Genomic DNA, 136677 nt, shown 5'->3' with positions numbered 1-136677 from the left:
TAGAGGCAGCTGTGTTATTAGGACGGTGGATGGCGCTTGTTGAGTCTTGGTGGGCTGGAGAGTGACTCAACTGGTCATTAGCTAGGAATAAAAGAACCCTGCAGCACTAACTACTGGTGTGTTTGGTGTGATGATTATCTACTGCATGGGTGCATTTAGATTTCAATGGCTCTCATGCGAGCTTACTGCCTGCCTTGTGCTGTATTGTAAAATGTTGCTCATGGCAAAATATTGTATATTATGTTTGAGTGGAGCAGATTCATAACACAGCAATATTAAAGAATTAACTGACTAGGCACAAAAAAACATGACCTCATATTGTAATGAAAAAGTTACATCAAAACAAGATGACTTGGTGAGATGTTTTCATCCAGTAGAAGATGTGATTATTTCCTGCCAAACACACTTTAAAATTGAAATATAAGTGTTTGCGACAGTCTCAGAGAACAGTGAGGGTTGTGTTTATCCACACAGAAAGAAATCTCATACTTCTGCCTCGGAGCTGACTATCAGATCATTCTGCCCCAGTAATTTCACACACCGAAAATGTGAAATTAGACACAATGCATCAGGTAGAGGTAGGGAGAGCAGGGTCTGCACTTTTCCAAAAAGGGTTCTTCCTAGAACCCTAAAGGTTTCTTCAGCTTACAAACACCCTAGTGCTTAATTCTCTGTACAGTGTGCTCTTCATTGCTGCTTAGTTGTGTCCAATGTCATCACCACACTCCCAATGGGATGCTTCAATGAATCCCATATCCATTTGACTCCCGAGTGGCAGAGCGGTCTAAGGCAATGCATCGCATTGCTAGAGGTGTCACTACAGACCCTGGTTCGATCCCAGGCTGTATCACAACCGGATTGGGAGTTCCATAGGGCGGTGCACAATCGGCCCAACGTCGTCCGGGTTAGGGGAGGGTTTGGCCGGGGCAGGCCATCATTGTACATTAGAATTTGTTCTTAACTGACTTGCTTAGTTAAATGAAGGTTAAACAAATGAATAAATGTACGTAAACTCTGAGGAGCGTCTGAATTGGCTCAGACTTATAATTGTTTGAATCAGATGTTTTCATGAAGTGGAATGGAGTCTGCTGTGAGAAAGAATTGGACTGAAAAGGTTTTGATGTTTTTTCTTGACAAGATATTATATTTGAATTTCTCAATGGACATTAAGTAGACTTATCTCATGAGTAATTTAAATCAAATCAAATTTTATTTGTCACATACACATGGTTAGCAGATGTTAATGCGATTGTAGCGAAATGCTTGTGCTTCTAGTTCCGACAATGCAGTAATAACCACCGAGTAATCTAGCTAACAATTCCAAAACTACTACTATGATATAGAGTACAGTATATACGTATACATATGAGATAAATAATGTAGACTCTATGCAAAGGGTTTATTGTCCTCTCAGGAATTTTCTTATTTAAATGAGGCATTGTTTAAAGTGGCTATTGATATATTTTACATCAATTCCCATTAATTCCCATTATTAAAGTGGCTGGAGTTGATTCAGTGTGTTGGAAGCAGCCACTCAATGTTAGTGGTGGCTGTTTAACAGTCTGATGGCCTTGAGATAGAAGCTGTTTTTCAGTCTCTTGGTCCCAGCTTTGATGCACCTGTACTGACCTCGCCTTCTGGACGATAGCGGGGTGAACAGGCAGTGGCTCGGGTGGTTGTTGTCCTTGATGATCTTTATGGCCTTCCTGTGACATCGGGTGTTTCGTTCCATTTTAAACAAAACAGCACATTTAGAATAACCTGCGTTTCCTCTTTCATGAAGAGGGTATGATGAACATTGTTTTTCCCTGTGACTCTAGAAAGGTATGAACTCTCAGCTGTCAATCACTTATTTGTAATCATCATTGTTATCTATTCTTTGCTGTTATGTTAGAGGATTTCTTTTTTCTTGTTGAATCCTTGGAATATAGAACCCCTCACCCCTCCCTCCTCTCCCTTTGGGATCTGTTGCCATGGTGATGTCTATAAGCATTTTATCCTGAGGAATGTGAAATTTAGCCTCTCATTTCCTGTTGTAGCTGCTGGTACCAGTCATTGGTATGAGGCTCCATGCATCTTAAATCACTTACAAGACAAAGCATGAGCAAAGAGATGCCTACTAGTCCAGAGGCCTGGAATCCTAGGAAATTAGAAAACCATACAACCATTCTCCAATGGACAGGATACAGCATTGGGGATTTCGTTCCATTTATAACATCTGAAGGTGTAACTTTTTCAAACCAAAACTAAACACCATGGACCTATAAACAATACCAAGTTTACAGTAACCTGATCACCCACGCTCAATATCCACAGGGTGTCACAGCATCTAAAGGCTTTGGATGAGACTCATTTAAATAAGAGAATTCCTGAGAGGACAATATAAACCCTTTGCATATAGTCATTTAGAGTTCACCCTGCACATATACAACTTTCCACCGATATCATACATCTATATAGATGGCATAAAAGTTCTCCTCAGAGGACAGGTTTTAGACAGATATCAGACATGACTGCTATAGTATTATTCTATCGCACGTTCCAGTAATCAACCCTCTGGATACTGTAGAGAGAGAGAAATACATTTTGGCCCCTCAGAGAGGGAAAGGTCATACTAACCCTTAGGCATTGTCTTGGGCCATATGCCATGCGGCCGGTGGTGACAGAGAGCACATAAATTAGGGCTAAGCCTAAAAGGGTGCTGACTGGGGTCGCTGACTGGAGTACTTTAATTGTTAATAATTATAACAATTATTTCGCTTGAGCTTTTTTTCAATTAATGTACATTTTCACTAACTGGTTTAAAGCAATCTTTTTAAGTGGTTGTGGTAGTCGCACAATGTTTCTGTGCATATAGATGCGATAAAGTGATCAATGGAATTCGACCAAAACAATGGAAATGCCACAGAAATGCCACTCATGCAGAACAAATAGGAATAGCTGATTGGCAGTGGAGAGGCCAGGTGCGTCAGTGCACATGAAAGAACAGTGAAGACATGAGACACGCAGCTCAAAAGTCTCCCTAATGATCTTGTTTAGGGACACAATTCTACTCTAGGCTGCAGTGAAACTGTAATTTGAATAACTGCACAAAATGTTCCATTCCATTCACTTCATTTGTATCAGCTTTACGTGTCCCCAACCGATTGTGTTTTTTTGTTAGTTTATTTCCATTGTTTGTAACTTAATTTTTAAACTTATTTTGTACATAATGCTTACTGACCAAAAATAACTTCTGCGATTACTCACCACGGACTGGCAGAATCCTTTTTTCCCTTTAACGAGTCTGGCGAGCCTGACGCAAATTATATACTGCTTTCTCGGGAACAGGCCTAGATCCCGTGGTTTGCGTGTAGAGGAAAAAGGGGCCAGAGGGTAAGCTGTCTAATGAGAATTCGATCGAATAAACCCCCACTTCCTTCCATTCTGCTAGCAAACGTGCAATCTTTTGGAGAATAAAATCAAGGACATATGTGGAAGATTAAACTACCAACGAGACATTCAAAACTGTAATATCTTATGCTTCACAGAGACGTGGCTGAAGGACGACACTCAACATACAGCTGTCTGGTTATTCGCTGTACCGGCAGGATAGAATAGCAGGTAAGACAGTCTGGTAAGACAAGGGGCGGCGGACTACGCATTTTTGTAAATAACAGCTGGTGCACGATATCTAAGGCAGTCTCAAGCTATTGCTCGCCCGAGGTAGAGTATCTCATGATAAGCTGTATACTACACTATCTACCTAGAGGGTTTTCATCTGTATTTTTCGTTGCTTTTTACATACCACCACAGACTGAGGCTGGCACTAAGACAGAATTGAATGAGCTGTATTCCGACCATAAGCGACTAGTAGCGACTAGTAGCCGGGGACTTTAATGCAGGGAAACTTAAATCAGATTGACCAAATTTCTATCAGCATGTTAAATGTGCAACCAGAAGGAAAAAAACCCGGACCACCTATTTACTCCACACACAGAGACGCATACAAAGCTCTCCCTCTCCCTCCATTTGGCAAATCTGCCATAATTCTATCCTCCTGATTCTCTGCTTACAATCAAAAATTTAAGCAGGAAGCACCAGTGACAAGATCAATAAAAAAGTGGTCAGATGAAACAGATGCTAAGCTATAAAATTGTTTTGCTAACACAGACTGGAATATGACCCGGGATTCTTCTGATGGCATTGAGGAGTACACCACACCAGTCATTGACTTCATCAATAAGTGCATCGATGACGTCGTCCCCACAGTGACCGCACGTACATAGCCCAACCAGAAGCCAGGGATTACATTATAATTATAATTCCAGCATCCAAACTGTGCAGCAGCCATTTAATGAATGGAAAAAAACATCTGTTACATCACACCAAAAAGTTTATAATTTGGAGATTGTCAAGACAAGCTTGGATACTGGGTAGTTGTGCAAGGGAGGGAGGGATGTATTTTCTGTTTGTCGATATTGACATAGTCTATTTGATCATGCTGTTGAAAACGCAAACCGTGATATTGAAGCGCCCAAAGTCTGTATGCTTTGCTTATTGGTTATGTGGGGCATTGGTGGAAAATGAATTGCATAGGCTGATCATTGTCTGCAGCTGGCTCTGATCATGGTGTAAATGAAACAGGCAGGGAGAGTGAACTCATCTGTGGTGGTCGACAAACCCTTCTGGCCCATAGTCCTGCATTGTATCAACTGTGCCACAAAAGCATGCTGAAGTGGCAAAGGCCACATTTATAAACACAGGATCACTACAGTTATTGTTATTTGTGGTCGTGAACATTATTTTGAGGGGGGAGGCTGTGCAAAAAAAATGTACACTACAAGCTGATGGTCATGTAAAACATATTTTATACGTTGGGGATGAGTTGGACCAGCAAACAACATAGCTTAGTATTTAAATTATATATTTTATACAGTGATTTTTGCTAATCTTTGCTCATAATTATTGAAATGGGATTTTAGTAACCACATTAAATCATCGCGTAATTTTACGAAAATCTACTTTGTTCGAACAGATTGTTTTAACTGCTGCCAATGATGTCGTCCTTGCGCTCTTTACGTAATGGCTGCTGACAATACATCGGCACATACAATGTTTTGTAGGACTTTTGTGTCTTTACCTATGTCTGCTCTTTACAGTCAATGTTCAAGGACGACAGTCATCAAACCACTGAATTATTGATTCATGTATTTATTTATTGATTCACCATTTCATTTTTGGGTCGGCAGGTAGCCTATAGGTTAGAGCGTTGGACTAGTAACCGAAAGGTTGCTAGATCGAATCCTCGAGCTGACAAGGTAAAAATCTGTTGTTCTGCCCCTGAACAATGCAGTTAACCCATTGTTCCTAGGCCGCCATTGTAAATACGAATTTGTTCTTAACTGACTTGTATGTACAGTAGATAAAGGGTTTTGTGAATATAGGACATTCCGTTTTGTATACAGACGTGTGTTTTGGTGGCAATTGTTATTATAAAAATGTAAAAACCTTTATTTATCACCTTCAGGTTTCTTCAGCATCCTGTGTTCAATACACCAGAGATGATGGTTAGAATGACAAATAAATTGTAAAATGCTGTAATGAGGACTTGGTATTGTGATATGGCTGATAATGATCATATTGAGTTGACATTTAGAGGGAGTAGGGAATAGCTCCTTACCAGACAGATCCTGATTCTTGGTCCTCGAACCAATACGGGTAGAAGGTTTATGATCATTCTAATCAATGCAAATCTCCTGATATACGCTATAATCAAATACATTTTGTCTCAGTACAAACAACACAACACAAGCTTTCAATAAAAGTATACTTACTTCCTGCAGTGGAGCTGCACAGTCATATCATTAAAGTTGAGAACTCAAATTATTCCTTTTAAAACAGACAATACTGCCATTATCATTCTTCTTACACCATGATGTGTAGATAATGTAATTATGTTCTGGGTTACCAATCCTGGAAAATGTTTAATGTAACATCCTTCTATTCCTGAATTAAGACATTATTGTGTGTCAATTGTCAACAATCGACCACACTATAATAATCTTCCCTCCGATGGCATGTAGGACACGTTGGTAGAGGTACTATGAAGTAATACTGTGAACGTCTCGCGGACTGAGACGCCTCATGTTGCTGTGACTAATGTTATGTCTCTCTCGACACCAGGATGTAATGCATCCCCCATACATCACTGTATACAGTCTTAGACCCACATGTACAGTAGCCTACATGTGATCAATTATATTTTATGAGTATGTGAGTCACCCTGAGCAGTTCACTGAAACTGTATGTCTGTATTCAACTGCAAATCCTACGAGTTTATGTAATCTTCAATGACAGGTTAATGTGTTCATAGATCATTTCCCCCTCTCATTTGACCTATTTACAAGTAGCTAGTAGCCAGGTAACTGGCTTAACTGTGAGTCAAAATTGAAATATCTTCTGATTCCACTAAAGCTAAAGTTCAAAACGTGTGACTAACATACTGTGACAGAGTGCCGTACATGCGAATACTCACTCAAATAATTAATTCAATATCCTATTTTCCCTCGCCCCTTAACCTAACCCTAACCTTAACCCCAAACCCCTTAACCTAATCCAAAACCTAACCCCTAATTATATCCCTAAGCCTAATTGTAACCCTAATCCTAAACCTTACCCATAAACCTTAATTAGCCATTTTCCTTGTGGGGACCGGCGAAATGTCGCCACTTGTCAGAATTGTCCTTTTCTGGTCCCCACAAGGATAGTAAAACCAAAAACACAGACCGACTGACACACACACACGTGTTATGTTCTATCGTCGTAGGGACCTAAAGTTTTCCCTAACCCTAAAACCTAATCCTAACCCTTATCATAACCCTAAACTTAACCCTCACTCCTATCCTAAGGGGTCAGCATGCTTCAGTTCGGCTGGCTCGGCTAGGTGAACCGAACGAGTGTGCTCGCATACTCCCTTAAAAACATTTGCTTGAAAAACAAGAAAAAAACAGCAATAGTACTGTTTGTCCATTTTGAGAAGCCATTTTCAGTATTATTCCTCAAAATTAATTTATGAATTTAAGATAACTCAAGAAATCTGTCATTAAAGATGTTTGGTGCAGTATTTCTTAATGAAAAGATGTGCATGAAAATGAGTCTTCTCTCATTGAATGACAACAAAGACTTTATTCAAGAATTCCAACTGTTTACCAATCACCAACGAAGGGGCATAGACTTCGACGACAGACTTTGGCTTGCCTCAAGAAAAGAAGTTGTGCACCTGAACAGCTTAAAAAACTCTTACCCATGTCCAAAACTAACAAAAACATCATCAAAGTATGTGCACAAACTCTTCCGAACTGTATCGGCTGGGAAGCATGTGGACGCCTTAACCCCAAACCTAACCACTAACCCTTTACCATTACCCTAATTCTAACCCTAATTGTAACCCTAGACCTACAGTAACCCTTAAAATAGCCTTTGTCCTCATGGGGATGTGGGATATGTCCCCATGAGGGAGAATTTTCCTTGTTTTACTGTCCTTGTGGGGACTTATGAGGATTATAGGAAGAACCAACCCCCCCCCCCCCACACACACACACCATATACAGAAAATCATCACATGGCTATCCCTCAGGTCAAGTTCATAGGAGTGCTGATGCTGATTAGCATAGCTTTGACTGAGCGGCCCCTTTGTCATGCATTTGCCACTCTGAATCAAGTTCAACACCTACAGCCACAGACCTGTCAGAGCACAGAGATTTACCACGCATGATGTTGACACAAAACCCCATTTACATATCAAAGTGAGGACCTCGTGCAGCAAACTCCCTCATTTACTGAGAAGAATAATGCCCAAGCACACCTGCTACACAGTGATCAGTATTAGTAACCAGTCCTCATTATTTATAGATAGCCTAGCCTGACATCTTGGCCAGAAACGTAAGAGATGTGGTGTGTGTGTGTGTGTCCCAAATGGTATCTATTTCCCTATATAGTGCACTACTTTTTACCAGGGCGCATAGTAATACACTAGGGAATAGGGTTCCATTTGGGATTCAGGTTTTGAATACAAGGATGGGAAGGTTTAATGCTGAGGCTGACTGGATTAGCTTTGAGTGCTCTTAGCAGTGGCATGGAACCTTGATTAACACTTGAATTTGTCATTACCATACAGCAAAGTTTCCTTTAATGCTAAGTAGTTCTAAATAATTCAGAGAGTAGAATTATAGTATTTCAATTCAGTCAGTTGCTATACAATGCAAAATTGTGATCTTAAAGATGAATGAATAATGAAGAAGCTGTGTTATACATGAAATCTGTTATGTTTAATCAATGTTGTATTCTGTTTAACAGATGGGGGATGGATGGTCATTACAGGGCTGGTGGTTCACAGGAGATGGAGAGGAAATGGGGAGAAAGTGGTTAGAAATGTAGGTAAATGATACTTAAGTTGTTAGTAGTTTGTTTCGGGCCCAAGCTAACTTTGTGTATCACTTTAAGAACAATTTGCACCCACACTATTTGTGGACCGAAATGCCCCTGTGAACAGCCCATATGTTCTAAATGCTATGCTGCACTGTACTGTAGGTAGTATGCCTAATGAATGTTTTGGGATGAATAGGGTGGCATAGCTGTTTGTGTTGTGTCCCTTTCACCTCGGTGAAGCATATTACTTCACAGTCAGCTGTCACAGAATTATTAAATATGGGTATACATGGATTTAAAAAAATATATATATATTGCAATGGCACTATTTGTTTATATTAAGTCTGGATACTGCCAGTCAGCAAGGCTGTAGGGCAAACAGGATTGTCACGTCCACAAGTCTATTTCTCTCTCAAGCGCATTAGCAAAATACAGCGCCGTCACACCAGTCTATCACCATGCTTAAATGAATGGTTTTCAGCAGTGGCAGACATGAGGCTGCTCTGTCCCGATAGTAATAATGTTATATTATTTATATATAAGCATTTTAATCGTTTAATTAAGTAGGGACAGACACAATTGTCTCCCCATTGATACAGTGTATAAACAACAGTCTGATGCATTACACCATTATGCTTTAGTTTTCGCCACCACGCTTTAGTTTACGCCACCACTCTTTAGTTTTTGCCACCACACTTTAGTTTACGCCACCACGCTTTAGTTTATGCCACCACGCTTTAGTTTTCGCCACCACGCTTTAGTTTACACCACCACGCTTTAGTTTACACCACCACGCTTTAGTTTACGCCACCACGCTTTAGTTTTTCGCCACCACGCTTTAGTTTATGCCACCACGCTTTAGTTTATGCCACCACGCTTTAGTTTATGCCACCACGCTTTAGTTTATGCCACCACGCTTTAGTTTACACCACCACGCTTTAGTTTATGCCACCACGCTTTAGTTTACGCCACCACGCTTTAGTTTATGCCACCACGCTTTAGTTTATGCCACCACGCTTTAGTTTATGCCACCACGCTTTAGTTTACGCCACCACGCTTTAGTTTACGCCACCACGCTTTAGTTTATGCCACCACGCTTTAGTTTATGCCACCACGCTTTAGTTTACGCCACCACGCTTTAGTTTATGCCACCACGCTTTAGTTTATGCCACCACGCTTTAGTTTATGCCACCACGCTTTAGTTTACGCCACCACGCTTTAGTTTATGCCACCACGCTTTAGTTTATGCCACCACGCTTTAGTTTACGCCACCACACTTTAGTTTATGCCACCACGCTTTAGTTTATGCCACCACGCTTTAGTTTATGCCACCACGCTTTAGTTTACGCCACCACACTTTAGTTTATGCCACCACGCTTTAGTTTACGCCACCACGCTTTAGTTTATGCCACCACGCTTTAGTTTATGCCACCACGCTTTAGTTTTTCGCCACCACGCTTTAGTTTACGCCACCACACTTTAGTTTACGCCACCACGCTTTAGTTTACGCCACCACGCTTTAGTTTACGCCACCACGCTTTAGTTTACGCCACCACGCTTTAGTTTATGCCACCACGCTTTAGTTTATGCCACCACGCTTTAGTCTTTCGCCACCACGCTTTAGTTTACGCCACCACGCTTTAGTTTACGCCACCACGCTTTAGTTTACACCACCACACTTTAGTTTACGCCACCACGCTTTAGTTTACACCACCACGCTTTAGTTTACGCCACCACGCTTTAGTTTACGCCACCACGCTTTAGTTTTTCGCCACCACGCTTTAGTTTTTCGCCACCACGCTTTAGTTTACACCACCACGCTTTAGTTTATGCCACCACACTTTAGTTTACACCACCACGCTTTAGTTTACGCCACCACGCTTTAGTTTACGCCACTTTCCAGTGTTTCCCACAGCTCCCATATACAGTAATACCGACCTTATGGCAACAGGTGGCTGGTGAGTGACCCTCCAGAATTAGCAACATACACCACAGGTAAATAAAGATGACCGGATCAGCTTGAGCAGATGGAGAAGGTAATTGACTCCTTTGAAGAGGTGCCGCCCGGAAATGATTTGTTGTCTGAGCAGATCCAATCCTCGTTACCTGGGAGTAACCCATGTATCCAACCAGGACCGGAGGAGACGAGGGGGCGAACAATGACAGAGATAAGCGTGCTATTATCCTAGCAACCATCTGAAGAAACACCTGCCAAAAATGGACACGACTCATTCAACACAGCGGCTCTGTCTCCAGCCAGGTCACGCCATTTGTCTCGGCTCAGTCAAGTAAGGGAATCAAAAGGGAATCTAGGCCGGTCCGGCCTCAATATGATTTTGTATGTAGGCTAGAGGAATTGTTTGCTCCATCCCATTCTTCATTAAGTTGATTAAATCCCAATTTAATTATGTTCAAGTCAGTATCAATGTAATTAAGGCTCAGCGTCAGGGAAGTTCATGAAGAGTTTTACTATGATTGTGTGGAGACTAAGTCAAGTCAATTCAAACACGTTTCTACTGACTGTAGATTCTTGCAAATGAATGATTCATATAAAATATATCTCGAGGGTCCAACCCTTATCATAACAATGATCTGAAAATAAACCCAGTATTGTGTTCAGTCAACAGTTGAATCAAATATTACCAAGAGAATGTAGCTGTTAGTTTCAAAGGAATCCTAACACAGCAAATATCACACATTTATTATAGTATTAAGGGCAGTGTTCTAATGTAACATATCGATAAAGCATCTAAACATACACCTGCGCATACAGACACACTCACAAGATCGTCTCGTTTACCAATACACACATGTGCAGGCAAAAACACTTAAACGGCTATTAAGATGCAGCCACTTGCAAAAATCACTCAGAAGTCGATACAGACAGGGATTAGGTCGGGTGATATGTCTCCCATACAGTCAGGCCCTCTTTCTCCTCTCTCCTCCTCCACCCTCCTTCTAACTATTGTAAACACTCAGCACGCTGAGCAGCAACCTGAATTCAGGGCTAGACGTAACATAATAAAGTTAATCCAGGACACTCAAATTAGTATAATATGTTAAGGTCCGTATGGTATGTAATTCATTTGTGGATGTCCATCATACATTTCGTATGATATGTTTTGAATTACAATTCAAATGCTATGTTATGAATTTGCTAAACATATATGTTCCGAATTCCAATTTGTTGTGGCTAACGTTAGCTAGGTGGCTAACGTTAGCTAGGTTAGGGGTCAAGGTTAAGGTTAGGTTTAAGGTTAGTGTTAAGATTTGGGTTCGGAGTTTGGTTAAAGGAATTTAGTTTAGGGGAAAGGTTAGCTAACATGCTAAGTAGTTGAAAAGTTGCTAATTAGCTAAAATTGTCTGTGATGAGATTCGAACACACAACCTTTGGGTTGCTAGATGTTCACATTATCCAACCCATCCACCCTGATCAACTACCCTACTTTTGTTTTTGCCTTAAGTAACCTTCTCTAATATGTAACCATACCAAACATAACATATCACACTAATTTGAGTGTCCCGGATGTACTTTTACTATGTTACGCCTAGTCTGTGATACCAGGCTATAAGCACAAGCAATCACGTTGTGGAGGAGGGAGAGGGAGAGGAGAGGAGCAGTGAGCAGCGCCAGACACAGGGGATTTATTTTAGCCCAGGGAGGGTGCGATACCGAGGGGAGTGAAACCAGAGGGGAGACCCGGAGCGGAGGGATCAGCCGACCTGAGAAAAACAAGCAGCCCACTGGTCCTAATGAGAGGCTTTTCATTACTAAACACACACACAGACAGAGACAGAGGTAGTGGTATGGCGTGGGAGGAGGGGGGGGGGGGAACAAGGGGAGGAGGTCTTTAGTATCCATATGAAGGTGTTGCTGGGTAAACTCATCTGTTGTGGTTCTTTTGAAGGGGGTTAGGTTAGACTGAGGGAGGGATGGGAGAACGGGGGAACGGGGGAGCGAGGATGCACAGTTCCTATTGAATTGTTGCCGAGTGAACTCATCTGTTGCGTTCCATTTGCCAGAGCTTCAGAATAAATGTGATGCAATTATTCTGTCCCTAGAATACCTGGGGGCATAAATGATAAATTAAGCCTTAGCCTACACACTCGTACACATACGCTGTCCCCAACCGTAAGCCACATGTGGGCATACACACATACATATACACACACAAAATACACATACACACAAACTTGGCCAAGATCAGACATACACTCACATTTAGACATGCACATACACACTAACCTCCACACTGTCTCACACACACACACACACACACACACACACACACACACACACACACACACACACACACACACACACACACACACACACACACACACACACACACACACACACACACACACACACACACACACACACACACACACACACACACACACACACACACACACACACACACACACACACACACTCTTGAGAGACAGTACAAGACAGAACAACAATAATCAGTCATACGGACAGAGACAAGTCTCGTTTATCTTCTGTCTATGCCGGGCGGCTGTGTGTCCGTTTGCCTGGGTGCAGTGCTGCATGCGTTACGTGGCGTGAGTCTCCTTAGAGGATCACGTTGCTGAGATACAGTGCTGAGAGACAGAGGATGCAGCTGGGAGCATGAGTCCTGACGGAGAGGAGCATGACATGTTCTGTCAGAAAGCTGTGACCCTGATTGTTGACCTCTGCCTCCAGAACCACCAGTTATTGGACCAGGACACCTGCCAGGACTTCTTGTTTCTGTTGTCCAACCAGAACTCGGACTACAAGGACCCAGGTAAGAACATTTTAGAACATTTTAATAGAACATTACGCACGTTCTATTATAGTGTCTATATTCCAGAATATTCCAGGCACTATGTTTCTGCACTGTGTGAGTTGGTGACTGTAATTGGTTTTCCCTGCTGTCAGTACTTTTTGTTTCTGAAACAGTGAGCTCATATTTGTGACATTAGCGCTGAATGTGCCTTTCTTGAGGTAACAACTTGTATATACAGTACAGTATGATTGGGACTTTGATTTAATTCCATTTTATATGTAGATGCAATATTCCAGAACTAATGTATTTTTTTGAAGAAAGAAATCACACATGCACGCGCACACGTTCATGCTCACATTCTGTGTTTTTTTTCTTTCACTTGTTTTTTTTTACCACCCAGTCGATGGTTGCTTGGGTAGGGGTCAGGCTGTGCCTTGGACCCATCTCAGGAGTTTGTGTGACCGCAGGGCAGAGCAACCATAAGTATACAAAAATAAACTCAGAGTGACTTTTTAGTTTGTCTGGGTGAACAGAGCTCCTATAACACTAACAAATCAGCCTTTAGCTGATTAATGACTAAGCCTTTAGCTGATGCTGTCCTGATCACTCAACCTTACTATTAGCATTATACAGTTGTACACCCACAACTTCCTGCCACTGAATTGAATAATATTCAGTGGTGTAAAGTACTTAAGTAAAAATACTTTAAAGTATTACATAAGTAGTTTTTTTATATCTGTGCATTACTTTACTATTCATATTTTCAACAACTTTTACTTCACTATATTCCTAAAGAAAATAATGTATTTTTTTACTCCATACGTTTTCCCTTACACCCAAAAGTACTCTTTACATTTTGAATGTTCAGCAGCACAGGAAAATGGTCCAATTTAAACACTTATCAAGAAAACACCCCTTGTCATCTCTACTGTCTCTGTTCTGGCGGATTCACTAAACACAAATGCTTTATTTGTAAATTATGTCTGAGTGTTGGAAAGTGCCCCAGGCTATCCATGAATGAAAAAAACAAGAAAATGGTGCCTTCTGGTTGGCTTAATATAAGTAATAAGAAATTATTTAAGGCCTCCCGAGTGGCGAAGTGGTCGAAGGCACTGCATCACAGTTGCTAGCTGTGCTACTTTTATTTTAATTTTATTTATTTCACCTTTATTTAACCAGGTAGGCTAGTTGAGAACAGGTTCTCATTTGCAACTGCGACCTGGCCAAGATAAAGCATAGCAGTGTGAACAGACAACACAGAGTTACACATGGAGTAAACAATTAACAAGTCAATAACACAGAGAAAAAAGGAGTCTATATACAATGTATGCAAAAGGCATGAGGAGGTAGGTGAATAATTACAATATTGCAGATTAACACTGGAGTGATAAATGATCATGTACAGGTAGAGATATTTGGTGTGCAAAAGAGCAGAAAAGTAAATAAATAAAAACTGTGGGGATGAGGTAGGTGAAAATGGGTGTGCTATTTACCAATAGATTATGTACAGCTGCAGCGATCGGTTAGCTGCTCAGCTAGCTGATGTTTGAAGTTGGTGAGGGAGATAAAAGTCTCCAACTTCAGCGATTTTTGCAATTCGTTCCAGTCACAGGCAGCAGAGTACTGGAACGAAAGGCGGCCGAATGAGGTGTTGGCTTTAGGGATGATCAATGAGATACACCTGCTGGAGCGCGTGCTACGGATGGGTGTTGCCATCGTGACCAGTGAGCTGAGATAAGGCGTAGCTTTGCCTAGCATGGCCTTGTAGATGACCTGAAGCCAGTGGGTCTGGCGACGAATATGTAGCGAGGGCCAGCCGACTAGAGCATACAAGTCGCAGTGGTGGGTAGTATAAGGTGCTTTAGTGACAAAACGGATGGCACTGTGATAAACTGCATCCAGTTTGCTGAGTAGAGTGTTGGAAGCAATTTTGTAGATGACGTCGCCGAAGTCGAGGATCGGTAGGATAGTCAGTTTTACTAGGGTAAGCTTGGCAGCGTGAGTGAAGGAGGCTTTGTTGCGGAATAGAAAGCCGATTCTTGATTTGATTTTCGATTGGAGATGTTTGATATGGGTCTGGAAGGAGAGTTTGCAGTCTAGCCAGACACCTAGGTACTTATAGGTGTCCACATATTCAAGGTCGGAGCCATCCAGTGTGGTGATGCTAGTCGGGCATGCGGAGATCCTGGTTTGAGTCCAGGCTCTGTCGCAGCCGGCCATGACCAGGAGACCCATGGGTCAGTACACAATTGGCCCAGCGTCATCTGGGTTAGGGGAGGGTTAGGCCGGCAGGGATGTCCTTGTCCCATCGCGCTCTAGCAACTGTGGTGGGTTGACATGGTCGCCAGGTGTACAGTGTTTCCTCCAACAATCCAATCCTGTGTCACTCCGTGTGGCTGGCTTCTGAGTTAAGTGGGCATTGTGTCATGAAGCAGTGCGGCTTGATTGGGTTGGGTTGTGTTTCGGAGGACACATGGCTCTCGACCTTCGCTTCTTCCGAGTCCGTATGGGAGTTGCAGCGATGAGACAAGACTGTAACTACCAATTGGATACCATGAAATCGGGGAGAAAAATGGGTAAAAGTAAAACAAATAATAATAATTTACACTTTGACTTATACTTTTGATGCTTAAGTATATTTTAGTGATTACATATACTTTGATAGTTAAGTATATTTAAAACCAAATACTTGTAGAATTTTACTCAAGTAGAATTTTACTGGGTCTTGGCATTTTCTATTAAGATATCTTTAATTTTACTCAAGGTTGACAATTGAGTACTTTTTCCACCACTGACAATATTGACGCTTGGATGGAAAAACGTAATGAGAGGACTCATGAGAATCTAGACACACTTTACTTTAGTGAAGAATCTCGCAAAATGCTATTAGTACATTTACTGCAACAAAGTTAACGCAATGTATGAGAGGTACTTTCAAAAGTTCTCAAATGTCCCACTGTGATCCGTTATAGGAGTCATCCCAATCATTAATTATATCATGTACACACTGTCTATTTTTCCCATTAACATTTATCATTTATCTGAGGGCCTATCATAATGAAAAAGATGACTCATCCTACATTACAGTCATCTGCATATTGTTGGGTATTGAAATGGCTAGGAAGAGTTCTGCTCATACATTTAACATAAGTGTGCAAATGTTAGATTTTGATGACATAACCTGTAGGCCCATACATTGCAATCTATTCCAGAGAGTTTTAGAACAACATAGCCATTTATATAACAGCTCATTATAGGAAGTTGACTGATTTACTATTCATATATTTGACCATTAATTGTATTCATGATTATAAAAGATCTTGATATATACGTATATGTCTATATGAATGGAATACGATGTTAACATTGAAATGGTTTTGTAAATGCTTATGCATTGATGAATACATCAGTGAAACATAGAGCTACAGTATAAGACATGTTTGAAGAGCCAGCCAAAGAATTGGGACTGTAGGCAGGTACACAGCAAATGTCATTCAGCTATGTTTCTGCTAAGATGAGTCCCCCGAGGGCATGCGTCACACCATTCCTGACAAAATCCTGTGTCACTCCGCATTATCCTCAGTGAGGGAATCGAACATACTTCACCGTGCCACGGGCGTCCGCCACTAAGCTGTAGGGGCATTAAATGCCATTGCATGTTATTCACTCATCACTGCCAATCTCTTCTGCCACATGAAGGCTAAACTGAAGGCGTTTGTCTTTCTTATTGTGTGGGAGAGATGTAGTGGGGAGATGTAGACAGAACTCAGATCAGGCGAAAGCCTGGCACTTGCTACCTGGGACTGTGTTGGGCAACTGTAGGATACTGTTTACTGTATATTCACATACCAAAGGAGAGGTTTATTATAAGACATCCACTTTGTATGAGAGGCTATATATCAAATCAAATGTATTTGTCACATGCGCAGAATACAGCAACTGTAGACTTTACTGTAAAATGCTTAAGGTGGCAAGAAAAAGTATATGAACCCTTTGGAATGACATGGATTTCTGCATAAATTGGTTGTCAATTTGATCTGATCTTCACAACAATAGACAAACACAGTGTGCTTAAACTAATAACACACCAATTATTGCATTTTTCTTGTCTATATTGAAAACGTAATTTAAGCAACTCTCGGTATGCGATTTGGAGTGTGTCCAGTTTTTCTAGGATGATGGTGTTGATGTGAGCCATGACCAGGCTTTCAAAGCATTTCATGGCTACAGATGTGAGTTCTTGAGCATGTGGACTATGGTTGTCTGCTTGGTAAATGTGGGTATTTTAGACTGGGTCAAGGAGAAGTTGAAAGTACTCATCCTGGTAATCTCTGGCCCTGCGGCCTTGTGAATGTTAACCTGTTTAATGGTGTATGGTGTTAATCACATCGGCTATGGAGAGCGTGATCACACAGTCGTCCAGAACAGCTGATGCTCTCATGCATGGTTCAGTGTTGCTTGCCTCAAAGCAAGCATAGAAGGCATTTACCTGGTAGGCTCGTGTCACTGGCCAGCTCATGGCTGGGATTCCCTTTGTAATCCATGATAGTTTGCAAGCCCTGCCACACCCGACGAGCGTCAGAGCCGGTGTAGTAGGATTCAATCTTAGTCATGTATTGGCGCTTTGCCTGTTTGATGGTTTGTCAGAGGGGGTGTCTGGATTTGTGTCCCACCCCTTGAAATTGGCAGCTCTAGCCTTTAGCTCAGCACAAATGTTGCCTGTAATCCATGGCTTCTGGTTAGGATATGAATTTACAGTCACTCTGGGCACTGCGACGTCGATGCACTTATTAATGAAGCCGGTGACTGACATCGGATGAATACCGGAACATATTGAAGTCTGTGCTAACGCAACAGTTCTGTAGCTTAGCAGCCACTTCATCAGACTTCTTCTGTATTGAGCGCATCATTGGAACCTTCTGTTTGAGTTTTTGCTTATAAGCATGAATTAAGAGGATGGAGTTATGGTCAAATTTTCCAAATGGAGGGCGAGGGAGAGTAGAGGTAATAGAGTTGTTTAGCCTCTAATTGCACAGGAGACAAGCTGGTAGAAATGAGGTAAAACGGATTTCAGTTTCCCTGCATTAAAATCCCTGGCCGCTAGAAGCGCCACAACTGGGTGAGCATATTCTTGTTTGCATCAGTTTGTGATGATAAAAAGACAGCTACAAAAAATATAGATAAACTCTTGGTAAATAATGTGGTCTACAGCTTATCATGAAGTATTCTAACTCAGGCAAGCAGAACTTCGAGACATCCTTAATATTAGAGATTGCGCAACAACTGTTGTTGACAAATAGACAAATAGAGATTTTGTGTCACTGGCCGACACGATACACTATAATGTCAAAGTGGAATTATGGTTTAGAAATGTTTACATATAAAGCTGAAATGTGTTGAGTCAATACTTATTCAACCACTTTGTTATGGCAAGCCTAAATAAGTTCAGGAGTAAAAAATGTGCTTAACAAGCCACATAATAAGTTGCATGGACTCAGTCTGTTTGCAAAATAGTCTTTAACATGATTTATGAAAGACTACCTCATCTCTGCACCCCACACTTACAGATAATTGTAAGGTCCCTCAGTCGAGCAGTGAATTTCAAACACAGATTCAACCAATTCAAGACCAGGGAGGTTTTCTAATGCCTCACAAAAGAAGGGCACCTATTGGTAGATGGATACAAATTTGAAAAAAGCAGACACTGAATAACCCTTTGAACATGGTGAAGTTATTATTAATTACATTTAGGATGGTGTATCAATACACCCAGTCACTACAAAGATACAGGCATCCTTCAGTTGCCAGAGAGGAAGGAACCCGCTCAGGGCTTTCACCATGAGGCCAATGGTGACTTTCAACAGTTACAGAGTTTAATGGCTGTAATATGAGAGAACTGAGGATGGATCAACAATATTGTAGTTAATCTATAATATTAACCCAAATGACAGTGAAAAGAAGGAAGCCTGTACAGAATAAAGTATTCCTAAACATGCATCCTGTTTGCAAAGGAACTAAAATAAAACTGCAAGAAAAACTGTCTTGAATAAAAAGCATTGTGTTTGGGGCAAATACAACACATCACTGAGTACCAATCTTCATATTTTCAAAATGGTGGTGGCTGCATCATGTTATGGGTATGCTTGTCATCAGCAAGGACTTGGAGTTTTCTTTAGGATAAAAATAAACGGAATAGGGATAAGCACAGGCGAGGTCCTAAAGGAACACCTGGTTCAGTCTGCTTTCCAACAGACACTTTTCAGCAGGACATTAACATAAAACAGCTTGACATTAGAGTATTTTCTGTAGATCGTTGCTAAAAAAATACAATAAATACATTTTAATCCCACTCTGTAAAACAACAACATTTGGAAAAGTAATGGGGCGTGAATACTTTCTGAAGGCACTGTACAAACATTGAATGGTATACCTTGAGAGAGATGGCTTGAATGGGTTTATATAAGATATCCACTTATTATTAGAGGCTATCCTTTTCACCTTCTAGAACATGCTTTGAGGATCATTTTTAGTGGCGGAAGATTTCATCAGAAATGTAGTGACATGTACACTCTAGATCCATCATTGTCGTGTAGAAACTCTTTATAGTTCATGTCTTAAAAATGTTTGACAGTGACATGAGGATTGAAGCTGTTCAGTGAAAGGAAAATGCCAATGGGAGGTCTTGATTCAACACATTATGGTTATTTGTCACTCCCAGGGAATGTATTTTAAAATAACCTTATTGTGTTGTGTTTACCTTTTTGCTGCTGCCTTTGGAGAGATAGGAGGGTATGAAAAAGCTCATGTATTTTTCTGCTGCTTTTCATGGTGGTGATTGAAGTCATTTTCTTCTTTGTGACAAAGCTCAAGAACTACGGCTTTGGGAACAAACAATCATATATCTTCAACTGTCAGATGGCAGACGCACAGCAGCAGTGGTAATGTACAGGCAGGGGAATTTCCCAGAGAGCACTGTGCTTCTCGTGTAGGTTTAATGTTAGTCTTTCCTCATTTATTCAAATGCTGTTAGATTTCTAATCATTTCTAAATTTCTCCTATGTGCATTCTTTACAGAACAGGGTCTTGATATTGCTTTAGAATATTGATCTTCGTGTATGGTATTGATGGGGCTAATTTGTTGAAATTGAGTTTGCTTGTATTCCTATGAAAATGGTCATATAGAGGGACACACCTGCTGCTTCTTATGAAAAAGAAGACAACGCTGTTTAATAAGATGAATGAGAGAAAAGAAGAGAAAAGAAAACCATCTCAGACAGATACTACTGAGATAACATTAGATTTCCCAGTTGGCAACTTCCTGGACTGATATTTATTCAGTTGATGATACAGACTAGAAAGTGTGTCACTCAAGCTGTGGCGCATTGGTCAATGACTTAGTAGCGAGATTTTCCCATTCACTTGTGGAGCCTCGCACACACATGAAATGTTTGACTGATTTCATGGCGAATTTGCGTTATTTGACAAGTCAACCAAATGTAAATCAAAACACGACGTTGAACTGACGTCTGTGCCCAGTGGGTCAGGCTTAATACATATGCAGGTCTCATTACTAGGCACAGCTTCAAGTGGGTGGGCTTGACAAGGCTTATGTGATCACATCGTACAGTATCTCACTCGCCTCTGCCATTGTATTACCTTCATCACTTTGGTACCATTTCTACGAGTATGTGGTACATTTTCACAACTCCAAGCACAAAAATCTAAACCGATCATCAAAATGGCTTGTGTGTCATAACTCTACACACATTTTCAATTGACTGTAGAACAAACACATTCACAAAGTCACTTGTTCACTGCACCAAATCACTCTTTCAATTTGATTACAAGTATCTGCTTTTCAAAATGCAATATTCACATGACTTTATGATTTGTTAACAATACATTTAACCAACAATTCATTCAAATGTGTATGTGTGCCATTCCGATGGTGAATGGGCAAGACAAAATATTTAAGTGCCTTTGAACTGGGTATGGTAGTAGGTGACAGACCAGGAGTAGGGGTTTGTGTCAAAGATTGCAACGTTGGAGTTCACTCTCAACAGTTTCAAGAATGGTCCACCATGCAAAGGACATCCAGCAAACTTGACACAACTGTGGAAACTACTGTATGAAACATTGTTTACCATTGACTATTCTTTGTATTCAGCACTTCAAAAAGAACCGTTTTGAAATGTGTATGTTGTATTTTTGGCTTTCGGATTAAATGTTAGCGAAATGACGAAACAGTGAGCCCATCATTAGCTGTTGTATTAGTGACTAAATTAAATGTTCTCATGGTATTTCACAGGAAACTTTGATTTTGCATGATTGACTCAGGGTTGAAAGGTGTGTTCAACTCCGATGAATGAATAATCAAAGGTTCTGAACCTAAGATGGGGGCATAACAAATGTTATCCGTTTAGACTTTTGTACTTAGAGTTTTAAAAATATATCACTTACATTTGAAATATGTGCCAAAGTGATTGGCATCACCCGGTGTGCATCCCAAATGACACCCTATTCCCTATGTAGTGCACTACCCATAGAGCTCTGGTCAAAAGTAGTGCAATATATAGGCAATAGGGTGCAATTTGGGACGTAACCCAGATAATTTATTTATGGTGGTCTAGGTCGCCCCTCAGTCATCTATTGGCAGGCCAGGAACCGATGACGCATTGCAGGTGAAATCCAAAACAACAAGACAAGAACATCAAACTGTGGAGATTACTGTAGAACACCCCAGAAGAACTACCCTTCAATCATTTATATTCACACACCCACACTGACTCTGTGTTTTACAGAGACAACATTTCACAGTGAGTACACAAACACAGCCAAAAAACTTTGAAAAGCAGTCCATGTCACTGTGTGAGACAACATAGTGATTGATGCCTATGCCTCATTATTACGACATGAGCACTGCTGTGGTAGATCTTCCGACAAATACAGAGTCCGACAAATACAGCACTGTGTTAGCGCTGGTTCTTAAACTTAAGGCTAGGCGTCCCGCTAGCGGGAGTGGAGCACTGTGTTAGCGCTGGTTGTTAAACTTAAGGCTAGGCGTCCCGCTAGCGGGAGTGGAGCACTGTGTTAGCGCTGGTTCTTAAACTTAAGGCTAGGCGTCCCGCTAGCGGGAGTGGAGCACTGTGTTAGCGCTGGTTCTTAAACTTAAGGCTAGGCGTCCCGCTAGCGGGAGTGGAGCACTGTGTTAGCGCTGGATGTTAAACTTAAGGCTAGGCGTCCCGCTAGCGGGAGTGGAGCACTGTGTTAGCGCTGGTTCTTAAACTTAAGGCTAGGCGTCCTGCTAGCGGGACAACTTCCGGTGACACTGGAAGGCACACAATTCTAATAAATAATCAGAAAAATCATGGATATTAAACATTTAGGTACATAGGTACATACAAGCATCTTATATCGGTTGAAAGCTTAAATTTGTGTTAATCTAACTGCACTATTCGATTTACAGTAGGCTTTACAGTGAAAGCATGCCATACGATTGTTTGAGGACTGCGCCCCACATCAAAATATTTTTCCACCGGCACAGGTTTCATAAATTCACAAATAGCAATTAAATATTAACTTAAGTATCTTCCACTGATTTGTCATCCAAAGGGTCCCAGCTACATCGTTTTGTTTTTTAGTTTAGTTTATTAATTTGACCGTTTTAAACAACAAGCACACAACTTAAATGCCATACATGCACATGAATAAAATCACTGAGGATAACACACAATAAAGTCTGGGACTTATTTCCATTGTGGTCCTCTTGAGACAAGATGGCTAGACAAGATCAAACACAGTTAGGCAGTGAAATAATAAAACAAAAATATAGAAGAAGAACATCTCTCTCATCATTCCAGTTACATCATAGGGGCACAGAAGACATCAAACATATTTTTACTTTATTTTTTAAAGCTGTCCAGAGAGGATGTTGTTTTTATAGGCAGAGGCAACTCATTCCATTCTGAGGCTCCAGCATACAAGAAAGTACCTTTCCCAGCATTACTCCTGAACCTGTATAAGCACACATCAGCAACACCTGATCTGGTGCTGTGATTGTGCGCATCCCTAACATGGGAAAAGTAATCACTTAGATATCTGGGTGCAGGACCATAAATACTCCTGTAAACCAAACCTAGTCTAATCTTGGACACCCTAGCCTCAACAGGCAGCCAGTTTAGTTCCTGAAAGCAGCTCCTGCCTATGTGAGTACGTGGACACACCTTCAAAACTACCCTGATCAGCTTATTCTGGTCTATCTGGAACTTCCCCTTCATAAGTTTAGATAAGCCCCCAAACCAGGAAATACTAGCATAGTCAAAATGGCATTGATTGAGGGCAGTAGCTAGCACTTTCATGGAGTCCTTATCAAGCCGCCAAAAACATTAACCTTCCCTAGCACCTTATTGGCCATGCTCACACCTCCCAAGCTTCCATCAAGGATACATCCCAAGTAGCTAACAGAGGTTTTAGTAGTCAGCACCTAACTCCTCTGATTTCAAACGACCTACAAAATTTAGGTCTGGATCCAAAAATAATTGCGCCATCGATTTGAGTAATCCACCCGTTCAACATGCCAAGATAGGAATCCGAAAATCTACCCCTAAACTTTGTTTCAACAAGTCAAAATACATTTATATTTAATCCTCAGATACACTAAAATGTAATCAAACTATAATATAATAATATTCATACGGAAAGAAGCATGTTCAATAGGAAAATCTTCATGGCACGCGCACACACTAATTTCCAAGCAGATGTCCTTGTACTAAAACTCATTCTTACTTGACAAGGTACAAATCTGTCGTTCTGCCCCTGAACAGGCAGTTAACCCACTGTTTCTAGGCTGTCATTGAAAATAGGAATTTGTTCTTAACTGACTTGCCTAATTAAATAAAGGTAAAAAAATGAAAAAATTAAGAAAAAAAAACCAAGCCTGAAAAACCTTGAAGACTACTGACACCCAGTGGACGCCATAGGAATTGCATTGTGGGAGCTAGATTTAATTATTTCCCTATACCTTCCATTGGAAGAGCATGGGCTCTCAAAATATTTTTTTCCAGTTGTCTTTGGATTTTCTCCTACCATATCTATTGTGTTATAGTCTCCTACATTATTTGAACATTTCTACAAATGTCAGTGTTTTCTTTCCAATGGTACCAATCATATGCATATCCTTGCTTCAGGGCCTGAGCAACAGGCAGTTTAGTTTGGGCACGTCAGTCAAGCAGAAATTGAGAAAAAAGGACCCTAGCCTGAATAAGTTTTTTAATTAAAGTGATACTGGCAGGAGATCGTAATGGCGCCAGAGGGGAAGGCTGCCGTTTTATTGGCTCTTGATAACAAGTTCAAACAGGTGCCATTAATACAGGTAATGAGTGGAGGACAGAGGAGCCTCTTAAAGAAGTAGGTGACCAAATACTTATTTTCCACCATAATTTGCAAATAAATTCATTAAAAATCCTACAATGTGATTTTATGGATTTCTTTCCCTCATTTTGTCTGCCATAGTTGAAGTGTACCTATGATGTAAATTACAGGATTGTTTTTCTAGCACAGACTGGAATATGTTCCGGGATTCTTCCGAGGTCATTGAGGAGTAGACCACACCAGTCACTGGCTTCATCAATAAGTGCATCGACGGTGTCATCCCCAAAGTGACTGTACTTTCATAGCCCAACCAGAAGCCATAGATTACAGGCAACATCCACACTGAGCTAAAGGGTATAGCTGCCACTTTCAAGGAGTGGGATTCTAACTCGGAAGCTTATAAGAAATCCCGCTATGCCCTCCGACGTACCATCAAACAGACAAAGCATCAATACAGGACTAAGATCAAATCATACTAGACCGGCTCCGACGGATGTGGCAGGGCTTGCAAACTATTACAGACTACAAAGGGAAGCACAGACAAGAGCTGCCCAGTGACAGGAGCATAACAGACAAGCTAAATTACTTCTATGCTCCCTTTGAGGCAAGTAACACTGAAACATGCATGAAAGCATCAGCTGTTCTGGATGACTGCGTGATCACGCTCTCCGCAGCCGATATGAGTAAGACCTTTAAACAGGTCAACATTCACAAGGCCGCAGGGCCAGACGGATTACCAGGACGTGTACTCCGAGCATGCGCTTACCAACTGGCAAGCATCTTCATTGACATTACATTTTCAACCTCTCTCTGTCTTGTTAAAAAGCAGACCACCATAGTCCCTGTGCCCAAGAACACTAAGGTAACCTGCCTAAATGACTACCGACCCATAACACTCATGTCTATAGCCATGGAGTGCTTTGAAAGGCTGGTCATGGCTCACATCAACACCATTATCCCGGAAACCCTAGACCCACTATAATTTGCATACCGCCCCAACACTCTATTGCACTCCACACTTCCCTTTCACACCTGGACAAAAGGAACAGCTATGTGAGAATGCTATTCATTGACTACAGCTCAGTGTTCAACACCATAGTGCCCTCAAAGCTCATCACTAAGCTAAGGACCCGGGGACTAAACACCTCTCTCTGCAACTGGATCCTGGCATTCCTGATGGGCCGCTCCAACGTGGTAAGAGTAGGCAACAACACATCCGCCACGCTGATCCTCAACACAGGGCTGGTTGAGAGAATGTCAAGAGTGTGCAACGCTGTCAAGGCAAAGGGTGGCTACTTAGAGTCTCAAATATAAAATCTATTTGGATTTGTTAAACACTTTTGGTTACAACATGATTCCATATGTGTTATTTCATTGTTTTGATGTCTTCACTATTAATCTACAATGTAGAACACTGTAAAAATAAATAAAAACCTGGAATGAGAAGGTGTGTCCAAACTTGTGACTGGTACTGTAAATAGCACTTTTCAGTAGTGCTCAAAGCATGCCATTCCATGAGCCCAGAATTTTTGCCCCAACTGTAATCAATGAGCCCAATCAGTCCTCCATGACAACAAAATCATAAACAACAGAGTAGGGCTGGCTAATAAATCCTTAGTTTTGAGGTTATGTTCAGGTAAAGCAAAATTGGCTAATCTATACTTCCATATTTCCAAGTCCTATTCTTGAAGATCAAGATCATATTGGAATGACTGAGATACTGATAGACATTGGTTTTTAAAGATATGATTAAATTATATCATATGTAGTAGAAAGCAATGGGTTAGAAGAGGCCTACATAACCAACCCATAAAGTAAAATTTAACATCCATATGTGGCCAGCTATGTAAACTTTAACATTGATTTATCCTACAATAGCTGTTGTTCAATTGTTAACTGGTCTTCTAATGCCTCTTAAGGGGAAAGTAATCCAAAAGTAACTGAATGTAATCAGATTACATTGTGTTTGGGTAATCCAAAAGTTACATTACTGATTGAAACTTTGGACTGTAACGGATTACATCTAGAAAGTAACATACCCAACCCTGCTTACCAGAAATTTGACTTCCCCGTTCACCATTGGCTCCAATTTCAATAATTTGATTAAAATGTTATATGCCAATCCTTCAGCCATAGTTCTAACAGGCAATGACTGCCCTACTCTGTTCAGAATGACTAGAAGCAATAGACAATACAACCCAATTTTTCCTTTGCTATTTTTATTATCCATGGCACCCAAGGCAATAACACTCATTTGCTTCAAATCTATTGATCACTTCACCTAATTATATGCAGACTATATTTCAGTAAATCTAGACAATGTATCTGAATCGCATCCAAACAGATTGAATTTTATAAATCAATTCAAATTCGTCTCAAGTTATAAAATCGATCTAACCAAATCAGCCTTACTGCCTCTCAAGACCCTGATGGAGGATCTCTACTTATGGAATCCCAATCGTTTCCCAGTTTAAATACTTGGGATTAGATATATTTCCTTCTTTAGATAGAACCATTGACAAAATCTTTAACAGAAAGCGCAAATCAATTCAATACGATCTCATTAGATGGAATAATATCCCAGTTGCTTTAACAGGCAGAATATTTATAGTCAAAATGAATACTTTGCCACGACTTCACATGGCTATTGGGATAAAATTCATAGTACGGTTTCAAAATGAAAATGAAATCTGTACACTTGCCGATATCATATAATGATTTGAGAACATTCTAAGATTTGAAAGATACATACTAAACAGATACAAAGCCCTCCATCACCCCCCCCCGACAAATCAGACTATGCCTCCATCTTACTTCTAACATTCAAGCAGGAAGTACAAAAGGTAAGATCTGTTCACCGCTGGTCTGACCAATGAGAACTTATGCTACAAAACACCTTTGATCACATGGACTGGGAAATGTTCAAGGTCGCCTCCGACAATGTCAATGTGTATACAGACTCAGTCACAGGGTTCATCAGGAAATGCACAGGGAATGTTGTCCCAATAATGACTATCCCAACCAGAAACCTTGGGTAACTACCAACATCAGCACAAAACTGAGAGGATGGACCAACGCATTTACAGTACCTTTGTAACAGGTATGAAATGGCTAGCTAGTAAGAGGGGTGTGCGCTAATAGCGTTTCAATCGGTGACGTCACTCGCTCTGAGACCTTGAAGTAGTTGTTTCCCTTGCTCTGCAAAGACCGCGGCTTTTGTGGAGCGATGGGTAACGGTGCTTCGAGGGTTACTGTTGTCGATGTGTGCAGAGGGTCCCTGGTTCGAGACCAGGTAGGGGTGCGAGGAGCGGGACAGAAGGAACACTTGCATTGATGCTGTTGACCCGGATCACTGGTTGCTGTGGAAAAGGGGGGGTGAGTGTAATGGTTAGCGGGGTACATGCTAATAGTGTTTCAATCGGTGAGGTCACTCACTTAGGCCTTGAAGTAGTTGTTTCCCTTTCTCTGCAAGGGCCACAGCTTTTGCTCCTGTCACCATGCTTGAAAATGTGAAGAGTGGTACTCAGTGACATGTTGTGTTGGATTTGCATTCAGGACATAAAGTTAATTTCTTTGACATTTTAAGCAGTTTCACTTTAGTGCCTTATTGCGAACAAGATGCATGTTTTGGAATATTTGTATACTAAACAGGTTTCCTTGTTAGGTCAGTATTGTGGAGTAACTACAAGGTTGTTGATCCAGCCTCAGTTTCCTCCGATCACAGCCATTAAACTCTAACTGTTTTAAAGTCAGCATTGGCCTCATGGTGAAATCCAGGAGCTTCCTCTCCGCCAACTGAGTTAGGAAGGATGCCTTCAATAAGTTTGCCTATGACATGACGGTGATGGACCTGATCGGCGACGAGACAGCCTACAGGAGGTTAGAGCCCTGACGGAGTTGTGCCAAGAGAACAGCCACTCTGTCAACGTCAGCAAAACCAAGGAGATGATCGTGGACTACAGGGGGAGCACATCCCTATTGTTATCGACAGGGCTGCAGTGGAGAGGGTAAAAAGCTTCAGGTTCCTTGACAAATGACCTGACATGGTCCAATCACACCACAGCCGTGGAGAAGGCGCTACAGTGCCTCTTCAACCTCAGGCAGCTGAAGAAATTCGGCATGGGCCCCTCAGGTCCTCAAGAAATTCTACAGCTGCACTATCGAGAGCATCTTGACCGGCTGCATCACTGGTACAGCATACATCACTGGGAGGGAGCTCCCTGCCCTCCAGGACATCTACTCCAAATCGTTAAGCACTCCAGTCACCTGAGCCACAGACTGCTCACTCTGTTACCATCTGGCAAGGGGTATCAGAGCATCAGGTCTCGGACCAACAGGCTCCGAGACAGCTAGTACCACCAAGCCATCAGACTGCTGAACAGATAATCCCAGCTGTCACCCTGCACCTTAGAGATTATTTGCAATGACTACCCACACATCCAACCCTTACACACAAACTTATACACAAACACATGTGCACTCTCAAACACACACACTCAGCCAACACTCCTGTCCTATTTGGCAGCATATTATTTATTCCAATGTGTGACCAAGTCACTACCTACTTTATATTTGTGAATACAGTCCATTATTACTATCCATACTGCCTCTTATCACTTCTATTATTTGTTATTTTTTGACCTGACTCCATTTATTGTTATTGGCAGAATTACTGCATTGTTGAGGGAGCTACTACATAAGCAGGTCACTGCACCATTTATACCTGCTGTAAACTGTATGTGACCAATAGATTTATTTGATTTGAAGAATTACATGACCTGTATAGAAATACATGCATGCCTGTATCTCAACTAGAAGAATTGCATTATCTCCTCAATTTTCTCATTTACAACTCACATCCGTGCTTTGAACTCAACTCATTTCCCCAGAGATGTAGATTAGTCACCGCCTATGCTGCTGACAACGCCACGGAGAGAGGTTGGGATTGTTGACTTGGCTCGAAGCAGACAGAGTTTGCATCTCAAATGCCACCCTATTCACTTTATAACACAATAACCAGGGCCCAAATAGTGCACTATATTAGGGAATGGGGTCCCATTTGGGACACCAACAGTCATTCTATTCTGTTTCCCCATCATCAGGACTGCTCTATGTAGCCTTTCATGCTGAAAGTTATAGCTCCAGCTAACCCTCTGGGGGTAAAAATCCTGCAATGCTCACTGAGTTGATGTAGAAACACTTACAACCAGACGTGGGCCCCCACTTCATCAACCACATTGATGTGCGAACATTAGACACACTTGATTTTGTCTTAAAATGTTAATGTATCCAATCAACTTGGATTTGATCTTGGAGTAGGCAACATTTCGGTGAGACTTAGAGTAGATGCCTTAGCCAAATCTGGCCTCTTCTTAGTGTTTTGGTGAATCTTGAGGATGAGGCTGTAGCCAAATGTAGCTCATTCTTCTTACATTGCTTTTGCTTGCAGTGTGTTATGGCTGTGGGCAGAGGGAAGTAAGAGAGCTGTTATTTACATGCACTACATTAGAGCCCAGGGGGTATTACAGTAGTATAGCGGTATAATGAAGGAGGTTAACATTGTCAACACCTTATTCGCTAATTGGATGAAAACGTTGTATGCGTGAAAGAACGTAATTAGTTACAAAATATCACAGCTTTTTCAGGGGCAAGCCAAGGGTATAATGTATTACATGTTGCTGGATGGTCAGTGTTGCCTATTGTTTAAGCTACACAGCAGAGCTCGTCTTGTTTTATCATCTATCATTACGGAGTGGAACTGAAAAGCAGATTAAGTATGCTTTAATTTTATTCAATCATGTTTGATATATACTTACAAATTCTCTGCCATTTATATACACGTATATTACTCTTACTCAAGATATGTAATGTTCGTGCTCAATACTTTGTCGTAGTGTAAGTTCATAGAAACGGGGTTACTCAGCACACCTCCTGCACCCGTTGCCATTGGCCCTTTAATTTCCTGGAATCTTTCCTGGTTCCAATTCTGTGTTTTCCCTTATAGTCCCATTAACTGTCCCCTGAGGAAATCTCACTCCAAAACAAGTGTGTGTGCGTGGAAAGAAGCACTTTTCTGCTTATGAGTGAGCCAGAGCATTTGAAGGGGTGGTGTTGCATTAAAGCTAATGACAATATGTTTGTCTCACTTGCAAAGACAAAAACAGAGGGGCAAATTAAGGTTTGTTGTGACATTTTATTTCTTGATTGTATTAGAGCTCTGTGCAAACCGGCTAAAGCATGAAGTGATGTTACCCATGCTGACAGGAATTGATGGAATGACCTTCTCGCTTGTTAAACTCCTGATAACCTCTCCATGGGACACTGAGAAACACGTGGAAAGAGACAGTTATGCCTCTATGATGAATGTGTCACTTATGTTCTATCTACAAAACACGGAGGTTGCAAGGCCACAGGAGATTTGTGAAGCATACTGAATGAAAGGTAACTAGGGAAACAATGCATTAAGTAATGGTATTGTCTACATACAGCCGGATCTTGGCTCGTCATTTAGCTGTGTTGATCTTGGCTCGTCATTTAGCTGTGTTGATCTTGGCTCGTCATTTAGCTGTGTTGATCTTGGCTCGTCATTTAGCTGTGTTGATCTTGGCTCATTTTACGTAAATGCTGGAATTATGAAAATGTGTTACCCTGTTCATTGGCTAATTATGAAAATGTGTTACCCTGTTCATTGGCTATGCCATTTATAGTAATTTTGTTTGCATATTTAACAGTCCAAAACATACAAATAAAAATCACAGTATTGCACTTCACATTATCAGCTTCCAGAAAATGTGAAAAACCAGTCAAACCAATTTACGAGCTGTCAATAATGACCTGGGCTCAGTGTAGGAAATTCCTTCATGTTAATATATCACAGATGACAATCTGCCTGAAAATGAATTGCCTTTCCACAAGGTAATCTGCAATGAGGTGTGTAATTAAGAACATGATGAGGACGGTGCTACGCGACATCATTTGTGTTTTTTAGTTTAAGCGATCACTGACTAAACAAATGGAAAACTGATGATGCTCTCAAACCCTTCAGATTATGACAAAGACATTGGAAGAGGATAGTAATTAACTGCTGCAGTGAATAGTTTACGACTTCAACTTTAGATTCTCAGAATGTTTCTAGTACTAGGATGTTCCTGTAACAGATTCAAGTTGAGAATATTCGAGCAACGCTCAGAAGCCCAGGAGCATATTGAATTAGTCAGGAAATGAAGTGAAACATAATGCGTGACAATTTAAAACATGCTTAAAAATGTCTCCTTTAATGTTAATATCAGTTTAGTGTGAATCCCTTTTAACGTCACCCAACACAGGATTTAATGTTCTCCAGCACACAACATGGGACCCACCCTTTGCCTCGCTCTAGCCTGCTAACCCCTCTAACGGACTCTACTGCTATGGGACAAAATAGGGGGGGGGGACAGACAACGTATAGAAAGGGGGTGACAGTAACCAGGCCTCTCCTACGGAGGGGAGAGGGAGCTGCTGGATGGTTGACCATTTACACCTGGCCGTAAATTCAAAGAGAGGGAGACTCTCTCGCTCTTTATCAACCAAAGGAATGCCTTTGTCTCGAGAGACTTCTGCCCGCCCAAAATTCTAAAGTCCATAAAGTGAATGGAACAATATCTCTAATGGAACGATGTGGGAAAATGTAGAAAACTAATGTAATATTGGTTTTTATTTTGTGATGTTATTTAAAAAACGGTATGGACTAAATAGTGTAGCTTGGAAAGGATACCCCTTTTATCTGGCAAGTTTTCATACAATGTGAAAATAATGTGTTTTTGTTGAGATAGGAATGTGATTTTAGGAGTCAGAAGAGAACGTCTAATAATATCCTTTGCACATTAAGTGGCCACTCCCCAAGTGAGGTCAGAAGAGCGTGTCAGAGGGACAGAGCCATCTCCTTTGGCCATAGTGCATAATAGCCTTGGTAACGAAATTAACATTAGACCAAGAAACGTGAAGCGAGAACTACATGTTTTAAATGGTCGAAACTCTGAACCTCAACACAAGGTGAAGAAATAAACTCACCGTCCTTTAGACCAGAGAGAGGAACAGCTGCAGCTCATGTCTATCATGGTCCGAATCCTGAATACCGACACAAGGAGGAAGAGGCGAGAAGCTCACCTCAAACAATCACTGGGACAGCTGATGAGATGGCATCAGATATCAAGAAAATTTTACCTAAACTACTATCCTACTATGTTCATCACCAATGGGAATCATTGACACGGCTGATTAGCCTGTCTTCAGAGGACCAATCTTCCAGAACCAGTGGAAGGGAACAGTTCCACTCATTCTGCCCCAGACTAAATGACAAGTCATTGAAGCCACAGACAACTACGGACATTGACCTCGTGGACAATCAGAGCCTTACACCCACAACTTTCCGAGAAGGCTTGATTCCGACCGAGATACACGACGAATGAAGGCATTTCACACAAATGCATTGATTTTTTATTCCAAACAGGCGGCGGTTCATGTGCATAAATTACACCAATTGCTCTGGTAATAAATAATGCGCAAGGCTGAGGTTTTTGCAGATCCAAGGTATGAGCATTCAGAATAAGTATTTGATAAGAGGTAATGATTAATAAGGTAACTATTTATCTACGTTATAGGTAAAGACCTTAGTTTTATTCGGGAGATGGTAACTCTAAACAACTTCTACCGTGGTGCCCCAAATCCTAATGATTTAATTGTTACATAATCATTTAATCAGGTAACAATTAAACAGTTAGTGGATTAAATAACAGTCATCAGAATGTGGGGATAGGCTCTCGATTTCTAGGGCCCAACGATGCCCCACAAAAGAAAAGTCTTTATGGTGATATCCAGATCCGCACGGCTCCCTGTCCTGGAACTCGAACGGTCTGAGACTCTGCTTGGCGACGTCACCGATGGCCCCGCCTCAATCAATAGTGGCTTTAGTGCCATCAATAGTGGCTTTCAGTACTGTGGAAGAAGATACACCAGAGAGAGAAGAGTAGTGTAAGGTGAACAGGAAAAATCACATCCCTTACTTGGTGGAGTTAAAGCTCCTAAATCTGCACTGTACCAATGCCTCTCTCAGTCCTCTGCTTTTGGTTCACCTCTCAACTCCACTGCCCCAGTTCGTCAACAGCGCAGCCGCCTACTTTCTCATTTGATTTTGCCAGGAAGACTTCTCATCCCACAGACACTGGTCCAGTGTAATCACAGCAAACACCCAAGACATGGCCACTTGCATATGGGACTGATCACCAAAAAGAGACATTATCCACTCAGCTCCCAGCCCCAAACAACACAAAACACAGGGCTTTTAAAGGAAATTACAGCCAATCCCCAGCTACCTGTCTGATTAGCTAACTGATCACACCAGCCCTGCCACCCACTTATCCACATAACTACCAATCCATCTCGTGACATTATCACACAACCAAGTATGGTTGGAAACCAAGTTGGACCAAACTGAAAAATAAACTTCGGCTTTCTGTTAACTGTTATTATGTTTTGTGCCTGGTTTGTTAATGCAGTTAAATCTCCACATGTGTTAATGTTAACACATTACAGTAATAAATAACACAAATATATGACAACAATATTTTTTGTGAACAAATTTTGGTGTTATAATAACGTTGGTAGCAACATGGAAAATCATTGTGGAAATCAGTTGCATCTGAAGTCAAAATCCACAATGCAATGCTCTCTCTGTAGGCTGGCTGGCTAGCTTGCTAGGATTGTCTGACATTCTGCTGGGTGTGGCGTTTATATGTTCCTTCATTCATTGGATTCCTATCTCCTTTCTATAATATCTCTGGTAATGGCACCCTGGACGAAAGAGGCAGACAAATAGGAAAAATGTGCTAGACCCTCAGTTAAATGACACATTTTTCGAGGTAAGAATATCTCAAAAGTGTGATCAATGGCTCATTGGAGAGAAGACATCCTCCCAAGTTATGACATCGGTCACTATTGAAATCTGACATGTACAGTGTGATAGACGTTTTTGTGATCTAAAAGTCACAATCCTATTAACTTCCAGTGTAGTGAGAGCGATTTTATCACAGTGCTAGGTCATACCGGTCGGATTTCTGCCTGCTTGAACTCCAATAACTCAGATACATGTGAAAATATGAAATGACTCAGGGAATCAATAGAACATCACTCAGAGATGCACAAAGACAAACATTCAAAATGGGTGAACCGTTCCTGTAATACCAAAACGACACAATTTTTCCAAAACGAAGAGCACTTTAGAAGTAGAGATGTTTAGCACTTCCTCGTAATTTGCCCTTATAATGGTATTGCTGATTGAATTTAGTTTTAAGTGGCACTCCTCTTCCCAATTTAGGTCAACAGCCGGAAATACAAAATCACGCTCATCACAACAACAGGGGACTAAAACGAACAGACAATGCATGATTATGAATCTGTCGCAGTGTACACGACGCAGAAAGGGTGTCCATGCAATCTGGTGTGGGGCCTATAGGGTTAGAGTGAGGTTGCTCAGTGAGTTCAGTGCTCGAGACGTCCTTGGCATTCAGAGCAGATAGCAGGGAAAGATGGGTCATCATGGGAGCACAGCAGGGAAAGCACCCTGCTAGATAAAGAACTTCTGGAGATGAAAACGGCAATAAATGTGGTGAAGAAGTCAATGGAACGCAGTGAGGGACAGAAGAAAGACGCCGGAGAGTTGCACATTCAAATTCTAATCTAACCAAGTGGAAACATGTCAAATCAGTCATGATTGATGTATAATAAGAGGCCCACAATGTGGGTTACTAAAGTCAGATGTTGATATATTTGTCTGTTTTCACTGGATAACATTTAGAAGTTGTCCTTTATCCGGTTTAGAAGAATTGACTGCTAAATGCTAACTCCCATTCGTATAAGCTGGTAGCATAGCTAGCATAGAGAAATCTGTGGCGGTAGTCAAAGTCTTTTTTAACTGTAATGCAGTGGATTGGTGATGATGACATGAACATGTGTTGGGGTTGACATCCATACAGCATTATACTCTGATTTTAACCTCAACAGAGTGTGAAATACACATGTAAACAGCCTAAATGTAAGCTAATGTTGCCTGTGGGGCAATGAGGAGATTCGTGATCTTTCCCCACGGTATCATTCCCCCACTCGTTTCCATGGCATTTCCATTGTTTTGGTTGAGTTCCATTGACCTATTTACCACATCTCTTTAGCTTATCCAGTTATTTTTGTCTGGTTTCATGGTCAATAAAGACATGGGATGACAATGTATTTATGTTGTCACGTTGTATCCCATTTTTTTGTTGGTTTCAAGGTCAATTAAGACACGGCAAATTGAATAATTGAAATGTATTGATCTTGTCATGTTTGTCATTTATTATCATGTCTTGTCCCTGTGCTCCCCATTCTGTTCGTTTCCCTCTGCTGGTCTTATTGGGTTCTTTCCCTCTTTCTATCCCTCTCTCTCCCCCTCCCCCTCTCACTCTCTCGCTCTCTCTTCTCTCTATCGTTCCGTTCCTGCTCCCAGCTGTTCCTATTCCCTAATCATCATTTAGTCTTCCCACACCTGTTCCCGATCCTTTCCCCTGATTAGAGTCCCTATTTATTCCTTTGTGTTCCGTTCCTGTCCCGTCGGTTCCTTGTTTAGTATTCACCATGCTGTGATTGCGTTTCGCCCTGTCCTGTCGTGTTTTTGCTGTGATTGTGTATCGCCCTGTCCTGTCGTGTTTTTTGCCTTCATCAGATGCTGCGTGTGAGCAGGTGTCTCTGTCAACTACGGCCTGCGCCTACCCGGCGACCTGCAGTCTGTGGCCGCTTCTCCAGTTATTCCCCTCTACAGACTAGAGGATTTCTGTTATTCCCTGTTTGGACTTAAATAAACTCTGTTTCTGTTAAGTCGCTTTTGGGTCCTCTTTCACCTGCATGACAGAAGGAACCGACCAAGGAATGGACCCAGCGACTTCAGACGCTCGTTACACTGCCGTCAAGATCCAAGGAGCTATGCTCGGCAGACACGAGCAGGAATTGTCTGCTGCTCGCCATGCCGTGGAGAACCTGGCCGCTCAGGTTTCCGACCTCTCTGGACAGTTCCAGAGTCTACGTCTCGTGCCACCTGTTACTTCCTGGCCTGCCGAGCCTCCAGAACCTAGGGTTAATAACCCACCTTGCTACTCCGGGCAGCCCACTGAGTGCCGCTCCTTTCTCACGCAGTGTGAGATTGTGTTCTCTCTCCAACCCAACACATACTCTAGAGAGAGAGCTCGGGTTGCTTACGTCATTTCACTCCTTACTGGCCGGGCTCGAGAATGGGGCACAGCTATCTGGGAGGCAAGGGCTGATTGCTCTAACAAGTTCCAGAACTTTAAAGAGGAGATGATTCGGGTTTTTGACCGTTCAGTTTTTGGTAGGGAGGCTTCTAGGGCCCTGGCTTCATTATGCCAAGGTGAACGGTCCATAACGGATTATTCTATTGAGTTTCGCACTCTTGCTGCCTCTAGTGAGTGGAACGAGCAGGGACTCCACGCAGTGGTTAAGGATGAGATTCTCTCCCGGGAGGTTCCTTCAGATGTGGACTCTTTGATTGCATCCGCATAGAACGACGGGTAGATCTTCGTCACCGGGCTCGTGGAAGAGAGCTCGCATCAACGGTGTTTCCCTGCTCCGCATCACAACCATCTCCCTCCTCTGGCTTTGAGACTGAGCCCATGCAGCTGGGAGGGATTCGCATCTCGACTAAGGAGAGGGAACGGAGGATCACCAACCGCCTGTGCCTCTATTGCGGAGTTGCTGGACATTTTGTTAATTCATGTCCAGTAAGAGGCCAGAGCCCATCAGTAAGCGGAGGGCTACTGGTGAGCGCTACTACTCAGGTCTCTTCATCTAGATCTTGTACTACTATGTCGGTCCATCTTCGCTGGACCGGTTCTGCTACATGCAGTGCCTTGATTGACTCTGGGGCTGAGGGTTGTTTCATGGACGAAGCATGGGTTCGGAAACATAACATTCCTTTCAGACCGTTAGACAAGCCTACGCCCATGTTTGCCTTAGATGGTAGTCATCTTCCCAGTATCAAATTTGAGACACTACCTTTAACTCTCACAGTATCTGGTAACCACAGTGAGACTATTTCTTTTTGATTTTCCGTTCACCGTTTACACCTGTTGTTTTGGGTCATCCCTGGCTAGTATGTCATAATCCTTCTATTAATTGGTCTAGTAATTCTATCCTATCCTGGAACGTTTCTTGTCATGTGAAGTGTTTAATGTCTGCCATCCCTCCCGTTTCTTCTGTCCCTACTTCTCAGGAGGAACCTGGCGATTTGACAGGAGTGCCGGAGGAATATCATGATCTGCGCACGGTCTTCAGTCGGTCCCGAGCCAACTCCCTTCCTCCTCACCGGTCGTATGATTGTAGTATTGATCTCCTTCCGGGGACCACTCCTCCTCGAGGTAGACTATACTCTCTGTCGGCTCCCGAACGTAAGGCTCTCGAGGATTATTTGTCTGTGTCTCTTGACGCCGGTACCATAGTGCCTTCTTCTTCTCCGGCCGGGCGGGGTTCTTTTTGTTAAGAAGAAGGACGGTACTCTGCGCCCCTGCGTGGATTATCGAGGGCTGAATGACATAACGGTTAAGAATCGTTATCCGCTTCCCCTTATGTCATCAGCCTTCGAGATTCTGCAGGGAGCCAGGTGCTTTACTAAGTTGGATCTTCGTAACGCTTACCATCTCGTGCGCATCAGAGAGGGGGGACGAGTGGAAAACGGCGTTTAACACTCCGTTAGGGCATTTTGAGTACCGGGTTCTGCCGTTCGGTCTCGCCAATGCGCCAGCTGTTTTTCAGGCATTAGTTAATGATGTTCTGAGAGACATGCTGAACATCTTTGTTTTTGTCTATCTTGACGATATCCTGATTTTTTTCTCCGTCACTCGAGATTCATGTTCAGCACGTTCGACGTGTTCTACAGCGCCTTTTAGAGAATTGTCTCTACGTAAAGGCTGAGAAGTGCTCTTTTCATGTCTCCTCCGTTACTTTTCTCGGTTCCGTTATTTCCGCTGAAGGCATTCAGATGGATTCCGCTAAGGTCCAAGCTGTCAGTGATTGGCCCGTTCCAAGGTCACGTGTCGAGTTGCAGCGCTTTTTAGGTTTCGCTAATTTCTATCGGCGTTTCATTCGTAATTTCGGTCAAGTTGCTGCCCCTCTCACAGCTCTTACTTCTGTCAAGACGTGTTTTAAGTGGTCCGGTTCCGCCCAGGAGCTTTTGATCTTCTAAAAGAACGTTTTACGTCCGCTCCTATCCTCGTTACTCCTGACGTCACTAGACAATTCATTGTCGAGGTTGACGCTTCAGAGGTAGGCGTGGGAGCCATTCTATCCCAGCGCTTCCAGTCTGACGATAAGGTTCATCCTTGCGCTTATTTTTCTCATCGCCTGTCGCCATCTGAGCGCAACTATGATGTGGGTAACCGTGAACTGCTCGCCATCCGCTTAGCCCTAGGCGAATGGCGACAGTGGTTGGAGGGCGACCGTTCCTTTTGTCGTTTGGACAGACCATAAGAACCTTGAGTACATCCGTTCTGCCAAACGACTTAATGCCCGTCAAGCTCGTTGGGCGTTGTTTTTCGCTCGTTTCGAGTTTGTGATTTCTTACCGTCCGGGTAGCAAGAACACCAAGCCTGATGCCTTATCCCGTCTGTTTAGTTCTTCTGTGACTTCTACTGATCCCGAGGGGATTCTTCCTTATGGGCGTGTTGTCGGGTTAACAGTCTGGGGAATTGAAAGACAGGTTAAGCAAGCACTCACGCACACTGCGTCGCCGGCTCTTGTCCTAGTAACCTCCTTTTCGTTCCTGTTTCCACTCGTCTGGCTGTTCTTCAGTGGGCTCACTCTGCCAAGTTAGCTGGTCATCCCGGTGTTCGAGGCACTCTTGCGTCTATTCGCCAGCGCTTTTGGTGGCCGACTCAGGAGCGTGACACGCGCCGTTTCGTGGCTGCTTGTTCGGACTGCGCGCAGACTAAGTCGGGTAACTCTCCTCCTGCCGGTCGTCTCAGACCGCTCCCATTCCTTCTCGACCATGGTCTCACATCGCCTTAGGCTTCACTACCGGTCTGCCTTTGTCTGCGGGGAAGACTGTGAGAGCCGCCAATAAACGCAGGATTAAGAGTCCAAGGTATTGTTGCGGCCAGAGAGTGTGGCTTTCCACTCGCAACCTTCCTCTTACGACAGCTTCTCGTAAGTTGACTCCGCGGTTCATTGGTCCGTTCCGTGTCTCCCAGGTCGTCAATCCTGTCGCTGTGCGACTGCTTCTTCCGCGACATCTTCGTCGCGTCCATCCTGTCTTCCATGTCTCCTGTGTTAAGCCCTTTCTTCGCACCCCCGTTCGTCTTCCCTCCCCCTCCCGTCCTTGTCGAGAGCGCACCTATTTACAAGGTACATAAGATCATGGACATGCGTTCTCGGGGACGGGGTCACCAATACTTAGTGGATTGGGAGGGTTACGGTCCTGAGGAGAGGAGTTGGGTTCCGTCTCGGGGCGTGCTGGACCGTTCACTCATCGATGATTTCCTCCGTTGCCGCCAGGATTCCTCCTCGAGTGCGCCAGGAGGCGCTCGGTGAGTGGGGGTACTGTCATGTTTGTCATTTATTATCATGTCTTGTCCCTGTGCTCCCCATTCTGTTCGTTTCCCTCTGCTGGTCTTATTGGGTTCTTTCCCTCTTTCTATCCCTCTCTCTCCCCCTCCCCCTCTCACTCTCTCGCTCTCTCTTCTCTCTATCGTTCCGTTCCTGCTCCCAGCTGTTCCTATTCCCTAATCATCATTTAGTCTTCCCACACCTGTTCCCGATCCTTTCCCCTGATTAGAGTCCCTATTTATTCCTTTGTGTTCCGTTCCTGTCCCGTCGGTTCCTTGTTTAGTATTCACCATGCTGTGATTGCGTTTCGCCCTGTCCTGTCGTGTTTTTGCTGTGATTGTGTATCGCCCTGTCCTGTCGTGTTTTTTGCCTTCATCAGATGCTGCGTGTGAGCAGGTGTCTCTGTCAACTACGGCCTGCGCCTACCCGAAGCGACCTGCAGTCTGTGGCCGCTTCTCCAGTTATTCCCCTCTACAGACTAGAGGATTTCTGTTATTCCCTGTTTGGACTTAAATAAACTCTGTTTCTGTTAAGTCGCTTTTGGGTCCTCTTTCACCTGCATGACAGATCTACTGCTTAAATCTTTTAACGACAACTGCTCTGCAATAATATATCCCAAAAATATTGTAGGCCTATTTATTTAGACAGCTTGTTTTTATCAAACAGGGCTCACATGCATTGAAATAAACAAACACTGCAAAAAGGTAGAATATCCTTGTATTGGTCTTTTCTTCCACTTTCTATGAAAAAAGCCCCTTGGTGGAGAAGATGAGTAATGTTAATGTCAGGGACCGCAGCACTGCTGTAGTCACAATGTCACATATAATCTACACTGTCCGCTTCAGTGGTTTCCCTGGTAATTCATATCACAGGTTACTTTCAACTGTGAGCAACACTGAATTAATTGCAGATGTGTTTGCTCGTACTACAATATAGGCTGGTGTGATACATATCACAGGGCCATTACAGCTTTCACCGATTACATTCGGAATGAATAGACCCCCCCCCCCCGTCTATTGTCAATTGGTGTGTTTCTGAAAGTCACAGTTTGTTCCAAACACTGTTTAGAGATAAACATTGGTTAGATACTGTAGCTCTAAATCCCCTGAAAGGAAAGGGCTGTAGACATTAAAGCCACCCCCATCCTCCATTGTGTATGAACTCCCTCTTATCATGCCCTTCGTTCGCTAATCTCTGCACCGCCTCAGCCCTCAGTCCGTTTTTTACTTGGCTCTGTCCTCTACCTTCTTCTCTCCTTTCCCAAGTTAACACACTGGTCGGGTTTTTGTCAACAGATCGGAAGGATTTTGAAGGAGGCTATATTAAATCTCTCGAAAGGCGTCTTTGAATAACTGAGTGGATTTCGATTGCGATTTCGATTCGTATTCCCAGAGAGCAGTTCCAAGAAGGACACACCTCAACCCTGGGCTGAGCTTTCCCTTTGAACCTTTGTTCTTTAGATTCCTACGGTGCGGTTTCAGGTACAGAGTGATCCGCAAGCCGTTCATGCCTAAGATGACAGAGGCTGTTGATGTATTGTTCAGTAGAAAGATGAATGGTGTGGAGCTATATGCTTAGAGAGGCCTGACCCGGAGATGTGCCTGTAGTTCTACTATGTATTCAGGGCAGAGCGCCTTCTCTCTACTCGGATTGACAGGCCCCATGCTTCTTCCATGATCAACTGACAGGTACCATGTTGAATCTCTAGCTACAGACACAATGAAAGAGGCAAGAAAATCCATGCACAGGGGCAGATCATGAATCAGGCAGCACACCACTAGCACATGGCACACCCCCTCTACAAGGCAGGAATACGCAACTGTCCCCATGAGTCATTTCAAGTTGATAGGAAGTACGCTTGGAGAATGAATTATAATACCTGCCACTAAGTGAGACATTGTTAATAGGATGACTTGTCGTCAAGTTTAATCATGGATTGTATTCAGCCAGTGAATGTGCTTCATACGGTATATGGCACTGTAAAGGGTTCAATATTAAACCCTTTTGTAGTCTATATAGAACCTTTTGGCTGTATACCTATGGTCAGAATGTAAGAACCCTTTTTGGAAAAAGATTCTATATAGCCTACGAGGGTTCTACAGATAACTGCCAAAATAAAGGCATCAGCAACATAAAGTGTCTTAATAGGGCGTGGGGCCACCACGAGCCACCAGAACAGCTTCAATGCGTCTGGAACTCTATTGGAGGGAAGCGACACCATTCTTCCAAGAGAAATTCCATAATTTGATGATTTGTTGATGGTGGTGGAAAATGTTTTCTCAGGCAGTGCCCCAGAATCTCCCATAAGTGTTCACTGGGGTTGAGATGTGGTGACTGAGACACACACACACGCACGCACGCACGCACGCACGCACACACACACCCATACCCTTTAACCCATAAGAGTCAAAGCCCTGTCTAAGCCGGGGGGTTCGATTAAGCAATATGGAATTGTTTTAAGAAGGTCATACCAAGGGTCATTTTGCTATTTGAGTTTGAATTTCAAGACCCCTTGAAGTATCAAAAAAAAATGTGAAATCATTATTTGATCAAATATTTTATTTAGCCTTACTGCTATTAGCCCATACAAACGACAGACGCATTGAATAACATATTCACGGCATGGAACAACAGATAGTCCCAAATACATTTCAAAAGGAAGTTTGTCCTAAAATGTCTCTCCTATATCTGAGCGATATAAGGAAGGTCATGTTAATATTTATTTAACCCCATATTTTTGGCATTAAATAGTCTCCATATATACTTCCATTCACTTGTTTTAACTGGTTCCAGGGGCTTTCGGACGAGTCTTGTGAGGCGTGCTACAGCAAAACAACCAACATGTTTGTGAAAGTCTCACCTTTGCTCAGAGTGGTCATATTAGTTTGGAAGCTACAGACAGAAGTTGGCAGATCAGCTGTACCGACTTCAGACGAGTCTCCTGACACTTGTGGAGGTCTTAAAGCCAAATGGAGAACACCATTGTGTTCGTGAGAGTCTCGTCTTTCCATAGTGGTTTGTAAGGCCAAAATGTTTGGGTGCTACGATTTTGTGAGAAGACCGATTTTCATGGTCCGACAAACACAGCTCTAGCTCTGTCACCTCTCACCACAGATGCGGAAATGTGTCATAGGCGGATGTGGTGGATGTGGTGAAACGCATTCAATGCAAAAATGGACATCTCTAGTTTAAACTGATGGATTTTTATGGTGATTTTCTTTTTATTCGAAACTATTTTAAACCCCATGCTCATTTCAGACCCCTCTTTCAAAGTGGACATTTTTATACACTAAGCATGGTGGGATGCTAAGTGCTTAATTAACCTGCTTCCAAAATACTTTGTATCTCTTATATACCCAAGTGTTTCCTTTATTTTGGCAGTTACCTGTATATAGAACCTTACAAAGTGCCATATATGAAGCAAGCGAAATAACCCTTTTTCGTTCCATATAGAACCCTTTTTTCTAAGAGTGTACTAAACCTACAATATTCTAGAATATTCTATTTTTGGACTGAGGGTTGAGGCTTTGACTGAGAGTTGAGGCTTTGTCATTGACCTATCACTTCAAATGCACAGTTGTGCCTTTACTAACCTGTCAAGTGCCAGTCCAGCTGTTGTCAGCTCACTGTCATAAGGTCCCTGCCCTTTTGAAGTTCTCTGTCATGAATAGTTTATGTAATACAATAAATAGCACATTTGACTCCATATCAATTTAATTCAGTGTAACATATTTCTCAGATGCTCTGTGAATTGACCTGTCTATTTTACATTAGAGGTGCATTTTCATTACATTTGAAACATGTTTGGTGCTGCTGTAAGTAGAAAGGCAAGGACAATGTCCATTTTTACATCTAGTAGAACAACATTCTCCAGTAGCCACTGCTTCTAAGGGTTGGCAATTTGTGATAATGTAATCTTGTGTATTAATCAGTGTACTCGGCATTGGTGTTGGTGGACATAATGTACAGCAGACCCAAGATGGTAAATGAAACTTGCAGTGGTTCTAATCTCTGCTCTGACACCACTGAGTAATGTTCACCATAACGGTTATTACCCTGTAGTAATGTATAGTGTGTGTGTGTGTGTGTGTGTGTGTGTGTGTGTGTGTGTGTGTGTGTGTGTGTGTGTGTGTGTGTGTGTGTGTGTGTGTGTGTGTGTGTGTGTGTGTGTGTGTGTGTGTGTGTGTGTGTGTGTGTGTGTGTGTGTGTGTGTGTGTGTGTGTGTCTGCAGCATGTTGGTAATATGTCAGCAATGGTACGGCAGAGACTCCTCCAAGCAGGCCGTGCAATAGTGGTTGAAGTTGGCATATCGTACATGACACTAGGTCCATTTTAATCTAAACTTTAACTCATACGTCTCCATAGGGAGACTCCACTGCAATGCTAGCAGTTAATGTAAGCAGCTAAGGGATGCTCCTCTCATCTGCTCCTTCAGTACAAATCCCTCTTCTAAGGGTCCCAGTTTGAGGACCTGGCACCGTATCATGAAATAATGCATCTTTAAATCTGATAAATCTGTGTATTTTCCCGTGTGTAGTTGGGTATTTAATTGATTTCAGGCTACATTCACTGTGGCTGCTGGCTGCTGGTAAGGATGTTTCTCTCTGTGCAGAGTCGACTGCATCAAGGCCGCTCAAGGCTAAACTGATGCCAGTGGTGTAGTGAAGGGTAAATACCTTATTTTTCACTGGGCATTGCGTATACTCCCTTCTTAATCCCCAGGATGCGTATCCTAAGTAGTGTAGTGGAGGTATACACCGTATCAATTAATACGACTGATGGAACAGATCAGAATGTTTAGCTTCAGACGTTCATGAACTGTTATTTGTTCACATTTTAAATGCAGCAATATGCACGCGGTGGTAGGTCCAAGCATGAATGTGCACCGATCATGCAAGTGGTTTCATGGACAGAGACGGAAGTATCCATTAGGAATTTAGAGAGGGTTGATCTAAAGATTCAACAACTATCATGGGTTTCTGTCACGACTTCCGCCGAGGTCGGTCCCTCTCCTTGTTCGGTCGGCTTTCGGCGGTCGACGTCACCGGTCTTCTAGCCATTGCCGATCCACCTTTCATTTTCCATTTGTTTTGTCTTGGTTTCCCGCACACCTGGTTTGCATTCCCTCATTACTCGTCTTGCATATAACCCCCTGTATGTGTACTCCTGGCTGGTTCGCGCCGGGTTATTGTAACCCGTGTGTGTTTAGTTTTCTTAGTACTGTGTTCTGTTCGCCTCAATAAAGGGCTCCGTTTGCTCCCCATTTCTGCTCCTGACTTTGCTGCAGCCAGTTACTGTCATGTTTTGTCTTATTTTGTCTTGTCATTTTGCTTTTCCCTCTGTTCATTTTCCCCCTGCTGGTCTTTTTAGGTTCGTTCCCCTTTTTCTCTCTCCCTTCCTCTCTCTCTTCTCTCTATCGTTCTGTTCCTGCTCCCAGCTGTTCCTATTCCCCTAATCAATCATTTAGTCTTCCCACACCTGTTCCCGATCCTTTTCCCTGATTAGAGTCCCTATTTCTCTCCTTGTTTTCCGTTCCTGCCCTGTCGGATCCCTGTCTATTGTTCACCGTGCTGTGTCTGTGTATCGCCCTGTCGTGTCGTGTTTCCCTCAGATGCTGCGTGGTGAGCAGGTGTCTGAGTCTGCTACGTTCAAGTGCCTTCCCGAGGCAACCTGCAGTTCTTGATCAAGTCTCCAGTCTGTTCTCGTCATTACGAGTAGTATTATGCCTTTTGATTGTAAAGTTACTTTACTGGATTAAAGACTCTGTTTTCGCCAAGTCGCTTTTGGGTCCTCATTCACCTGCATAACAGAAGGATCCGACCAAGAATGGACCCAGCGACTATGGATTCTCTCTACTCTACTCTCGAGTTCCAGGGAGCGATGCTCGGCAGACACGAACAGGAATTGTCTGCTGCTCGGCATGCCGTTGAGACCCTGGCCGCTCAGGTCTCCGACCTCTCAGGACAGTATCAGAGTCTTCGTCTCGTGTCACCAGCTACTTCCGGTTCTTCCGAGCCTCCGGAACCTAGGGTTAATAACCCACCATGTTATTCTGGGCAGCCCACTGAGTGCCGCTCCTTTCTCACCCAGTGTGATATAGTGTTCTCTCTCCAACCCAACACATACTCAAGAGAGAGAGCTCGGATTGCCTACGTCATATCACTCCTTACTGGTCGGGCTCGGCAGTGGGGCACAGCTATCTGGGAGGCAAGCGCTGAGTGTACTAACAATTATCTGAACTTTAAAGAGGAGATGATAAGGGTTTTTGATCGCTCAGTTTTTGGGAAAGAAGCTTCCTGGTCCCTGTCTTCCCTATGTCAAGGTAATCGATCCATAACGGATTACTCTATAGAGTTTCGCACTCTTGCTGCCTCCAGTAACTGGAACGAGCAGGCGTTGCTCGCTCGTTTTCTGGAGGGACTCCACGCTAAGGTTAAGGATGAGATTCTCTCTCGGGAGGTTCCATCCAGCGTGGATTCTTTGATTGAACTCGCTATTCGCATTGAACGACGGGTAGATCTTCGTCACCGAGCTCATAGAAGAGAGCTCGCGTTAACTGTGTCTCCCCTCTCTCCGACACTACCGTCTTTCCCCACTGACTCAGGTGTTGAGCCCATGCAGCTGGGGGTATTCGCATCTTGACTAAGGAGAGGGAACGGAGAATCACCAACCGCCTCTGTCTCTATTGCGGTTCCGCTGGTCATTTTGTCATTTCATGTCCAGTTAAAGGCCAGAGCTCATCAGTAAGCGGAGGGCGACTGATAAGCGCTACTAGACGGTCCTCTCCGTCAAGTACATGTACTACCTTACCGGTCCATCTACGCTGGACCGGATCGGCAGCTTCCTGCAGTGCATTAATAGACTCTGGGGCAGAGGGCTGTTTTATGGACGAAGCCTGGGCGCGGGAACATGACATTCCTCTCAGACAGTTAGGGGAGCCCACGGTCATGTTTGCCTTGGATGGTAGTCCTCTCCCCAGTATATTATATGAAACACTACCTTTAACCCTCACTGTATCTGGTAACCATAGTGAGACCATTTCTTTTTTGATTTTTTGTTCACCTTTTACACCTGTTGTTTTGGGTCATCCCTGGCTAGTGTGTCATAATCCTTCTTTTGATTGGTCTAGTAATTCTATCCTTTCCTGGAACGTTTCTTGTCATGTGACGTGTTTAATGTCTGCTATTTCTCCTGTTTGTTCTGTTCCCTCTTCTCAGGAGGAACCTGGTGATTTGACAGGAGTGCCGGAGGAGTATCATGGTCTGCGCACGGTCTTCAGTCGGTCCAGAACCAACTCCCTTCCTCCTCACCGGTCGTATGATTGTTGTCCTGTTCTCTTCAAGAAGCGTTTTGCATCCGCTCCTATCCTTGTTGCACCTGACGTCACTAAACCGTTTATTGTTGAGGTTGACGCGTCGGGGGTGGGCGTGGGAGCCATTCTGTCCCAGCGCTCCGATACTGACGATGGGGTCCACCCTTGTGCGTATTTTTCTCATCGCCTGTCACCGTCGGAACGTAACTATGATGTGGCTAACCGCGAACTGCTCGCCATTCGTTTAGCCCTAGGCAAATGGCGACAGTGGTTGGAGGGGGCGACCGTTCCTTTTGTCGTTTGGACTGACCAAAAGAACCTTGAGTACATCCGTTATGCCAAACGACTGAATGCGCGTCATGCTCGTTGGGCGTTGTTTTTCGCTCGTTTCAAGTTCGTTATTTCTTATTGCCCGGGTACTAAGAACACCAAGCCTCATGCTTTATCCCGTCTCTTTAGTTCTTCTGTGGCTTCTACCGATCCCGAGGGGATCCTTCCTGTTGGGCGTGTTGTCGGGTTGACTGTCTGGGGAATTGAGAGACAGGTTAAGCAAGCACTCACGCACACTGCGTCGCCGCGCGCTTGTCCTAGTAACCTTCTTTTCGTTCCTGTTTCTACTCGTCTGGCTGTTCTTCAGTGGGCTCACTCTGCCAAGTTAGCTGGCCATCCCGGCGTTCGGGGTACGCTTGCTTCTATTCGCCAGCGGTTTTGGTGGCCTACTCAGGAGCGTGACACGCGCCGTTTCGTGGCTGCGTGTTCAGACTGCGCGCAGAAGTCTGGTAATTTTTTTTCTGCTTCTGCTCCTGGTCTTGCTGGGTCTCAGTCTGTTCCCTGCCATCGCATCTCTCCTGTTCTTGTTCCTGCCCTTGCTGTGTCTCAGTCTGTCCCTAGTTGTTACTCTCCTGGCCTGTTTGGTCCTGTTTGCTCTAAAGCTTTCAGTTCTCTACCCGTGTCTCATTTTTTTTTTTTTTTTTTAGAGTAGTACCCTAGTTTCCCTTTTTATCGTTTTTCGTTACGGTCCTGAGGAGAGGAGTTGGGTTCTTTCTCGGGACGTGCTGGACCGTTTGATCTATGATTTCCTCCGTTGCCGCCAGTGTTCCTCCTCGAGAGCGCCAGGAGGCGCTCGGTGAGTGGGGGGGTACTGTCATGTTTTGTCTTATTTTGTCTTGTCATTTTGCTTTTCCCTCTGTTCATTTTCCCCCTGCTGGTCTTTTTAGGTTCGTTCCCCTTTTTCTCTCTCCCTTCCTCTCTCTCTTCTCTCTATCGTTCCGTTCCTGCTCCCAGCTGTTCCTATTCCCCTAATCAATCATTTAGTCTTCCCACACCTGTTCCCGATCCTTTTCCCTGATTAGAGTCCCTATTTCTCTCCTTGTTTTCCGTTCCTGCCCTGTCGGATCCCTGTCTATTGTTCACCGTGCTGTGTCTGTGTATCGCCCTGTCGTGTCGTGTTTCCCTCAGATGCTGCGTGGTGAGCAGGTGTCTGAGTCTGCTACGTTCAAGTGCCTTCCCGAGGCAACCTGCAGTTCTTGATCAAGTCTCCAGTCTGTTCTCGTCATTACGAGTAGTATTATGCCTTTTGATTGTAAAGTTACTTTACTGGATTAAAGACTCTGTTTTCGCCAAGTCGCTTTTGGGTCCTCATTCACCTGCATAACAGTTACGCACACCTGTACAGTTTCTAATGTGACTAGGATCATGCCGTTGGCTGCTAGACAGTGAAAGAAAGTTTAATGCATGTGAGGAAGTCTTTATAAAAAAATTGTGTCTACATTTCTATGGTGGAATTTTGTATAGGCTACTTTGAGGTAATGTAAGACATGCCTCATAATATTACAGGCCTAATCTTCTCCTGGTAGATGGAAAGCCTTTCCCAAAAATATTCTCATTTAAATGTTAACTAGCTGTTCCGGGCAGAAAGATATCATGATTATTTGCATCAATCCATTTGACGATTTGTTTTCGAACTCCATCTCATGTTCTACAGAAACATTGCTAACCAAACAACAGCGCTAGTTGCCTGAACACTTGTCTTAAAGGGTAACTACATTCAAAAATCTCAAAAGTGGTTTCCTAATGTGGTTTAAGCATTGTTAAAGACATAGAACATCCACTTGTCTTTTTACTGTAAGAAAAAGTGTGACTTTCAGAGCGAAAGCCTCTGATACCTGGGAATTTCTGACTCAGTTAACAGCCTCATTTATCTGTTTCAATAGTAGGCCTACTATTAGCTTACTGCAAAGTACAGCTTGGGTTGGCCTGACTCTGAAAGACCAATATGGGATTTATCCTTTGAGATCATTCAGCGTGTATGTCACTGTTTCTCATATAATTTCTCACAGGGGGCACATTTCCTTTGCCGGGCGGGCCATTGGGGAATTGGTTGGCAAAATTAAAGTATACCCACTTCTTCAGGCACCACTACACCAATGACTGGTGCTAAGCTCAACGGAGAGAGGGGGAGGCTAGGAGGTATTGCTATCTCTCTCTCGCTCTCTCGCTCTCTGTGCTGCAATATCTTCTAATCTCAGACAGAGCTATCGCTGCAGACTGAGGCAAAATGTCTCCCAAGCATATTCAATCGATGTTGTATGGTTCTTGATTTGGCATGTGGACGTACATGTATTCCTCACAGCAGATCATCTCGATTCTAGAACACTAAGGGGAACAAGTGGCCACAGTGTTCCATGTATTCATAGCATCATAAAGAGTCCCTTTTATCTTCATCTAACACATTTGCTTAATCTCATTCAATCTCAAAATAAAAACAAACCTTTGGAGAATCTGTTATCTGGGCATCTATTCAAAAAGATGTTTGATATTCATAAGAGAACGTCTCCTTTATTGATATTCATTCCGTCTAAACTTCTGTGTGTCTTCCTCCTCCTTTTGTTATACATATATTCTGTGCACAACATACCGAGTACTATTTACAGAGTATGTTATGTTATGTTTTGTCACCCACTACAAATTCACATCTATTCTCCACACACATACTCCCTTCATTTGATCACTCTGCATAGCAGAAAATGCTAATTGTACTGTATTCAAGGTTAACAAGGCTTCGAAAGTTTGTAATTTCCAATTTAAAATGTCCGATTTGATTTTGCCTAACAAAAAATGTATCAAACCCTACAAAAAAAGTCCCGTAAAACCCTTGGACTACAATTTCCACACCTCTGCAGAAATCTAATTAACACAATCCAAAAATCCCTATCAAAATCCATTTCTTTAAAACTAGAGACATCCGTTTTTTTTTTGCATGGGCTGTGTCTCAATCCACTGCATCTGCCGATATTGCCCTTCCATATCTGCTGTGGAATGTGACAGAGCTAGAGCTGTGTTTGTCAGCCCCTGTGACACCCCGAAAATCGGTCTTCTCACAAAAAAAGCCTGTAGTTTCAGAAACGGTTTGGCCTACAAACTATTGTGACCAATCTATAGAGACTCCCATGAACACGCCCACAAGCCCCCATAGGATGCCCACAAGCCTCACGGGACTCGTCTGAAGGTCCCTGCTACCAGTTTAAAAAATGAATGAAAGTACAGTGCTTTCGGAAAATTATTCAAAACCCTTGACATTTTCCACATTTTGTTACGTTACAGTCTTATTCTTTTTTTTATTTTATTTTATCCCCCTTTTCTCCCAAATTACAATCTTGTCTCATCGCTGCAACTCCCCAACAGGCTCAGGAGAGGTGAAGGTCAAGTCATGCGTCCTCCCGAAACATGACAAGCCAAGCCGCACTCCTTAACACCCGCCCGCTTTACCCGGAAGCCAGCCGCACCAATGTGTCTGAGAAAACACAGTTCATCTCAGGCAGCCTGCAGGTGCCCGGGCCTCCACAAAAGAGTTGCTAGAGCGCGATGACCCATAGAAAGCTCCCCGGCCAAACCCTCCACTAACCTGGATGATACTGGGCCAATTGTTTGCCGCCCTATGGGACGCCTGGTCACGGGCAGTTGTGACACAGCCTGGGATCGAACCAGGGTCTGTAGTGATGCCTCAAGCACTGTGACGCAGTGCCTTAGACCGCTGGGCGACTCGGGAGGCCCGTTACAGCCTTATTCTAAAATGGATTCAATGAAAGAAAATCCTCATCCATTTACACACAATAAACCATAATGTTTGCAAATGTATTAGAAATAAAAACAGAAATACCTTATTCACATAATTATTCAGACCCTTTGCTATGAGACTTGAAATTGAGCTCAGGTGCATCCTGTTTCTATTGATCATCCTTGAGATGATTCTATAACTTGATTAGAGTCCACCTGTGGTAAATTAAATTGATTGGACATGTGTTGTAGCACTGAAGGTCCCCAAGAAAACAGTGACCTCCATCATTCTTAAATGGAAGAAGTTTGGAACCATCAATACTCTTCCTAGAGCTGGATGCCCAGTCAAACTGAGCAATCTGGGGAGAAGGGCCTTGGTCAGGGAGGTGACCAAGACCCCGAAGGCACATGACAAAGCTCTTAGAGTTTGCCAATAGGCACCTATATTAATCTGAACCTAGAGGAAAGTCTTTGTACTCAGGTCTGGAGCGAAGCTGAAGTAATTCCGCTACCCAAGAGTGGTAAAGTGGCCTTTACTGGTTCTAACAGCAGACCTATAAGCTTGCTGCCAGCTTTTAGCAAACTGTTGGAAAAAATTGTGCTTGACCAAATACAATGTTATTTCTCTGTAAACAAATGAACAACAGACTTTCAGCATGCTTATAGAGAAAGGCACTCAACATGTACTGCACTGACACACATGACTGATGATTGGTTGAAATAAATTGATAAGAAGAAGATTGTGGGAGCTGTACCGTTAGATTTCAGTGCAGCCTTTGATATTATTGACCATAACCTGTTGTTGAAAAAACTTAAGTGCTATGGCTTTTCAACCTCTTCCATATCGTGGATTCAGAGCTGTCTATCTAATAGAACCCAGAGGGTTTTCTTTAATGCAAGCGTCTCTAATGTCAAACATGTGAAGTGTGGTGTACCACAGGATAGCTCTCTAGGCCCTCTACTCTTTTCTATAATTACCAATGACCTGCCACTGGCATTAAACAAAGCATGCGTGTCCATGTATGATGATGATTCAACCATATACGCATCAGCAACCACAGCTAATGAATTCACTGAAACCCTTTGTATTTGGTACAAACCATTCCTTAAGTGCTAAACCTCAGCTGAATCTGGTAATGAATGGTGTGGCTGTTGAACAAGGTGAGGAGACAAATTACAAGGCATTACCTTAGATTGTGAACTGACATGGTCAAAACATATAGATTCAATTGTTGCAAAGATGGGAAGAGGTCTAGCTGTAATCGAGATGCTCTGCTGTTTTGACACCACTCTGCAAAAAGCAAGTTCCGCAGGCTCTTGTTTTGTCAAATTTTGATTATTGTCCAGTCGTGTGGTCCAGTGCTGCAAGGAAAGACCTAGTTAAGCTGCAGCTGGCCCAGCACAGAGTGGCACGTTTTGCTCTTAATTGCAATCAGAGGTCTGATATAAATACTTATATAATCCACTAAATAAATCACATTTCTTGTTGCTGTAGGGTTATTTTTCTGCTGTGAGAATCTGGTCAATTTAAGATTGTACACCTGTACACACCACTATGTGAAAGCAAACTGAAGTGACTTGAGTGGGGGGTTGATCACAACAGGAATTAGGCTATTTGTGAAGTGAGTGACTATAACTGCTCTGGACTGAGTGAGGAGGGATCTGCCCCTAGACATTTTCTACGGTACAATATCCTGCTGACTGGCTTGCTCTCGCCTCGCAGTGCCATAGAAACGGCGTTCCTGAGTGCAGTGGAAGCGCATTCTGTCTAGGAGCTAGCGAGGGAGGGGATCGAGAGGAGAGAGAGAGTGTGAGAGAGAGAGGGACTGAGTGAGTAAAGAAGAGAGAGTGAAAGAGAGAGGGAACAGGGAAACATAGTGAGAGAGACAGTCACCGGTGAGTACCATGCAAGCTGTCACTTTATATTGGATGAGTTTGTGAAAATCCTTTGCTTTGAGCTCTTTCTTTCTTTTGATCTTTGATTTCTCCAGGTGGTTTTCTCTGATGGTATGGCTGTGTGAGAAACAGGTTGTCAGTTTTTGGGGGATGAGAGGAGAGAGAGAGCCTAGCCCTGTCTTGTCTGTGTGATGCTTTGGTCTTCGAGGCAAGCGGATGGACGGTACACCTCTGGCTTTTGTTTCCTGAATGGCTCAAGTTCATTATTGTTGCATAATTAAATTGTGTATGCATGTGGCACAGTGTGTGTGTGCGTGTGCATGTGTGTGTGCATGTGCATGTGTGTGTGTGTGTGTGTGTGTGTGCGTGTATGTGTGTTTGCCTCTTCAAAGGGGGGGCTATCCACTGATCCTTTTAAGCGGGGACAGACTGCTCTCTTCTTATTTGTTGATTATGTTTTGCCACTATTTCAATCCAACCAGTGTCAAATCAGTGTCTTCTTGGCTGTGAAACAAGTCTGACCTTCTATTTCGAATAGTGTCTCTTTCTCTTCTGTATCATTTATGAAGTACTGTGTAAATATTTGATAAGAATGATTTTCTACTGCCACAGATTTTGGCCGCATCTTTTTTCACACCTTAGCTTCAAACTAGGGTGAATTTGCCAAAATCTGACTTATTTTCGGTCTCTTGTATCTATGTAACTTTTGTATATCTTGCGTATTTACTGTATTTTGATCAATATACAGTCCCGCAGAGTCTATATCTCTTGTGTTTTCTAATGTATCTCTTGTGCATCCATAACTACGTAGTCAGTGGTCCTGTACAATAGTACTGTAGCAGGGGCACATGTTTAGCTGCATAGCAGGAGAGTCAGGTTAGTCACAGGTGTCTGCTATTGTTTCCTCCCATCAGGTAGTTAACCCATGTTCTCTGTGGACACATGAGCCGTGCATGGGTTTCATTATCAAACCTCAGCAGACGGATCAGGGCTCTGTCACATTGATTAACACTCATGGTCTGCTGCCAAGCTAATGTGAGAGACGGACCAGGGTGCCCTTTGCTTGCTTTCATCTGTAGCTAGCACATGTACAACACCGATCAAACAGAACATCATTATGTAGTTCACTGTGTATTAGGATATAGGAGTCACTGGGGTAAGGTACTTATAACTATACTGAACAAAAATATAAACGCAACTTGTAAAGTGTTGGACCCATGGTTCATGAGCGGATATTGAAGTCGGAAGTTTACATACACTTAGGTTGGAGTCATTAAAACTTGTTTTTCAACTACTCCACAAATTTCTTGTTAACAAACTATAGATTTGGCAAGTCGGTTATGACATCTACTTTGTGCATGACACAAGTCATTTTTCCAACAGTTGCCTATGCCTTTAAACAGCTTGGAAAATTCCAGAAAATGATGTCATGGCTTTAGAAGCTTCTGATAGGCTAATTGACATAATTTGAGTCAATTGGAGGTGTACCTGTGGATGTATTTCAAGGCTTACCTTCAAAATCAGTGCCTCTTTGCTTGACATCATGGGGAAATCAAAAGAAATCAGCCGAAATCTCAGAAAAAAAACTGTAGACCTCCACAAGTCTGGTTCATTCTTGGAAGAAATTTCCAAATGCTTGAAGGTATCACGTTCATCTGTACAAACAATTGTACGCAAGTATAAACAGCATCGGACCACGCAGCCGTCATACCGCTCAGGAAGAAGACACATTTTGTCTCCTAGAAATGAACATACTTTGGTGCGGAAACTGCAATCAATCCCAGAACAACAGCAAAGGACCTTGTGAAGATGCTGGAGGAAACAGGTACAAAAGTATCTATATCCACAGTAAAACTAGTCCTATATCGACATAACCTGAAAGGCCGCTCATCAAGGAAGAAGCCACTGCTCCAAAACCGTCATAAAAAAAGCCAGACTACGGTTTGCAACTGCATATGGGGACAAAGATCATACTTTTTGGAGAAATGTCCTCTGGTCTGATGAAACAAAAATAGAACTGTTTAGCCATAATGACCCTCGTTATGATTGGAGGAAAAAGGGGGAGGCTTGCAAGCCGAAGAATACCATCCCAACTGTGAAGCACGGGGTGGCAGCATCATGTTGTGGGAGTGCTTTGCTGCAGGAGGGACTGGTGCACTTCGCAAAATAGATGGCATCATTAGGAAGGAATATTATGTGGATATATTGAAGCAACATCTCAAGACATCAGTCAGGAAGTTAAAGCTTTGTCGCAAATTGGTCTTCCAAATGGACAATGACCCCAAGCATACTTCCAAAGTTGTGGCAAACTGGCTTAAGGACAACAAAGTCAAGGTATTGGAATGGCCATCACAAAGCCCTAACCTCAAACCTATAGAAAATGTGTGGGCAGAACTGAAAAAGCATGTGTGAGCAAGGAGGCCTACAAATCCGACTCAGTTACACCAGCTCTGTCAGGAGGAATGGGCCAAAATTCACCCAACTTATTGTGGGAAGCTTGTAGAGGGCTACCCCAAATGTTTGACCCAAGTTAAATAATTTAAAGGCATTGCTACCAAAAACTAATTGAGTATATGTAAACTTCTGACCCACTGGGACTGTAATTAAATAAATAAAAGCTGAAATAAATCATTCCTTCTACCATTATTCTGACATTTCACATTCTTAAAATAAAGTGGTGATCCTAACTGACCTAAAACAAGGAATTTTTACTAGGACTAAATGTCAGGAATTGTGAAATAACTGAGTTTAAATGTAGTTGGCTAAGGTGTATGTAAACTTCCGACTTCAACTGTAAATGACCCCAGAAATGTTCAATATGCACAAAAAGCTTTTTTCATTTTTTTCAAATTTTGTGAACACATTTGTTTATATCCCTATTAGTGAGCATTTCTCCATTACCAAGATAATCCATCCACCTCAGAGGTGTGGCATAACAAGAAGCTAATTAAACAGCATGATCATTGCACAAGTACACCTTGTGCTGGGGACAATAAAAGGCCACTCTAAAATGTGCAGTTTTGTCCCACAACACAATGCCACAGATGTCTCACGTTTTGAGGGTGCGTGCTATTGGTATGCTGACTGCAGGAATGTCCACCAGAGCTGTTACCAGATAATTTAATGTACATTTCTCTACCATAAGCTGCCTCCAACTTAATGTTATAGAATATGGCAATACATCCAACCGGTCTCACAACCGCAGACCACATGCAACCATGCCAGCTCAGGACCTCCACATCCGGCTTCTTCACCAGCGGGATCGTCTGAGTCCAGCCACCTAGACAGCTGATGAAACCACACTCAACGTCAACAAAACTAAGGAGATTATTGTGGACTTCAGGAAACAGCAGAGGGAACACCCCCTATCCACATTGATGGGACAGTAGTGGAGAGGGTAGTAAGTTTTAAGTTCCTCGGCGTACACATCACAGACAAACTGAATTGGTCCACCCACACAGACAGCATCGTGAAGAAGGCGCAGCAGCGCCTCTTCAACCTCAGGAGGCTGAAGAAATTCAGTTTGTCACCAAAAGCACTCACAAACTTCTACAGATGCACAATCGAGAGCATCCTGTCAGGCTGTATCACCGCCTGGTACGGCAACTGCTCCGCCCACAACCGTAAGGCTCTCCAGAGGGTAGTGAGGTCTGCACAACGCATCACCGGGGGCAAACTACCTGCCCTCCAGGACACCTACACCACCCGATGTCACAGGAAGGCCATAAAGATCATCAAGGACAACAACCACCCGAGCCACTGCCTGTTCACCCTGCTATCATCCAGAAGGCGAGGTCAGTACAGGTGCATCAAAGCTGGGACCGAGAGACTGAAAAACAGCCATCAGGCTGTTAAACAGCCACCACTAACATTGAGTGGCTGCTGCCAACACACTGACTCAACTCCAGCCACTTTAATAATGGGAATTGATGGGAAATGATGTAAAATATATCACTAACCACTTTAAACAATGCTACCTAATATAATGTTTACATACCCTACATTATTAATCTCATATGTATATACTGTACTCTATATCATCTACTGCATCTCTATGTAATACATGTATCACTAGCCAATTTAACTATGCCACTTTGTTTACATACTCATCTCATAAGTATATACTGCACTCAATACCATCTACTGTATCTTGCCTATGCCGCTCTGTACCATCACTCACTCATATATCTTTATGTACATATTCTTATCCCCTTACACTTGTGTGTATAAGGTAGTAGTTTTGGAATTGTTAGCTAGATTACTTGTTGGTTATTACTGCATTGTCGGAACTAGAAGCACAAGCATTTCGCTACACTCGCATTAATATCTGCTAATCATGTGTATGTGACAAATAAAATTTTATTTGATTTGATGTTTGAAACTGAGGATAATTTCCGTCTGTTATAAGCCCTTTTGTGGGGAAAAGCTAATTCTGATTGACTGGGCCTGGCTCCGCAGTGGGTGGGCCTTGTTCCCAAGTGGGTGGCCTATGCCTTCCCAGGCCCACCCATGGCTGCGCCCCTGCCCAGCCATGTGAAATCCAGACCAGGGCCTAATATATTTATTTCAATTGATTCATTCCTTACATGAACTGTAACTCAGTAAAATCGTTGAAATAGTTATTTTACATTAAAATTTTATGAATTGATTTGCATTGGTATTTATAGGGATAGGATCTCTTGTAGGCAGTGGATTGTGTCTATAAAGAATTTTTCTGCCAACCTCAAATTGCTTTAGATTGTTTGTGGATGGCTGGGCATTCAGTGAAGAATGATGATTGCATCTCTGTGGTAGGTATTGGTCCCCCATTGAGATAAGACTTTTTTATCTCTGGGTCCCCCACATACCTTCACCTGTTCCTACGGTGCTGTTCCAGGCTGCCCGTCACTCTGTTCCCAGCAGTAGGAGGGAGCCTAAACTAAATAAATCCTTTCCTGCCTAATCAGTTTTCCTTCGAGTCATGCCAAAGACTGGACCCTGGTGGCGTACGAGGCGGGCAAGCGGGCAAGAGGCTGGCGGCGTGTGTGCAGGCAGGCAGCAGCCGTGACATGATTGTGGTTGATTAGAATGACCGCAGGGGTCTTTCTCTCTCTCCCTTTTTCTGAGGAAGAAAACAGAGGGATGGATGGTCTTTTTTCTTCATGCTGCACATTTGACAACTTCTTGTTAAAATGTCACTTGCCTGTAAAAAGCCCCAGTGAGGCAGCTCAATGTTTGACTAGTGATGCACAATGGAGCAATAAACGTCACTGAGTAATGTGCGTGTGGTACGGTTTTCCACAGTTTCCAATGGCCTTTTGGAGATACAATCTGTGGATGCAGCGCTGACGCTGTCAAACGTGCCCTTCTGGGTGATACATGATGAAAGGCGTGATGGTGATGGTAGCCATTCCTCAAGTTCATTTTCACCTTCAATGCATCACGAGGACGTTGCCCTCTGACTCCGACCACTGTGGCCCTCCCATTGGTTCAGAGACTCATAACGATGATGCGTCAACATCATCTCTGTATGCTGGCTGGAAGTTTCGCGGCAGAAGACCAAGGTCAGATGACATCACGGCCATTGTAACAGATGTCATCGTTAACTCTCTTGCGTTGTGTAATAAAGAAAGGAATGCCTGCCAGTGGCCCCAGTTGGTCCCAGCACATTAGATGTGCAATGCTTGATGTTGTTGATGGCTGTAGATAACATTAACCCCTTGGATAGAACTTTCAGACTGGGATTTGCAATAATCAATGACAAAAATGAAAACAATATGACAAAATACAACATGTGTAAGTACCTCATAATAGATAGTGACAGCACATTAGATGTGCAAAGCTCAATTTTGTTGATGGCTCGATTGCATGAATCTGTAACTCTGTATTAGCAGGGAGCTAAATACATTTAGAGACCATTACATTTAGAGCATGCTAGCTAACTTGTTCATACAGCAATAACATACAAAAGCACATCACAGGAAGCCCCCAATATCTAACAAGTTCCATACACATATACATCAGGAAATGTACACAGAATATAGTATTTCAGACTGGGAAGAATTGGCATTCGCAATCTCCCTCTATCTGCAAGCGTAGCCAATGGCAGTACAGTTATTGAACCAACCATTTGGAATACATAAACACTGAAAACATATTTCTGCATTGGGAAGTGGAAACATAACCAACCCTTTTACACCGCTGTAGAAAACAATATTTAACAGCAGTTTGGAGTAGGAGCTACTGACTAGGGAATGGCTTATTCAAAGACGTTGTGAGTTTTTCAACACAGGATTTCAATGGACTGAAAAATGGATGTAAACTGTCAAGAAGGAGGCACATGAAGGTTGTCAAGTGTCAGAATTCCAAACTGACCATGACTGGTCCTGTTGAATACATTTAGAATTAACATGAAACACTCTTGATCAAAAGGAGTAAGTAGGCTACTCGTCTCATTTTAAACTCTGCAGTGGACCTATATGCGGTGTGGGAGTGTAATGATTGTTGTTGGGAGAAGGAGAAGAGGACCAAAGTGCAGCGTGGTACGTATTCATAATGATTTTAATAAAGATGAATACTGGAACAAAAACAACAAACCCACAAACGAACAGTTCTGCAAGGTGCAACAAAAACACTAAACAGAAAATAACTACCCACACCCATAGTGGGAAAACAGGCTGCCTAAGTATGGTTCTCAATCAGAGACAACGATTGCCAGCTGCCTCTGGTTGGGAACCGTACCAGGCCAAACACATAGAAATAGAAAACATAGAACACCAAACATAGAATGCCCACCCCAACTCACGCCCTGACCAAACTAAAATAGAGACAAAAAAAGGAACCAAGGTGACGTGACCAAGGTGACCAAGGTGAACCAAGGTGACCAACGTGACAGCCTAAACCCATAGGGGAGGGTCTGGATGGGCATCTGTCCGCGGTGGTGGCTCTGGCGCGGGACGTGGACCCCCCTCCACCATAGTCTTGGCCCACTTAAGGGGCGCCTTTGGAGCGGCGACCCTCGCCGCCGACCTCGGACTGGGGACCATTGCAGCGGGCCCCGAATAGATGGGAGACTCCGGCAGTGCCGGACAGGCGGGAGACTCCGGCGGTGCCGGAGTGACGGGCGGCTCCGGCAGCTCCTGAGTGACGGGCGGCTCCGGCAGCTCCTGACTGGCGGGCGGCTCCGGCAGCTCCTGACTGACGGGCGGCTCCGGCAGCTCCTGACTGACGGGCGGCTCCGGCAGCTCCTGACTGACTGGCGGCTCCGGCAGCTCCTGACTGTCGGGCGGCTCCGGCAGCTCCTGACTGTCGGGCGGCTCCGGCAGCTCCTGACTCTCGGGAGACTCTGGAAGCGCCGGACAGACGGGAGAACCTGGAGGGAGGAGACGGAGAGACAGCCTGGTCCTTGGAGGAGGCACAGGATAGACCGGGCCGTGGAGACGCACTGTAGGTCTTGAACTAAGGACCTGCACAACCCGTCCTGGCTGGATGGTGACTTTGGCCCTGCATGTGCGGGGCGCAAGCACAGGACGCACTGGGCTGTGCAGACGCACTGGAGAAACAGTGCGAAGAGCTGGCGCAGGATAACCCAGGCCGAGGAGACGCACTGGAGACCAGATGCACTGAGCCGGCTTCATCCCTCCTGGCTTGATGCCCACTCTAGCCCGGCCAATTCGAGGAGCTGCAATGTAACGTACAGGGCTGTGAATGTGCACTGGAGACACCGTGCGCTCCACCGCATAACACGGTGACTGGCCAGTACGACGCCCCACCCGGTAAGCACGGGGAGTTGGCTCAGGTCTCTTACCTGACTCCGCCAATCTCCCCATGTGCCCCCCCCAAGACATTTGGGGCTGCCTCTCGGGCTTCCTTGCCAGTTGTGTTCCCTCAAATCACTGGCTCACTTTTCCTGCTGCCTCCACTCTCCTGGCTGCCTCCACCTGTTCCCATGGGAGGTGATCCCTTCCATCCAGGATCTCCTCCCATGTGTAGGATCCCTTGCCTCCAGAATGTCCTCCCACGTCCATTCCTCCTTATAGAGCTGCTCCTCCTTACCACGCTGCTTGGTCCTTTGGTGGTGGGTAGTTCTGTAACGATTGTCATTGGGAGAAGGTGAAGAGGACCAAAGTGCACCGTGGTACGTATTCATAAGTATTTTAATAAAGATGAATACTGGAACAAAAACAACAAACCGACAAACGAACAGTTCTGCAAGGTGCAACAAAAACACTAAACAGAAAATAACTACCCACACCCATAGTGGGAAAACAGGCTGCCTAAGTATGGTTCTCAATCAGAGACAACAATTGCCAGCTGCCTCTGATTGGGAACCATACCAGGCCAAACACATAGATATAGAAAACATAGAACACCAAACATAGAATGCCCAGACCAACTCACGCCCTGACCAAACTAAAATAGAGACATAAAAAAGGAACTAAGGTCAGGACATGCCAGGGAGGTTGAAACCTAAAGAGATAGTGAGAGGAAGCAGAAAGCCCATGGCCTGAACTTTGAGTAGCCTCACCCACAGCCGTTGATTGAAGTGGTGTCAATCATCGCAGCACTATACTGAGAGCATTTTAGCTAGTCGAATGCACCACTTGCTCTCGTCTTAAATGCATCCTCATGCTGTCATTTGCAACATCCCCCTGTGAGGATGTCCCTTTATCAGTGTTGTGCCTGTGCGACTTCGGGGTCGTTGTCACGCTGGCATGAAGTGTCGGGAGACAGGTGCAGGAATGCGTCATGTTTTTTAAATTATACCCAAATTACGGCATGCCGTGTAAAAGAACGGGGACGAAAACCAAACAGACACTATACAAAACACAGGGTTGAAAGGGCACACTTATACTAGTACTAATCAGTGGGAATAGGTGACAGGTGTGCGTAATGAAAGTTCCTGGAGGGATCCGTGGCAGTACCCCGACACGCGGCACCAGCAGTGCAATGACCAGCGGACATTGTAACAATAATCAACAGGACACTGGTAAACCAAGGACACACTTATACAATTACTAATCACTGGGAATAGGGGCCAGGTGGGCATTATGAAAGTTCCGGAGGGATCCGTGACAGTCGTCTTAGACTCCATTAAATGTCCATCTAGCTTAGCGCTTTAATAAACGATCAAGATGTGTTAAGTCTTGCGTCCTATTATTAGGTTATCTCCATTTTTATTATATTCATCCACATATCTTTTCATACCCAATCAAAGGCAATAAGAAACCATCTGCCTTTCCACTCTATGTACCAGCACTCATATCTTTATATGTGACAACTGGTAGTTAGTGATTATTCATTGCTGAGTAATGGCTTGTTTTTTGGGCAATAAAGCATTTTGTTTGAATTAAGCCTTTTTTTCTGATATCTATTTAGATGGAAAATGGGCTTAATCTATTTTTTTATAGCAGCTCGAATGAGACCTGACAGTTTTATTGTGATACCTTTGGAAATGAAAACCTATGAAGTGGCATGGCACAGCGTTGGGCTGAGCTGCTGCAACCTGATCTCAGAGCAAAGGGTTTTATGTTTTGCTAAAAATGTGTGCCACTCCATTTAGTATGATATGCTACTTTACTTTAGGTTACATTACATTGTTCTACCAATGTAATAGTGGTCACATTTGACACGTTAAGGATGATATATTACGTTCAACTGCTTTAGTATGATATACTACATTTAGGTTAGGGTTTAAGGTTAGGGTTAAGGTTAGGGTTAGGGTTAGGAGCTAGGTTAAAGGGTTAAAGGGTTTTAAGGTTAAGGTTAGCAGAAGGGTTAGTTAACATACTAAGTAGTTGCAAAGTAGCTAAAAGGTAGTAAGTAGTTACGAATTAGCTAAAGTTTTCTGTGATGAGATTTGAATATGAGATCTTAGGGTTGCTAGACATTTGCATTGTATGCCTACCCATCCATCCAACCTGACCAATCACCCTCCTTTTGTTTTTGCCTTAAGTAACCTACTGTCCATACCAAACGTAACATACAGTATCAAACTAATTTCAGTGTCCTGGATTTACATTTACTAAGTTACGTCTAGTCAATGTAATGTAGCCTAATGTAAAGTAACATATCATGCTAAATGGAGTGGCGTGAGTGAGTGAGTGAGTGAGTGAGTGGTTAACAGGAGGGGCTGGGTTTCAACGAGGCTAAGTCATGATACTCCTGTACTGTATACTCAGTTATGATCTTCTCTTATGTTGAAGTTATGCAGAGTGTGTCAGGAGTTAACATTTCCTCACAGAGGATTTAAGCAATTGTATAGAATGCATAGAAATAGAATGACTAGAACATGGCATCATTGACTTGAATGGGGACGCCCGTTTTATTCATTTATTCGTTGTATTAATTTATTCTATTTCTATACTTTTAATCCTTCCGATTGCCGAAATCCGATCAGATAACTTTTAAGAAACTGGGTCTTGGAGATAAAAATTAGGAATAAAAGCAGGGTTGGCCTGCCGATTGGCACAGGCCCCCTCATTTTCTTTCCATTTGTACACTGAAAATGCACAAGAGAGCCTATTATTTATAATACACATTATTATTTCAAAAACAACATATTTTTGCGCCTCTGAATAATAGGCATTATGAATTTAATATGAAGTAGACTATCATGAGGGCTATCGTTGTCAGTTTATTGTCCTCGTGAAAGCAGGGCGTGGAATTTACATGTACACATTTTATGTCATTTCGCAGACACTCTTATTCAGACTTATTTACTGGATCAATTAGAGTTAAGTGCTTTGCTCAAGGGCACATTAACACATTTTTCACCTTGTCGGCTCTGGGAATTGAACCAGCTGCCCAAACGTTCAAACTGCTAATATACCTGCCGCCCTATACATGTATTACAATACATATAATACACCATTCATTTCTATTGGGGGCAACATCATCTGAAACACAGCTAAAACAAGCTGCAAATGCATCCAGCAAGTTTGTAGAGTCACACGCTTGATGTAGTCATTGCATGCTAGGAATATGGGACCAAATACTGGGGGGGGGGAACAATGGGGAACAACTGTAGCATTTTAGCTAACCCCTCCCTGAACCCTTATTTTTAAACTTAACCCAATTCATCTAAGCATCTACGTACTGTAAGTTCACAGAACCTTCGTCCTTTTAGTTCCCCTAACCTTTCACGTAAATGATCCTAACCTTTGTTGTTAGTTCACCTTACCATCAACGTAAATTCTCACCGTAATTGTCCTTTGTTGTTACCACGCAACAAGCGACCTGGTCTCAGAGAAAGACCTACTGAGTGTACAAGATATTAGGGTCACCTTCCTAATATTTAGTTGCACCCCCTTTTGTCCTCAGAACAGCCTCAATTCGTTGGGGCATGGACTCTACAAGGTGTCGAAAGCGTTCCGCAGGGATGCTGGCCCATGTTGACTCCAATGCTTCCCACAGTTGGGTCAAGTTGACTGGATGTCCTTTGGGAGGTGGACCATTCTTGACTGTTGAGCATGAAAAACCCAGCAGCGCTGAATTTCTTGATACACTCAAACCGGTTCGCCTGGCACCTACTACCATTCCTCGTTCAAAGGCCTTCGTTAACCGGTCTCCTCCCCTTCATCTACACTGATTGAAGTGGATTTAACAGTTGACATCAATAAGGGGTCATAGTTTCCACCTGGATTCACCTGGTCAGTCTATGTCACGGAAAGTGTTCTTAATGTTTTCTACACTCAGTGTATGTTCTCAATTTAAAATGATACCAGTAGACATGTGTATGATATTGTACAACCACTATTCCATTCACTGTGTAAGCTAACATATCATACTAAATGCAGTGTCACAGATTTAAGTACAGAATAATATGAATTGCCCTGAGACAACGTTGTTAATACACATATAAGAGAATTTATCCAAATACTTAGGACTAGATACATGAAGTGCTGTCATTTCTGAAAAGTAAAACAGATATGCATGAAAATACCCTAAAATAAAAAGTGACATTCTGTACTGTTGCCTTATTTGAAACGTTTGATCTCAAATCCAAAATGCTGGTGTATAGAGCCTAATTAAAAGTTTCAGCTTCACTGTCCAAATAAATACGTAGGGAAGTGTATTTAGGGCAGTCCACTCGGTGACAGGGTTGAGCACAGGGCAGGGCTGAAGGCTGTAGGCAAGACATGAAGCAGAGAGCCAGGAGGCAGGCAGGGGACACGGCAGGGTGAAAGTCAACAGACTGCAAGGGCTGGTCAGGCGTTAAGGCTTGTAAGGGCTTGGCCTAGTGCTTCCAGAGAGGCTGAGTGGATGGTCCAAGGTCTGAGCTGGGCAGGTATGGAGTGTTCTCTGCCAGCTGGAGATGGGAAGAGTAGGGGGATTGCTTTCAGCAGTGGAGAGAAAAGAAGTAGGAATGTGGAATAAAAAGGTAGCCTAGTGCTGGCAGAAAGGATTGTCCAAGGTCAGAATTATCTGGTAGCTGGAGACTGAGTAGAGTAAGGTATAAGGGAAACATTGCACTGTAAACAAGCTTATATGTTTAAATACAAAACATTCATCCATGGAATGACTTCAGTGCCTTCCTCTCTGTGTGAACCTGTGAGATGGAGCTGGGGCCTCATTCATCAAAGGTGCACCAGTTTTCACGCAAAGGTTGGTATTTATACTTTTTTTAACTTGAAGGGGAAAGTGTGAGTATTTCTACACACTTAAAAAAAAACACCTACGCACAACTTTTAGTGGTTGATCAATTGTATTGCAAATATGATTATTTTTGGGGGAAATGGAGGTGTTTGATCCACAGGAAGTATAATAATGCTAGGGTAATACAAACATTAAAACATAGGCCTAATGATAAAACAGATGCATTTGCCAATGGTAAGAAGATCGCATAGCAGCATGTAGCCTAATAGAAGTAACTGCCAAAATAATGGTAACACTTAAGTAAATGAACGATACAAAGTATATTGAAATCAGGTGCTTCCACACAGGTGTAGGTCCAGAGTTTATTAAGCAATTAATTAATTTAATCTCAGAGCATATACCAAGGCAGGACATTTTCCCACCAGAAAAATGTTTCCATCAAATTGGCTTGTTGCGGATAAAAGGCTGCGCGTGATGACGTAGTGCACAAACAAAATACTTTCGATAAATACAAGTTCAATGGGTATCCGTCACGTTTTGAACTTCACTGATGGTTTTCGCACATACAATATTTTGAGGTATATAGCGAGCGTGCCCAATCTGGCATTGGCGCATGCATTCTAGCCAACAGCTAGCACATACATTGTGGGTATAGCCTACATGATGCAGACAAGCATCGATGATCACGTCACCAAGAATAAGAGCCTCGATGTGATGATGGCCTGGAGATGGTGGGTGTGAGTATGTGGGTCTGGGCGGGTGTGATGTAGTTGATTGTTTAAAAAATGTGGGCTGTAGCATTTACTTGTAAATGGTTTGAATAGGCAATCAATATTGCAGAATACGCTGACAGTGTGTGGCACTCGCTATAGGAGGCATGCATTTGTTTTGTCAAGGCCCAGTTCCAACTTTTCCAAATCATATAGCAAATGAGGGCATTTTTGCTACCATAGAAGGTGGGCTTTTTCCAAGCGAGGTTGCAACGCTCGTTCATGAACACACAAAAATAGTAAGGCTCTGATGAAAACGTGTATATGTTGCGCACGACAGTTTAATAAATTGCAATAATTTGTTGCTCCCGCAAATCCTAGGATCTCCACATATGCCAAAACTTTGTGAGAAATGTACACATGGTTGATTCATGAGGCCCCTGGAGAGGAGCTGGAGAATCCTGGCAGCCGGTTAAGAGGGCCTGGCTGGCACACCAAAAGCTGTTTGTCAGAGATAGAGGCTCCTGGTCAGCAGGCAGACTAATTGCCTGATAGGACTAGGGGCCTCATTTATCAATCATGCATAAATCTCACAAAATTGTTGTGGTCCTTTGTAACGTAGATGGTAGAGCAAGGTGCTTGTAATGCCACGTTAGAGGGTTTGATTCCCAGGATCCCCGAAAACAGAAGGTTCGTGACAAGGTAGCACATCCGGTGAACAGGTCAGGGTTCCATAGCCACAGCAGAACAGTTGAAACTGGAGCAGCAGCACGGCCAGGTGGACTGGGGACAGCCAGGAGTCATCAGTCCAGGTAGTCCTAAGGCATGGTCCTAGGGCTCAGGGTCATCCGGGAGGGAAAGGAGAGAGAGAATTAGAGGGACTATACTTATATTCACACATGACACCAGATAAGACAGGAGAATTACACCAGATATAACAGACTGACTCTAGCCCCTTGGCACAGAATATTGCAACATACAGTGCATTCAGAAAGTATTAAGACCCCTTGACTTTTTCCACATTTTGTTATGTTACAGCCTTCTTCTAAAATGTATTTAAAAAAAAATTCCCTCATCAATCTACACACAGTACCCCATAAGGATAAAGCGAAAACAGATTCTAGACATATTTTAGACAAATGTTTTTAAAATAAAAAACAGAAATACCTTATTTACATAAGTATTCAGACCCTTTGCTATGACACTCAAAATTGAGCTCAGGTGCATCCTGTTTCCATGGATCATCCTTGAGATGTTGCTACAACTTAATTGGTTGGAGTCCACCTGTGATAAACTCTATTAATTGGACATGATTTGGAAAGGCACACACCTGTCTATTTAAGGTCCCACAGTTGACAGTGCATGTCAGAGCAAAAAACAATCAATGAGGTTCAAGGAATTGTCTGTAGAGCTGTTGTTGTTTTTCAGAAGCAGGGACTGGGAGACTAGTCAGGATTGAGGGAAAGATGAACGGAGCAAAGTCCAGAGAGATCCTAGGTGAAAACCTGCTCCAGAGCGCTCAGGACCTCAGACTGAGGCGAAGGTTCACCTTCCAACAAGAAGATGACCCTGAGCACACAGCCAAGACAGCACAGGAGTGGCTTCGGGACAAGTCTTTGAATGTCCTTGAGTGGCACAGCCAGAGCCCGGACTTGAACCCGATCAAACATCTTTGGAGGGACCTGAAAATAACTGTGCAGCAAATTTCCCCATCCAACCTAACAGAGCTTGATAGGATCTGCAGAGAAGAATGCGAGAAACTCCCCAAATACAGGTGTGCCAGGCTTGTAGCGTCATACCCAAGAAGACTCGAGGCTGTAATCAATGCCAAAGGTGCGTCACCAAAGTACTGAGTAAAGGGTCTGAATACTTAAGTAAATGTGTATACATTTGCGAAAAATTCTAAAAACCTGTTTTTGCTTTGTCATTATGGGGTATTGTGTATAGTTTGATGAGGGGGAAGGGGAATGATTTCAAATCAAATAAAATTTTATTTGTCACATACACATGGTTAGCAGATGTTAATGCAAGTGTAGTGAAATGCTTGTGCTTCTAGTTCCGACAATGCAGTAATAACCAACAAGTAATCTAGCTAACAATTCCAAAACGACTACCTTATACACACAAGTGTAAAGGGATAAAGAATATGTACATAAAGGTATATAAATGAGTGATGGTACAGAGCGGCATAGGCAAGATGCAGTAGATGGTATCGAGTACAGTATATACATATGAGATGAGTATGTAAACAAAGTGGCATAGTTTAAAGTGGCTAGTGATACATGTATTACATAAAGATGCAGTAGATGATATAGAGTACAGTATATACCTATACATATGAGATAGATAATGTAGGGTATGTAAACATTATAGTAAGTAGCATTGTTTGAAGTGGCTAGTGATATGTTTTACGTCAATTCCCATCAATTCCCATTATTAAAGTGGCTGGAGTTGAGTCAGTGTGTTGGCAGCAGCCACTCAATATTAGTGGTGGCTGTTTAACAGTCTGATGGCCTTGAGATAGAAGCTGTTTTTCAGTCTCTCGGTCCCAGCTTTGATTCACCTGTATTGACCTCGCCTTCTGGATGATAGCGGGGTGAACAGGCAGTGGCTTGGGTGGTTGTTGTCCTTGATGATCTTTAAGGCCTTCCTGTGACATCGGGTGGTGTAGGTGTCCTGGAGGTCAGGTAGTTTGCCCCCTGTGATGCGTTGTGCAGACCTCACTACCCTCTGGAGAGCCTTACGGTTGTGGGCGGAGCAGTTGCCTTACCAGGCAGTGATATAGCCCGACAGGATGCTCTCGATTGTGCATCTGTATAAGTTTGTGAGTGCTTTTGGTGACAAGCCGAATTTCTTCAGCCTCCTGAGGTTGAAGAGGCGCTGCTGCGCCTTCTTCACGATGCTGCCTGTGTGGGTGCAGATGAATGTGGTACCTTCAGGCATTTGGAAATTGCTCCCAAGGATGAACCAGACTTGTGGAGGTCTACAATTATTTTTCTGGGGTCTTGGCTGATTTCTATTTATTTTCCCATGATGTCAAGCAAAGAGGGACTGAGTTTGAAGGGAGGCCTTGAAATACATCCACAGGTACACCTCCAATTGACTCAAATGATGTCAATTAGCCTATCAGAAGCTTCTAAAGCCATCACATCATTTTCTGGAATTTTCCAAGCTGTTTAAAGGCACAGTCAACTTTGTGTATGTAAATTTCTGACCCACTGGAATTGTGATACAGTGAATTATAAGTGAAATAATCTGCCTGTAAACAATTGTTGGAAAAATTACTTGTGTCATGCATAAAGTAGATGTCCTAACCGACTTGCCAAAGCGATAGTTTGTTAACAAGAAATTTGTGGAGTGTTTGAAAAATGAGTTTTAATGACTTCAACCTAAGTGTATGTAAACTTCCGACTTCAACTGTATTACAGTGAAAGAATACCATGCTATTGTTTGAGGAGAGGAGAGTGGAATAATACATTTTTAGCCAGTTAGATTTGGGTCCTGAGCTACAGGCAGTTAGATTTGGGTATGTCATTTTAGGGTCGAAAATGTAAAAAAAAGTGTCCGATCATTAAGAGGTTGTAGCCCTATTTTATATGTGAGATATCTCAATTTCTTTCAATAATGACAGGAATGGAAGAGGTCTTTATTCCATTGAGATTGCTAAGGCGAACACCGCCATGTTTAGGTTTGCCCAACATAGGTCAACGCACAGACAAGGTCTCAATGGGAATAGCTGAGCAGGCTGGCTGCCTGCTACCTGGCCTGCACCCTATCTCAATGTGGAGCTAGAGGAGTTAGAGCCGATCTATGTTGATAGATAATATGAGAGCAACCCTCCAGGTAGGATGGAGTCTGTCAGTTCAGCAGTTCAGACTTGGTCCTGCTTGTGGGTGAGTCCAGACAGTGGGCCAATTATCTATAAATTCTATATTTTGGGAGGGGCAGAAATGGGCTTCCAACTCGGCTATCCTCACTACAAGGCGATAGTTCTCCTGTGTATTATGAGTACAGCGACTGCAAGTAGATGGCATGGCGTTGATGTTACAACTCTTTGTTGTTTATCATGTCCAGATAAGGCGTCCGAGGTGAAAAACGTTGAATGAAAATAGTAGAGTGAGGAAAAACCTATGACATTGGTAAATGTGTTAAAGGCAGAGTTTTGACGAGACGGTTTATTAAAAGGAAACAAACGGCAACAGCAGCACGTAGATAACGTGGTGTGGGCAGAATATTTTTTAAATGTATTAACAATTACTGTGAGGGACTTTGTCTTTACATGTCCTTTCCATCATCCCATCCCGTTTTCTCCACACAAAATCAGGGATGCTGCTACTATGGATTCCGTCTAGCCCCAACCCTAAATAACACCATTATCTAATAGTAGACCTCACCCCAGCTCAGTGTGAGAATGAATGATACTGTGGGGGTGTCTTATATTCTTTCCCATAATCCATTCCCATTTGCTCCTCACACCTCTAGCAGGCAGGCAGATTTACTGGACATTTACGCACACCTCTGGCAGGCAGGCAAGCAGATATGTTGGAGTCTAACCCTGGTCTTCCTTGCATGCTGTGGAGCTTAAGGATTTAGGGATGCAGAGGATTAGAGGATTTCAGATTGCAGCGAGGAAGAGAGAACAAAAAAAGAGAAAGCCATGAAATGCAGCTGTCTAAAAATGGCTCAGGTGCTGCAGCATCTAGATCAGAACCCATTATTTCACCCCCTGAGGGAGAGAAGAAAGAGAAGCCACCATTGAGAGCCCATTGTTGCATGCCTGGGAGGGCGTGCTTTAGAATACTTAGAAGTAAAGGAGGTAACAGGGACATGGGAACCCTGCCTTTAATCTTCTTGTAGTTTCCTGGGTATACTACTCTTCAATTATACTAGTATACTATACAAATGATGTGATCTTTTTATCATGTTGTACTGTGTCTTAAGATATTTGCATTTCTTGTGAACATTGAAATTGTGTGAAAACCAGATTCCCCGCTGGAAAATACCACATTTTAAATCACAATTCTTTCAAAGCCAATTTCACTTGGGGAGTTTGGAAATGCCACAGTTGCACATCTAAATAGTACATTTTAACAGTAATATTAGGGTTTCACAGCTGTCTGATACAAAGCAATGGAATGGTTGGAATCATATCCCAACAAAAGAGCCATCCCACTGGGCACACACTGGTTGAATCAATGTTTCCATGTCATTTCAAATCAAATCAAATTGTATTAGTCATTTACATTACATTTAAGTCATTTAGCCCATGCGCCGAATACAACAGAACAAAATACAACAAAATATGGATAAGAATAAGAAATAAAAGTAACAAGTAATTAAAGAGCAGCCATAAAATAACAATAGTGAGACTAAATACAGGGGGGTACCGGTACAGAGTCAATGTGTTAGTTGAGGTAATATGTACATGTAGGTAGAGTTTTTAAAGTGATTATGCATAGATGACAACAGTATAGATTAGGCCATTTGATTAGGTGTTCAGGAGTCTTATGGCTTGGTGGTAGAAGCTGTTTAGAAGCCTCTTGGACCTAGACTTGGCACTCCAGTGCCGCTTGCCGTGCGGTAGCAGAGAGAACGGTCTTTGACTTGGGTGGCTGGAGTCTTTGACAATTTGTAGGGCTTTCCTCTGACACCGCCTGGTATAGAGGTCCTGGATGGCAGGAAGCTTGGTCCCAGTGATGTACTGGGCCGTTCACACTACCCTCTGTTGTGCCTTGCGGTCGGAGGCCGAGCAGTTACCATACCAGGCCGTGATGCAACCAAGCTCTCGATGGTGCAGCTGTAGAACCTTTTGAGGATCTGAGGACCCATGCGAAATCTTTTCAGTCTCCTGAGGGGGGAATAGATTTTGTTGTGCCCTCTTCACAATGAGATTACATTGAACCAACATGGAATAGACGTTAAATTGATGTCTGTGCTAGTGGTGCACTGGTCAGCTGTTTGTTCACCCGCACCCAACCGCAATTGCTAATAACCCATCCACAACGGCCGACTGTATGTGATAAAGTGAAAATCTTTAGCAGATACTTTTTCTAAACCCGAAAAGGGAAAACTTCTAAATGTTATTCAGCGAAAAAGGCAAATATCCAAATCGGATTTTAGTAACCACATTGTGGGCCTGTACATCAAACATGATGGATTGACAAATATCCACTTTGTTACATGTGCAACAATCAAGCATCCTTCTGTCCCCCACGTTCTGCATTCCATTGACCTCTTTACCACATCTATCCCCATTACCTTCCCTATGTCTTTCCAGGAGTTCAAACTAATTTTTGTGTCTTTGAAATCCAGACACAAGGTATCATAAACGTGTTTTTTGTTCTTGTTCTTATAGCCTTCTGTTAAAGTTATACATGTTTGTTATCAAGGAAGTTGTTATGGAAGTGAGTTTGTGTTTAAACAGGATGTATCCCCCCCTACCGTCAACCAATCATGTCAATGTGGAGCTATGCAGATTCCTCTGCAATGTTACAAACTTCGGGCAGCGCTTGGCATGCTGGGAGACTCCGGACTGCTAGTATAGACAATGTGCTGTAGGCTACAGCTAGAGACTGCTGAACAATGTTTTAATGGGGTGCAGGATATTTTTTTTTTGCCTGATGTAGGTTGCTTCTGCTTATAATTTGTAGGCTATTTGTCAGTCAACTTGTATATAATTAGGTAGGCCTAGCTTCTCTTCTGTTGTTATACTGTACAATGCCCTAGAACAGAGTTTCTGTTTTGGTTTTAGCCCTAGCACTACACAGCTGATTTAAATATTCAAAGCTTGATGATGAGTTGGTTATTTGAATCAGCTGTGTAGTGTTAGTGCAAGAAAAAAAACATGCAACATGTAAAGTGTTGGTCCCATGTTTCATGAGCTGAAATAAAAGATCCCAGAAATTTTCAGATGCAAAAAAAGCACATTTCTCTTGAATTTTGGGCACAAATTTGTTTAAATCCCTGTTAGTAAGCATTTCTCCTTTGCCAAGACAATCCATCCACCTGATAAGTGTGGCATACCAAGAAGCTGATTAAACGGCGTGGTCATTACACAGGTGACCTTGTTCTGGCGACAATAAAAGGTCACTCTAAAATGTGCAGTTTTGTCACACAACACACTGCAACAGATGTCTCAAGTTTTGAGGGAGCATGCAATTGGCATGCTGACTGCAGGAATGTCCACCAAAACTGTTGCCAGATAATTTAATGTTAATTTCTCTACCATAAGCCGCCTCCAATGTAATTGTATAAGCCTGCATACTCACCAGACATGTCACCCATTGCGCAAGTTTGGGTTGCTCTGGATCAATGTGTACGACAGCGTGTTCCAGTTCCCGACAATATCCAGCAACTTTTCACAGCCATTGAAGAGAAGTGGGACAAGATTCCACAGGCCACAGCCAACAGTCTAATCAACTCTATGTAAAGGAGATGTGTAGCGCTGCATGAGACAATGAGGCACTGGCTGGTTTTCTGATCCACTCCCCTAACTTGTTTTTAATGGTATCTGTGACCAACAGATGCATATCTGTATTCCCAGTCCTGGAAAATCCATAGATTAGGGCCTCATTTATTTATTTAAATTGACCGATTTCCTTCTATGAACTGTAACTCAGTAAAATCTTTGAAATGGTTGCATGTTGCATTTATATTTTTGTTCAGTGTAAGCTGACATCGATAAAGTTTTCTCTGTCATCTCTGCTTCTTTCGCAGAGAAAATACATGAAGGCACCAGGGATAAAATGCAATATACAAAGCTGTGCAAACTACCCAACATGTTTCTGATAAGATTTCAGTTCGGCTTGGATGCATATTTTATGTGGTTGAAATACTATCAGCTTTTAATATGCTGGTAAAGACAGCACCTCTACAGATGGTATCTAACTGGGCATTGGCATTCTCTCAACTACATTTTTTCTCTTAATGAATTAAACTCCATAATTATTTTTGCCGCTTTGGATCGACTTGAACCTTTTCTACCCTGAATGCATTTGGGGATTGGTGTGTAGGCTATTTGGCGCGCTTTGTGCACTTACAGTTAGGACCTAAGATTTAGGCTTATGCACCATTGCCAGATTGCCTAAAACAATTAAAGAAAAACCTCAGTGTAGCCTATAGATATAAATTGCCCAAGAATGATACATTTATGAATTTGTTAAGGTATTGTTTTCCCCCTTTATTCAACCCGCCACCCACCCATCCTTCATCCACGCAATATTTCATGACGGGCTATGAGTCAACCCGTGCATCACTAGTCTGTGTTTAGTGGCATGTCTAGGAGATGTGATATTATAGCACAACTGAATGCTCCTGTCTTCGATAGCAGCGTGACTCTGAGCCACTCTCCATTGCTGTGGTTCCCCTCTCCTTCGCAGGGAAATATCAGCTGTCATGGCGATGTGTTGTTGGAGGGAGAGCCTTGAGTTGTAATTGAGGGGCACAAGGCAGGGATAGTACCCCTGCTCCCACCTCCCTCAGAGATGTCCCTTTCCAGGAAATGAGCGAAGCAATACACAACAAAGATTTTGAATTCATTTGATCACCACGGATACTTAAGGATCGTGAAAGACTTCAATGCAAAAGGTCAACCTTTTGGCGTATCATTAAACACTCTCCTTGTTGCATTGTGGACTGCAACATGTGTAATACAAATTAGAATGCATCATTGCTAATGCAATACAACTCATGTTGTGCACTGCAAGCAGTGTATTTGGTATCTCTCGCATCGTGTCGTTAGGTCTTTGCAAAGATGGACTGGACAGTCGATTCATAACAGCCAGGAGAGAGAGTGCATACATCTGTCTAATGACTAGGTTTCTATGGAAACCAGGTTATATTTTGAAGGCACTTGAGGTGAAAAACCCCAGGGCTTCCTTTTTCTCTTTGACTCTGCTTCAAAACAATGCTTAATTAAATTAGTGGGCTATTCTGAAAGGCTGCATATGCTCCAGACAAGGCCTAGCTTGGTAGCACTTTATATTGGCTGAGGTCTCAGTCAGCCCTTTTTATCTTCCATTATCCTTATATTTAAATAGGCTACTTTACAGTAGAGCTTTTTTACCGGGCCTACTGGCGCCAGCGTTGAGCGTGATGTTGATATAAATGTATGTTGGAGCTTCTGAACTTTTAAGACAAAACAATACAAATACATTTCAATGATGAATCCTTTTTTTTCAATTATAAGTCCAGAAACATGACATATTCTGTCACGTGGTCTTTTGATACAAGGCCTTTGTAGGCTCAAACACATGGATTGATGTTGTGGATATATAAGGGTTGAATCACAGCTACAGTGGCTTGCGAAATTATTCACCTCCCCCCTTCGCATTTTTCCTATTTTGTTGGCTTACAACCTGGAATTTGGGTGGATTTGTATCATTTGATTTACAAAACATGCCTACCACTTTGTAGATGCAAAATATTTTTTCTTGTGAAACAAACAAGAAATTAGACAAACAAATCTGAAAACTTAAGCATGCATAACTAATCACCCCTCCCAAAGTCAATACTTTGTAGAGACACCTTTTGCAGCAATTACAGCTGCAAGTCTCTTGGGGTATGTCTCTACAAGCTTGGCACATCTAGCCACTAGGATTTTTGCCCATTCTTCACAGAAAAACTGCTCCAGCTCCTTCAAGTTGGATGGGTTCTGCAGGTGTACCGCAATCTTACAGTCATACCACAGATTCTCACTTGGATTGAGGTCTGGGCTTTGACTAGGCCATTCCAAGACATTTAAATGTTTCCCCTTAAATCACTCGAGTGTTGCTTTAGCAGTATGCTTAGGGTCATTGTCCCGCTGGAAGGTGAACCTCTGTCCCAGTCTCAAATCTCTGGAAGACTGAAACAGGTTTCCCTCAAGAATTTCCCTTAAGCGCCATCCATCATTCCTTCAATTCTGATCAGTTTCCCAGTCCCTGCCGATGAAACACATCCCCAAAGCATGATGCTGCCACCACCATGCTTCACCGTGGGGATGGTGTTCTCGGGGTGATGAAAGTGTTGGGTTTGAGCCAGACAGCTTTTTCCTTGATGGCCAAAAAGCTCAATTTTAGTCTCATCTGACCAGAGTACCCTTTTCCATATGTTTGGGGAGTCTCCCACATGCCTTTTGGCGAACACCAAACGTGTTTGCTTATTTTGTTCTTTAACCTCTTACGTCGACCCGACACGCATGCGTCTCATCTAGCCATCTGGAAATGCAAATGTGCTACGCTAAATGCTAATAGCACTCGTTAAAACTCAAACGTTCATTAAAACACACATGCAGGGTCCTGAATTAAAGCTACACTCGTTGTGAATCCAGCCAACGAGTCAGATTTTTAAAATGCTTTTCGGCAAAAGCATGAGAAGCTATTATCTGATAGCATGCAACACCCCGAAATACCTGAAGGGCACGTAAACAAAATAATTAGCATAGCCGGCGCTACACAAAACGCAGAAATAAAATATAAAACATTCATTACCTTTGACGATCGTCTTTGTTGGCACTCCTAGATGTCCCATAAACATCACTATTGGGTCTTTTTTTTCGATTAAATCAGTCCATATATACCCTAAATATCGATCTATGAAGAGTGTGTGATCCATAAAAAAGCAGCGTTTTAAAACGCAACCTAATTTTTTTAAATTAAAAAAGTCGATGATAAACTTTCACAAAACACTTCGAAATACTTTTGTAATCCAACTTTAGGTATTAGTAAACGTTAATAATCTATCAAATTGATCATGGGGCGATGTGTATTCAATAGCTCCACGTCTTCAAATCATGGTCGGAAATTTCTCATCCAAAACATCCTGTCCGGGACCGGAAGGAATGGGCTCTCTCTCACTCGTTTGACCAAGAAACAAAGCGCAGGCAATTGACAAGACTGGCGACATCGTGTGGAAGCTGTAGGACTTGCAATCTCAGCCCCATGTAATTTGCTTTTTAATAGACAATTGTCATGTTTTGTCATATATTGTCATGTCTTGTCCCTGTGCTTTCTCTTCTATTCGTTTCCCCCTGCTGGTCTTATTAGGTTTCTTTCCCTCACTCTCTATCCCTCTCTCTCTCAATCGTTCCGTTCCTGCTCCCAGCTGTTCCTCATTCTCCTAACTACCTCGTTTGCTCTTTCACACGTGTCCCCTATTTTGCCCTCTGATTTAGTCCCTATTTCTCTCTTCGTTTCTGCTTCTGTCCTTGTCGGATCCTTGTTTGATATTTGCTGTTCGCTGTGTACTGGTTCCGTCCTGTCGTGTTTTTGCCTTCATCAGATGCTGCGTGTGAGCAGGTGTCTCTATCAGCTACGGCCTGCGCCAACCCGAAGCGACCTGCAGTCTGTGGCCGCTTCTCCTGTTGTTCCCCTCTACAGACTAGAGGATTTCTGTTATTCCGGTTTGGACATTACCTGTGAAAGATTTCAGGATTAGTCGTTTTCTGTTAAGACTGGAATAAACTCTGTTTCTGTGAAGTTGCTTTTGGGTCCTCATTCACCTGCATAACAGAAGGATCCGACCAAGAATGGACCCAGCGACTACGGATTCTCTCTACTCTGCTGTCGAGTTCCAGGGAGCGATGCTAGGCAGACACGAACAGGAATTGTCTGCTGCTCGACATGCCGTTGAGACCCTGGCCGCCCAAGTCTCCGGCCTCTCGGAGGAGATTCACAATCTCCGCCTCGATCCACCGGTTACCTCCTGGGCTTCCGGGTCTCCGGAGCCCAGAATTAATAACCCACCGTGCTACTCTGGGGAGCCTACTGAATGTCGCTCGTTCCTTACCCAGTGTGATATAGTGTTCTCTCTCCAGCCCCACACGTACTCCAGGGGTATTGCTCGTATCGCCCGTCATATCTCTCCTTACTGGACGGGCTCGGGAGTGGGGCACGGCTGTCTGGGAGGCAAGGGCTGAGTGTACTATCCAGTATCAGAACTTTAAGGAGGAGATGATACGGGTTTTTGATCGTTCTGTTTTTGGGAAAGAAGCTTCCTGGTCCCTGTCTTCCCTATGTCAAGGTAATCGATCCATAACGGATTACTCTATAGAGTTTCGCACTCTTGCTGCCTCCAGTAACTGGAACGAGCAGGCGTTGCTCGCTCGTTTTCTGGAGGGACTCCACGCTAAGGTTAAGGATGAGATTCTCTCCCGGGAGGTTCCATCCAGCGTGGATTCTTTGATTGAACTCGCTATTCGCATAGAACGACGGGTAGATCTTCGTCACCGAGCTCATGGAAGAGAGCTCGCGTTAACTGTGTCCCCCCTCTCCCCGACACTACCATCTTTCCCCACTGACTCAGGTGTTAAGCCCATGCAGCTGGGGGGTATTCGCATCTCGACTAAGGAGAGGGAACGGAGAATCACCAACCGCCTCTGTCTCTATTGCGGTTCCGCTGGTCATTTTGTCATTTCATGTCCAGTTAAAGGCCAGAGCTCATCAGTAAGCGGAGGGCGACTGATAAGCGCTACTACTCTGTCCTCTCTGTCAAGTACCTGTACTACCTTGCCGGTCCATCTACGCTGGACCGGATTGGCAGCTTCCTGCAGTGCATTAATAGACTCTGGGGCGGAGGGCTGTTTTATGGACGAAGCCTGGGCTCGGGAACATGACATTCCTCTCAGACAGTTAGGGGAGCCCACGGTCATGTTCGCCTTGGATGGTAGTCCTCTCCCCAGTATATTATGTGAAACACTACCTTTAACCCTCACAGTATCTGGTAACCATAGTGAGACCATTTCTTTTTTGATTTTTTGTTCACCTTTTACACCTGTTGTTTTGGGTCATCCCTGGCTAGTGTGTCATAATCCTTCTTTTGATTGGTCTAGTAATTCTATCCTTTCCTGGAACGTTTCTTGTCATGTGAAATGTTTAATGTCTGCTATTCCTCCTCTTTCTTCTGCTCCCTCTTCACAGGAGGAACCTGGTGATTTGACAGGAGTGCCGGAGGAATATCATGATCTGCGCACGGTCTTCAGTCGGTCCAGAGCCACCTCCCTTCCTCCTCACCGGTCGTATGATTGTTGTACTGATCTCCTCAAGAAGCGTTTTACATCCGCTCCTATCCTTGTTACACCTGACGTCACTAAACAGTTCATTGTCGAGGTAGACGCGTCAGAGGTGGGCGTGGGAGCCATTCTGTCCCAGCGCTCCCATACTGACGATAAGGTCCACCCTTGCGTGTATTTTTCTCATCGCCTGTCGCCGTCGGAACGTAACTATGATGTGGCTAACCGCGAACTGCTCGCCATCCGTTTAGCCCTAGGCGAATGGCGACAGTGGTTGGAGGGGACGACCGTTCCTTTTGTCGTTTGGACTGACCATAAGAACCTTGAGTACATCCGTTCTGCCAAACGACTCAATGCGCGTCAAGCTCGTTGGGCGTTGTTTTTCGCTCGTTTCGAGTTCGTGATTTCTTATCGCCCGGGTACTAAGAACACCAAGCCTGATGCTTTATCCCGTCTCTTCAGTTCTTCTGTAGCGTCTACCGACCCCGAGGGGATTCTCCCTGAGGGGCGTGTTGTCGGGTTGAATGTCTGGGGAATTGAGAGACAGGTTAAGCAAGCACTCACTCACACTCCGTCGCCGCGCTTGTCCTAGTAACCTTCTTTTCGTTCCCGTTTCTACTCGTCTGGCCGTTCTTCAGTGGGCTCACTCTGCCCAGTTAGCTGGCCACCCCGGCGTTCGGGGTACGCTTGCTTCTATTCGCCAGCGTTTTTGGTGGCCTACTCAGGAGCGTGACACGCGCCGTTTCGTGGCTGCTTGTTCGGACTGCGCGCAGACTAAGTCTGGTAACTTTCTTCCTGCTTCTGCTCCTGGCCTTGCTGGGTCTCAGTCTGTCCCCAGCCACCGCATCTCTCCTGCCCTTGCTGTGTCTCAGTCTGTCCCCTGCCACCGCATCTCTCCTGGTCCTGCTCCTGCACTTGCTGTGTCTCAGTCTGTCCACAGCCACCGCCTCTCTCCTGTTCCTGGTCTTAGCCTTGCTGTGTCTCAGTCTGTCCCTAGTTGTTACTCTCCTGGCCTGTTTGGTCCTGATTGCTCTAACGCTTACAGTTCTCTACCCGTGTCTCATTTTTATAAGAGTTATTGCCCTAGATTCCCTCTTCATCGTTTCCCGTTACGGTCCTGAGGAGAGGAGTTGGGTTCTTTCTCGGGACGTGCTGGACCGTTCGTTGATCAATGATTTCCTCCGTTGCCGCCAGGGTTCCTCCTCGAGTGCGCCAGGAGGCGCTCGGTGAGTGGGGGGTACTGTCATGTTTTGTCATATATTGTCATGTCTTGTCCCTGTGCTTTCTCTTCTATTCGTTTCCCCCTGCTGGTCTTATTAGGTTTCTTTCCCTCTCTCTCTATCCCTCTCTCTCTCTATCGTTCCGTTCCTGCTCCCAGCTGTTCCTCATTCTCCTAACTACCTCGTTTGCTCTTTCACACGTGTCCCCTATTTTGCCCTCTGATTTAGTCCCTATTTCTCTCTTCGTTTCTGCTTCTGTCCTTGTCGGATCCTTGTTTGATGTTTGCTGTTCGCTGTGTACTGGTTCCGTCCTGTCGTGTTTTTGCCTTCATCAGATGCTGCGTGTGAGCAGGTGTCTCTATCAGCTACGGCCTGCGCCAACCCGAAGTGACCTGCAGTCTGTGGCCGCTTCTCCTGTTGTTCCCCTCTACAGACTAGAGGATTTCTGTTATTCCTGTTTGGACATTACCTGTGAAAGATTTCAGGATTAGTCGTTTTCTGTTAAGACTGGAATAAACTCTGTTTCTGTTAAGTCGCTTTTGGGTCCTCATTCACCTGCATAACAACAATACATGCAAGTGGCGCATTGATATATTTTCCAGTTTTCAGTGATCAGTTTTTCTTGCGCTTTTCGATGAAACACACATTATGTTATAGCTACAGCCGTGATTTAACCAGTTTTAGAAACGTCAGAGTGTTTTCTATCCACACATACTAATCATATGCATATACTATATTCCTGGCATGAGTAGCAGGACGCTGAAATGTTGCACCAATTTTCCTTTTACATTTTTTTTTATTTAATTTTTGAACAACTTTTTTTTTTTTCATTTCACTTTACTAATTTGGACTATTTTGTGTATGTCCATTACATGAAATCCAACTAAAAATCCATTTAAATTACAGGTTGCAATGCAATAAAATAGGAAAAACACCAAGGGGATGAACAATTTTGCAAGGCACTGTACATGTACCACTGCTGCACCAGCTGTCGTTAGTATTTACTGTGGTTGGACCTTTCTCATTTACATCATGGTGTAATGTAATGAATCAAAAAAATATTGGCCCAGGGAGAGCCAATAATGCAAGACAACATATTGATGTTTAAACCATTGGGAGTACTCCAGCTGGCTTAGAGATAAAGCACAGATGCTATGTCTGTGCTATTAAAATAGCAGTAGTCAATCATCTATCACTGCATCAAACCTCAATATTTTCTTCCTCACCTTTCTAAATCCACACCTGAAGGAGATCTTCACACAGTCGTGTCAACCTCTGAGAGTATCGATTGAGTAGCCTAAGCTGACTGGTTCTGTCATGACAAGGCGTCCTGAACAATTCCTGTTGGTTGATTGTAAAGCTGATCCGTCTTGGGAGGATGTGGTCATCAATAGTGTTTTAAATGCTGAGGTCAGTCCGTTCCCACGCTGTCTATCTATCTATCTATCTATCTATCTATCTATCTATCTATCTATCTATCTATCTATCTATCTATCTATCTATCTATCTATCTATCTATCTATCTATCTATCTATCTGTCTGTCTGTCTGTCTGTCTGTCTGTCTGTCTGTCTGTCTGTCTGTCTGTCTGTCTGTCTGTCTGTCTGTCTGTCTGTCTGTCTGTCTGTCTGTCTGTCTGTCTGTCTGTCTGTCTGTCTGTCTGTCTGTCTGTCTGTCTGTCTGTCTGTCTGTCTGTCTGTCTGTCTGTCTGTCTGTCTGTCTGTCTGTCTGTCTGTCTGTCTCAGTGTGGTTGGGCTCAGCACCCCACTTGGAGTAACGGCCTCACACTGCTCTGCTTCCTTACTATTTGTTTGTCAGGTTTGGGAAGGAACACCACCCTTGCACCATGACCAATACTCTGTGTACCTCCCAAAATGGCACCCTAATCCCCATATAGTGTACTACTTTTGACCAGAGTCCATAGATCTGGTTAAAAGTATGGCACTGTATTGGGAATAGGATGCCATTTGGGATGCAGCCCCTGCCTGTCTGCCTGTCTGCCTGTCTGTCTGTCTGTCTGTCTGTCTGTCTGTCTGTCTGTCTGTCTGTCTGTCTGTCTGTCTGTCTGTCTGTCTGTCTGTCTGTCTGTCTGTCTGTCTGTCTGCCTGCCTGCCTGCCTGCCTGCCTGCCTGCCTGCCTGCCTGTCTGTCTGCCTGCCTGTCTGTCTGTCTGTCTGTCTGTCTGTCTGTCTGTCTGTCTGTCTGTCTGTCTGTCTGCCTGTCTGTCTGTCTGTCTGTCTGTCTGTCTGTCTGTCTGTCTGTCTGTCTGTCTGTCTGTCTGTCTGTCTGTCTGTCTGTCTGTCTGTCTGGGGAAGGAACACAAAAGACTGCACCATGATCAGCCCCCAGTGGGCCTTGGCCTCGCTGCCCAGTATCTACAGCTGCAGCACTGTCTAGTGTGTACATTACATCACACAGAGAGAAAATAGAACTTCACTGCCTCTAAAGCTGTGGGCGTAAATCACTGTCTCTAGTGTGGACACCACTATATGTAGAGCAAATAGAGCTCTGATAACTGTATGTCAACGATCTAATGTGTGGAAGACAGACTGTCAGTGCACGCAGTATTTGGCTCCGTGTTCCGATGATTCAATGTCCGGTTATGCTGTCATATTGGGAAATAAATATGTGCTTAGGATAATTAATCGGATACTAACAAGTGTTAGCGCAATGACTGGAAGACTGAGGTATCCCTTTATCAACCAATTGGTAATGTGTTTAATGTTATCGGTGGTTACATATCTTGGGAAAATTATTCTCAGCCATCGTAGACCATTTCAGCGACATAAAATATCCAGTCTATGCTCCCTTCAGATAGTCAACATAAACCATCAATCTACTGTATCTTCGCATTTTTCATCACAGCAACTGAAAAATGTGCCAGTGATAGGTTGGTCAACACTGTCCTTTGTGCGGAGCTGTGAGGAATGGTAGTTGACAAGGAGAAGTCATGGCTGGGGATAATGTTGAAATCCCCTAGGAGCGGAGGCACAAATCCCCCAGTCTTGGAAATCTAGTCTCCATCTTGGATAAGCCTAAAGCGCTCTGTGCTGGACACTCAATTTTAAAAAAATGATTTGATGGATGGTTTCTGAACATGAGAGTTTTCGTCTGAGTAAAAATGAACCGTTTTTATCTGTGGACATTTGAAAGTTATAAGTGCACTCGAAACCGTAAAGCATGAAGATATCTAATAATAATAACACAAGATCAGGTAAAGTGTGAAAGGATTCTGAAAGGATGAAATGTAGAAAAAGAAGAATCCATGCTGATATTGCATCCATGTTTAATTTGAACCACTTGCAAATCTTCCTCTTTAAATATTATGTCATGGGCTATAATGTAACTGTTGAACAAACAAATATCCTGTAGTAATAATGTTTAACATATGCTCATATTTGTCCATTAAACTGAGAAACAGTTGAGCCAGCTGAATTTTATAAAAGGAACTAATTGAATCTGCCTCGGAGCAGGTCGTCTTATCTATCTAACAGTTGGGAATTATGTTGGGATTGGAGTCAGAATACACTTAGAAAGCCCCAAGATGATCAGGGACTGTTCAGTGTGAATTATTGCAGACAAATCAGAGTAATCAAGACTGCAGCAGCAAAGAACGAATGCTGCAGCAAACCGAAGAAATAAAAGTCCATTTTCCACTGTGGAAGTATGGAAACGTTGGCAAGTATCAGGTGGAGAAAAATAATTACATTGCATCAAGAATATATTTACTGTATAACACTGGGTGAAGCCAAGCCAACAGTGTGATGTTTTCTCTATGCCTTCTCAATTCATATTCATGTTTGCTTGGTGCTGCCTGTCAGCATTTTCGTTGGCTCTCTAGGTCTTTGAATCCCATTTGTTCTTCCAGAAAGCACATTCATAATCTTGAAAAAGAAATGACTTGGGTTGTTCCAAGCCCACCCCACCCCACCCCCGTCTCGTCTTAACACCCACACACGTACAGATAGGCTAGAAACACACCCCATTCATTGATGCAACTATCTCTGCGGCAGTTATCCCAAGAGTCTTTGTTGCTATTGAAATAGATGATATGCCTATTTATGATTTATCAGAGTTAACTGTAATTACTTTTAAAAAATTCAGTTGCAAGTCTAACAAAGTGTGTGCTACTGCGATAACAACTGTGTGCGTGTGCGTGTGCGTGTGCGTGTGCGTGTGTGTGTGTGTGTGTGTGTGTGTGTGTGTGTGTGTGTGTGTGTGTGTGTGTGTGTGTGTGTGTGTGTGTGTGTGTGTGTGTGTGTGTGTGTGTGTGTGTGTGTGTGTGTGTGTGTGTGTGTGTGTGTGTGTTATCTTGTTACTGCTTTAAAGCTGTAATCCTTAATGGGGAAACAGCCATATTCGTTTGGGATATTACAACAACAAAGAAGTTACTGCAAACAACCAACACTGTTTTTCCCCCCTCGGGCATCATTGCACACGTGATAGAACAACACAATATGTACAGCAATTTTTGTGGACCACACTGCTCGACGCACCTCACCTCTGTGTCGTTCACGGAACAAAAAACAATAACAAAGGAAGCTGGGGTGAAACAGTGGCACTTTATCCCCTCATGCAGAGTCCATTTCTAAGGATGAGCTTTTATGTATTTATCACACACATCCATACAGCAATGAAGACAAATGTATAATATGATCATCAATCTTCCGAAAACAGGTTGGATAGTAAACATTTGGCTGACCTACCGGCAGTATTTCATTGCCACTGATACAGCAATACCAATCTACAGTGTTAATGTGATGCTGCACCCGCTGTACCATACTGATCTACTGTTCCATATTTTGTGTTTCAATCTAATTGATTCTGATTTTCTTCTCACTGTCTCCACCATCTGTTTGTCCATATTGTGTGATCCTGGGTTTGGTCCCTGCGGATCTGCTCCAGATGTCACTTTTGGCCTCCTACTCAGCGTGTTTGTGGTGTGTGGCTTGGTCCTGTTGACTCTTTGTGCCTTCGCCTCTTGGAAGCTGTGCTGGGTGCCTTACTGGCAGAACAAGGCGGCAGCAGCCCTTTCCTCCAGCTCTGCAGCCCTGACCCCGGCCTGCGGTCCCCCAGACGACTGCCCCCCCTTCCACCTCCACATCTACCCTCCTCAGCCCCAGCACCAGTTCCTCCCAAGCCCCAACCAGCAGAAGTCACCGGTCACCATGGCAACGGAGAAAGTAAGGACCCGATGGGTTCCGCGGGTTTCCTGGAGGCTGCTGTGAAGATAAGCCACACGTCACCTGATATCCCAGCGGAGGTGCAGCTGTCAATGAGGGAACACTTTATGAGGCGTACTCAACGCATGCAGCGGCAGACCACTGAGCCTGCTTCCTCCTCCAGGTTAGCACACACTCGCGCCATCGACATGAATACATAAACACACAAACATACGCACACACAGAGGCGTGGTCAGAAACTAAAAGGCTCAGTTAGTTATCAGAAATATCAATAGTCAGTTCTAAAGAATCCCAGGAATTGGCAACCCTCATAGGAACCTGACAGTACAGGCCAAATATTCACATAATGGCAACAAAGATAGAAAATGCACTTTTAATCTACCTGAATCCACTTGAGTATTCCACAGCCGCACACACACGCACACACACACACACACACACACACACACGCACACACACGCACACACACACACACATGCACACACTAACATAGACACACAAATACATACAGAAAACGGAATGGGTCTGGTAGTCAGCATAAATATCAATCGTCAGTTATAAAGAATCCTCATAGGGACCTCACGAATCTCCTAATAACTGCACTAAGGAAGTTGGTCATTCATTTTTTATCCGAATCCAATTTGTTATTCCGCAGCCGTTTAAAAATACAGTTTCTGCATGATTATCACAGTGCAAAAAGGCAATTAAGTTTCATTTTGTTTTGGTCCTCCCAAGCCCATATACTTTCTGCCTGTGAGCCATTTGGTTAATTTAAAATATGGTAATTATAATCTCCAGATCACTTCATGAGAAGTAATGGAATATAGTTTAGCGTAGGGGGAAACACCAGTAAAACAATCCCACAGCTATTATTTCACATAGCCACAACTCCAACAGGGGATCTGATAACATAATCTCTATGTGCTGTTGTCTTGTAAGACCCCATACCCGTATTGAACAACAGACCCTAAGATGAGGACCATTTGTACTACTGAGTAAAAAAAATTGCATCGAGGACCATACGGTTCTAGGTTGCAGAAACACTATTAAGATTCAAAAATCACTTGGAAATGAAATCACCTGCTGGGAAATCAAGCACAATTCTTCAAACACTGACTCCTCCAGGCACCATAATGAAGCTGTTTATATTTCCCCCTCTCCATCTCCACTGTCTCTGCTTTTGTATACCCTGCCCTTTGCTACTGCCGATTGCATGGTTTTATAAGATTCTCGTATTCCCCCCTCTCTCTCTCTCCGTCTCCTCTGTCTCTGCAGACACAGCTCGTTCAAAAGGCACCTGCCCAGACAGATGCAGTCGATCAGCCTGGACCTTGGCAATGACTATTTTGACGAGGACGAGCAGCCCACCAGCATCGGACGCATCAAACCCGAGCTCTACAGACAGAAGACCCTGGACACTGACGAGTCCGCCAAGAACAGCAACGCCAAGAACTGTGGGAAGATCAACTTCTCACTGAAGTACGATTATGAAAATGAGGCCCTCCTGGTCAACATCCTCAAAGCCTTCGACCTGCCCGCCAAGGACCTGTGCGGCAGCTCCGACCCCTACGTCAAAATCTATCTTCTCCCTGATCGCAAGAAGTTCCAGACGCGCGTCCACCGGAAGACGCTCAACCCCACGTTCGACGAGTCCTTCCAGTTCCCCGTGCCTTATGATGAGCTGGCTGTTAGGAAGCTCCACATGAGCGTGTTTGACTTTGACAGGTTCTCCAGACATGATATGATCGGGGAGGTGGTGGTGGATAACCTCGTTGAGACGTCAGACCTCTCCAGGGAGACGGACATTTGGAGGGACATTCAGTACACCACAACTGTAAGAACATATGTCTGTTTGTCTCTCACTTAAAGCAGAGTTGACATAGTCTGGTCCCAGATCTGTTTGTGCTGTCTTGCCAACTCCTATGGCCATTGTTTGGCATAGGAGGTGGCAAGAGAGCACAAACAGATCTGGGACCAGCCGAGAGTTAACATTGTTCACATGTGTAACCAGTTAGAATAATAACCTCATTCAAATCATTATGCCCCCCAGATAAAAAGTACTTGTAATCATCGCAAAGGTCATGAAACTGTCTGGGCAACAACAAAAAAATGTGATCCTTCCAACGACATACTAAAAGTGGTCATTCATTTTTACACTAATCCTTTTTTGATGGTGTCATGAGGATGTCTTGTTGTGCTAAGTGCAGCAGTGCACTATGTTGTTGGCATCGGTTGGGAATCTATTCGATGCTTCTCTTCACTGGAAGGCACTTCAGCCAGAGAATTATCTGTGGCCCGTATTGTTGAACTTCAGCTGCCTTTGGAGGCACAGCTCAATAATCTAGTAGTTATTGCTAAAGTGGCAGAAAGCAGTTGCCTCGTTGCTCAGCACACACATTTTATTGAACAAGGAAATGACTCACTGCTAAAACTCCCTAGCTCACCATCTTGTAGGCAATTGCAAAGTTAAGTACGCAGTATGCAGACAAGAGGGTTGGAAATGTCTCACAAATTGTTTCATTAAGGACGCAGTAGATTAAACAATACGGGGAGTTTAGGACCATGTACCTGTATAACATGAGCCTGAGCCTTGGGATGGACGAAAGGACTGTTCACAAATGTAAATGTTTAGAGCTGAGAATAGAGCTGAGAATAGAGCTGAGAATAGAGCTGAGAACCCCAAACGCTGGTCAGAGGGGGGTTTGTGTGGAGAAGAGTATCAGCCGGCAGCTTTACTCTGTTAATAGATCATGGGAATGCATCGATAATACCAACCCACAGGCATTAGGAAGATAAAGAGTCTAGAGGGGGCGGGCTGGGAGAAGGACGGAGCGAAATAATTCTTGACATCAGGCACTGTCTTAGAGCATGTTTAATCCATACAAACTATTTCGGGAGGGTTTGCTTACTAATCATTGACCGGTTAGAGGGAGATTAATCAATATCTGTAATACATAATAGAAATGTGTAGGTAGGCCTACTGTTTCCACTGCTTCATCCTGTGGTGACATAGTATTAAATGACAGTGGCTGACTAGAAACTCAGAGGAATTGAACAGGTGTGGTTGTATTGCTTCAGAACTCAAAAAATTGATCTGACCTGAGCCATATTTTACATTTGAACACTAATCCTGGCTCAAACCCAGATTTTTGCATTTTCCCAAATAACGTTGACACTTGCAGCCCATGCCTTCGCCCCACACCCAACCCCCACTTTAATCCTTGCCCTTTGGCTATAATGCTGCACTAATACCCTGAAAAGTAATACTTTTTACTGAGAGGAGGCATTAATAACAGGTCATATTGCCTTCAGACAGAGAGGGCAAAGGGGCAATGCTTAAACTAACTGATTTGAGAACATTACTGCAGTCTCCACATAGTTCCTTAGCTTCGTTTCCTGTAACCCACTATAACTTTCTATGTTGTATGTCTTTAGATGTGTAATTCCACAAAAGGGCCATAGAGTGCCCATTTGTCACTGTCCTGCTGATTTTTCATTATAACTTCTTGAGCGGGAGCCTGATAGTCAGTTCTGTGTGCGATGGCAGGCTTCACACAAATACAGCTCTTGAGGGATATTGTAATGACTTTGGCTTTACAATCCATTTCCATCCTAGTGTTTTTGCCCTTACGTCAGTAGGGCCTGAAGGAATCCTTTCAGTGCTGTGTGTGTGTGTGTGTGTGTGTGTGTGTGTGTGTGTGTGTGTGTGTGTGTGTGTGTGTGTGTGTGTGTGTGTGTGTGTGTGTGTGTGTGTGTGTGTGTGTGTGTGTGTGTGTGTGTGTGTGTGTGTGTGTGTGTGTGTGTGTGTGTGTGTGTGTGTGTAACTTTAATTTTTCTTCTGTTTGCTCCCACAGGAGAGTGTGGACCTGGGAGAGATCATGTTCTCACTATGCTACCTGCCCACTGCTGGACGACTCACCCTCACGGTCATCAAGTGCAGGAACCTCAAGGCCATGGATATCACGGGATACTCAGGTGTGTGTGTGTGTGTGTGTGTGTGTGTGTGTGTGTGTGTGTGTGTGTGTGTGTGTGTGTGTGTGTGTGTGTGTGTGTGTGTGTGTGTGTGTGTGTGTGTGTGTGTGTGTGTGTGTGTGTGTGTGTGTGTGTGTGTGTGTGTGTGTGTGTGTGTGTGTGTGTGTGTGTGTGTGTGTGTGTGTGTGTGTCCATGTCTACGTGCATATGTGTGACTCATTGTTTGTGGTAATGACTCAAAGTAGAAATACACCCTACCCTGACTGTTACATACCAAATTATTAATACAGTCACATAAAATGTCAAATAAAAACAGCAAACTAAGGGAAGTCCTCTCTATCGCTTCTAGTTCTGTGGGAATCTATTCATATTCATCAGTGGCAATATGAAGATGTCATCTCCAGCAGCTTATTTCTATGAGGTTTCAGGCGGTGTTCTGTTATGTAAGTTTGCATCGCAAATGGCAGCCTATTCTCTATATGCTGTATAGGGCTTTGGGAAAAAGTAGTGCACGATGTAGGGAATGGGGTGCCATTTGAGACACAACCTAAAAGTCTGCTGTTCCATATTCCATTTATGTTATCAATAACCAGATACCATTGCAGGAAATATGTTTGCTTCGAAATGAAAGTGACATTCACTGTGAGTTAAATGTCATGAATCGGGTTGTATTCATTCAACCCAAAATAAGACATGTTATTATGTACCTCTCATCTTTATTTACATTTGACAAGTTATACATCCCTCCTCAGAGGATTTACATGTCTTGTCATGCAGGTGAATGAGGACCCAAAAGCGACTTGGCGAAACCAGAGTTTTTAATCCAGTCCATTTATGTTATCAATAACCAGATACCATTGCAGGAAATATGTTTGCTTGACAGAAATGAAAGTGACATTCACTGTGAGTTAAATGTCATGAATCGGGTTGTATTCATTCAACCCAAAATAAGACATGTTATTATGTACCTCTCATCTTTATTTACATTTGACAAGTTATACATCCCTCCTCAGAGGATTTACATGTCTCCCAGTTGTTGCTGAATTGAACTGGGTCTGTGTGCAGTAAACCATGGCTAATCAACGGTACCCTGAAGCATATTTGGTTGCAAAGCAAGCCCTCCTTATATTTTGTTTATGAATCGAGGGCAGCTTACATCTGACTATTATACTGGCATAATGTATCATAGGAGCTGACAGATGAAGATTGAAATCAGTATTCACCACAATAATGTTTCACTTTATCCCGTTAAAGCACTCTGTCGAATGCCTTCACTTCCTCCACTTTCAACACTTGAGATGTTGACTCATCAATATTTAATGTACAGCGAATTATTCCAGACATTTTCAAGGATGATATTGCTATATTTAGGTTTAAGTCGAGCAGGAGTGGGAATACACATGGGAAATACATATGGGAAATGAAATTGATCGCCGCAGCTGCTGTATCAAAACTGATGTGTTTGAGTTAAGGTGAGGTCACTGAAGGCCTGCAGTAATTAGAATAGCATTCGATTCTCAAATGCTGAGACAATGCCTGCATGTCAAGTGTTATAGAGGTAGATCTACACTATCTCTATCGAAAAATCACACTAACAGAGACTAACATCCAGGCATTCTCTCAGCATGTCCCTCGTGACAGACTGTTTGCAGGACATTTGATTTGAGGATTAATCTCAAGATAATGTAGTTATAGAATATAGAATTTAGATTCGTTACAAGCACCTCATATCTTTCCTTTCTCTCATTGGCAGATCCCTACGTCAAAGTGTCTCTCGTCTGTGACGGGAGGCGTTTGAAAAAGAAAGCCCATGATGCAAAACAACCTCCCAGCTAAACCGTCTCTGAGCCAGATAAATAATCCTCGAGAGATTACGTTCGGGAGCCGACAGAGAGTATAGTCTACCCCGAGGAGGAGTGGTCCCCGGAAGGAGATCAAACTACACATACGACCGGTGACAACCATCAAGAAGAACACCCTGAACCCCACGTACAACGAGGCCATCATCTTCGACATCCCCCCAGACAGCATGGACCACGTCAGCCTGCACATCTCAGTCATGGACTATGACTTGTACGTACTGTTTCAAAAATATATATTGGTAATATATTGGTAAGTCGGAAGTTTACATACACCTTAGCCAACTACATTTAAACTCAGTTTTTCACAAATCCTGACATTTAATCTTAGTAAGAATTCCCTGTCAGTTAGGATCACCACTTTATTTTAAGAATGTGAAATGTCAGAATAATAGTAGAGAGAATTATTTATTTCAGCTTTTATTTCTTTCATCACATTCCCAGTGGGTCAGAAGTTTACATGAACTCAATTAGTATTTGGTAGCATTGCCTTTCAATTGTAACTTGGGTCAAATGTTTTGGGGTAGCCTTCCGCAAGCTTCCCACAATAAGTTGGGTGAATTTTGGCCCATTCCTCCTGACAGAGCTGGTGTAACTCAGTAAGGATACTTAACAAAACAAAGAGGCGGGGATGATACTAATAAGACCAAAGAAACGAATAGAAGGGGAAGACTGGACAAGACACATGATAAAACATGACATTCTCCCACTGAATTGAACTGGGTCTGTGTGCAGTAAACTGGCTGTGTCAGGTTTTGTAGGCCTCCTTGCTCGTGCACGCCTTTTCAGTTCTGCCCACACATTTTCTATAGGATTGAAGTCAGGGCTTTGTGATGGCCACTTGTTGTCCTTAAGCCAGTTTGCCACAACTTTGGAAGTATGCTTGTGGTCATTGTCCATTTGGAAGAGACATTTGCGACCAAGCTTTAACTTTCTGACTGATGTCTTGAGATGTTGCTTCAATATAGCCACATAATTTTCCTACTTCATGATGCCATCTATTTTGTGAAGTGCACCAGTCCCTCCTGCAGCAAAGCACCCCCACAACATGATGCTGCCACCCCTGTGTATCACGATTGGGATGGTGTTCTTCGGCTTGCAAGTCTCCGCCGTTTTCCTCCAAACATAACGATGGTCATTATGGCCAAACAGTTCTATTTTTATTTCATCAGACTAGAGGACATTTCTCCAAAAAGTACGATCTTTGTCCACATGTGCAGTTGCAAACCATAGTCTGACTTTTTTTATGGCGGTTTTGGAGCAGTGGTTTCTTCCTTGCTGAGCGGCCTTTCGGGTTATGTCGATATAGGACTCATTTTACTGTGGCTATAGATACTTTTGTACCTGTTTCCTCCAGCATCTTCACAAGGTCATTTGCTGTTGTTCTGGGATTGATTTGCACTTTTCGCACCAAAGTACGTTCATTTCCAGGAGACAAAACGCGTCTCCTTCCTGAGCGGTATGACAGCTGTGTGGTCCCATGGTGTTTATACTTGCGTACTATTGTTTGTACAGATGAACGTGGTACCTTCAGGCATTTGGAAATTGCTCCCAAGGATGAACCAGACTTGTGGAGGTCTACAATTATTTTTCTGAGGTCTTGGCTGATTTCTATTTATTTTCCCATGATATCAAGCAAGAGGCAATGAGGTTGAAGGTAGACCTTGAAATACATCCACAGGTACACCTCCAATTGACTCAAATGGTGTCAATTAGCCTATTAGAAGCTTCTAAAGCCATGACATCTTTTTCTTGAATTCTCAAAGGTGTTTAAAGGCACAATCAACTTAGTTTATGTTAACTTCTGACCCACTGGAATTGTGAGACAGTGAATTATAAGTGAAATAATCTATCTGTAAACAATTGTTGGAAAAATAACTTGTGTCATGCACAAAGTGGATGTCCTAACCAACTTGCCAAAACTATAGTTTGTTAACAAGAAATTTGATTTGTGGTGTGGTTGAAAAACAAGTTTTAATTACTCCAACCTAAGTGTGTGTAAACTTCCGACTTCACTGTCAATACAAATCTGCCGTGCACACTTTCCAGCCACTTGGTGGGAGTCTGTCAAGAGAGACAATGTTTGATTGAACTCAGTTTTACGTCTGCTGAAACATTGTCAAAACATTTCATTCAGACGCTTCTCTCAGAGGAGTATTCTGTATCTGTGCGGTTTGCACGATACGCCTCCTCGAATAGTGCACTCTGTGTGTTGTCTATTTTTCTTTAAACAAACTGGACAACAAATAGAAAGAAAAGGTCAGGAGTCCGAACATTCACTTCGCTGGCTGAAGGGATGCTCTGAGAGTCGTCTTTATCAACAAACATGGCTGGTTAAATGGGTGCAGGTGTGCTAGTTTATTCATACACGTGTGTGTTGCTAACTGGCAAACCGAGTCTACTGTGGTGTGGTTATCAAGTTGTCCTTTGTTTTGTGTACTAGTCAGTCCCTTCGATCTAGGATTATTTTGTGGGTGTAGGGATTATGACGAGGGAGAACAAACGTCACCATTGGTCTGAGCCAATCCAGAGAGGAGTTTGTTGGTGCCGTTATCGTTTGTGGTTGTTGAGCACAAACCCTTTCTTCATCGCATTTACATTTCAGACATAATCTCTCAAAGAGATATGGAAATGTCCCCTTTTAACCACCTAGATGACTCAGCTCTATTCACATGAATTACAACCGCGACATGATCACCTCACCTCTCCCTTTCACTTCTTGCAACTGTTTCCTCTGATAACAAAATGTATGTAATAAGAGTTGGGAGATGCCAAATTAGTTTATTTCAGGTGAATTCCACTATTTTACGTTGGTGGGTTCACAGAATTGTTTTTCTTCTCCATTTACACCGCTGCATGTAATAGAAATTCAGCTATAGAATCAACCCTGCATTTTGTAATGTAGTGTGTCTGAAGAGCAGGATTAGCTGTAATGTTGTGTTGTCGTTGTGTGTGTTGTCTGGCTCCTGCAGGGTTGGTCACAATGAAATCATTGGTGTGAACCGTGTGGGGTGCAGTGCTGAGGGGCTTGGCAAGGGCCACTGGAACGAGATGCTGGCGTACCCACGCAAGCCCATTGCACACTGGCACCCCCTACTGGAGGCCAAGAAATCAGAGAAAGAGGTTAGTTCATACAGCACGTTGCAGTGTGTGAAGAATAATGTGTAGACTATATTTACTATACGTACTATATTGTATATAGTAAAATATACTTTTTTTCAACGATCACATGTCGGATAAAATCAATGTCAGATATTGTAACAGTGTAATATCTATCTTCTATCTGTGTGTCTGTCTGTCTGTCTGTCTGTCTGTCTGTCTGTCTGTCTGTCTGTCTGTCTGTCTGTCTGTCTGTCTGTCTGTCTGTCTGTCTGTCTGTCTGTCTGTCTGTCTGTCTGTCTGTCTGTCTGTCTGTCTGTCTGTCTGTCTGTCTGTCTGTCTGTCTGTCTGTCTGTCTGTCTGTCTGTCTGTCTGTCTGTCTGTCTGTCTGTCTGTCTGTCTGTCTGTCTGTCTGTCTGTCTGTCTGTCTGTCTGTCTGTGTACTGCAGTGGAAAACGCGGACGGCCAGTTTTGACAGCCAGGGCTCCTGCCCCTCCCCCAGGCGTCCTGCTAGCCCCTGAGCAGAACCACATGTGACCCTAGCGGAACGGCCCAGGTTTGGTTTGGGCCTCTTCTATCTCTCCTACTGATCTTACTTCCTGTCTGTTCTGTCCGCCTGAGCCTAAGGAGAAACATAACCCCACTGAGTCTCTCTCTCAGTCTTCACTTTCCCTCAAGTGTAGCCACAGACTGCTCCCAGTCCTAAGACCAGATCCTGGATCAGCATCGTCAGTTATTTGTGAAAGTTATTTGTGAAAGTAACGCTGATCTGGAGTCAGACCTACTACTTGGGAGGCTTTGGTTTGGTTTTTATCCTGAGCTGATCTTCTCACGTGAGTCCCCAAAGGGGAAGATTGTTGTCTGAGTGGAACAGCAGACTGCCGTTTTCCAGTGTATCTATCTTTGGGTTGAGGCTGATGGAATGTGATCACAGCGCTCTCACAGGGACTCGGCCTAAACACACTGACGTTTCTGCTCAGCACTGCAGAGCTCTTTGATGAGAGGCCCCACATGGAAACCACACTTTGAATGCAGTTGATGTTCCCCAGAGAGACAGAGAAAGAGAACTGAAGGATATGGGGTAAGATAGGAACTGAAGGACAGTGGAAGGAACTGCAGAATGTCTAAAGCCGTCTGCCCTTCCTTTCTCCTTTTGTGCGGCAGTAACAAAAAAAACAACATTGTGACCCAGTCAAATGTGTAGTTCTTTCACCAAACATTAACTGTCATAGTAACCAAGCCAAACAAGGCAACAAACTCATTTGAAAATAGTAGCTATGTTGTATATCTTCGCGACATAAACCATTACATTTTCAGGAGTAATGAACAAGAGCTTAAAGGGGTGGTTTTAACCAGTCAAATAGTGTTCATGGAGTTTATAGCGGTTCATTGAATCAACAAATATGATCAGCACATAATACGAGCACATTGCAACAATGTTGGAGCATAGCACCCGAGTGTCTTTCTATGGAACAACGAAGAGTTGAATAGCACACAGACTCCGAACCACCCTTACCTCTCGCTTTGCTTTCTCCTAGTCAGTCTTGGTTCTCTTACCTCTTCCATCGAAGTGTATTCTCATTACTCCTGTTCCCATAGTTTTCCTCTCTCAGCTGAACGTACCGCACTTCTTCAGCACCTTCTTATCGTGTTCTGTTCTCTGGGGTTGGGTTGAAACTGTACAGCACAGTCCTCTATCTGCTCATGTAAAGTTTGTATTTCCCGCCAGAATACAAATTAGGTATAGAACTAGTATTGTTGTGTTTTGGGAGTTTTCCTTATCCTGCAGCGTCCAGACCCTCTACTCCAGAATAAGAGAATATGACCCTCGGTGGACATAATCAACTACTCATTTCCTTATTGTCTTGTCTATCATAAGCCAGAGGTACACTGGAGCAATTTGTAATGGGGTGACTTTCAATATGCTCTTTATACAAGGATTCGTTTATTGAATATTGCTGAGGAGTTTGATCTAAATCCAAACATATTATTTGCGTTATTGAACATTATTCAAAAAAATCCAACAAGTCAGCGTTTACAGTACATGTAGGCAGTCATGTAGCTACTTATTCTACTGTTTTTTTAAATGGTTGTACTGCTGGATATTGGACAGATATACAGTACCAGTCAAAAGGTTGGACACACATACTCATTCAAGAGTTTTTCTTTATATTGACTATTTTCTACATTGTAGAATAATAGTGAAGACATCAAAACTATGAGATAAAACTTATGGAATCATGTAGTAACCAAAAAGGTATTAACAAATAACTGTTTGCCTTGATGACAGCTATTGCACAGTCTTGACATTCTCTCAACCAGCTTCATGAGGAATGCTTTTCCAACAGTATTGAGGGAGTTCCCACATATGGCTGCTTTTTCTTCACTCTGCAGCCCAACTCAGTCCAAACAATCTCAATTGGGTTGAGGTTGGTTGATTGTGGAGGCCAGGTCATCTGATGCAGCACTCCATCACTCTCCTTCATGGTCAAATAGTCCTTACACAACCTGAAGGTGTGTCTTGGCTCATTGTCCTGTTGAAAAACAAATATATGCGGATATCATCTGTTCACCTACTCTGCGTCTCACAAAGACACGGTTGGAACCAAAAATCTCTCAAATTTGGACTCATCAGACCGAAGGACAGATTTCTACCAGTCTAATATCCATTGCTGGTGTTTCTTGGTCCAAGCAAATCTCTTCTTCTTAATGGTGTCCTTTAGTAGTGTTTTTATTGCAGCAATTCGACCATGAAGGCCTGATTCACACAGTCTCCTCTGAACAGTTGATGTTGAAATGTGTCTGTTACTTGAACTCTGTGAATAATTTTTGGGGGGCTGCAAACTGAGGTGCAGTTAACTCTGATGAATTTATCCTCTGCAGCAAAGGTAACTCTAGGTCTATGGCAGCACTTGAAGAAACTTCGGATTGACTGACATTCATGTCTTAAAGTAATGATGGACTGTTGTTTCTCTTTGCTTATTTGAGATATTCTTGCCATAATATGGACTTAGTCTTTTACCAGATAGGGTTATCTTCTGTATACCACCACTACCTTTTCACAACACAACTGATTGGCTCAAACGCATTAAGAAGGAAAGAAATTCCACAAATGAACTTTTAACAAGGCACACCTGGTAATTGAAATGCATTCCAGGTGACTACCTCATGAAGCTGGTTGAGAGAATACCAATAGTGTGCAAAGCTATCATCAAGGGAAAGGGTGGATTTGGTTACTACATGGTTACTACATGATTCCATATGTTTTATTTTATAGTTTTGATGTCTTTACTATTATTCTGCAATGTAGAAAATAGTAAAAATAAAGAAAAACCATAGAATGAGTGGGTGTGTCTAATCTTTTGGCTGTATAAAAAGATAAAAAATAATATTGGTTTGATTATAATTGTTCTTTAGTCTATTTCTACATTGTGGTACTATGAGTACAATCTAATAATTGATGTCATCTCAATACCTAATTGTGTATCAAACAAACAAAAGAAAACAACACGATTGGTGTATAGTTTTTTGGTGCCAAACGTGTTTGTAGCAAAGGTAAACTATAGTTTGTTCTGTCACAAAAATGATTAAAGTAATGTCAGTCACTGAAATTCCCAACCCACCCATTCGTAAAATGTCTGGATAAAAGCGTCTGCTAAATGGCATATGTTATATATTATTAATTCTTGTTTTCTTTCCAGTGAGACTCATTATATTCTGCGCTATGTAGTAAATGTATTGTTTCAATTATTAGAGAAAATACAGCAGGGATTACAAATAGTTTATAATAATAACTTGTGCAACCAAACATGGGCTACCAATTAATTGATTTATTTTCCATCAATTGAATTGTCTGCATTATTTCCAATCCCCAATATATATATTTTTTGTAAATATATATAAATATATATATTGAACACCATCCATATATTGTTCAACTGTGCTCTGATGTTTCACAAATGTTCCAAACCTTTCAATTCTCATAGTTTCTATAGGTTGTAAATTAAAGATACCAATTTGATTAGAAGGGTTCTTGTTTGACTCAGTTGGGTTATGTAAGATGTAATAGAAATCAGGAATCTTCCGTAATGTTATTTCATGTTGACCATGACTGTTTTGATTATTTTACTAATTGACAAGCACATGTTTGAAAGCACATAGAGAAACAGGTTGGTATAGTGGGTATCAGGAAGTGGGTGTTGTTTACAGAATGTAAGGAGCGGTTTTAAGAGGCATCTTCTCTAATTTAAGCTCCTGAGTGCCCTAAACCAAAGCCTCTGCATTAATGTATCCTGTCAACACAACTTTGGCACTGTGGTTATGTAGAGGTAGTCGTTTGAACTCTTTCTCCATGCATTCTGTCTACACAACTTTTTTGTTTTTTAACCCAGGAGGTTATAGTGACTTAATGATAGTACTGGAATGGCCACCCAGATGACAATGTGGCTTCCGCCTGACTACAACTATGCAGCAAAAGCATGTCTGAAGATGGTATACATCAAACAGTATGCAGAAGAAGCATGGTAAAAGTGAACAAATGTACCTAACACACACACATTATATTACTGTTTTAGCCATTTCCTTCCTCTAGAGAGAGCAGGCGTTTACCTCATTTCGTCTGGGAGACAGACAAAACGGACAGACAGAGATACAGAGATAGTGTGGGGGGAAACTAGCCTAGAGATAGTCGCAGGCATATTTCTTGCCGTGAGTCAGTGACCTTTCTCTAATTACGCAGTTGGTAGGTCTATGAGACACAATACAATGAGTCACTTGATGGATTCCCTCACACCATAATTGTGTCTTTCTTCACAATAGGATTGTTCAGGTTTTCTCACATACTATATTTACTGGTTACAATCGTGATAAGATCCTTCCTTCCATTACTGATAGACTCCTCATATCTGACTCACTCCAGTTTGTTAAAAAAAAAAGTATGGTTTTGTGTTTTCTCACATATATACAGTAGGTATACACTTGTTGATTACATTTCTGATTAGATTTATGTCATTTATTTTAGACTCCTGATATTTGACTCCAAGTTTGTTTCTATTTGACAAAAATGTATGAAATAACTGACTGTAGTTTTGTTCTTCCTCTGTTTCAGTGGTGTTTTTAATGATGATGATGATGATGATCTTCTGTTCTGACAATATGGACTAGTGTGTTTGTATCCATAGTACGTGCTGATATCATGTTATATACATTTAGCCTCAGTTTATGTACTGTTTTAAAGACCTTTATCTGTTGTTATTATTATTGTTGTGTTTCTCAATATGATCTTGAATCCTGCCCATTCGTCATGGACAGCACGGACTTTCCAATTTTTTATTGAAGATTTGTACTTGTAATATAACTGTTTTGACAACTGTTCTTGTAATTGAAGCCTGTTATGGTTGATTTATTTCTGTTTCCGTTTAAATCCTGAATTGTTAATGACTCATAACATGAGGTCCAATGTGTAATAAATTGAACAAAAAACGAATTATCTGTTGCGTATTTACATTTTTGTTTCATTTCAATTTATTTTGCAAGAACGAAAGACAGAAGTGATCAATTATGGTGGTGCAAAGTTACATTTAAAGATGTACACTACCGTTCAAAAGTTTGGGGTCACTTGGAAATGTCCTTGTTTTTGAAAGAGAAGCACATTTTTTGTCCATTACAATAACATCAAATTGATCAGAAATACAGTGTAGACATTGTTAATGTTGTAAGTGACTATTGTAGCTGGAAATTACAGATTTTTTAATGGAATATCTACATAGGCGTACAGAGGCCCATTATCAGCAACCATCACTCCTGTGTTCCAATGGCACGTTGTGTTAGCTAATCCAAGTTCATCATTTTAAAAGGCTAATTGATCATTAGAAAACACTTTTGCAATTATGTTAGCACAGCTGAACACTGCTGTCCTAATTAAAGAAGCAATAAAACTGGCCTTCTTTAGACTAGTTGAGTATCTGGAGCAACAGCATTTCTGGGTTCGATTACAGGCTCAAAATGCCCAGAAACAAATAAATTTCTTCTGAAACTTGTCAGTCTATTTTTGTGATGATAAATGAAGGCTATTCCATGCGTGAAATTGCCAAGAAACAGAAGATCTCGTACAATGACGTGTACTACTCCCTTCACAGAACAGAGCAAACGGGCTCTAACCAGAATGGAAAGAGGAGTGTGAGGCACCCGTGCACAACTGAGCAAGAGGACAAGTACATTTCAGTGTCTAGTTTGAGAAACAGATGCCTCACAAGTCCTCAACTGGCAGCTTCATTAAATAGTACCCGCAAAACACCAGTCTCAACGTCAACAGTGAAGAGGCGACTCCGGGATGCTGGCCTTCTAGGCAGAATTTCTCTGTCCAGTGTCTGTGTTCTTTTGCCCATCTTAATCTTTTATTTTTTTTGGCCAGTCTGAGATATGGCTTTTTCTTTGCAACTCTGCCCAGAGGGCCAGCATCCCGGAGTTGCCTCTTCACTGTTGAGGTTGAGACTGGTGTTTTGCGGGTACTATTTAATGAAGCTGCCAGTTTACAACTGTGCTAACATAATTGCAAAAGGGTTTTCTAGCTTGGATTAGCTAACACAACGTGCCATTGGAACACAGGACTGATGGTTGTGGATAATGGGCCTCTCTATGCCTATGTAGATATTCTATTTAAAAAACTGCCGTTGCCAGCTACAATAGTCATTTACAACATTAACAATGTCTACACTGTTTTTCTGATCAATTTGATGTTATTTTAATGGACAGAAAATGTGCTTTTCTTTCCAAAACAAAGACATTTCTTAGTGACCCCAAACTTTTGAACGGTCGTGTATGATGAATTACGGTGGCACACATAATATTATATATTTTTTATTCATGTACAGTAAGATTTCTCCTCTGTAAAGTTTTTGTGACTTTATATTTTTATCTGATTGTGCCGATGAACTTTAGCCGGAGACTGTCACTTCCACGACTACGTATGTCAAAGTGAACAACAAAGGGAGCAAGCAGCAGGGAAGAGTAAATTGGATGAACTAAAACAAGTGGAGTGCAAATAGCCAAATTAAATCTTGAGGAGAGCTGGGCCATACATTCCATCAAGGCATTCAATTATACACGGTTTCTGATCTCTGCCCCGAATAAATCCAGTTGTTGCGGACATATTACGATTCCAATCTTATTCAGAGCTCCATTCAACATCAACTTTATATCAAACTGGGGTAGCAATAATGTTTGGTAACGCGCACCTACAGTACAGTAATTCAATGCATTATTTCAAGTAAAACAATACAGAGGTACATTTTCCTGTCGAGACAATGTATACAGTATGGACAGTGGGGTGAGTGGTGTCAAAAAACAAATATATGTCTCCAGTGATAGTCTTCATGTTAGAATGTTTTCCGTCCGTTTCTCGGACTAAAATGTTATTTGACTAAAATGCCCACTAGTCCATCCACTTAAACCATTAGCTTCCTCGTCATGGACAGTTTGTAAAGGATCAGGTAGCCGTCGTCCCAGGCATAGATCTGTTTCTCCTGAGGGTTGTACTTTAGGCTGGCGTGGAGTCCATACCTCCTGGGGAAATACAGTAGCGGAGCCTCCTCATTGGTCACCGCATCGTTTACGTCAAACACACACTGAACACGAGAGCGACTAGGCACCCTAGTGTTGTAGACCACATAGACCGTCCCACAGACCACGAAGGCTGCCTCCGCGTTCTCCTGGGGACACTGTGTATCCCACATCTGCTCGATATCCAGGCTGTCAGGGTCCATCTTAGCCAGGTTGATGGACTCACTCTCCCTGGTGGTGTAAAGGGCCCAGAGGCCTTCCTCATCGGCAGCCAGATCCACAGCAGTCTCTGGGTTGAGGCTGTAGACGGGTCTATGGTGTGCCACCTCCACTGGGAACACAGCACTGTCTGCCAATGTGCCATTCGCCAGGTCATACTTAATCACCTGGAGCTCGTCGGCCCCCTCCATCACGTAGTAGGCATAGCCATTGTAGACGGCACATCCGGTGCCACTCCACAGAGAGGGCAGTCTTATAGGCCTGCTGTGGGCCACTCCTGGGGAGGACGAGAAGTCTAGAACAGAGCTGAACTGGTACACGGTGTCCTCTGCCGTGCCGTTGAAGACGTAGACCTTAGAGGTCCTGGCGTCTTTAGTCCACATGCCCTTGGGGCTCCCCATCCTCTTCAGGATCTTCATGGCTCTGATGCTGGAGATGATGTCTACACAATCTGTTGATAGATAAATGGAGGTGGTGTCGTGAAAAGCCGTTTTCATGAGTGGTCTTAATAACATTGTCAGATGTAATGAAAAATTGGGTAATTATGGAGACCTTTGTGTACAGTATACTGTATAAAATGACAACTGATCATTATTTTGAACATATCAAATATTACTATTATAAATGTTAATGGTCTATTTGTAGTTTTTAAAATCAAAGATGAGTTCAGGCTGGTCAGGCTGGGTCTCATAGCCTAGTAATTGTAAATCCGGGACACTCAAATTAGTATGATATGTTACGTTTAGTATGGTTACATAAGAAAGATGTTTACTTATAATGCAAATGTCTAGCAGCCCGAAGGTTGCAAGTTTGAATCTCATCATGAAAATTTTAGCAACTTTTCAACTGCTTACTATTTTTTAGCCACTTCGCAAGTACTTAGAATCTTAGCCAACCCTTCCCCTAACCCTAACTTTAACCCTTTAACCTAATTCCTAAACTTAACTCTAATCTTAACTCGAACCCCTAACCCTAACCCCCTAGCCGAGCTAACATTAGCCATCTAGCTAATGTTAGCCACCTAGCTGGAATTCGTCAAATATCATGCATTTTGCAAATTCGTAACATATTGTAGCGACCCGCACAGACAGCTGTGTGTTATGTGTTAGGCTAGGAGGTGGTTGTGTTGTACTGACCAGTACCCGGTGTTCGCGGGGTCCGACATGTCAATCAACCTGCTATCTGCCAATCACGGGAATAACTGGAATGTTCTGATGCCGGGCATCCTGGTGGTTGGCGGAGTGGCGTGGAGGGCGGTTGGGCAGGGGGGTGGAGCATTGGAAGTTAAGACCAGGTTCAGCCTTTGTACTCTCTCTCTTTACGTCTGGGCTTCACAAGAGAAGGTCACAATTGGCTTGTGGGTTATCTGTCATTTTTGGCGTGTGCTACGGCCCAAACAGTAGCCTGTGTAAAGTTGGTTTAATAAACCGTCAATTCGCAAACTCAAGCCTCTGTCTGGACAATTGTTCATTTATGATCTAGTCAGGTCATTACAATATAATACAAATTGTCATTCGTAACATATCATTGTCAGATGTGATGGACATCCACAGATGAATACACACCAAACGAAACATTACATATCATACTAAATGGAGTGTCTCGGATTTACTGACAGAATACGACTAAATGCTCTGAAACCAGGTTGGTTAGCATCCAGGCATCCAGTTCACATTTCCTTCTCGTGTTGCGTTAGCATGCCTCTGCAGTGTCCTTGCCCACCTGAAACATGTTTTGATGTCTACTTCAATATGCCGGGCACATCATCTACCCCGCAGGCTGCAGCAGGCTATTTCAATGCAGTCCAAATGAAAATGAACTCGACACAATCAAAGGGAAGTGGAAGAAACGGCTACATTGTGCTTTGGAAAATGGGAAAGATGGGCGACACAGATATGCTGAAGTATAGCAAAGTGGTCTTTTGCTGATATAAAAGTACATTTTAGCTTTCAAGACAACAAAGAGATTTACTCTTAATTAGGATAGAGTGTGTCTAAATCATTGACAATGGGGGGGTTTGCTGTTCCGCATGCATGGAACACTCCTTGAATATAGACTTTCAAAGTATTGCCACTGACCTGAGGTCAGCATCTGGTCCCCCTTTCAGGTAGAGTAAGAGCTCCTGGTAAACACTTTACATTAACGTTATAACTGTTTATTTGAAATGTATACACAAATAATTAACAGTTTATAAACTACTTCTAAACTACTTTTATAAATCTTTTTTTTTTATGTTAATGTGCTACCGAACCTGAAACTCTCTCTGTTTGCTCAGTGTTTTACATGAGGTTATACAGTTGACTAAATGAACATACTGTCTGTGAAATAGAACTTTGAATTGCAACATTATTTCTACCGACCCGCTGTGAGTCACATCGTAGGTAGTAAAGCCAGACTACCCATGTCCATGAAGTACAAATTGGAGACTGGTTCCCCCAAACTTCAAATAAATGACTCATAGCCAACTAGCGATAAATCTATAGAAAAATAAAATGAATAACTAGCCTACCCAGTGATTCAAAATGTAGCTCTAAATTGCAACAACATCAAAAAATGCCTTGAAACAAATCTTTGTTTCCTACCTCTTTTCCCGTGGAATGGGTTTTCAGGGGAGGACACCAACTGCCACAAGTGGTAAAGAGCTTACTGTAAGCCTAAAAATACTGTAACCATGCTCCATAAGCCAACAGGTCTCCCTTAGCCAAGTCTCTTTCAGGCAGGGAAATGAAGGCACTAGATCAAAGGCAGTCATCCTGTACAGGACGTCAGAGCTCTACGACTCACGCTCCCCCCAACTCCCCATACACAGCTCCTCTCTATACTCACCCAAGACTCTGGAGTACCCATCTTCCTCTCCCCCTCTCTTCCTCTCCTTCACCCGCTCCTTCACCTCCAGGTCCACATCCACCATTCTGTCTGCCTGGTTCACACAGGGCTTAGCGGGGTTTTGGGTTTCGATGTAGTCCATCTCTCTCTCGACGCGGTCCACTCGTACCCCTGTCCCCTCCAGGTCTTGGCGCAGGGTCCCGTGGTCCTGGTTTAGTCCCTTTATAAACTCAGCAGTCTGCTTCTTGAAGTGCCGCAGCTCTGTGTTGTAGCGGTTCGACTGCTCGTGCCATATGAGCATACGATCCTGGGGGAGTATAATGTGTTATCGAGGACGTTGATTTGGTGTGTGGCCGACGATTGAGGATTACTGTAATGTTGGGTGAATGTAATTGTCCTAGTATCAGACTCTAGTTCATTCCAATCGCACAGGTCTTAGGCACAAGGACAACACTACGGACAGAGTTCTGAGAAAACTGTATCAGGTGTTGGTGTTTGAACGCGTGTCAAACCAGGGTCATCGTGATCATTTATCGTGGCAGAAGGTATCAGCACCCATCAACATCAATTTCACCATCAAAACCTCACAAGAGGAAACAAGTGTGTTGTTTATTATCACAATGTTGTTCAGTGATCTGGTTCAGTGACAGTGAACCACAGAGGTTGACTCATGCTAAGATTGACGAAAGGTCAAATAGGGGGTGCTTATATATACATAGCTTATACTGTGTATTTCTATATATATATATATAAGTGTGTAACCTGGACAAGTGTGTGGAAAGGAGACACCCTCGTGTGGTTACGCCAATGGATCATGTCATCGAGAGAGGTTGAGAATGACAAGGAATAACAACAGATTATTTCTCCTCTGTCTAAGACCCACAGCTGAATTTTCTCTCTTTTACTACTGGACTTGAGTGAGTCCTTGGTTGGATTGGAATAAAAATACTAAATGAAAATAACTTTCTGAATTGACTTATTCTAATTACTAATGTAAGAGTCGAGCCAGCGGCATCACAGGAGGGAGATTCTTTTTAAAAGATCAAAAGGACAGGAGGGGGTAGGAAGATTTGAATGATAAACAAATGATTCATTTCAGTCAAGTAAATGTTATTTGTATTCTCACACTATTTTCCCAATTTTGGGGGGTTGCTATATTCGAAAATGGTTTGAAAGAGGAAACTGATGATATGGTCATAATGAATGGATAGATTGGTGCATATAAATGACTGCATTCTGGACTCTTGATTACTGTAGCTAATACAGTTTTTCTCAATTGCTAAAACACAACTTCTGAAACCTTGCTCCATTTCCTAAAAACATTAAACACAAAAACCTCATCTTCAAGCGCTATTTACATAACCTCTGACTCCTCTTGCAAAATTAATCGTTCACCTCGGAACAGTTTTTACCTGTGTTCAAAATCAAACACTGCTCTCAAATCATAAACAAAGTGATCAAAATGATATACACTCTCAAGCAGTCAGTAAACAATACCCCCCAAAAATAGAAAACACACTGTTCAAAACATATAATTCTCAGGGAGAAGTACATTTTTAACTTAAAAAAATATTCATATTTTTCTGTCATTGTCTTTTGATGAACGAAAACAGGTTCTATCATAGTAGCTCAAAATTGATCATAAATTTACTACTCTGCTTTGCTCTTTGCAATTTAGTTTTTTGTTCTTCCTCCTCCTTGTACCCTTATTTTTACAGTACTGTACCCTGCATCTCACAAACTTGTCCTTTGTCTCTGTGATACTGTAATTCTTGTTCTTTGTTGATATGAACCTGCAACCAGTCAAAATCTATTGATCAGTCAGTACTGTTAATAAATGGAAAGCACAATGTTCAGGGCCATACAATTCATCCATTGTACAGTATACAGCCTACAATGCACTGTACTACAGTATCCGTTCTCAGACTTTCTCCTTCCCACCTTCAACAACCTGTTTGCTCTCTGAACTGGCTTATATTGGTTGTGTCGCATCATTTGAAACAGGTTAAATCAATTTTGAGTGGTTGTGTTCAATCAATGACATATGTTCTCTATTTGTATTTGATTGTGGCCACTTGTGTTTACCAGTATGGATGACATGTGCATTAGAGTGCAGGGTGTGTTTTGAGAATGAGAATGTGTTTAGAGTTTTGCTGAAAAGTCTAAGTGAGATCTGCAAATTGTGTTTTACCATGTATTGACAACAGACTGCATACTTAGCTAAATGAGTCCAGGCAACTTAGAACTTTGTTCAGCCAATGGGTTTTAGTGTTTTAGCAATTGAGAAAAACTGCATTACTGTAGGATCTAAAGAAGACAGAATGGAGCTGCATTCCACTACTTGGACACTTCATCACACTCAACATATACTGTAAGCAAACTTGGCATAATCAGTATAGAATAGCTGCAATATAGGAGGAGTAGAACACACTCCCACAAACCTGGCATATTATATTTGACAAAATGAATATTGTACAGTGCCTCAGACAGCCTTTTCATTTGGCCAAGAGAAATTGCAAGGCACACCTGTTCTTGCTTATCCTAAAGAATATGATTTTACCATTATCGTTTTTTGTCAGTAACTGCTGTAAATGTTCCTATTGTTTTCATTATCAACGTGTTGTCATCTTTGCGCCTCGTGAAGAGTTTCACACGGCTTAGTGTGTATTCTGAGAAGGGGAAAGAGAATAGGAGAAGTACTCGGGCATAGATACGACAGCTCACGGCCACTGATATTCTCTAAGGTCCTTAGCCCGAGAAGTTGATGAGTCGAACAGAGATTGTATTAATTGAATTGCTTTAGTCAACACATAAAAATATATAAATAAATAAAAACCTTGCAGGCAGACACTGAGCGCGAACTAAAGTTTTGCAGAATGCCAGAGATAAAGTCTGACACATGGCCTTGATTCTCTGTCCTTGATTTCACAGTAACTGCTGTTTGCTGTTCTTTCAGAAGGATGTTGTCTAACTAGCATTCAAAAAGAAAACTTGATTCACCATAGTTGCGTCATTGTTTCGATTCCTGTTCCTTGCCTAAAACTTGTCCTACACCACTTTAGGTGGAGTTGTGCGGTGTAAAACGATTGTTTAGGAGTTTGTCTCTTACCTCAATGGCAAGGAATCTGTTCTCCAGATAATCCATGAGACCCTGGTAGTAATACTGACCGTTGGTGAGGACTAGGACTAAGGAGAGGAGGAAGGGGACAGCCGTTGTCATGGTTGATAGATCCAAGGGACAGTCTGGGCGTCCTGTACGTGAGTCCAGGTAGCAAAAATACTTCCTCCTGTCTGGTCCGGTCTCCTCGTGGTCTACTTATGGTTGGTTTCCTACAGAGTGTGAGTGTTCGTGTGTAGAAGTGTGTGTGTGTGTGTGTGTGTGTGTGTGTGTGTGTGTGTGTGTGTGTGTGTGTGTGTGTGTGTGTGTGTGTGTGTGTGTGTGTGTGTGTGTGTGTGTGTGTGTGTGTGTGTGTGTGTGTGTGTGTGTGTGTGTGTGTGTGTGTGTGTGTGTGTGTGTGTGTGGTGAGAGAGAGAGAGAGAGAGAGAGAGAGAGAGAGAGAGAGAGAGAGAGAGAGAGAGAGAGAGAGAGAGAGAGAGAGAGAGAGAGAGAGAGAGAGAAGGCCCAGGTTCTTGGGTTTCAAACTCTTTGGCTCGCTCACGTAGCTGGAATGTTTTCACAAACTCCCAGGGAGGAGCCTTGTTCCTCTAGCCCCTTTCTGTCCTCAAAAAGTGAATGTACTGTTGTACTGGATACTGGGCAACACTGTGTGTGTGTGTGTATGCGTGTGTACATGTGCTTGCGTGCAAGCGAGTGTGTATGTGTGTGAGTGTGTACGTGTGTGGGGGTGTACGTGTGTGGGTGGGTGCACCCGTGCATGACTGTTGATAGACAGTTGTTTATGGATTTTTTTTTAAATGTAACAAGGCTATATACAGGGGGTACCGGTACAGAGTCAATGTGCGGGGGCACCGGTTAGTCTAGTTAATTGAGGTAATATGTACATGTAGGTAGAGGTAAAGTGACTATGCATAGATAATAAACAGAGAGAAGCAGCAGCGTAAAAATAGGGCAGGGGGTGGTCAATGCAAATAGTCCGGGTAGCCATTTGGTTAGCTGTTCAGGAGTCTAATGGCTTGGGGGTAGAAGCTCTTAAGAAGACATTTGGACCTAGACTTGACGCTCCGGTACCGCTTGCCGTGCAATAGGAGAGAGAACAGTCTATGACTAGGGTGGCTGGAGTCTTTGACAATTTTTAGGGCCTTCCTCTGTCACCGCCTGGTATAGAGGTCCTGGATTTCAGGAAGCTTGGCCCCAGTGATGTACTGGTCCGTGCACACTACCCTCTGTTGGGCCTGGAGGTCAGAGGCCGAGCAGTTGCCATACCAGGCAGTGATGCAACCCGTCAGGAAGCTCTCGATGGTGCAGTTATATAACTTTTTGAGGATCTGATGACCCATGACAAATCTTTTCAGTCTTCTGGGGGGGCGTTGTTGTGCCCTGTTCATAACTGTCTTGGTGTGTTTGGACCAAGACAGCTGGTTGGTGATGTGAACACCAAGGAACTTGAAGCTCTCAACCTGCTCCACTGCAGCTCTGTCGATGAGAATGGGGGCATGCTCGGCCCTCCTTTTCCTGTAGTTCACAATCATCTCCTTTGTCTTGATCACATTGAGGAAGAGGTTGTTATCCTGGCACCACACGGCCAGGTCTCTGATCTCCTCCCTATAGGCTGTCTCGTTGTTGTCAGTGATCAGGCTTTTGTGTCGTCGGCAAACTTACTGATAGTGTTGGAGTTGTGCTTGGCTATGCAGTCATGGTTGGACAAGGGGACTGAGCACACACCTCCGAGGGGCCCCCGTTGTTGAGGATCAGCGTGGCATATGTGTTGTTACCTACCCGTTACCACCTGGTGGCCCCGGGGTCCTTAGCTTAGTGATGAGCTTTGAGGACACTGTGGTGTTGAACGCCGAGCTGTAGTCAATGAATAGCATTCTCACGTAGGTGTTCCTTTTGTCCAGGTGGGAAAGGGCAGTGTGGAGTGCAATAGATATTGCATCATCTGTGGATCTGTTGGGGCGGTATGCAAATGGTGTTGATGTTGTGAGCCATGACCAGCCTTTCAAAGCACTTCATGTCTACAGACGTGAGTGCTACGGGTCGGTAGTCATTTAGGCAGGTTACCTTGGTATGCTTGGGCACAAGGACTATGGTGGTCTGCTTGAAATATGTTGGTATTACAGACTCGGTCAGGGATAGGTTGAAAATGTCAGTGAAGACACTTGCCAGTTGGTCAGCGCATGCTAGGAATACACGTCCTGGTAATCCATCTGGCCCTGCAGCCTTGTGAATGTTGACCTGTTTAAAAGTTTTACTCACATCGGCTACGAAGAGTGTGATCACACAGTCGTCCGGAACAGCTGGTGCTCTCATGCATGCTTCAATGTTGCTTGCCTCGAAGCGAGTATATGAGTCATTTAGCTCATCTGGTAGGCTTGTGTCACTGGGCAGCTTGCGGCTGTGCTTCGCTTTGTGGCCCGTAATAATTTGCAAGCCCTGCCACATCCGACGAGCATCATAACCGGTGCAGTAGGATTTAATCTTAGTCCTGTATTGACACTTTGCCTGTTTGGTGGTTCGTCTGAGAGCATAGCGGGATTTCTTAAAAGAGTCCGGGTTACAGCTCTACCCTTTAGCTCAGTGCGGATGTTGCCTGTAATCCATGGCTTCTGCTTGGGTTATGTACGTACAGTCACTGTGGGGACGACGTCATCGATGCACTTATTGATGAAGCCAGTGACTGGTGTGGTGTACTACTCAATGCCATCGGAAGGATTATGGAAATATTCCAGTCTGTGCTAGCAAAACAGTGCTGTAGTTTAGCATCTGTATCATCTGACCACATTCTGACCACTTCCATATTTCGCCACTGGTACTTCCTGCTTTAGTTTTCGCTTGTAAGCAGGAAGCAGGAGAATATAGTTATGGTCAGATTTGCCAAATGGGGGACGAGGGAGAGCTTTGTAACAGATCCCCCAACGATGTTAGGATGAAACAGTCAGAGATCACCATAGCTTCAGCGCGTAAATCAGCTAGAAAGATGTGTCGGCATCAAGTAATTGTCTCTGGCCCCTCCCAGTTAGGGGAGTGATGAGCTCTACAGCAGTCTCACAACGCAATCGCTGGTTGAAAACTGTTTTCTGCCCCTCCCAAAAGATAGAATTTGTAGATAATTGACCCTCTTTCTGGGACTCACCCACAAACAGGACCAAGCCTGACCTGCTGAGGAGTGACAGACTCCATCCTAGCTGGAGGGGTGCTCTCATCTCATCTACCAACATAGACAGGGCTCTAACTCCTCTAGCTCCACAAGGAAATGGGGTGCATGCCAGGCAGCAGGCTGTTAGCCAGCCTGCCACCATAGTGGAGTCTGCCACTAGCACAGTCAGTGTAGTCAGCTCAGCTATCCCCATTGAGACCATGTCTGTGCCTCGACCTAGGTTGGGCAAAACTAAACATGGCGGTGTTACCCTTAGCAATCTCACTAGGATAAAGACCTCCTCCATTCCTGTCATTATTGAAAGAGATCATGATACCTCACATCTCAAAATAGGGCTACTTAATGTTAGATTCCTTACTTCAAAGGCAATTATAGTCAATGAACATATCACTGATCATAATCTTGATGTGATTGGCCTGTCTGAAACATGGCTTAAGCCTGATGAATTTACTGTGTTAAATTAGGCCTCACCTCCTGGCTACACTAGTGACCATATCCCCCGTGCATCCCGCAAAGGCGGAGGTGTTGCTAACATTTACGATAGCAAATTTCAAATTACAAAAAGTAAATTCATCAGGCTTAAGCCATGTTTCAGACAGGCCAATCACATCAAGATTATGATCAGTGATAAGTTCATTGACTATAATTGCCTTTGAAGTAAGGGATCTAACATTAAGTAGCCCTATTTTTGAGATGTGAGGTATCAAGACGTTTTCGTCTTTTGAGCTTCTAGTCATGAAATCTATGCAGCCTACTCAATCCCTTTTAATAGCTACTGTTTACAGGCCTACTGGGCCATATACAGCGTTCCTCATTGAGTTCCCTGAATTCCTATCGGACCTTGTACTCATAGCAAATAATATTCTAATCTTTGGTGACTTTAATATTCACATGGAAAAGTCCACAGACCCACTCCAAAAGGCTTTCGGAGCCATCATCGACTCAGTGGGTTTTGTCCAACATGTCTCTGGACCCACTAACTGTCACAGTCATACTCCGGACATAGTTTTGTCCCATGGAATAAATGTTGTGGATCTTAATGTTTTTCCTCATAATCCTGGACTATCGGACCACCATTTTATTACGTTTGCAATTGCAACAAATAATCTGCTCAGACCCCAACCAAGGAACATCAAAAGTTGTGCTATAAATTCACAGACAGCACAAAGATTCCTTGATGTCCTTCCAGGTTCCCTCTGTCTACCCAAGGACGCCAGAGGACAAAAATCAGTTAACCACCTAACTGAGGAACTCAATTTAACCTTGTGCAATACCCTAGATGCAGTTGCACCCCTAAAAACTAAATATATTTCTCATAAGAAACTAGCTCCCTGGTACACAGAAAATACCCGAGCTCTGAAGCAAGCTTCCAGAAAATTGGAACGGAAATGGCGCCACACCAAACTGGAAGTCTTCCGACTAGCTTGGACAGTACCGTGCAGTACCGAAGAGCCCTCACTGCTGCTCGATCATCCTATTTTTCGAACTTAATTGAGGAAAATAAGAACAATCCGAAATTCCTTTTTGATACTGTCGCAAAGCTAACTAAAAAGCAGCATTCCCTAAGAGAGGATGGCTTTCACTTCTGTTATGCAGGTGAATGAGGACCCAAAAGCGACTTGGCGAAAACAGAGTGTTTATTCCAGTAAAGGAAATAGGCAATACTCCTGGACAATCAGAGCAGAAAACAAAACATAAAAAACTTAATTCCACTCGAAGTGACGAGGACAGACTGGAGACTCGACCATTAACTGTAGGTTGCCTCGGGAAGGCACCGACCGTAGCAGACTCAGACACCTGCTCACACGCAGCATCTGAGGGAAACAAGACACGACAGGGCGAGACAAAGACACAGCACGGCAAACAATATACAAGGATCCGACAGGACAGAAACGGAAAACAAGGGGAGAAATAGGGACTCCAATCAGAGGGCAAGACAGGGAACAGGTGTGAAAAGACTAGATGATTGAGTAGGAGAATGAGGAACAGCTGGGAGCAGGAACGGAACGATAGAGAGAGGAGAGAGAGGGAGGGGGAGAGAGAGGGATAGAAAAAGGGAACGAACCTAATAAGACCAGCAGGGGGAAACGAACAGAAGGGAAAGCAAAATGACAAGACAATATAAGACAAAACATGACAGTACCCCCCCACTCACCGAGCGCCTCCTGGCGCACTCGAGGAGGAACACTGGCGGCAACGGAGGAAATCATAGATCACAAACGGTCCAGCACGTCCCGAGAAAGAACCCAACTCCTCTCCTCAGGACCGTAACGGAAAACGATAAAAAGGGAAACTAGGGTACTACTCTAAAAAAAAAAAAATGAGACACTGGTAGAGAACTGAAAGCTTTAGAGCAAACAGGACCAAACAGGCCAGGAGAGTAACAACTAGGGACAGACTGAGACACAGCAAGGGCAGGAACAAGACCAGGAGAGATGCGGTGGCAGGGAACAGACTGAGACCCAGCAAGACCAGGAGCAGAAGCAGAAAAAAAATTACCAGGCTTATTCTGCGCGCAGTCCGAACAAGCAGCCACGAAACGGCGCGTGTCACGCTCCAGAGTAGGCCACCAAAACCGCTGGCGAATGGAAGCAAGCGTACCCCGAACGCCGGGGTGGCCAGCTAACTTGGCAGAGTGCGCCCACTGAAGAACAGCCAGACGAGTAGAAACAGGAACGAAAAGAAGGTTACTAGGACAAGCGTGCGGCGACGGAGTGTGAGTGAGTGCTTGCTTAACCTGTCTCTCAATTCCCCAGACAGTCAACCCGACAACACGCCCAACAGGAAGGATCCCCTCGGGATCGGTAGAAGCCACAGAAGAACTAAAGAGACGGGATAAAGCATGAGGCTTGGTGTTCTTAGTACCCGGGCAATAAGAAATAACGAACTCGAAACGAGCGAAAAACAACGCCCAACGAGCATGACGCGCATTCAGTCGTTTGGCAGAACGGATGTACTCAAGGTTCCTTTGGTCAGTCCAAACGACAAAAGGAACGGTCGCCCCTCCAACCACTGTCGCCATTTGCCTAGGGCTAAACGGATGGCGAGCAGTTCACGGTTAGCCACATCATAGTTACGTTCCGACGGTGACAGGCGATGAGAAAAATACGCGCAAGGGTGGACCCCATCGTCAGTATCGGAGCGCTGGGACAGAATGGCTCCCACGCCCACCCCCGACGCGTCAACCTCGACAATAAACTGTTTAGTGACGTCAGGTGCTACAAGGATAGGAGCGGATGCAAAACGCTTCTTGAGGAGATCAGAACAACAATCATACGACCGGTGAGGAGGAAGGGAGTTGGTTCTGGACCGACTGAAGACCGTGCGCAGACCATGATATTCCTCCGGCACTCCTGTCAAATCACCAGGTTCCTCCTGTGAAGAGGGAGCAGAACAAACAGGAGGAATAGCAGACATTAAACACTTCACATGACAAGAAACGTTCCAGGAAAGGATAGAATTACTAGACCAATCAAAAGAAGGATTATGACACACTAGCCAGGGATGACCCAAAACAACAGGTGTAAAAGGTGAACAAAAAATCAAAAAGAAATGGTCTCACTATGGTTACCAGATACAGTGAGGGTTAAAGGTAGGGTTTCACATAATATACTGGGGAGAGGACTACCATCCAAGGCGAACATGACCGTGGGCTCCCCTAACTGTCTGAGAGGAATGTCATGTTCCCGAGCCCAGGCTTCGTCCATAAAACAGCCCTCTGCCCCAGAGTCTATTAATGCACTGCAGGAAGCTGCCGATCCGGTCCAGCGTAGATGGACCGGTAAAGTAGTACATGTACTTGACGGAGAGGACCGTCCAGTAGCGCTTACCAGTAGCCCTCCGCTTACTGATGAGCTCTGGCCTTTAACTGGACATGAAATGACAAAATGACCAGCGGAACCGCAATAGAGACAGAGGCGGTTGGTGATTCTCCGTTCCCTCTCCTTAGTCGAAATGCGAATACCCCCCAGCTGCATGGGCTCAACACCTGAGTCAGTGGGGAAAGATGGTAGTGTCGGAGAGAGGGAGACACAGTTAACGCGAGCTCTCTTCTATGAGCTCGGTGATGAAGATCTACCCGTCGTTCAATGCGAATAGCGAGTTCAATCAAAGAATCCACGCTGGATGGAACCTCCCGAGAGAGAATCTCATCCTTAACCTTAGCGTGGAGTCCCTCCAGAAAACGAGCGAGCAACGCCTGCTCGTTCCAGTTACTGGAGGCAGCAAGAGTGCGAAACTCTATAGAGTAATCCGTTATGGATCGATTACCTTGACATAGGGAAGACAGGGACCAGGAAGCTTCTTTCCCAAAAACTGAACGATCAAAAACCCTTATCATCTCCTCTTTAAAGTTCAGATAATCGTTAGTACACTCAGCGCTTGCCTCCCAGATAGCTGTGCCCCACTGCCGAGCCCGACCAGTAAGGAGTGATATGACGTAGGCAATCCGAGCTCTCTCTCTTGAGTATGTGTTGGGTTGGAGAGAGAACACTATATCACACTGGGTGAGAAAGGAGCGGCACTCAGTGGGCTGCCCAGAGTAACATGGTGGGTTATTAACCCTAGGTTCCGGAGACTCGGAAGACCAGGAAGTAGCTGGTGGCACGAGACGAAGACTCTGATACTGTCCTGAGAGGTCGGAGACCTGAGCGGCCAGGGTCTCAACGGCATGCCGAGCAGCAGACAATTCCTGCTCGTGTCTGCCGAGCATCGCTCCCTGGAACTCGAGAGTAGAGTAGAGAGAATCCATAGTCGCTGGGTCCATTCTTGGTCGGATCCTTCTGTTATGCAGGTGAATGAGGACCCAAAAGCGACTTGGCGAAAACAGAGTCTTTATTCCAGTAAAGGAAATAGGCAATACTCCTGGACAATCAGAGCAGAAAACAAAACATAAAAAACTTAATTCCACTCGTAGTGACGAGGACAGACTGGAGACTCGACCATTAACTGTAGGTTGCCTCGGGAAGGCACCGACCGTAGCAGACTCAGACACCTGCTCACACGCAGCATCTGAGGGAAACAAGACACGACAGGGCGAGACAAAGACACAGCACGGCGAACAATATACAAGGATCCGACAGGACAGAAACGGAAAACAAGGGGAGAAATAGGGACTCCAATCAGAGGGCAAGACAGGGAACAGGTGTGAAAAGACTAGATGATTGAGTAGGAGAATGAGGAACAGCTGGGAGCAGGAACGGAACGATAGAGAGAGGAGAGAGAGGGAGGGGGAGAGAGAGGGATAGAAAAAGGGAACGAACCTAATAAGACCAGCAGGGGGAAACGAACAGAAGGGAAAGCAAAATGACAAGACAATATAAGACAAAACATGACAACTTCAGCAGTGATAAAGTCATAAACTTCTTTGAGGAAAAGATCATGGTTATTAGAAAGCAAATTACGGACTCCTCTTTAAATCTGCATATTCCTTCAAAACTCAGTTGTCCTGAGTCTGCACAACTCAAGGACCTAGGATCAATAGAGACGCTCAAGTGTTTTAGTACTATATCTCTAGACACGATGAAAATAATCATGGCCTCTATAAACCTTCAAGCTGCATTCTGGACCCTATTCCAACTAAACTACTGAAAGAGCTGCTTCCTGTGCTTGGCCCTCCTATATTGAACATTATAAACGTCTCTCTATACACCGGATGTGTACCAAACTCACTAAAAGTGGCAGTAATAAAGTCTCTCTTGAGAAAGCCAAACCTTGACCCAGAAAATATAAAAAACTATCGGCCTATATCGAATCTTCCATTTCTCTCAAAATTTTTAGAAAAGGCTGTTGCGCAGCAACTCACTGCCTTCCTGAAGACAAACAATGTATATGAAATGCTTCAGTCTGATTTTAGACCCCATCATAGCACTTAGACTGCACTTGTGAAGGTGGTAAATTACCTTTTAATGGCATCAGACCGAGGCTCTGCATCTGTCCTTGTGCTTCTAGACCTTAGTGCTGTTTTTGATACCATCGATCACCACATTCCTTTGGAGAGATTGGAAACCCAAATTGGTCTACACGGACAAGTTCTGGCCTGGTTTAGATCTTATCTGTCGGAAAGATATCAGTTTGTCTCTGTGAATGGTTTGTCCTCTGACAAATCAACTGTAAATGTTGGTGTTCCTCAAGGTTCTGTTTTAGGACCACTATTGTTTTCACTATATATTTTACCTCTTGGGGATGTCATTCGAAAACATAATGTTAACTTTCATTGCTATGCGGATGACACACAGCTGTACATTTCAATGAAACATGGTGAAGCCCCAAAATCGCTAGAAGCATGTGTTTCAGACATAAGGAAGTGGATGGCTGCAAACTTTCTACTTTTAAACTCGGACAAAACAGAGATGCTTGTTCTAGGTCCCAAGAAATAAAGAGATCTTCTGTTGAATCTGACAATTAATCTTAATGGTTGTACATTCGTCTCAAATAAAACTGTGAAGGACCTTGGCGTTACTCTGGACCCTGATCTCTCTTTTGAAGAACATATCAAGACCATTTCAAGGACAGCTTTTTTCCATCTACGTAACATTGCAAAAATCAGAAACTTTCTGTCCAAAAATGATGCAGAAAATTTATCCATGCTTTTGTCACTTCCAGGTTAGACTACTGCAATGCTCTACTTTCCGGCTACCCAGATAAAGCACTAAACAAACTTCAGTTAGTGCTAAATACGGCTGCTAGAATCCTGACTAGAACCCAAAAATTTGATCATATTACTCCAGTGCTAGCCTCCCTACACTGGCTTCCTGTCAAGGCAAGGGCTGATTTCAAGGTGGTACTGCTAACCTACAAAGCATTAGATGGGTTTGCTCCTACCTATCTCTCTGATTTGGTCCTGCCGTACATACCTACACGTACGCTACGGTCACAAGACGCAGGCCTCCTAATTGTCCCTAGAATTTCTAAGCAAACAGCTGGAGGCAGGGCTTTCCGGGGGTGTCCACTCGGATGGGGCCACAGTGTCTCCTGACCCCTCCTGTCACAGCCTCCAGTATTTATGCTGCAGTAGTTTATGTGTCGGGGGGCTAGGGTCAGTTTGTTATATCTGGAGTACTTCTCCTGTCCTATTCGGTGTCCTGTGTGAATTTAAGTGTGCTCTCTCTAATTCTCTCTTTCTCTCTTTCTTTCTTTCTCTCTCTTGGAGGACCTGAGCCCTAGGACCATGCCTCAGGACTACCTGACATGATGACACCTGGCCGTGCTGCTGCTCCAGTTTCAACTGTTCTGCCTTATTATTATTGGACCATGTTGGTCATTTATGAACATTTGAACATCTTGGCCATGTTCTGTTATAAACTCCACCCGGCACAGCCAGAAGAGGACTGGCCACCCACATAGCCTGGTTCCTCTCTAGGTTTCTTCCTAGGTTTTGGCCTTTCTAGGGAGTTTTTCCTAGCCACTGTGCTTCTACACCTGCATTGCTTGCTGTTTGGGGTTTTAGGCTGGGTTTCTGTACAGCACTTTGAGATATCAGCTGATGTACAACGGGCTATATAAATCTATTTGATTTGATTTGATTTGTATGCGTCTGTCTGTGTGGTGTAAAGGTGGTCTAGAGTTTTTTTCCCTCTGGTTGCACATGTAACATGCTGAAATGACGTAAAACGGATTTAAGTTTCCCTGCATTAAAGTCCCCGGCCACTATGAGCGCCGCCTCTGGATGAGCATTTTCTTGTTTGCTTATGGCCTTTTACAGCTCGTTGAGTGGGGTCTTAGTGCCAGCATCGGTTTGTGGTGATAAATAGATGAAAGTTTTCTTGGTAAATAGTGTGGTCTAAAGCTTATCATGAGATACTCTCTCAAATGAGCAAAACGTAGAGTCTTAATATTAGATTTCGTGCACCAGCTTTAATTTACAAATATACACAGACCACCCCCCCTTGTCTTACCGGAGGCAGCTGTTCTATCTTGCAGATGCACGGAATGTTGACAGCATATTGTTCCCTCCCACACTGTTAATGAGATTACCTCTCTCCCACTTAAAGGCGATTACATTTCTCTGATTTTAGAGAGACGAGCAGGTACAATACACTTTGAGTCACTGTTCACATGCTGTATTTCATCGCGCAGATAAGTATGGAGGGATAAGTACATATCAGGCCTCAATGGAGCAGGGATGGAGTGTGGAGGGATGGACAGATGGAAGGGTGGAGAGATGGAGGAATGAAGAGATGCATGTGTAACATGAGCCAACTTTGTGATATGGTCATTTGCTCAAGCAGGAGCGACCCCTTCCGGAAACATCTGGATATAGCTATGGGGCACACCTGAATGTACCTGCATAGAATGTTTTATTTCTGTCTTCAATCCCAGTTGCAGATCACAGGCAGCTCTCCCCCAAACTACCTTTAACACGGCTAACAACTACATCTAACAGACCCTGTATACCAGCCCAACCTGGTCTCAGAGCATTTCATATGATTCTATACGTAAATCCGAGACACTCCATTTGGTTTGATATTGTAACAACCCTGGGGTTATAAGTGCGGAAATCGACTCTGTCGCACGAGCATGCTTTTGCGGCACATTCGATAGCGCGCCGGACCTCGGGCTCGAAAGTCAAGGGTACGAGACTTGCTCCCTCGTATGGTACTGTATGTATCAGTGGCCGTTGGTGCCGTTTAAGATGAGGGAGGGTGATAAGAAGATGTATGAGCATGAACTTATTTCTATTATAGCATATTGGATGACTGTCACTCATATTCCATTCACCCAGCTCAATGTAACATTGATAGGCTTAAGCTACTACGTGATACTGGAATTTTCCCTGTACCCATCATGAGGTTGCTAGAACCTAGCCTATGAATGAAAGTTTACATACCTCCACTGGTATGTATTCATTTGTGGACGTAAATGTCACGCCTTGGTCTTAGTATTTTGTGTTTTCTTTATTATTTGGTCAGGCCAGGGTGTGACATGGGTTTATGTTGTTGTATGTCGTATTGGGGTTTTGTATTATTGGGATTGCGGTTGAGTAGGGGTGTTGTATAGGCTTGGCTGCCTGAGGCGGTTCTCAATCAGAGTCAGGTGATTCTCGTTGTCTCTGATTGGGAACCGTATTTAGGTAGCCGGGGTTTCGCTGTGTATTTCGTGGGTGATTGTTCCTGTCTCTGTGTAGTTTCACCAGATAGGCTGTAATTAGGTTTCACGTTCCGTTTGTTGTTTTGTATTTTGTAATAGTTATTTCATGTATCGTTCCGTTTTCCTTCATTAAAGATCATGAGTAACAACCAAGCTGCATTTCGGTCCGACTCTCTTTTGACAAACGAAGAACGCCGTTACAGTTAATCACTCATTTTGTATGATATGTTACAAATTACAATCCGTATTAGGAAAGGGGATACCTAGTCAGTTGTACAACTGAATGCATTCAACTGTAATGTGTCCAACCCCTCTGTATGTTACAGATTTGCAAAATGCATGATATGTCATGAATTCTAGCTAGGGTTAGGGTTAAGATTAGGGTTAAATTTAGGATTTAGGTTAAAAGGTTAAGGTTAAGGAAGTGATAGTTAAAGGGTTATGGTTAGGGTTAGTGTTAGCTAACATGCTGAGTAGTTGCAAAGTAGCTAAAAAAGTAGTAAGTAGTTGAAAAGTTGCTAATTAGCTCAAATGCTAAAGTTGTCCATGATGACATTTGAATCTGGCAACATGACTGAATACAAACAGTGCAGCTATTCCCTCCGCAAGGCTATTAAACAAGCTAAGCGTCAGTACAGAGACAAAGTGGAATCTCAATTCAATGGCTCAGACACAAGAGGCATGTGGCAGGGTCTACAGTCAATCACGGACTACAAGATGAAATCCAGCCCAGTCACGGACCAGGATGTCTTGCTCCCAGGCAGACTAAATAACTTTTTTGCCCGCTTTGAGGACAATACAGTGCCACTGACACGGACATGCGGTCTCTCCTTCACTGCAGCCGAGGTGAGTAAGACATTTAAACGTGTTAACCCTCGCAAGGCTGCAGGCCCAGACGGCATCCCCAGCCGCGCCCTCAGAGCATGCGCAGACCAGCTGGCCGGTGTGTTTACGGACATATTCAATCAATCCCTATACCAGTCTGCTGTTCCCACATGCTTCAAGAGGGCCACCATTGTTCCTGTTCCCAAGAAAGCTAAGGTAACTGAGCTAAACGACTACCGCCCCGTAGCACTCACTTCCGTCATCATGAAGTGCTTTGAGAGACTAGTCAAGGACCATATCACCTCCACCCTACCTGACACCCTAGACCCACTCCAATTTGCTTACCGCCCAAATAGGTCCACAGACGATGCAATCTCAACCACACTGCACACTGCCCTAACTCACCTGGACAAGAGGAATACCTATGTGAGAATGCTGTTCATCGACTACAGCTCGGCATTCAACACCATAGTACCCTCCAAGCTCGTCATCAAGCTCGAGACCCTGGGTCTCGACCCCGCCCTGTGCAACTGGGTACTGGACTTCCTGACGGGCCGCCCCCAGGTGGTGAGGATAGGCAACAACATCTCCTCCCCGCTGATCCTCAACACGGGGGCCCCACAAGGGTGCGTTCTGAGCCCTCTCCTGTACTCCCTGTTCACCCACGACTGCGTGGCCACGCACGCAGGGCCCTCGGAGTGTGGTGTCAGGAAAATAACCTCACACTCAACGTCAACAAAACTAAGGAAATGATTGTGGACTTCAGGAAACAGCAGAGGGAACACCCCCCTATCCACATCGATGGAACAGTAGTGGAGAGGGTAGCTAGTTTTAAGTTCCTCGGCATACACATCACAGACAAACTGAATTGGTCCACTCACACAGACAGCATCGTGAAGAAGGCGCAGCAGCGCCTCTTCAACCTCAGGAGGCTGAAGAAATTTGGCTTGTCACCAAAAGCACTCACAAACTTCTACAGATGCACAATCGAGAGCATCCTGGCGGGCTGTATCACCGCCTGGTACGGCAACTGCTCCGCCCTCAACCGTAAGGCTCTCCAGAGGGTAGTGAGGACTGCACAATGCATCACCGGGGGCAAACTACCTGCCCTCCAGGACACCTACACCACCCGTTGTTACAGGAAGGTCATAAAGATCATCATGGACATCAACCACCCGAACCACTGCCTGTTCACCCCGCTATCATCCAGAAGGCGAGGTCAGTACAGGTGCATCAAAGCTGGGACCGAGAGACTGAAAAACAGCTTCTATCTCAAGCCCATCAGACTGTTAAACAGCCACCACTAACATTGAGTGGCTGCTGCCAACACACTGTCATTGACACTGACCCAACTCCAGCCATTTTAATAATGGGAATTGATGGGAAATGATGTAAATATATCACTAGCCACTTTAAACAATGCTACCTTATATAATGTTACTTACCCTACATTATTCATCTCATATGCATATGTATATACTGTACTCTACATCATCGACTGCATCCTTATGTAACACATGTATCACTAGCCACTTTAACTATGCCACTTTGTTTACTTTGTCTACACACTCATCTCATATGTATATACTGTACTCGATACCATCTACTGTATGCTGCTCTGTACCATCACTCATTCATATATCCTTATGTACATGTTCCTTATCCCCTTACACTGTGTATAAGACAGTAGTTTTGGAATTGTTAGTTAGATTACTTGTTGGTTATCACTGCATTGTCGGAACTAGAAGCACAAGCATTTCGCTACACTCGCATTTAACATCTGCTAACCATGTGTATGTGACAAATAAAATTTGATTTGATTTGATTTGATTTGAATGCGTTATATGCCCACCCATCCACCCTGGCCAACTACCTTACTTTCATTGTTGCCTTAAGTAACCATCTGTCTTATGTACCATACCAAACGTAACTTATCATACTCATTTGATTGTCCCAGATTTACGTTTACTAAGTTACTTCTAGGGTAGCCCACTGTTGTTTGAGGACACACATCTGGCTGACTGTCTGGCTAGTTTACACACTGTGTCTGAAATGGCACTCTATTCACTATATACTGTACACACAGTAGTAGTATTTTACTTGAGGGTGGCAGGTAGCCTAGAGGTTAGATTGGGCCAGCAACCAAAAGTTTGCTCGTTTGAATCTCTGAGCCGACAAGGTGAAAAATGTGTTGATGTGCCCTTGAGCAAGGCACTTAACCCTAATTCCTCCAGGGTCGCCGTTGATAATGGCTGGCCATGACCCCACTCTCTCTGAGGGTGTCTCAGGGGGAATAGGGATGTGCAAAAAAAACATTGAAACACATGAAACAGGACAAATATAAGCACCCACCAAATGATTATTATAAACTAGCGTACTATATAGGGAATATTTTGGATGCATCCACTGTGTTTATCCTCCTGGGTTCTATGTGGCTCTGTTTAATTATATCGTATGATTGATGTGAATCATTCGATTGTAATATTGCTTTTATCTCTCACTGATGACATTTTTGATGCACAATTTCATAGTGTCTGGGTCTCTGTGTGTGTGTGTGTGTGTGTGTGTGTGTGTGTGTGTGTGTGTGTGTGTGTGTGTGTGTGTGTGTGTGTGTGTGTGTGTGTGTGTGTGTGTGTGTGTGTGTGTGTGTGTGTGTGTGTGTGTGTGTGTGTGTGTGACTGGGGTCTATTTTGATATTTTATTCATGATCTGCATAGTTGAGTCATTGATTGGTTTGATGTGATCATAGGGCAACCATTAATAATTCATTCGAGTCTGTTTAGTAGAGGCATATTACAAGAACCTATTACACCCTGGCTGGGTGCAGATGTGTACTGAATACGGGAGATTTATTACCAGTGGAGAAGTGGTTTGTATACCCAAGTGCTTCAGTATATTCTGATGTGGAGTGTTTGCCCCTTCTGTGCATGAATGGGTTCTACTAAGGGGACATGACTGGCCCTAAGCCAAAACCTTCACCCTAGCCATAACCCTAACACTAACTTAATGTTCACATCCCGGATGATAACCCTACCCATAACCCTTACCCAAGCTCCATGTCCACACCCTGTTCGATAACCCTACCCATAACCCTTACCCTAGCTCCATGTCCACAACCCATCTGATAACCCCAGCCATAACACTAACTTCATGTCCACATCCCAGTTGATAACCGTAGCCATAACCCTAACCCTAGCCATCTCCCCTTGCATGAATGGGGTAGATTAGATTTATCTCCATGCACCTTACACAGCTTTCCACTAGATGGCAGTAAAGGTTTGACTGAGTATTGGTTGACCTGATGTGTGGCAACAAGGCAAGAAGACATAACTTCAGTGTAAAGATTATCTGGTGTTTTGGCTGTTGAACAATAGTTGTTCTAATCAGATGAAATAGAAAGATATCAAAGATGGAGATGAAGAAATGCTCTGTGATTGGGTAGACCTATGTCTTCAGAATGCGTTTGCAGCCTTGACTGTAACCTTGCCAAAAGTCACAAAATGTTTTATTATATACAACATTTCCTTCTACTACCCCCACTACGATCACTTGTCCACCATATTGAATAAGCTACTGTTAAGAGTAGGCATACTATTGGAGAATAACAAGGGAATGTGTGTGCATTATTTATTTTTGACCTTTATTTAACTAGTCAACTAAGAACAAATTCTTATTTACAATGACGGCCTACACCGGCCAAACCTGGACTCCCAATCACAGCCGGTTGTGATACAGCCTGGATTCAAACCAGTGTGTCTGATGTGACACCTCTTGCACTGAGATGCAGTGCCTTAGACCGCTGCGCCACTCGTGAGCCAGGTATCATAGACAGTGTTATATATAATTGATCGATGCACTTACCCTCACACAAGGCCCATGGAGCCACTAATAAAAAGACAACCCTCTCTTCCACAACACAACCAAAAACCAAACACAACACACTGATAAATATTAAGGAAAACATTCTTTATTGGCCTTGCATATTGATTGAGTGGATCAGAAAACTCGACCACCTAGTGCCAGGTCGTATAATATAGCAGGCCATTACGAGGAGTAGCCGTAAATCCTTTGGACTCTTGTAAATAGCTTTAATACACCCAAGGCGCCAAATCACTTGACCTGCGTTAGCCCCGCAGTTTGGGAGCTTTCTGGCTGACTGAGTGCTCTGGAGCCAGCCCCTCTCCTCCCATTCTCTGGCTGTCAGTCCAGGTAATAGTCAAGGCCTTATTAGTAACATGCTCTCTCTGGGCTTCTTTTCCCTGGCTCCAACTTCAGGGGCACTCGTGCATTTAATCAGTCACTGAGAGGCAAGGAGAGAGGCAAGGCGGCTGCTTCTCTGACCCCTGATGCCCCTGTCTCTCTCTCTCTCTCTCTCTCTCTCTCTGAGTCTCTCTCTCTTTCCCTCACTCTGTATCTCTAGTCTGGCCTCAGAGCCATACTAAACATACTTTACGTATTTTGTGGGTTTTGGGTCGCGTCGGGGACAACTGTAGAATTTTAGCTAACCCAATTCCTCTAACTGGCTATGTAAATGATCCTAACCTTTGTCTTTAGTTCACCTTATCATCAACGTAATTCTCCTTTGTTGTTACGATGCATATTTTGCTGGGTGGCCTATGTCCATATTAGAAATACTGGTAGGTCTATTTTGTGTATATTATTCCAAGTGGTATAAAGAAAACCAGTCTAAACATTCACCTTCGTGTTGGTGTTACTACTACTGTGAGCCATTGCATGTGCTTAGCTTGCTGAGCCGTTGAAGCCTATAAGACTAAGAGGCTGTGGACAGGACAGCTGCTCAGAGCAGAGGGGAAAAACACTGACAAAGCAGCATTTATCCACGACGCGCGCCGAGCGCTGCACACAGATCCAGCAACAGCAGTTTGACCACTGGAAATAAAGACACAGTATGTGAGAATATCCAAGGAAATGCCGTCAGAGCCAGTTGTCCCGAGACAGGAGCACACAGCTGTTAGCCATACCCTCTCTCTCTCGCTCTCTCTCTCTCTCTCTCTCGCTCCCACTCTCTCTCTCTCTCTCTCTCTCTCTCTCTCTCTCTCTCTCTCTCTCTCTCTCTGTCTCTCATTCTCTCTCTCCCTCTCTCTCTCTCTCTCTCTCTCTCTCTCTCTCTCTCTCATCTCTCTGTCTCTCATTCTCTCTCTCCCTCTCTCTCTCTCTCTCTCTCGCTCCCACTTTCTTTCTTTCTCTCTCTCTCTCTCTCTCTCTCTCTCTCTCTCTCTCTCTCTCTCTCTCTCTCTCTCTCTCTCTCTCTCTCTCTCTCTCACTCCCACTTTATTTCTCTCTCTCTCTCTCACTCCCACTTTATTTCTCTCTCTCTCTCTCTCTCTCCAACTCTATGCTCTGCTATACTGTACTGCATGTTACAGCCTTTGGCATGGCTGGGAATCAAAAACAACGTCAGTATCAAAGCCAACTGTGTCTGTTGAACCTCACAGATGTTTTCTATGGTAATTCATATTAGGGGGAAGCAGAGTGGTGTGAATTACTGTACAAGAAGCATTTACAGTTTGTCTAAACAGCTGTAAACTACACTGAACTGCTACATGATAGGTTTACTACAAGATGAATAGATGTAACGGAGGTGGTTCTGTAAATCAAACTCATATGACTAGTAACCTTACCTGACACCTGAAGACGTGTGTTAGTGCTCCAAGATAATGCCTACGCTTTAACTCAGCAGGCTAACACAGTCGTGTGATGCTCAGGAGACCTTGGCCACATAGACATGGACCTTAATGAAACTATCACATGAGTACGCTTTTTATACTGCATCCATGTGATGCATCTACTGTATGTGCAACACAACGCAGCTTTAAATGAGAGTGTTCCCAGGTCTCCCTCTCACCCTCTTACAAGTCTGCTTGACATGTTTCAGCATTGTTCTTGTTGCTGTTTCTCCCCTGGGAGCTGAGTGAGTGGGGGGGGGGGGACATGAGCAGGGGGCGGACCTAGCTGTCCATTCCATTATATCACACAAAGCACTCATTACAGGAGAACTCCCATCTCCTCCTATACCAGCAGAACATGTCACCTCACGTTCCCCTCCGCCTGTTCCAAGCACCACACCGCAGCTCGTCCCCGCAGCGCTCATCCTCGGGACCTCCTTGGCACGGCTCTCTGTTCCTTACTGTGATTCACCTGAGTGAAATGCCTCCAGCTCTGATTAATGACGGCTTTATGGGTGCCAGGTAGGTTGTGAAATTAACAGGGTTGTATATTTATGGGCAAGGCTGCCTCTTCCTGTAAGCCGAATGAGACGTGCAGAGAGGTCCAAATCCTGAGAGAGGTTAGCCTTGCTTGCCAGACTGCATGTTCTCAATGTCTTTCTCCTGAGCTACGGCTGGGCCTAGGTAGGAATCTCTTATCTGAACACCAGTGTCACAACAACAGCATCCCTGTAGACTGGTCTGGAGTAGAAGGCGCGGGAGAGAGAGACTTGTCAGCAGCTGCTTCAGCCTGTTGGATGGTGTCGAATACCTCTGTCATAGCGTACCTAATGGTAATTGCCAGGAGCGCTAAGAGCCCAGTGTCTTGTCTGTCTTGTCTGTTTATAGGGGACAGATCATCTCTATAGGGGACACATCATCCTTAAAGGGGACACATATTTATAAGGGACACATCATCTCAACGATGGGTGTGACTGTGGAGAGACAGACAGAAGCTTGGTTCCTCCTGCCAGGGTTCAGACCACTTTAGCATCAGAGTGCTGCAAACTAAGTGAGCAAAAGAGAGAGAGAGAGAGAGAGAGAGAGAGAGAGAGAGAGAGAGAGAGAGAGAGAGAGAGAGAGAGAGAGAGAGAGAGAGAGAGAGAGAGAGAGAGAGAGAGAGAGAGAGAGAGAGAGAGAGAGAGAGAGAGAGAGAGAGAGAGAGAGAGAGAGAGAGACTGGGAAAGAGAGGGAGGGTCAGGGAGAAAGAGAGAGGGAGAAAGTGTTAGGGAGAGATGCCGCCCGCCCGCCACAGCCAGTCAGACTGTCTGGCTGCACAAGGATCTCCAGCACTCAGCGTCATATGATTCCCGGGTCAAAGGTTATCCCTACTGATGAATATCGGTCTGAGGCCAGTCTCTTGCTCCTCGCCCACAAAAGAAAGGGAGTTGTTTTCACTCCCAGGGTCTGGAAAGTTTATTTCAGGAATTCATTCTGCCAGCATGAGACTGTAAACCTGTCTGAAGCCAGGAGAGTTATGTCCACAAATATTATATTATTTTCTAAAGTTTTATCAGCCTGCCAAGAGATCTAGACAGTCTTTTTCATATAAATACATCGATTTCATATCCGAAAGGACTCATCCCACACCCTATCGCACTAGAGCCCATGTCTTAGCCAGCCTCGCTGAGATACTGTGAGTAAACCGCTACGAACAGAATAATCACAAGGTTTTTGTTTTTTTGAAACACGGTCAACGGGATTTCAACTAAAAGCTTCTGAAAGATTACAGCGTCTCCGCACGTGACTTCTGATGTATGGGATGAGACGTTTAAAAATGGATGGTAGAGCAGCGAGGGCATTTATGGGGCTAGATCAGACACAGGTTGGACATACACTATATACAATCATGACAGATTTGATTTTTAGGACTGAAATAGTATTGCTGATTCATTACCCCCTCTGGACCAGAGTGAAAATGGTGGTATTCATTTGGGCAAACGTATAAAAAATGAGTGCAACGGAAAACAAGTGTTTTTTATTGGACAAGTTCAGCCCGTTTTCTTCTGTTTCATGCCTAGTGAACACAACCCTGTTCTTGTCCGACTCTAGGCCCAGGATGATGGGAGCTCCCTATGGACTAGATTCAGATTCCACCATCTCCATCTCTCCATTCCTTCTCCCATCCCATTAGAGGCAGAAGCACCGCCACCACATAGCATAGGTTAGCCTTTCCCCCCCTGCCCCACAATCAAACCTGGGAAGGAATGAATGGTGCTCACACATTTTAACGAGGCAGAGTGTTGCCAGGTTTAACGTTTGCAGTTTATTAACACGGTAACAAGGAGAGGAGTGAGTGATGGCGGGACGAGGGAGATGGCAGGAAGTCTGTACAAATCCACGCCAAGCCCAGTCCACATTCCATCACCATCCGGAGAAGGAGAACTCTAGTTGGATTGTTGACAGTGAGTGGCAACATATCAACCAGCTCATATAACTTTCACACACTTTTTCCCTCATTCCTGTAGCTGCTCAGGGATTCTGTAAGTCATTTACACCAAAAATATAATAGTAAATCAGCCCAATACAGGTACTAACACAGTAGGGGATGCAAGACAAATACAGAAAGCCGTGAAAGACCAATGACTGGCCTATACTTATGGTTTTGTTTAGTTCCCAGTTTGTTCCAGAGACATTCTCCACCTACTGGGCACAGACGTCAATTCACTGTCTGCTCCACATTGGTTCAATGTAATTTCATTGAAATTACGTTGATTCAACCAGTGGGCAAGGATCCCTTGTTACTGAGCCCATCAAGGCCCTGTGTTATTGACTTGTTAATTGTTTATTCCATGTGTAACTCTGTGTTGTCTGTTCACACTGCTATGCTTTATCTTGGCCAGGTCGCAGTTGCAAATGAGAACTTGTTCTCAACTAGCCTACCTGGTTAAATAAAGGTGAAATAAAAAAAATAATTTAAAAATGGTGAACCACTGATCCTTTCACTGCTCTTTGTCATGCTGGCACGGTTAGGGACAACCACACACAGCTCTTAACATAGTTTTTTCAACTTACATATTTGACATACAGTGCATTCAGAAAGTATTCAGACTCCTTGACCTCTTCCCCATTTTGTTACTTTACAGCCTTATTCGAAAATCGATTGCATGTACTTTTTCCCTCATCAATCTACACACAATACCCGATAACGACAAAGCCAAAAACAGGTTTTTAGAAATGTTTGCAAATGTTTTAAAAGTAAAGAACAGAACAGTATTCAGATGTTCGAACTTGAGCTCAGGCGCATCCTGTTTCCATTGATCATCCTTGAGATGTTTTCAACAACTTGACCTGTGGTAAATTCAATTGATTGGACAGGATTTGGAAAGGCACACACCTGTCTATATAAGGTCCCACAATTGACAGTGCATGTCAGAGCAAAAACCAAGCCGTAGAGCTCTGAGACAGGATTGTGTCTATGCACGAATCTGGAGAAGGGTACGGAAATAATTCTGCAGAATTGAAGGTCCCCAAGAATACAGTGGCTCCATCGTTCTTAATTGGAAGAAGTTTGAGAGCTGGCCGCCCGCCCAAACTGAGGGAGGTGACCAAGAACCCGATGGTCACTCTGAAAGAGCTCCAGAGTTTCTCTGTGGAGATGAGGGAACCTTCCAAAAGGAAAACCATCTATCTCTGCAGCACTCCACCAATCAGGCCTTTATGGTAGACTGTCCAGATGGAAGCCACTCCTCAGTAAAAGGCACATGACAGCCCACTTGGAGTTTCTCCTAGTCTGAGAGCACCTAAAGGACTCTCAGACCAGGAGAAACAAGATTCTCTCGTCTGATGAAACCAAGATTGAACGCTTTGGCCTGAATGCCAAGTGTCACATCTGGAGGAAACCTGGCACCATCCCGATGCTGAAGCATGCTGGTGGCATCATCATGCTGTTGGGATGTTTTTCAGTGGCAGCGACTGGCAGACTAGATGAACGGAGCCAAGTACAGCGATATCCTTTATGAAAACCTTCTCCAGAGCGCTCAGGACCTCAGACTGGGGCAGAGGTTCACTTCCCAACAGGACAACGACCCTAAGCACACAGCCAAGACAATGCAGGAGTGTCTTCGGGACAAGTATCTGAATGTCCTTGACTAGCCCAGCCAGAGCCCAGACTTGAATCTGATCGAACATCTCTGGAGAAACCTGAAAATAGCTGTGCAGCAACGCTCCCCATCCAACCTGATAGAGCTTGAGAGGATCTGCAGAGAAGATTGGAAGATACTCCCCAAATACAGGTGTGCTAAGCTTCTAGTGTCATACCCAAGAAGACTCAGTTTGTAATTGCTGCCAAAGGTGCTTCAACAAGGTACTGAGTAAAGGGTCTGAATACTTATTTTTTAATTTAATACATTTTCGAAGAAGGCTGTAAAGTAACAAAATGTGGAAAAAGTCAAGGGGTCTGAATACTTTCCAAATGCACTGTACATGATTATATTGTGCATGTTCATTTGTACAGTACTTATTATTCAACATGTTCTCACCTTTGATTTGAACTCACAGCCTCTTGGTTCGTGGTTGCAATCTTGGTTCCAATCTTCCTGCTACACCACCATGCCCGTGTCAATGGTTGAGCGCACATGTACTGCTACACTTTGAATTTATCTCAGTTCTGTTACAAATACACTCAAGAAAAACAGTGTTATTGATCATAGTGATTAAGGAGTAACATAAAAACAGAGAAAACATTACACAACTATACAGAAATGCCTCAAATTGCTGTGATAATGGTGAGAGAATAGTCAGATTAACTGATAACTAGGATAGCAGTGCCGACAGCACTATTTTTCTAAGTGCAGAGATATATTCTAGGTAATAAATGTGTTGGGGACTTCTGAGAACGCTACAGACTATGTGGCACTGCAGAACGATCAGCATTCAGTTCAAAGCCCATGTGAGGGTCATATTAAAAAGACAGTATTAAAAAAGGTGTCATTGTCCCACTTACCTAAAACCCCCAATTCCATTCCATTATTATAAAACAAATGTCCCGAGAATGTCTTAAAAATGTCCTGACATTGTCCTCAACGACGTCCTGGAAACGTACAGGGAACTAGACAAAGCTCCCCCAGAGAATATTCCCAGAGGACCATCATGTGATGTCCTGACGACTGGTAAAACAAATGTCATGAAAACGGCTGAAAAATGTCCTCACATGGTCTTCATCAACATCCTGGTAACTTACAGGGAAGTAGACAAAGGCACCCCAGAGATAGTTCCCTTGGGACTAGAAACATTTATGTCCTGAGAGTTCCCCTTGAGAATCCTTGACACAACATCCTGGCTAAAGCAAACTAGGACATGTGTGGAACATCCTTTTGTGTTCATTGAATGACACGAGGAGAACGTCATGTCAAAGCCAAACAGTGTCTCGGCCTCCCGAGTGGTGCAGTGGACTAAGGCACTGCATCGCAGTGCTAGATGTGGCACAAGAGATTCTGGGTTCGAGTCCAGGCTCGGTTGCAGCTGGCCACGACCGGGAGACCATTGCAGCGAAGCACAATTTCAGCGTCGTCCGGGTTAGGGGAGGGTTTGGCCCGGCAGGGATGTCCTTGTCCAATCGCGCACTATTGACTCCTGAGGGCGTGTACGGGAGTGTATGCTGACACGGTCGCCAGGTGTACGGTGTTTCCTCCGACACATTGGTGCGGCTGGCTTCCGGGTTAAGTGGGCATTGTGTCAAGAAGCAGTGTGCCTGGTTGGGTTGTGTTTCTGAGGAAGCACGGCTCTTGACCGTCGCCTCTCCCGAGTCCATACGGGAGTTGCAGCGATGAGACAAGATTGTAACCATCATTTGGATACCATGAAATTGGGGAGAAAAAAGGGGTAAAATAAAAGAAAATAAAGAAACAGGGTCGTTCCCTAACAGTCATTCAAAAACCTTATTGTGCCATACTGCCAGAAGTAAACCAGGAACGGTACTGGTACCCTTGCTGAATGTCCTGTCTAAAACATCTCCTTGTGGTCAATGAGGACATCTTTATGTCAGAACTAGAGATTTGACATTTTCCCAAAAATGTCAAAGTTTCAATACCAGGAATAATTTGTATTTATCCAGAGATAACCGGAAATAGAGCAAAAAATGGGCAGCTCTCTAGGCCCTCTAATCTTTTATTAGCGATCCTATTAAATCTAAATCAAATGAAAGTGTTTCTAACCAAGATATGGTCACTCTGCCAGGGTCCTCCCTAAATAAGAAGGCGCTGCGCCACTATGTAAAGATTTCAGAGAAAATTAAACTGATACTTAGTAATAATAAACTACCTTTGAAAAAATAAGTTTATCAAAAAACGACTGCTTTCCTCACCTAAAGAATAGTAGGCCACAATTACACAGAACAATGTCGTATTTTTTTTTAAATAGGTCATTTTATCTGACGTCGGAGCTCCAGTCTGCCCACACTAGTCGCCGCTCAACTCCATCTTAAATCGTGGAGTATAGCGTTGTCGAATCATACAAACTTTGTCACGGCAGTTATAGAAAAGTCAGGTGACCAAAGTCGCTAAGCTTGCTAGATAACCTCCTTCAGCGAATGACAGAATATGTCCTATATTTGGCTAAATTGAGCTGATGATTATAGGCCTACAGATAGCAGACCAGCGCATGGATAACACGCAGGGAGATGAAGAGTATAAATAGTTTAAATATTAAAGTATCTTAACTGGGACCAACACTGTTAAAAATATCCCTATCTTTCCTCATACCTTTTGTCAATCACACATTCTCTAATGAAGCTCTCTTATGGGCAAGCAAGTACGAGACAGCACAGAGAAGCAGAGGAAATGGTATAGCGATATTTTGACATGCATAAGACGTGCTTTGATAAGGCAATTTACGGATCACGGAATTTTCATGCGAGACAAGAGTCGGGAGTTTGGGTTTCAGTGGGATTGGGACTGGATAGGGAAATAGCCTAGGCTCAGGACAGAAGAAAATAAAATGTTCCCTCATGCATCTCTGAATTGTTAACAGACTTCATGTCTGTGACAGATATGCCTATGTAGTGAATTGCGCATTAGCCTATCAAATGTGTGACTGTCGGAACAGTCACAATGACATCTCAAAGAGGCACACGTTGTTTTATAGGCTGTACTGTATGGGTTTCCTGTAGGGTTTATTAACTGCATTCGGGTCGCGTGTGCAGTCCGGCAGTGTCAATTATGCGTGTGGTTTGAATTCATGGCGACTTTGTGTGCAGTTAATAGGCTAGGCTAGATGCTTCCATCCGACAACCTGTTTGGATAATGTGCTATTTTATTTTTTGCTAATCCGCTGCTGTGCATGTTGTGTATTTTGTGGAATTGCATTAGTGCGTCATTGGGAATTTTGTTTGTAACTTTCAGTGTCTTCTCATTTTATTTTTAACATTCACTAGTGAACATCAAAATACTTTATTGTAGCGTTTTACGGCGACTTAATGTACTGAACGTCCCTTTATGGTCCTGAGGTGAACGTCTTATTTAAATGATCTTAGAACATTCTCAGAACAGTGGGATAACATATTGCCACAACCATAAAAGGGGAATGGGAATGTTGGGAATGGGAATGTTGCCTAATGTCCTTAGGACATCCCCTATTTGCTGGGGGAGCACCTATGCTACCATGTCTGTTTTTCATGTCCAGGGATTATCACTGAGTCTATAAACTCATCTTGGTCCAGAAGAGGTCCAGACCAGGACACTCCCATCCACACCAGCCCAGCCCCTCTCTACCGCTACCCCAGTCTCACTCCCTATTCTCAGCCCCCCAGCCCCCCTACCACATAACATAATACCAACCCCCTACCCAAGTCTCAGTCCCAGCCTCTCTACCCCCAGCCCCTCTACATCCCTTATCAGTCAGGGGAGACATAATGAGGGGGAGATTTAGCCTTTTTAGTGCCATTAGTTCTATTCACTGTCTAGTCATAATCAGACCAGTGAAGATGCTTGACATGTTTTTCATTACAACATAGCTTAGTGGCGCTGTCGAATTAGGTAATCAGCTGGTGCCAGGCACGCAGGTACACCACACATGCACGCATGCACATATAAACACACACACACACACACACACACACACACACACACACACACACACACACACACACACACACACACACACACACACACACACACACACACACACACACACACACACACACACACACACACTGAGCGAGGGTGAACAAAAACTCAGCCCAGCCAGGTTCCAAACAGGGCACATTGTCTCATGTCTGTGTGCTGCGTCTGCAATTGTCTCTAATTCAGAAATTCTGACATTGATTCAAGGAGCTCTACATTCCATTGGCTCTTATGGTTTTTCCCGCTATGTGTCTTGGAGCCTTGGCCCCCATTAACACGATACCAATCTCACCAATGGCTCCAGTCAGTACGGGCCTCTAGCTCTCCCATGGGCTCCTCAATACAACCTTTCCGACTCCAGTCTAGGAGGATCCAAACATCCCCCACCATCCCTTTCCAGTCCCCAAGGAGGTGGGCATCAGGACAAACAATCAATGTCAGTGACAGATCCACGTCAGACAGATGAGATGGAGGGCAGGAGGATAATTATGGGAATGTTCTGAAAGACACTCTCTGTGTCATTATGACTTCGTCCACCGTCTCCAGTCTAAACCCAGGACATGAACCTTGTCTCGACCTGGGGTAAGAGAGTCGGGGACAAATGGCCTTGTTTTGTTGTGCTTCTGTAATATATTTGGCTTTGTGTCCTGACACAATTTGTGCACAGTTAAACCCAGAACCATAGTAGAGAGAAGCTGGGAGCTGGGAGCTGGAAGCTGGGAGCTGGGACCTGGGAGCTGGGAGCTGGGAGCTGTGAGCTGGGACCTGGGACCTGGGAGCTGGGAGCTGGGACCTGGGACCTGGGAGCTGGGAGCTGGGAGCTGGGACCTGGGAGCTGGGAGCTGGGAGCTGGGAGCTGGGAGCTGGGAGCTGGAAGCTGGGACCTGGGAGCTGGGACCTGGGACCTGGGACCTGGGACCTGGGAGCTGGAAGCTGGAAGCTGGGAGCTGGGAGCTGGAAGCTGGGAGCTGGGAGCTGGAAGCTGGGAGCTGGGACCTGGGAGCTGGGAGCTGGTACCTGGGAGCTGGGAGCTGGAAGCTGGGACCTGGGACCTG

At 43.6% G+C, this 136677-nt stretch overlaps 2 protein-coding genes across 2 annotated transcripts; one reads left to right on the top strand and one right to left on the bottom strand.

The window, feature by feature from the left end:
* The first annotated feature begins 28389 nt into the window (after nt 1-28389).
* Nucleotides 28390-97230, top strand: LOC124046886 (synaptotagmin-6-like). Its single transcript, XM_046367663.1, has 8 exons — nt 28390-28433; nt 85834-86274; nt 87387-87945; nt 89966-90086; nt 91837-91891; nt 92040-92156; nt 94915-95065; nt 95491-97230. Exons 1-8 carry the CDS (start codon nt 28390-28392, stop codon nt 95560-95562), a joined length of 1560 nt encoding a protein of 519 aa, XP_046223619.1. The 3' UTR covers nt 95563-97230.
* A 4529-nt stretch (nt 97231-101759) lies between these two features.
* On the bottom strand, nt 101760-109066 carry olfml3a (olfactomedin-like 3a). Its single transcript, XM_046364382.1, has 3 exons — nt 108756-109066; nt 105647-105953; nt 101760-103271 (listed from the first exon to the last, which is right to left on the bottom strand). The coding sequence occupies exons 1-3, from the start codon at nt 108864-108866 to the stop codon at nt 102487-102489; spliced, it is 1203 nt and encodes a 400-aa protein (XP_046220338.1). The 5' UTR covers nt 108867-109066; the 3' UTR covers nt 101760-102486.
* Between the last annotated feature and the right edge of the window lie 27611 nt (nt 109067-136677).

Source organism: Oncorhynchus gorbuscha, linkage group LG10 (assembly GCF_021184085.1).
Source record: "Oncorhynchus gorbuscha isolate QuinsamMale2020 ecotype Even-year linkage group LG10, OgorEven_v1.0, whole genome shotgun sequence".
NCBI classification, from domain to species: Eukaryota; Metazoa; Chordata; class Actinopteri; order Salmoniformes; family Salmonidae; genus Oncorhynchus; species Oncorhynchus gorbuscha.
Note: the sequence above shows the minus strand (reverse complement) of the source record. Positions and strands in the feature narration are given on the sequence as shown.

Excerpts from the sequence above, each read along its gene's own strand:
- LOC124046886 (XM_046367663.1), top strand. The coding sequence starts at position 28,390 with ATGACGGTGATGGACCTGATCGGCGACGAGACAGCCTACAGGAG. Across the intron at positions 28,434-85,833 it reads GACGAGACAGCCTACAGGAG|ATGTCACTTTTGGCCTCCTA; the intron begins GTTAGAGCCCTG and ends GATCTGCTCCAG. Across the intron at positions 87,946-89,965 it reads ACATTCAGTACACCACAACT|GAGAGTGTGGACCTGGGAGA; the intron begins GTAAGAACATAT and ends TTGCTCCCACAG.
- olfml3a (XM_046364382.1), bottom strand. The coding sequence starts at position 108,866 with ATGACAACGGCTGTCCCCTTCCTCCTCTCCTTAGTCCTAGTCCTCACC. Across the intron at positions 105,954-108,755 it reads ACAGATTCCTTGCCATTGAG|GATCGTATGCTCATATGGCA; the intron begins GTAAGAGACAAA and ends ATACTCCCCCAG. Across the intron at positions 103,272-105,646 it reads TGGGTACTCCAGAGTCTTGG|ATTGTGTAGACATCATCTCC; the intron begins GTGAGTATAGAG and ends ATCTATCAACAG.